The sequence below is a fragment of the Aulonocara sp. 'chitande type north' Nkhata Bay genome, linkage group LG23 (genome assembly GCF_057382095.1).
Source record: "Aulonocara sp. 'chitande type north' Nkhata Bay isolate Kocher_YH1m ecotype deep benthic linkage group LG23, A_spYH_male_GT1.1, whole genome shotgun sequence".
In the NCBI taxonomy this organism is placed as follows: Eukaryota; Metazoa; Chordata; class Actinopteri; order Cichliformes; family Cichlidae; genus Aulonocara; species Aulonocara sp. 'chitande type north' Nkhata Bay.
Genome location: NC_141365.1, coordinates 13328886 through 13430614, shown reverse-complemented (window position 1 = coordinate 13430614; position 101729 = coordinate 13328886). Strand labels below are relative to the sequence as shown.

The 101729-nt window shown below is 41.8% G+C and overlaps 5 protein-coding genes across 8 annotated transcripts; 3 read left to right on the top strand and 2 right to left on the bottom strand.

The window, feature by feature from the left end:
• Positions 1-889: 889 nt before the first annotated feature.
• On the top strand, positions 890-20478 carry onecut3a (one cut homeobox 3a). Its single transcript, XM_086283423.1, has 2 exons — positions 890-2196; positions 15532-20478. Exons 1-2 carry the CDS (start codon positions 1158-1160, stop codon positions 15822-15824), a joined length of 1332 nt encoding a protein of 443 aa, XP_086139549.1. The 5' UTR covers positions 890-1157; the 3' UTR covers positions 15825-20478.
• A 2128-nt stretch (positions 20479-22606) lies between these two features.
• Positions 22607-42415, bottom strand: atp8b3 (ATPase phospholipid transporting 8B3). Of its 4 annotated transcripts, none has more exons than XM_086282396.1 (31): positions 42155-42415; positions 41993-42021; positions 41660-41759; positions 39582-39681; positions 38976-39043; positions 38517-38608; positions 38277-38390; positions 37821-37919; positions 37191-37252; positions 36580-36652; positions 36265-36335; positions 35740-35831; positions 35489-35647; positions 34571-34659; positions 34292-34485; positions 33973-34181; positions 32886-32917; positions 32607-32763; positions 32197-32385; positions 31939-32051; positions 31386-31553; positions 30022-30133; positions 29818-29893; positions 29600-29723; positions 28333-28519; positions 27996-28219; positions 27822-27905; positions 27516-27740; positions 24453-24591; positions 24114-24244; positions 22607-23114 (listed from the first exon to the last, which is right to left on the bottom strand). In XM_086282396.1, exons 5-31 carry the CDS (start codon positions 38998-39000, stop codon positions 22974-22976), a joined length of 3381 nt encoding a protein of 1126 aa, XP_086138522.1. In that variant the 5' UTR covers positions 39001-39043; positions 39582-39681; positions 41660-41759; positions 41993-42021; positions 42155-42415; the 3' UTR covers positions 22607-22973. The 4 variants fall into 4 exon arrangements, with proteins under 4 accessions (XP_086138522.1, XP_086138523.1, XP_086138521.1 ...); XM_086282397.1 differs by having other exon boundaries at positions 41660-41746; XM_086282395.1 differs by lacking the exon at positions 42155-42415 and having other exon boundaries at positions 41993-42133.
• An 8914-nt stretch (positions 42416-51329) lies between these two features.
• On the top strand, positions 51330-53717 carry LOC147301370 (uncharacterized). The gene is made up of 3 exons (XM_086282907.1): positions 51330-51481; positions 51607-51670; positions 52164-53717. Exon 3 carries the CDS (start codon positions 52168-52170, stop codon positions 53251-53253), a length of 1086 nt encoding a protein of 361 aa, XP_086139033.1. The 5' UTR covers positions 51330-51481; positions 51607-51670; positions 52164-52167; the 3' UTR covers positions 53254-53717.
• Positions 53718-61510: 7793 nt separating this feature from the next.
• nfil3-4 (nuclear factor, interleukin 3 regulated, member 4) lies at positions 61511-62269 on the top strand. Its single transcript, XM_086283401.1, has one exon. The coding sequence runs from the start codon at positions 61511-61513 to the stop codon at positions 62267-62269; it is 759 nt and encodes a 252-aa protein (XP_086139527.1).
• A 3548-nt stretch (positions 62270-65817) lies between these two features.
• Positions 65818-101247, bottom strand: lingo3a (leucine rich repeat and Ig domain containing 3a). The gene is made up of 2 exons (XM_086283194.1): positions 100763-101247; positions 65818-74583 (listed from the first exon to the last, which is right to left on the bottom strand). Exon 2 carries the CDS (start codon positions 74520-74522, stop codon positions 72684-72686), a length of 1839 nt encoding a protein of 612 aa, XP_086139320.1. The 5' UTR covers positions 74523-74583; positions 100763-101247; the 3' UTR covers positions 65818-72683.
• Between the last annotated feature and the right edge of the window lie 482 nt (positions 101248-101729).

Here is a 101729-nt window from a genome sequence, read left to right as displayed (position 1 = left end):
ATCGATGGATCCCCTGATCCATACATACGCTGATATTGATAGATTGCTGAACTGGATTGACACCAGCGAGCACCAAGCAAGTTTTACGCAGAAGTTTTGAAGGGATATCATGTAGGAATTTGTGTGAGAGAGTTTGATTTTCGTGGCCTGAATTCGTGGAGCAAAGAAGCGAAAGGGGTCAAAGCCTGGAGGCAATGATGAAATAAAGCTCGACAAATTTATTCAGAAACATTTGCTAGAGGAAAAAACCCCCCAAAACTTTTCTTTAAAAAAGTTATAAGTATAAGCAAAAATTTCAGATGTGTGCTTTAGGAAAGTGGCTGTAAAGTAAGTGTCAAAGGTCAGACACGGGTCTTAAGGCTGTAATTCACACGTTTTATTGCACTGTTAAATATTTTATTGTCTATATAAACACAATCCTTTGAATATGTAGCACTAAATAGCGCATGCTTAATTTACAGTTGGAAAAACCAAGACTGTTAGGCATGACTTGCACTTCCAGATGTGCTTTTTTTACCTGCCCTCGTGATCTGTTGTGACATGTTTAACCTCCAACACAGCTATCACATGTGCTGCTGGCGCCTGTGAAACACTTTTATCAGACAAAACAAGGAGCGGGTCCTTCTTATCCATCTGAGTGTAAATGTTGCGCATTCAGTCTTTTATCTAACGCGTCTAACGCAATCTTTTCGAGGATTTGAGGGTCCACGCTTTACAACGCGAGCGAGCCCTGACACGGGGGCCAGTGACGTCAGATTGGCCCCAGACAGGGTTCGCGAGTGCGAGGATAGGCCACGGGGGCGCGCACTTGCGCACAGGCTCAGGCTCGGTCTCATTTTAACAGGAGCGCGGGCACGTCAATATACACACAGCGAGCCGAGCAGCGCTTTGGGTATAGTAGAAGGTGCTCAGCGGAGAGAAACCAGGCAGGCGCAGACACCTTCACGCACCGAGCAGCGGTTTGTTTGGCGGCCGGGACCCGATCCTTTAAAACCATGCTGGATTGACTGCGGAGAGGCAACTCCAATCAATGGCTTGGCTTTGAAATCGTTTCAAATTTATTGGAAAGGAGCGCGAGATAGAGCGACAGAGGGAGTGGGAGAGAGAGGGAGAGCGAGAGAGTGGCGCGAGGGGTGGAAATAAAGATCTTTTCAACGATGGAGCTGACAATGGAAAACATCGGAAATCTGCACGGTGTATCTCACTCCCATCAAACCAGCGACTTAATGAACTCCCCGCACGCGCGCCAGTCGTCGGCGTCGCATCGGAACTTGGTGTCGCACGGGCGGTCAGCCATGGTGTCCAGCATGGCCTCGATACTGGAGGGAGCGGGGGACTATCGCCCAGACCACGCTTTGTCTGGCCCCCTGCATCCGGCTATGACCATGTCGTGCGACTCCGGGATGAGCCTGAGCAGCACCTACACAACGCTGACGCCGCTACAGCACCTGCCCCCCATATCCACGGTCTCGGAGAAATTTCACCATCCACACCCGCATGCTCACCACCATCCAGCACACCAGAGACTTGCAGCTGGGAATGTCAGCGGCAGCTTCACCCTGATGAGAGACGACCGAAGCCTCGCCTCTATGAGTAACCTCTATGGCCACTACCCCAAAGATATGTCCGGGATGGGGCAGCCCTTGTCACCCCTGTCCAACGGGCTCGGGTCTTTGCACAGCTCCCAGCAGACTCTCAGCGCCTACGGTCCCGGAGCTCACCTCTCCAACGACAAGATGCTCTCCTCGGGGGGGTTCGAGTCTCACGCAGCCATGCTGTCCAGGGGTGAAGAGCACTTGGCCCGCGGTCTCGGGGGTCACGGGGGCGGGCTAATGACATCCTTGAACGGTATACACCATCACAGCCATCCGCACTCTCAGGCAAACGGATCCATGCTCTCAGACCGAGACAGGCAGACGGTGGTGGGAGGCGGGCAAGGTGCTGGGTCAGGGCAGGTGGAAGAGATAAACACCAAGGAGGTGGCACAGCGAATAACAGCAGAGCTCAAGCGCTACAGCATCCCCCAGGCCATCTTTGCTCAGAGGATCTTGTGTCGGTCCCAGGGAACTCTGTCTGACCTGCTGCGGAATCCTAAACCTTGGAGTAAACTCAAGTCGGGCCGAGAGACGTTCAGGAGGATGTGGAAGTGGCTCCAGGAGCCCGAGTTCCAGCGGATGTCAGCGCTGAGGCTTGCAGGTGAGTGAGGAGACAGCCTGAGTGATGTGGAGGGATCAATTAGAAGTCAATGTGGCGAGACTGTCAATAGCAGCTCAAATAGACATTAGTAGAAGTTATTAGTCGATTGTATCGAGTAAAAGTTCATCATGACAGTTGAGGTGTTAAATGTTTAGAGAGATCTATATTTTGATTGATGCTACAATGCACAGTAATATAAACATACATTGTGTGATAAACAAAAGAGAAGCGCTGTCTGTCATAAACAGACAGACTCCAAACCAAACCGAGTCTGCTCAGACACTTTTGGCTTTACGCACGTTTACGCACGAGTACAGTATGCATGCGTGCATCCATCTTCCTCTGTCTCACTCTCCCCCCCCCCCCCCCCTCTCTCTCTCTCTCTCACACACACACACACACACACACACACACACACACACACACACACACACACACACACATGCACGCAGAAAGAGGCGAAACAAAGGAACTCAGAGCGAGAAGTGAAATTGATTAAATCTTACTTGAAAGGTAAACGCTATACTTTGATATCATTGTGCCCCGAACACCCAGTTTTATTTATTTAACAAACCTCATCTAATTCTTTGGCTCTCTCCTTGTCAAATATGCGCGTGGTCACAAACAAGGATCGTCTGAGGCCTGGCCAAAGAGCCTGGGGAGCATGACCTCCTATGGATCAATATTCCAGGTCCAGGCGTCCCCTTTCAGAGTAGCGCAGTGATAAATGATCGATCTGGATCTGTAAGACACAAACAGATGCGTCTTTCTCTGGTCTGTGTTGTCCCCTCTTCTCTCTGGGATCTCTGTCTACTAATTTGATTTAAGGCCTATTTAGTCATTGTGCTGAGAAATTGTTTATTGCTGTTTGTGAAGTTATATGAGATCTCAGCTTAACAGGACAAATACTAAATGTGGCACAAACCCTCTCTGCCTCAGCATTTCGGTTTTCTGAATGGTTCGCCACTTTGATCCATCGTTTCGATTTTTATCGCGCAAAGATTGTCACATTAAAGGCTGTGATTTGAACCCAAATCTCTGCCTACTTTAAAGTCTTTAACACTTGCAACCTGATTAATAGGATATAAATGAAAACAAGCTCTACGGTGGAGTTAATACAAAGATGTGAGTGAAAGGTCCCCCATCATTGATGTTTCTGTAAAGGCCTTGTTTAGACGCGCTGCTCTTCCAAACGTCAATCAGCGCTTCTGCGTCGTATTTCAGTGAACAGTTCAATTAAGCAGATATAGTGGCATATTTTAGTTCCAGTCAATGCCCTATTGAAAAGCACTTAATGGCATGTAAATTGTTCCTTTGCGTATTTAGTGGGGTTCTGGTAAATAAAGATTTAAACACTCCACAATTGTCTCTTTAAGTGCCACTGCTGTTAAAGCTAATTGGGCAGTGGGGTTTTATATCTTCCACACCCGGCACCAGGATAAAACCCTCAATTCAACTAGCGTGCTGGAGTGGCACAGTCCTGTGCAGCACACGGCTGCCGCATATTTGAATGTGCTCAGGTCCAGGACAGACTAGAGGTGCTCAGTGGTGAACGAAAATAAGAGCTGCACTGTTTTACCACATTTTAGTTTACCAGAAAGTGCAAATGTTATCAACATTAAATGAATAAATGAAGTTTATTCGAAATTCCCACCACACAATTAATAAATACTTCTTTTTGGAAAAAGCTGATTCTTAAGCCTTCACTGTGCATCAACCTGCTGCCACAGCAGAAGCAAGGACACTCTAGGTGGGTTAAAATGACAAATGACTCGTATGTAAATGCAGGGAGCAACATTTTACTCATTGCATTTAAAATCACAATTATCCTCGGCTTTCATGTGGGTTGGGAGTGGGAGTTGGGGGAGGCGGGTGGGGGTTTGGATGCTGAAAGTGAGGCTGGGCCATACTCGCTCGGCCACATCAATCAATAAATTCAAATTACTATTCCAAATTCATCACAGTCACACGAATCAATGCAGCTGCCCTGCTTAGCTAATGCGAAAATACCAGTGTCCGCGCGCACACACATGACAATTCACTGCCGACAGGAAAAGCAGAGCAAAGGTGGGCACGTTTGGAGGGGGGATGTGTGTCCTTCACGCTTAACATCTCCTAATGCTTTCTCCACTTACCGTGTTCTTCATATGCAGACCTGTAACACACTGGCCACGTAAACAAAAGGCATTTCCACACTCTGAACATATATTATGCAGACGGCTGTTGTGTAAGCGGGCAGCTTTAAGAGAGACGCGGGCAGAGTGAGGTTTGGGGGGCATTTAAAGATCGCATTAACGATGAAAACAATTCGTCTTTGCATCTGTGTTGAATTCCACACTCCATCTCAATGTATTTGGTCGAGTCAATACAGCCCTGATCGATAAGGATAGCCAGTGCATCTATCAATTATCCCGCCTCAGCACTCTCTCCCATTGGTTTCTCCCCTGGAGCAGAAGGGAGGGGGGGAAGGCGGGAGCCGGAAAAGGTTGGGAAAGGGGACAGCTGGTTTAAAAAAACGCCCCTGCACATATTTTTCTTTCCTGTTATCATGTTCTGTTTGTTTATGCGGTGTATAATCCCTTGTTTGTTCTTTGGGGGTTCGTGCACCCGGGTAATGTTCACGTTTTTCCAACAGATGTTGGACAACACGGAAAATATCATCAGAAAAAATACATTCCTACCTTCCAGGAATACCCGCTTCGTTTCCTTCCATTTACCAGTGATAATGTGCCATGGCATGCCAGGGTCCCCCCTTTCTCTCTCTCCCTCTCTGTCAAAAAGAAGCGGTTCATTTCCATCTAAATGGCCGGAGCACGTGCCAGGGTGTGGAGGTCAAGACCCACAGGACACAGAGGAAAAACATTGTCGAGAATGACGGTGGGAGGCCTCTATTCATGTTTCAATGGACTACATGCAGTTTACACAGGCCTAATCCTGGAGCTATACTCCAGCTCATCCACCACCATCCCCCCCATCAGCGTCACTCTGCGCCCTTTCCTCTCTGCACTAATCCATTCATTTTCCTGGGTAAATATATGTATTTATTAAGATCCCCAGCCCATTTCCATTCCTTACAACGCACGGTCTTAATTTTGGTTAGGGGTTCATCATTTTGAGATAAACTCGGGCTTTTATATCAAACTGATGAATTCTGGGTGTTTTGTATATTTTAATTAAATTGTTGCTTTTCTTTAAATTAAATCGATGTGTGTTGGTTTGTGTGTGGCACACAGAAGGTGGTTAAAGCTTTGTGTTTATGTCCACAAAGCGTTTTCCTGCTGGTCAGTTTCTGGCGCTGTCCAGAGTGCTGAAATATCCACCGCAGGTTTGAGGACAGTCGAAGGTGGTGATCTGGAGTTTTCCAAATACATACTTGATACCGTTCTTGTGGCCTCTAAACACCATTATTTCATCCAACAGCTTCCACCCAACGATCAATATTACAATCCACAATCGCGTCAATCACACCACCACGCATCCTACTTTCCAGTCCAGCACGGAGCCCATCGGGGTTTCCATTTAAATCACATCTCCAGCTTCTTTTAGCAGCTGCAGATACAAAGTGGAGGTCATCTTTATTTTGGGATTTTCACGGAAATATCCTGACGTAATAAAAATGCCTAAAAGGTGTGATGTTTTTTTTTTTTAAATCTAGTATAACGGGTTTCACTGGTAGAAACATTAAGAAGTGATTGATGAGGGATAATCTCAAACAGCATTTTTTTTACATGAAAAGATGGCTTGATGCTGGCCTGCGAAATAATCGATTGGTACGTTAATAATTGATGTATGAGGGGAAGATAGGGGAGTAAACAGTGCAGCTGTGGTTTCAGAGCTTCGTTGTTCGTTAAGCACAGCATCATGTGCTGTAAGTACTGAGACACGCGTGTACAAGCATCGCCTTTTCAATCCCCTGGTGGGAGGGCAACAGTCATTTTCTTGAGGTTATACCTCGAGGCTATTTTGTTTAAATCCCGAGTTCAGTGAAGCTCACTCCAAATGAAATGACATTATCTGTAGCCTCGTGTGGAGAGGCTGGCTGGACTCCTAAACAAACACATTTAGAGGAATCCTGATGTTCGAGTGTGAAATGAGGACTCATAATAATGCACTGCTGGAGTCATGCTGGAACTGCAAAACAGCACAAAGCAAAACCATATACGTTAATTCCCACAGGATAGTGTTTTACCACCAGCACCTCGCAATTGTCGCCTCCTCCATTTCTTCTCTCCAGTATGTGTGTGATCGGGATGCAGAGTGCGTCTGCGCCAATTGTTAAGGCCGATCTGGTGAGCCCTGAATCTGTATCGATTTCCATTCCCCGGCATCTCCTTCCCATCTCTGGAGCTGCGCCATGCGGCCATGCAACCCCCTCCATCTCCGCCATGCAACACCCTCCCTCCCATTAACAGCTCACCTTTCATAACACATAACAGGACGAATCTTACGGAGCTGTCAAGTGAAAGTCTGAGAGTTTGGCTTCCCTTTAAGGCTGTGCTATAGTGGGATTAGCAGCGAGAGACGACTCACAGTTCACAGTCGTTTAACCTCTTTTTGCTCATCACACATCCCACCCACACTGGCCGTCCCGCATAGCCGGCTCTGACCACGTCGACCTTATTATTCAAAATAATGTCATTTTAATAGAAATCAGATTAGCCTGACTGAAGCCGGAGCCCGCGTCGTCTCTCCCACGTCTTCACCCGTTCCTCTCACAGCGCGCGCACGTTCCAATTCACACGGGGTGCGTGGTTAGCAATTATAAATGCAGCAGCGCTCCGTACAGTCTCCAATACCGTCTCTTCTATTTTAGATGATCAATTCCTACGCTGCTCAGTCGCCCCCTCTCCAAACCGGATCGATAGGAGAGAATGACCTTTAAATCAAATTGCTGGCAGAGTCAACGGCATGCACGCGGCTCGCATCAGAGGGTTAATGGCACCGCGCGCGTCCCCTACTTCCAAGTAAAAACACAAAAGGTCCAAAGCAAAGACAATCCTAATTTAATCTCGCTGTTCGTGCACGCGCTTTGGAGTTCAATAGGTGCACAAAAGGATTTTAAATGTGAAATGAGCTAATTGTCAGTGGAGCTGAGGCATGATAACGGACAATATCGCCGTTATAATGTCGTTATAACAGGTGTTATTATAACAACACCTTTTATAATGACACCGCGGGCCTTTGTCTGCAGGCTGTGGTGGTTTGCATAAGAGCATCAGTAAGTGAGGACTCCAAAGAGCAGCTGGTGAGCAATTAAAATGTTGACCGGAGTTATGTAACGCCGGGGTGCCCCCGAAAAAAAACCACATGCTCTGCTAGCTCCTGTGCTCGTGCACAGTGCCGACATTTCTGCCAGGCGTCTTTTCACTCGCTCCAAATTGTTAATTTTATCGTGATCTGTTCAAGTTCGTCATCAGCCCTGATTTATTCCAGACAGTGATTCGCTGTGCTATTTTCCAAATGTCTCTGATACTTCAGGAAATAAGTAACAGATTACTTTTTTAGGGGTGATTGGGGATTTGAGTAACCAAAACCACCGCTAGTTATAAATCAGTGTCCAGCGGCGTCGAAGCAGCAGCGATTCCGCACACTCCCCTCTTATCTGGCGCTCTGACAGGCCATCGGTTATTAAAGGCCCGATAATGGCTCGTTTAATGCGCAGGATAAGAACAGAAGGCAAGGACACTGTCCGAGCAATTAAAGACGAAAAGGGCGGATATCCATTTGATCATTGTAAGACTTTAAATAATAATAATAATAATAAAATAAAAAGTAATATAGCATCGCATTAAAGGAGATCCATAAGGTAGAAAGACAGATTATGAATTTGAGTGAAAAACTCAAATAAGAAATAATCGCAAAAATCCATCTTTTGTAAATTTGTTTCTCTCGCCAAAGGGGAAAATATTTGACAGACACAAAAGAAGATTAAATGATTTAACTGACATTTAGCTCACACTGTAAAACAGTTTGTAAACAATGTTTTGGATGTAAAAATAAAAATAAAATAAAATAAAAAATAGGTAAAAATCATATCTGGGAAGAAAGAAAGAAGCCTGCAGATGGTTCGTATGTACGGAGCCTTAAGTCTTCCTAGGGTCGATCACAACCAAACCGCAACACACACACACACACACACACACACACACACACACACACACACACACACACACACACACACACACACACACACACACACACACACCGCTTATCGTACCCACAGATGCAACCCGAAACTCCGGTTGGGCAACCCCACACAGATCAACAAAGGAACAAAACGACTGTGAAATCAATTGATGAATGAATCGATGTCAGCCTTTGCAGCCTTTGTGTTACATGTTATTAAATATAACGAACTGTCTTCGGGTTTAAGCTAAAATTAATAATTTGGTTAATTTGTTGCTTTGGTGAGGGACGTGAATGCGCTGACGCTGCATTTCCGTTTTTCAGGATTTCTGACTTTGAGGCGTGTGTGAGAGATTATTATAGAATATCCTTGTGTATCAAAACAAAATTATTATTATCATCATTATTATTTTTTTATTAATATTATTACTATAAATTTTATTACTGCTACTGGTATTATTATTGAACTACCGTTCAATAATAATCGCTGCTGTTTGCTGATCAAAAACTTTGCACACAAAAATAGAAAACCAGTTAAATAAAATATATTTTATATCTTACTGTACAAAAATAAAAACCTAAACATAATTGACACACTTTTTAAAGTAAAACTCAAGCGATACATCAGTGTTAAAAGGACTACATAATATAAAATTAAACATTACATTCAAAATGTGCATTTTGTAACAGATAAAGACACATCGCCTTATTTTATTATATAATATATTTTCTCCATTTTAATATCCTTTGTCTTGCATTGGAGAGAATAAATCAGATAAATGCAATTACATGGGTGCAATAACGGGCTGGGAAATAAGGGCTGGAAATATTTGTGTTGACTCTCTCTTCGCATGATTGAGTGAGGACGGTATTGAACTGAATCTGGAAAATCCTGCATATTGAAAACCTGTCTGCGTCCCCGTGGAGAGTAAACAGTATCATCCGACTGCAGATCAGTGTGATGATTCTCCTGCGACAAATAAAAAATTAGCAGAGAAGTGACAGCTCGGCGGCCAGCTGACATTTGAAGATATTTTGTTTCTGAGAAATCAAGTATATGAAACCCTCAAATGGCGCACAAATGTGCACACATCCACTCAGGAGTGCAAATATAAAAATAAGGTAATTAAAGTCCGCAGATCCTGCCAGTCCCGCGAGATTTAAAAGTTGAAAACAATGGTGTGGGATTCGAACAGAAAACAAAGTCGGTAAATATTCTTTTATAATTTTCACCCCACATCTGATTTACAGTAAATGATCGTGATGGTTCAATATTAAACTACATGGTTATTTAATTAATTAAATGCTGATTCGTTTTATGAGAATAATTTGCTGCTGGGGTGAAATTATATAAAAAAAATTAAAGAAATTAAATAGTTTATCATTTCGACTACTTAACAAGATTTAACATAAATATGAAAGTTAATTTAACAGAATTCAGTAAAAGCAAAATTTAACCAAAAAACCTCCAAAAATATTATTTTTTTTAAAGAAAAAAAATAAACTCCCACCTGTTGTTTGTGGGAAAGCATCCCTATGGCCACCTGTCTGTACATTCACAGTAATAATAAAAAAAGAATCATGATTACAGCTATCACACATAACTCAAGCAATTATCACTGAAATCGATGATAATCACAGATAAGATTATCACTCTAACAATGGACCCACTCATAACAATAAATGGCGCGTGCAGAACAGGGCTGCTATTAAACAAAAAAAAAGTAATGCGGGGTAAATTTAAGCTCCGTGCTCTCGGTCCAGCGCTTAAATGGCTGAGTGCTTTTAATTATCCAAAACCTCATAAGAAGCGTGATGATCACAGTCATCAGCCTCGGCTCATTATTGAATGTTCTTAGCGCTGCGCAGTTTCTTGGGTTCACTAATAGCGAGCTGGGATGAAAACAGCACCGAAAGAGCTTTTCGAGCATCTCAGGCTGACACGGATCTTTAAAAAATGTATTTTTTAAAAATCCTCTAATTAACACGAAAATCCAAATTCCAGTGCATGCATGAGAGTGTTGTGAGAGCTAATACAGCAAATCTAAAGGTAAAGGCTAGCTTCAAACGTTTCAGGCAGCAGAGAGTCTCGCGGACTTGAAGGTGGAATGTGGGCGAAGGTGTAACTGAGTTCAGGTTGAGTGTTATTGAAGGGCTAGAACAGAAATGCCTCGCAGCTGAGTCGCAGGAGAAGGCAAACAAACAAATTGTGCCGCTTTATCAGTATATTAACACCAATTCTCACTCATTACATTAAGGAGTATTGAGCAGGAAGTGTTTTGGCCTGGCGAGAGAGAAAGAGAGAGAGAGAGAGAGTGAGAGCTTGGCACTTCCCTGCAACCGAATGCCACAGTCTGCAGAGAGGGCCGTGTGGATATATATGCACACTGCTATCAATCTTTAGAGCAATAGCCCATGCAAAGCAGCAGAGACGTCACTTAATAAACAGGCCGAAGCTTTAACGCCAAACTGCCCAATCACGCATGCTCCATGTGAAGAAGAGTACAGCTACAAGCAGCCTGCATAGATTATTAGTGAGGACAGCACTGCATTCCAACAATAAAGGGGAGGCACTGTATGTGTGTGTGTGTGTGTGTGTGTGTGTGTGTGTGTGTGTGTGTGTGTGTGTGTGTGTGTGTGTGTGTGCATACATATAAAGGCACCCAACCGTAACCCGTAAACATGTTTATTGGTAAATTAATTAAATCAGCATACGCTGTTGACCTCGTCTCCTTTCCAGGGATCACAAACAGGGCCAACCAGAGAAGTTTAGAAAACAAGCAGGGCTGTTTCTTTATGCAGATGTGTAATCGTGGTTTCATACAGGCACAATATTAGGCGGTTTGACTTTCTCATTATGAGCAGGAAGGGCAGCGATGATCGATAAATGATTAATGCTCCAGATGAGCTCACATCTGCAGGGATCGAGGAGGCCTTGTGAAGACAGCTGTGAGTATTCAGCCGGGCGCAGAAATCACAGCTGAAGCGGGTGATGATAATTTACTCCTTTTCCTGCTCGGGTTTCAGCAGCACAGAAAGCTGGATCATCACTCCGCTTCCTGCCCGGTGCGCTCTCACGTCTCCAGCCCCTTTCATGAATCTCCTCTCCAGGCCCACTCCCCCCTCCGAGGCATAATTAATTGGACGAAGTGAATTTCACACACGAATTATTCACGAATCTATCGATCGATATTGGACACCCAGGGCCTTTCTCTTAACCTCGCTTGGTTTGTCGTGAAGCAAAGAATATTAATGTCATCAGTGGAAAAGAAACGAGTCTAACTTATACCGTTTTCATCCGCGCATAAAGGCATTATTAAAGAATTCCATATGTCTGGAGGCACGGGTCAGTCTGCGGGGACATTCGCTGACATTCATGAGGATTAACTGGACTTCCACTGCGTGCGCATATTCATGGTCAATGATATTACACCTGTGTAGCCTGTATATGATGTACTTGCGTAAAATAGCGGCACGCGGGACAAACGTGGCTGTGAGAATCAATCTTTCTATGTTAGCGAGGAGCTCGAGGGATTCTTCCAAAGTAGGTCAGCTCCTGCTCTCAGCTCCAAAGCGAGAAATAGAAATCTCATTTCTCTTTTTATCAGCATCACGCGCACCTCGGAAAACACCCAGCGCCAAATCAGGATTTCTGCTCCTGTCCGGCTGCTCTTTGTGCATGAGTTTATGTCCGTCTCTCTGCTCGGTGCCTACTGTAGCTCTAAAAGCTGCAATGATCGATTTTTTTCTTTTCTACGCCGAGCTTGGTTCAGTAATCAGGGCCCCCTTCCTCACCGATCGATCGATATCGATTACTAAATCCAGCGCCTGTAGCAAAGGCAGCGCGCTATGGCGCCCCGTGCAGCCGGGCCACGACGAGAGCGACACCTACCGACAGAAACGGAACAAAGCAAGCGGTCGATGAGGTGGCAGAACGTGACTATCCGGTGGAGAAGATGTGGAGAGAGTCCGGGACTGTGTCAGCTTGCTGTGGAGGCACATTAAGAGAGAAACACTCGTCCTGCTGACTCTGCATCTTCCCCACGCACAGGTGCACTCACGGCGAAAACGTTTGGATGTGTGTTTCTTACCTTTTAGGCATTGGAGAGAACATTTAACCATTAGGAACTCTTTGAGATATGATGCGGTTTGATAAATCGTAATACAAATAAATGAGAAAACATTTTTGAAAGCGTTTAAAACATTAAAGCTGTTGTATTTGGCTGGATGGGATTTTTACAGGGGTCCTATTTTTGGTGTGAGGTTGTGTGTGTGTGTCTGGACAAACCACACAGGAAGAAAAAAGTTAGACAGGAGGAAGTAAAGCTGCTCATACCAGCTGGAAGCTGCATAAGATGAATGGAGAACTGAGTGTTGTAATATATATTAAATATCATCATCATTATTATTATTATTATTAACCTAAAGACAGTAATCAGTCTATATTGATAAAAATGGAAGAAGCTGTACCAAAATCAGCAAAACCCATAACAAAAATACTCTTGTATGAGATGCAGTCCATGCTCATGTGTAACGAGGAGCTACATTAATAAACACAGGTATCTTGGGAAGCGTATTTAAAAATCCAGCTTGAAAAAACTATTTTAAATGAAGCTGAATGTTATTTAGTATTTTTTAGCTTTTATAAGAAAAAATGATTAACTCAGCACTCTTCACGACCATTCCAGAGGTTCTGTGTTTCGAATAGGAGCAGACATGTCACACATGTCAGCACTGCTCTGCTGCTCCTCCTCGGACTTCAAAAAAGCCCGGTGGAGCTTAGATACATGTTAGGCTCATTGTCCTGCTGGGAAACGAATCCTCTTGCACACACGTTTAATCCATACTGTCTGGCATGTCTCTGATGGGCTGTACGCTTCTCCCCGATGGCCGTGATGATCCAGTACAAGTTGTCGAGTATAGAATAAATAGAGATTTCATCACACCTGGAAATGTTTGAGCACTTAAGCTTTATCACTGGAACCTTGATGTTCAAACTCTGACGTGACTGAAAGAGTAATTCTCAGCAGAGTTTCTTTATAAAGGAAGACACAAATGATGAACTGTTCATATACATTAGAATGAAGTAAGCAGCTCCATTTATTGGGAAAAAGAAAACATCTTAAATATGAACTTTTATCGGTTTAGGAGACAAAGAAATCCGGGATATAAGCTAGCCTGTCAATATTTATCCCTGGAACTACCAGGTGGGATTTACTTTGGCATTTTTAGAGTATCTTCAAGAAAGAGAAATACAATAAATACATGATGATGTAGTAAGAATATGCTTTCTCGTTGTAGTCTTTCTGATTCTTTAGTGTCCTACTTTTTTCTTATTGTGAATCATTTCAGACACTAAAGAAATGGCATCCTCCTCCTCCCTTTTCTCACCATCATTACTACTCTTAAACCTTTAATAAATCAAAGTATTATACATGATGATACGCTCGCTGTTCGTACAAGCATGGACAAATTTGTATGTGGCATATTAGCATGTTTGCCTGATATATATAGCAGCAGTGTTGATGTGAAATATGAATATGATGGATGCGCAAGTGTGCAGGTTAGACATCTGTAGTAAACAGATTGGACTGCAATGGCTGATCAATGGGCTCTGCTCCACTGTAATTAGACACACAGCGCCACTGCTTGGCTCCAGCCACTTCAGCATAATCACAGCCTCCTCACACACACACACACACACACACACACACACACACACACACACACACACACACACACACACAAGGAGAATATAAAAAAAGAAATCTGTCCTTAAATGCATCAAGACACACACACACACACACACAGCGTGAGAGTGAGACATTACTGAAGGCGAGTATGAAAGTATCAGACAATACCAGCAGCAGCAGGTGGAGACCCCATAGGGATGGCATCTTTCCCGCTCGCTTTCTCTCTCCAATTTGCTCCCGTTTTATTGAGACAGTAGGGAAGCTGAGAGGGACACACAGTGCGTTCTGGCAGGATTCGATCCTCAGTCAGCAGGGGAACATGTGGCTGCAGAGGTGGTGCCTTAACCTCACACACACATACACACACTCCTCCTACACCATCTCTGGGCGCCATTTCTCCCTTTTACCTTCCACCTGTCTGCTGCTTTCCACCCGTGTCCTACAAATACTTACAACACACTTACCTACATCCCATTAACTATTAATTTCTGCGTTTGCAGCACGCAACCCCATCACCCCCTCGGACACCCTCCCAAACGTAGAAGAGTACACTCAGCGTGTTTTCTTTTGAAAATTGCTCTGTGTATGGGAAGGGGCTCATAGCAGCCAGTGCAAGCACCTCTCCAGTGTTTGTGTTTGGGAGGGGTGGGGGTGTGCGGGGGGGGGGGGGGGGGGGGGGGGGGGTTATAAATACCCTCTCAGAGCTCAATAGAGTGGGCTCCAGTGGGCTCTGTTTGAAGTAGCAGACTGTAGACCTGCTGGGGGGGGGGATTCTGACCTCAGTCCCTACAGAGAACCCCCCAATTCCTACAGCAAAGTCGGTCAATATCTCGCTTTCTCCTTCACTCGCAACCCCTCCCTCTTCATCTCAGCTACTCTCTTTAGTTCTTGCACCCACTCGCGCATGCACGCACACACACACACACACACAAACACATACACACACACACACACGCTTTGTCTTACTCCTGCTTCTTTTCTGTTTTTCTCTCTCCAACCTATTCTTTCCCTGCATTTGCCCCTCCTTTATCTTTCATTTCCACACACGCACACTCAAACACAAAATGCTTACTTTTGTGCAACAGTCACTCAGTCCCCCATTGCGACTCAAACTACATTAATATTGAATCAAACAGCAGTGTCTCCAGCTAGCAGGCAACAGCCAGTGCGCCCCCCACCCCCCCAATCTCTCTCTCTCTCACCGCAGGCTGGGTCCCTGTCTGCACTCTGCAGGATGGAAGGAATAGTCCCACTGGGCAGGAGGCATGGATTAGCTTTAAATCAACTTTAATATGGCAATAGAGATGGAGCCATAGCATCTCCACTGGTGTATGAACCAGTTTTATGTGTTTAAGTACAGGGTAATTATAGTTTACGCACTTTACTTCCCTCCACCTCCAGCTCTCACTTCATGAAAATGATCACTTTTGTATATTTACCTTGCGTTGTGTTTTCTTTCTCCTCTTTGCCTCCCACTCTCATTCCCATCCCTCCCACCTGTACAATCCACACCAAGCCTGCAAGCGCAAAGAACAGGAGCAACACAAGGACCGCAACACGGCGCCCAAGAAACAGCGTCTAGTCTTCACTGACCTGCAGCGCCGCACACTCATCGCCATCTTCAAGGAGAACAAGCGTCCATCCAAGGAAATGCAGATCACCATCTCCCAGCAGCTCGGCTTGGAGCTCAGCACCGTCAGCAACTTCTTCATGAATGCTCGCCGCCGCTGTGTGGACCGCTGGCACGATGACCACGGTACCAGCCCCGGGCAGCCAGGCACCTCTGCCACCACCTTCTCCAAGGCCTGAGAGAAGCAGGAGAGGGCCTTCGGCGGGCCGAGGGACCAGGCCGGAACAACAGGCGACGCTGGAAATTCCCTGCGAAGCCTGTCTGTAACAGCCCTGCCAGGCCCGGAGCGCCTGAAGGTGTCCTCTACACGATATAAAAATCCTTTGTGCCATGCAATCATCTTTTACATCAGTTAAAATTTCAAGCTCTCACCTGAAACAAGCATAATCTAAAAAGGTGAAGTGTGAAGTCAGGTCCACTCTGCATTTCTCACACACAAGGACAATCATTGATTTTGTCTTTTTTTTCCCTTTTTTTTTGAGAGAAAATAATTTTTATGGCATCTGACAAAGCAAAGCGACACCAAAGATTTGACGTTTCTGTTGGGCGGTATCTACATGATGCAGGCCTCCTCCTTCACCACCCAAGTAGCCACTGATTCTGCTTTTTCCTCTCAACTCACCTCCTTTGTGTCTGCCTCCTCGCTGTCCCCCCCCCCCCACACACACACACTCACACACACACACACACACAGCGGCACACGGAAGCAACAAGGGCAAAAGAACGGCAATAAATCTGAAAACAGAACAGCACATAGCCTTATTATCAGAGCCCCATCCTGCACACACACAAGGCCGTCATGAAGAAAACAACGCAGCCCATGAAAAAAACAACAAGGCTTTCCAGTTCTCTGCCTCTACCTCCCCCCTCCTCCTCCTCCTCCCGCAGTCTCCTTCATTCCTCAGCCAAAGGTATTCCCTGATGGCCAGCCATTTCAGAGAGCAGCTCGGCCTGATCATACGGCAAACTAATGAATTGAAAAATGAATCGATGCAGACAGAGAGGGAGCGAGGCCTTGACCCCCTCATGAAGGTGAAACTCAAGACACTCGCCAGTAGATACTCAGGTCTTCCAGGCCCAGGTCTCGTATATTTTTTGCACAGATGTTGGGAGGCCTGCAGGGAGACGTGTCGTTGTTACTCTTAGCCTGAGCCCAGAGTCTGCGTTTCTCTGACCAACAGGAGAGGCGGGTGAGATGTCTGGACATGCTCTTTGTTCTGCTGGGAGCTTTTCCTCTAATCAATAACTGAGAACCGAACGATGACAACAACACGCTCGGGCATCCAGCCAACTACATTACAGCTGCATAGGAAAAGCAGAATGTAAGAGGAGCACATGAGACCCAGTGGAAATGGGGACACAAAGGCCTCACTACAGCAGCAGCAGCAGCAGCATTAGCAGCATCAGCAGCAAGCACACCTCGTCAGCCTTGCCTGCGCTGGCAGAGCAACAGTGCCCCCTGCTGTTGAAAGCAGAGACCGGCATCCAGCAGAGCAAGGGGGGTTCAGAGTGGAGAAGAGGGAGGGAAGAGCCACTAGATGCTGAGGAGAAGTCATGGCACAACACATTCAGGCCTCGCAGCTCTTTGAAGGCAGATCAATAGCTAACCATTATCCTATTGTTGTTCCTCATCCAACCAGCACTGGTGAAGCCGGAGGAGGGGGATGGTTAGCCTGAATGCTGAAAATGCAGGGATTTTGCAAAGGCAGGGATTTATTTGGGCAATCCAAACGGAATACAAGAAAATTACACAAAGAGAGGAAGGGGAAAGTACAACAGAGTAAAATGTAACAGAAAGGCATCCTAAGTAAGACACATCAGTGGTGCAGTGGAGGTTTCATTTAGATTAGTTTTCAGAGGTTTTATGAAATCATTGATTTTCCATTCATTCATTTCATCTGCTTGCAGAAAAAAAAAATTCAACAGATGTGATTTCTGTCAAACCTGGTTATTCCCACACAAGGGTTATCAGTAGCTAGCCCAAAGCTAAACACCACACTCAGCTGTTAAAATGCTACAACAATTAGTGCCAATGCTTACTGCCTTAATGCGAGTCAGAGAAAACGGTGCGATGGTTAACACACGGTTACAGTGCGCCCTGCAGATGATGGGCGGTGTGTGCCATAGTGCCCAACAATCAGCTTTTAACTGAATGAAATTATACTTTTTTAGTAAAAGAAAAGAAAAAAACAAGAATCTGATTTTAAAGGCAAACAATAACCAAACCTCAAATGAGAAAGACACCAAACATACAGTGCAACACAAAATGTTTCCAACGCATAACTGGACACATTTTGAAGCAGAAGAAAATCTCTCATTCTATCTTTGGTTCTCTACCTCCTCTGTCCCTCTAACCCCATTTCCCCCTCCAACCCCTCGCCCCCTTCCTCTCTATATTGATGCGGGTATTTAATTAGTACCATAGACACAAAGTTTCTATTTCTTGTTACTATTGTGCTCTGTTGTGCATAAGTATGGCACCTTGTTGATAAATCAGAAACAAAAAAAGGAAGGACTTTTTAAAAGGGAAAAAAGAAGGATGCAAGGACTGAGGCCAACGAAGGACGTGGTTTTGTTTCTTTTTCTTTTTTGCATTCTGTGTGAATATAGACCTGCAGGACATTTACCACAAGAAAGAGAAAAGACAAGAGAAACAGGGAGCTGCTGAAGAGAAGAATAAATGACAGACACTTTCTCTCCTTTGGCATTTCGTGTCGGAACTGTGGTACTCTCAGCCCCCCCGCCCCTTTAAAGCTGAGCCCTGAGGATGGGGTAAAATTAAGAGGGACAAAACATGACCTCCAAATGTCCTGGCTGACTCGCTATGTTTTATTGGAGGGTGGGGTGGTGGTGGCGCGGGGCGTTTACGCTTGGGACTCCGTAGTTATCTGTGTGGTCTTAAGATGCAACTGTAGCATTTCCAACAATGTAGTCAGATTAGCAGTGCAGATTAGATAAGAGGTGGTCATTGTAGAGGAGCTGATCAGGAGGTACTGACTAACTTCACGTTGCTGTAAGCAGTGAGTTAACGTCGCCAAAGGATGATGAGCTTAAATTGACTTGTGGTATACAGTTCAGTGAGCATAGATAAATAGCTAGATTCAGCTTTAGGAATGACACTGACAAAATGACGTTTGTAGTAGTGAGAACCAATGTGGCTACCTCACTAAGCTGAGTGGTTTGTGAAACCGCCACTAATACCAAAGATACTGCAGCCTACCAGTCACAAACTGCCTAGGGGGACACAAACCAAAAAAACGAGAGCCCCCCCTCTTTGCCCCAAACTGTTACAAACACACTTATGATATTATGCACACACGCACACACACACACACATGTTCCTACTAACAGCGCAGTCAGACTGCATTGTGCCACATAGGAGGAGGTGGCTGCCTTGCAGACAGAGTTGAGTGCCTTTTCCCTTCAACCACGGGTGGGACTGCACTGGACACACACCCACACACCAACACACACACACAGATGCATGCATATAGCGGCATACCCACTTACAAGCGTGTGCTCACACAGACAATGCACCCATAATTGGATGGACAGAAAGGGGGGCCAAAGAGAGGGACACAGAGTGGGGGCTGTGTCAGCATTTTCTCCCATATTGACTTTCCATCTTGATACACTAGAATACAAGCACTTTATCATGTAGAAAGTCTATAAAACATTTTCTATACGCTATTTATTTGAAACAAAATTATATGTTACTCCTTAATCTGTCGGAGTCTTCGTTGCCGTATCGTCGATCTTCTGCTAGCTCTCAGCCTTCGTGTTTCTCTTTTGCTTTCCGCCCGGCCTGCTTACGCTCTCGGCCGCTTTACCTTCCTCACATCAGAGATATTTTTGTGTAACAGAGAAAGAGAAGGGTAAAGAGGCGGCGGCTGTAAGCACCCAGAGGGCTGTTGTTATAAAATCTTAAATGCCAAATGGCTTTCTTTCTCCCCACTGCGTGCAAGCACAGAGGCTGCACTGGAAAAGTGTGGAAGACTCGCTGACAGTTTATAGACACACACTCTCTCCTCCCTCCCTCCACCTTGTCTGTCCAGTCAACTTTCCCCCTGGCTAGTGCTAGGACTTGGTAGGCGTGTGTTGACAATTAATTCTGAAATACCTCAAAAACCTTTCATGTAAACTTTATGTAATTTAAACTGAAAATAATACTGCTAATGATAACAATGATTATGAAAGTATGATACTATGATAGTTAGTTTTGGAACTTGTGACTTGAAGCTTTATACTGTTAAATTCCTTTTATTCGTTTGCTTATTTTTCTCGTACGTTCTCTCGTTTGTTTTTTGCTACGGCATGTACTTACTGTTTTCATAAAGGAAAAGACATTGTGAATGTTTCTGTGGAGGGTCACGCGAGAAAAAGAAGAGACAGAAGAGAAGGCGAGAATAGAGGGAGACGAGCGAGAGCTGCTCGCTTCAGATGTTTAGTTCAAAGCTCTCTCACAGACGCCTACATTCAAAGAAACAACAAAAAAAAAGAAAGAAAGAAAGAGAGAAAGAAATGACAAAAATGTGATTTGGGTTGAATTATAAACCAAAAATTTGATGTTAAACCAAAGGAGGAATAACCTTATATCCATTGTTAGCTTTCTTCTGCCTTTCAGTTGTCTTTTCTCTGAAAAAACAAAAAGAAAAAAAAACAGTTTCACAGTTACTTCTGAAGGTTCCTGGGTGTGTTCAAGTGCTCCTGATGTTCTTAGAATATTAAAGACCAGCACCTCCTGTTGAAAAGAAGGTGCACTTTTTTTTCTTTTGTGCATGGATATTGTATAACTGTATAGAAACCAACAGGAATGACCTGTGATTTTGTGGGGAGAGGAGGAGGATGGAAAGACTTGGGTGTGGGGGGAGAAGGGTGGGGGTAATAGTTTGGTTATCAAAAATAAACAAAACAGGGTGGGAGGATTTGGGTTTTAGGCGTTGGAGGGGTCTTTGTTTTAGAATTTCTGTCACTGTTGGATTCACTGGTTGTGTGCATGTGTTGTTGCAACCCTTCCCCTTTCCCCAATGTTTCTTTGATGTATATAAATCCAAACAGTAGGGGGCAGTGTGTGCTGGGGGAGGTCAAACTCCTCTCCTCCCAATCAATCGCATTCAATCTTCATTCCTCAGCTTGCGGTCCTCACTCGGGTCCTGAAACGTGTGTCTTGCTTTTCCAAAGACAGGCTGTTTACTTGGAGTTAATCACAGGGACACACTCAGACCTGAGCGGCCTTCCGATACCTGTACGTCTGTCTACATGCTTTCCTTCGGTCTGTGTACAATGTATATGTGTTCATTTCTACCTATGTGGAAGACTATTTCTATTTTCTGTTCCTTTGCTATGGGTTGCAATATTTGTCATGCAAAAATCTGAAACCATTTCTTACTGACCGACCAACCGCAGTACCATGTGGCAACCGATCATCCCGCCTGAAGTGTCGTCCGCATCTACTGTCAAACAGCATATTCGTGTCATTTCTCTGTGGGATTGAATAGGTTGCCGGTGGGACTGATGTAGACACCCCCAGTCACACTGTGCTCTCCCTCTTCTGTTACCTGTTAATCAATCAGAACCAAGTGTCTTTGTGATGGTAGAAGACAATCAGTTTCAAAACAAGAAAAAAGGTAGAGAGAGGGCAGGCCAGAGGAAGGGAAGGACGGAAGAACAAAATCACGCGGAAAAGAGGCTCTCTGAATCGTGACATGCTGTAGTGCCCGACTGCCAAACGACTGCCCCACTCACTCGTTCATCCTTCGTCCCATCTCGACCAGATCTCACAGCTCAAACCCCTCGAACCGACGATCGCATGACCAGTTCCCCGCCACCATTGTAGTCCGACGCAGCAGTGCAAAAAAGAGCTGTGGTGCAAAGACCATGTTTCCCATCACCCACCACAATGTCCTGCTAATGTAATGACGATGTAACCAGCCGCGAGGAATTAAAAAATGGCTCCGGTTGGTGGCTTTTGCACAGAGAACTATGCAAACACCTGACCCCCCCAATCCTAATTGTTGCTGCTGGGTCAGAGTGTAACCCTCAACCCCCTCTCCCTTCCATCTGCGACATTTAAACGCTCCCACTCATTTCGACCTTCACAGCCATTTACTCGGCCAATTAACCAATCCCATGAGCCCAGTGTGGGCGGAGTAACCCCAGTCACTCAGGTTATGGTGAGAGTGGCTGGGGACACAAGAGCACTACAGCATCCCATGTTTCACCACACTGAGATCACTTAACTTTACACGAACGCCCCAAACTGCCACTGACATCAAAATGGAGTCCATGCTGATGTTTGCAAGCCGATCCACCACACTCATGGCTCCATCGTTCTACAATGTTCGACTGTCTTTGTCCCCAGCGCCAAGGAAGGGCCACAATCAATGCAAAGACACTTTCATTGTACCTACTTAAGTTTACAAAGTCGTCTGGAGATGGTGGCTTATATTGCACTCGGACAGACAGACAGACACACAAACAGACACAGGCACATGCTGGAGAGGGTGAGTCTGCCTTTTGAGAGTGTTTGCTGAAACCAAAGATGAAATCAGAGGTATGACAATCTGGCTGCCAAACCTAGAAGACAATTTTCAGCTCTACGGGTCCTGTGATTTCCCGGCCGTGTGGACATTCCACTTATTGCACTTAAACACACACACGAACACACGTGTACATGCACATACCCCAGCGTAAACCCGTCACACATCTCCGCACCCACATAAACGAGGGAAAAACCCACTCGCGTCTATTCAGAAAGCCTTTTTTCCCCTCCTCCCACTGCAGAAGCCGGAGAGCCTGTGGAGGACTTTTAGTTTCATTCTAGTTGAGACTTTTGAGAAGGAGAATAATCTGAGTAATAACTGTTACAGAAAAATAAAAACTTAAAAGGATAATATGGGTAAATTGCGTGTTTTGAAATAAATTAACAAATAAAACAATTGTAAAACAAGGCTATGCTGTCAGTTTATTGTGTTTGGTTCGATCCTCAAAGGAAATCCGCTGTAACCTCAGCAGATGGAGATTTGATTTTTACCTCTGTTTGAACAGATCCAAAGTGCCAATGCGAAGATAATAAACAAGATTTATGATGCATAATATATTTTGTACATTATATCATTAACTTTATTTCGAAATAGCATCTGTACAATAGTGTAACAGAACTGCCCACAGAACCATACGCAAAACACTGAAAGACACAGAAAAGTTTGCTGCAGGAGCAGACGATAGATGTTATCTGTTACAAAAACTTTTAATGCAGCTCTCCATTACGTATGTTTCACACAGGCAGTCGCTTTTCGCCTTTGAGACAGCGCAGTTATGACTTGCAGTCACTTTCTCATGTGTGTCGCTGAGGTGATGTGGCGTCCGGACCCAGCTCCCTGAGAGACAGCATAAGAGGAACGGCGGAGAGGCGTCCCCCTTCTGAAACGAGACCTCAGTTCCACTGACTGATGGGATACACTGTGGACCTGGGTCACAGAAGGGGAGAAACATATCAGCGACTGTTTACTTTATATAAGGTTTTTGGGGGTGTTTTTTGTTTCTTTTAACCCAAGAGTAACAAGAAACTCAGTAAACTGAACCGGAGATGATGGCTGGGCATGTCAGCAGCAGCTACAACTGCAAGCATGATCTCCTTTCTGTCTCCAGTGTCTTCTTATTAAAGCTCCTTTTCTCTGGTCCTCTTTTCCCTCCTCTGTCTCTCACGCTCTCTCACCTCTGCTTTGGACTTGGGCACCAGCACAGCACCTGTAGGTAAGGTGTATCTGTGTCTCTGTGTTGTCCGGTTCCTGTCTTTTTCCTCAGGCGGCACACCTTGGGTGCATCGGCTAATCAGCATGCTGTGCTCACAACCCCTTTGCCAACCCACTTCTCAACAGACTCTCTGTCAACCTCTGTGGTCTGAGGATCCCCTCGTGCTCCATGCAGCCTTTGTTGAATCCCGTCTCTGATGATTTTCTGATCATCGCTGCAACTGCTGCATTATTCAGTAATTCTTTGAACTTCGCTCTCTGGTCTAGTGTACTGCATCTGAGTCTGCCGGTTCTTTGAAAATAAGCTCACAATAAACTGCAGCACATGACTAGAAAACGATCAGATAATAACAGAGAAAGAATAACTTGAGATTGGCAGAGTTTTTACGAGCTGCTGCAGGTTGTTTGGCGTGGTATGCGCTGTGATTGTTGACTGTGAGGACAAAGTTTCTGTGTGTTTCCTGTCAAGAGCTGCAGTTTATGAGTCTACAGTTTTTCTCAGTTTTTATGGCCCTTTTTACACCTTCTCTCTTTTGACAGAGAGATGGCATAAACTGAGCAAACTGTGAGATATGGAGCATGACATTCAGTGACTCGAAACCTAAATGGACATACAATTTACATTTTTAGCTTTTCCTTTTGAGAAGTATTCCTTTTCAAAAAGATACACAAGTAGATCCTCCGTTCATACTCTCCCATGCACAAAAAGATCACCTTGTGTTTGTCGTGGGCGTTGAGGATGACACTGAGGGCGTGAGCAGTCACTGAGGGCAAAACAGCTGTCCAGGCAACAAGCAGAGCTGTGAGCCACACAACTGGATCAGTGAAGGCGTAATCAGACGCACCTGATAAAAGGACAAAGATAGAGCAACTATATCTTTAGACAGAAATGGATAGAGAGCCACAATTTTCTAAAGACAAATTGAAATCAGCTCCTTGTTATTGCATGTTTTCTTTTTTGATTTTTAGTCCAACAATGGGATGTTATGTGACATCTTAAAGCAAAATCTCACAAGAGTGACAAACAAATAATAATAGGCCTGTGCTGAATACCAAGAAATATATATTCCTTGGGTGATTGCTCAAAAAGGAAGCGGTTGTGGGTGATCCTGGTACAGATGAAGAACAGCCCCACGGAGACAATTACAGCTGCTATGTTGAACTTGGTCCAGTATCTGGTCAGCAGAATAATCTGAGACGTGGAAACACATTAAAGGATAAAAGTCCAACTGGATATGCAGTACAGTGTTCATGTCAGAAAGGAGACCGAATAGTAAACATTTATATAATCATATAGTAAGTCTATACGAAATAACAGACCAGCAGATAGTTCAATTACTGTAAATAAAAATTAAATTATATAATTACGTTTTCTAAGGTCAGATCATTCCTATTTAGATCAGTGTTAGAAAAAAAGAAGAAAAAAATAATTACATTCAGATCACCAGTGTTGGGCAAGTTACTTTGAAAAAGTAATTAATTATAGTTACTAGTTAATTCTTCAAAAAAGTAACCGAGTTAGTAACTGATTTACAAGATTCTAAAAGTTATTAATTACTTGAAAAGTAACTATTGCATTACTTTAAATAAAGGTTTCACTCTCTGGGGTCCAGGGTATAATTGGCCATTTTAAACACTTTTGATTTTCCCTCTACATTTCACCTTTAGAAACTATTTACTTTCCCTTGTTTGGTATCATCCTTTTCAGCACAACCTCACGTGTCTGAATTTACAGTCATGTTTTCATTTTGACATACTGTATTAACACAATTGATCTAAAATCAGAGAAAAAAAAAACATAAAATCCTAGTAGAAAATGTTACATATGTTACTGTGATAACCACAAACATGTTTATTGAATCATATTTTATAACTTTAAATGCAAATATAAATTGTAAATTTTTTAATTAGATGCACAAGTTTTGCGAACAACAAAGTTATTTGCAGCCATTTTCCTTTTACCCTTTTTTTCAAACCATTTCAAACTATTTACAGAACAATCAGCTGTTCTGGATTCAATAAAATGCCGCACAAATTATTTGTGCCGCTCCAAAAAAATAATTTCTGTCCACTATAAAGGAGAACATCTCAGCCTGATACCTGCAGGTCTGACAGCAGGTGTATCACTCCTCCTGTTTTCTACCTGGAGACGGCAGTCGCCTCATTGTTCTGACACTCAACACAAAACTATTCACAACACTACACACTAACTACACAACACAACGTCTTGATGCATGCTCAATCATCCAGGTAAGTAATAGGGGTGCAACGATACACAAAATTCACAGTTCGGTTTGGTTAGATACTTTGGTGTCACGGTTTGATATTTTTTCAATACAAAAAAATGTTCATGCCTTTTTAATTTGTCATTTATTAAAATTATAAATATATATTTTTACTCAAAAGTACAGTTTTTAAATTTAATCTTGCTGAAACAACAAAATAATAATAAAAATAAATCTATCTGATCGAGAAATCACTCATATTTGGAAAAGAGAGTTTATTACAGAGAAATGGCTCTTTCCAAAATAAAAGCTATGCTTCTTCTGGGCTATATTCTCAGCAGCATATTAAACATATCAGGTCCCCATAAGGAGAATCATGTGCTAACGCTGTCTAAATGACTCGGGTAAAGTTTGTAGCATGCGTGCTTGTTGTTTTTGTCTGCTTCCACTTGTCTTTGCACTAGGATGATGTCGGTGTAAATGTGCAGTCATATTCGTTGTGTTCCCACTAGTGCTGTCAGTGTTAATCTCATTAAAGTGACATTAACGCCATAACGCGGCAAATCTCCGTTAACGAGCTACCGCGGCACTCGACAGTGCAGCCTAGGCGGAGTAGTTGAGCGCAGATCCACTAAGCGCTCAACACAGATAGCATCTTCAGAAGAAAAGTTGATAAATTCGTATTGTTCGATACATATGCGTACCAAACCGAAAGCACTGTATCAAACGGTTCAATATCAATACGAGTACTGTTGCACCCCTAGTAAGTAAATCTCCAAAAGTTGATTCTGTTCATCTGAACGTAGCGTTTTCAGTGGGAGAAACGTTTTGTCACTCATCCAAGTGACTTCTTCAGTCTCAGCTGACTGCAGGTTTCCCCAATCTTATAAACAGTACATTTGCATAATTACTGAAACCAGCCCACTGAAGGAACAATGGGCTGGGAGGTCAGTCCCTTCATCATAATTATGCAATGCTCATGAGAATTTGCAGAATTCAGAATAAGAAGCCTGCAGTCAGCTGAGAGTGACGAAACGTTTCTTCCACTGAAAATGCTACGTCCAGATGAACAGAATCAACTTTTGGAGATACACAAGACAACACATTAACTACACACTCCAAACACGCTAAACGTCACAAATCTCTCACATTTTAAAACTCGCGCTCTCTCTCTCTCTTTCCCCCTCTTCCTAAACAACCAAATGTCATGGTGCCATATCATTTTTTGATTGGTCGACATGGTGCATTTTTCCACCAACACAAACGGGCTGTTTTTTGTTTTGTTTTTTAATTTTTTGGTCATAAGCAGAGAGTGCTTTCTAACGCTCTCCTTAGACAGTAAACGTGGCGAAACTATATATGTGTGTATATATGTCTGTGTATATATTGTTTATTATGACTCTGGTTTTACGTGGTATATATCACCTTGTTGCTTTGTCATCTTAAAGTGGTCGTGTGATTGTCTTACCACGACTATTTTATTCTGCCTCAACCAAACAGCAGCATTAATGTGATTGTTTTGCCCCCTTATCTCCAGGTGTTGTGCCAAAAAGTGATCGTCTGCCAGAAAGTGATTGCCTTCAGCGGGAAGGCCTTCACTTTTAATGATCGCTTTCAAATGATTAAATATGTATTCCAACAGTGGCTATAGATGAATAGGTAATTAATTATAAAACATTTTGTAAACATTATGAAGTTTTCATAACATAACATTCACAAAAAACTTAATTAACTATCTACAAAACATTTAACCGTGGTTATTATAAATATAAATCAGTTAAAAATGTTACACTTTCTGTTTCACTGTGACAACTGCATCTATGAAAAAAAGAATAGAATAGCCCTTTATTGGCATTGCCCATGTACACACAAAACCATAAGACATCCTGACCTCAATCATGGCAGTGAACGTAACTGCCATGGAAACCGTGATCGCCATCGTCTGGTAGTCAAAGACCGTGTTGTCGAAAACGCAGAGCGGGATGAAGGCGAAAACGAGCGATGCATACACAGCATGCAGGAGTGACAAGGACAACTTGAGAGGGCTCACGAGCTCATGTCTCTGTCCACACTTGTACAACTCGGGAAAATTTAAGCTTTTTTCTGCGCTGACATCCTAAAAAAGAAAGAGGCGATTTTTATTGTTTAGACATTCACACTTATCTTCTTTTAGTTTAAAATAAACTCTCCAGCTCACCTGTTCAAAAAAGGCCAGGCAAAGAATTGGGTATGCACTGTAGAAAATCGTGTATAAAGCGATGAACCATGATTCATACAGAGACTGTGAGAGAAACGTAATTTTTTGAACCTCACTTCATGCCGTGACTATAAGGCTTTAACTGGCATAATTTAATATCTGTTTTTGTCTAACCTGAGCACTGAAGCCATTGAAGAAACCAAACCATAGATGCACAAGGGCAAAACTGCAGGTCTTAAACAGGAAATAGCGCAAGAAGAGGGAAATGCGCCAGTAGGACCAGCGGCCATGGACGAGAAGCAGCCGTTGCAGAAACCTGAACTGGGCCAATGCAAAGTCTGCATTCTGCACCGCCTGACCTCCCTCCACTCCTGCCAGACCCACACCAACATGAGCCGCTGGTGTTGAGGAAAGAGGAAGGAGGCAAATGTTAAAACATGAACACAAATGATCAGAGCACACTGATTTATTTTTACTTTTTTATATTGTAGAACTACAAATAAACCCTTACTCTTGATCATATTGACATCATTGGCACCATCACCAATGCTCATGGTCACTGAGCTGGTATGTTTTCTCACCAACGTGACGATTTCGGCCTTCTGTGCAGGTGTTACGCGGCAGCACAGCACAGACTGACAATGTTCTGCCAGGCTCATGAATGTGGCCCCCCATTCTGGCCTCTGGTCAAACTCTGTCTGGGGAAAACAACACAAATGCGTAGATGCAAGGGAGACTTAAATAACAAAGTCATTTATTATGGCTGATGCAAAGTCCAAGATACAAAATCCAAAAGGCAATAGACTCAAAGAGGACGTTAACAGATGCTCAGACAAAGAGTGAGGGGAAGGACTGGACTATTTATACACAAGAGGGTAATCAAGGAAGCAGGAACAGGAGGGTAATGAGACAAAACTGAGCTTAATTTAGACAGAGACAGAGGGGGGAGTAAAACTAAAGGTATGAAACAGGAGAGAAGTCAAAAGTAAAGCAAAACATGATTAAAAACAAGGAAACACAGAAATTTGAACTTTACAGAGGAGATAATGCAGGAAGAAAACAGAGGAACTAAGAAACTCTTTAAATACAAGCAGTAACTAATGCAAACTGAAGGCACAAGTACTAGTGAATAAATGAAGATCAACGCTAAATGATCAACAAAACTAAGAACCGAGAAACTATGAAGGAACCAATCAGAATTCTCAAAAACAACAAATCCAGGCTTAATAATAAACAAGAACTGAAATAAAGAAATAAAGGCCTGATAGTAACAAACAGAAGACTTTCTAGAGTTTAAAAAATTACTTTAACCACCTCACTGTACATAACCCTACAACAAAACCCTCGAAGGGGACTGGCGGCAGCTCCCGGGCCTTGCAGATCCTCATGTACTAAATAGAAGTGAATGAGTTAAAGAATTGAAAAGTTGAGAGAGGGTGAGGCACGAAAACGAGAACGAACAGTTTGTAGAAGTGGGGGAACAAACATAGATGAGAACTGGAAGCAGCATGTTTGGAGTTGTGGTCCCGCTCCTGAAATTCAGATAATTTATCTCCAATTAATGTAAAACTAATGATTTCTTGTTTGATCATTCCACTGGGCGCAAGAAATTAGTCCTAAAAGAAGAAGAAACAGAAGAATCTACTGCTCAACACCTTTTAATATCGCCTCTCCATGTCTCTGCAGAATACAACTTCTCATGAAACCAAATCGTCCGCAAATCATAAGATTTACAAAACTTTACATTGTCTATGTATAGCACAGGTTGGTGTGTTTACCAGCTCAGGTCCGGTGAGGACCACGGAAGTCTTTGCTACAGCCATCTCCTTGTCTACAGCCCACAGCTCTGTCTGTCTGGGCTTAAAGAAACTGACCTGTGGATCTGGGGACTGGAGTATCTGTCTGCAGGGGCAAACAAACAAAGATCAATGGGATGGTGTGAGCGTGTGTATGTGCATGTGGTTGGATGTGTCTGTGTATTTCTAACACTGCTAACCTCAGCTCGTCCCATTCTACTATTCTGCTATTAGGATCCAGTAGTTTGCAAGAATATCCAATATTCACTGCAGTCTCTACAAACACAAGGAAAGAAGTCACAGATGGAATCAGAATAACACAGAAACCACTGTGAAACGTTATTTTTATGACACGTTCAGAATTTATGCCATGCTCCTTGTTGTGTCACAGCTTATCATAATACCTTTTTTGTCTCCAGTCAGTACCCATACTTTAATCCCGGCCTCTTGAAGTAGAGCAATGGTTTCAGGCACTCCATCCTGAAGTCGGTCCTCAATTGCCGTCACCCCCAGCAGCTAAAGCAAGACTTAATTTCAGCATCCATACAGCATATTCACATTTTTAAATATTACATACATATTTCATACCACAAAGTTCTATGACTATGCCCATAAAAATATGAAATCAGCCCTTTAAATTAGACTAAAGACTTCTTCCGGGGAAGAGTGCCTACCTGTGCATTTGTGCGTGCCCTAAAACTCCTGCAATGTGTTGGAACAGACATCTTTCAAATTGATTATCATTTTAGAGAAGCAACCAAAGTCACAGTGAGAAAGACTGTATTGCTGCAGGCAATAATGTTATCAATGTGTTGTGTGCTTGTTGCATGCACTGCAGTTCATGCAGTTTCCACAAAATAGTGATGCAGCAGAGAGCAGACTGAGAATAAACGACGCCATCACAAACTACCAGACTTTCAAACATCCCCAGTGTTTGTTATCTTAATTAACTGTCTACAAATATCTCTCAAAGGTATGTTTAAAAATGCAGTTTATTGAACAGTTTCTGATGCATAAAGTGCAAGAACACTGCAGTGTTTTGCCTCAAATCCTCATGCAGTTAACCTCTCAGCTATAGGGGAAAATACACAAAAAGCTTACGGGTCTGACCTGCGACTTTTGCCCCCTTTACTGATGCAGGCAAATTTTCTGTTTTTAGCTTGTGGTGATAATGCTGAGTGGACTGTGGTCAATCAACAGTTTCTTGCAAACCCAGTGCAGTTTGGTTAGATGTTTAATCACTTACAAACATGCTTCAAATCAGTAATCTATTTGCTGTTACTAAACCAAACAATGGGCAATAAAAATAATAAACAAATATAGATAAAAAGAAACACATTTGCATTTTAATATAGAATATTTTAAATATTATGAAACGTAAAAAGTAAATTAAAATTTTGGACGTCACAGTGGAACTCTGTTTTGATGTGCCGAGCGTGGTAGGACAACTCATGACTGACCTCAAGCTTTGCATGAGATTCATTCACTGAAAATGGTGTATGGTGAAACCAGATCTTTGTGATTGTAGTCTAAAGTTGTATGACTGCATCAGAGTCAAAAATAATGTGAGAAACTTGGTCAAGTTTAACCTTATAAAACAGGTTTTAACGAAGAAAATTTTTTTTTAAATCAGTCTGCGCTCAGCTCCACAAATGCGAAAATAAATTTTGGGGAAAATAAAGGGCTGAAATCTTTAAGCATTAACATTATTAGAACCCTTTAAATGAAGAACTGACAATATATAAAACCACACTGAGCACGAGCCCACCTGCAGGTCCATTTCCATCTCGTCATATAATTTTTCCAGCAGCGCGTCACGGTCGCAGGTGACCATGGTGGCAGACTGAGCCAGAGTTTTGTTCCACTGCTCCCATGATGCTTCAGGAACAGATCGAACCGCAACGCACAGTGTCCGCAGACAGGCCTCGGCAAACAGCTGACAGAAGATAAGTTAGATTGGTTTTTGATAGGCTGACGTTATTTACTGAGTAATCCTTCAGGCAGAACTGGAAGAAAAAAAACAAGCGATAATCAGGGATGCCTCAGCTATCTCATTAGCTAGTAACGACTGGTTGGATCCGTTCTTGAAAACCTACTAATCATTGATTAAGAGCCTTCAGTATAGTGTGTAGATGGTTTGATGATGTGACAAATGATAACTGTAGTGGAAGATAATGTAGTTTTAGTCTGTGTAGACTTGCACACATCGCAGTCACAGAAATTTGAGAGCAAATGCAGAGTACGTGATAACTGTTAACAGGACGGAAAAAACATTACGTTAATTTAGCTTAGCATAGTGATTCAAAACAGGAATGGTTTACCTCTAGAGCTCTTTCAGTCCTTTCCTGATGTGGAGAGTCCTTCTGCAGTCTCTCCAGGATCACTATATCTGCCCCTTTACAGTACAACTTTATTCCACCTTCTGGCTCCCGCACTAAAGGCAAAAACCCCCTCTTAGTATGGACTAAACAAAAGGATGTCTAAGAAATAACAAAAGGCTGTTTGACTTAGAATCAAACCTGTGTGAGCCAAATGAAAAAAGCTATTATATGCGTGTGTTTAACAAGAGCTGCTCTCACCCAATACAGACATGCGTCGCCTCTGACTGGTGAAGTCCAGCAGTGCAAGGAGCTGATACCTGCGAGTGACGCCCAGCTCTGAGACAACAATAAAATCTCTCGCCCTAGAAAGAAAGACCCAGCCCAGCTCTCTGGCAGCACCAACAAGTGCTTCCTCATCTGGGGACGCAGCCTGGTAAACTGGAGTCTCTGTGGGAACGCGGTTAGTGCACAAAGGAGGAAAACATGTTGTCTTCCAGAAAAGGACCACAGTTATTCTGCCATGCACATTCAGATTAGTGATTTACAGGTTTTCTTAGATAATAGCAGAGAAAAAAAACCTTTAATCTTTATTTAACTTTAGTTAAGTTGACAAAATTCACAACTTAGGTAAAAAACATTACGGACTCACGACATGTGCAAAGCCTTACGTTTCTTCCACTCTGTCATGACAGTATGGCATAAAGCCAGCGCTGTAAGGAACTGTCTGCTGAACGGACACTGGTTCCCTCTAAGTCTGTCCACGAGGGCTGGGGCTGACATAAACAGGCCACCACAGGAGAAAGGATTCCAGCTTAAATCCATGGGCTGCCCAAAGGCGGGGAAAGAGGTAGAATATAAGATGATATCATTTCAAACATATACTGAAGGATCTTTAGGGAATACCTTAGAATAAGGTTAAGTACATATAAAAAAGTGTAATTGTTTACCTCTACATCCTCTGCCCCGACTGAGGCATCACCTGTAAATGTATAAAATAAGACATTTATTTATTAATATATATGTTTTAAAGAAAGAAAAAAGAAAGTGTCATCTGTGGTGAAGGTTGGTATTAATATTCTCCTGTGGTGGTGAATGTTGGGGTTACTGTTGCACTGAGCATGTTAGGAGTCTCCGCTGGCCTTTCTCGAGGGATGAGGTTTATGATGTAAGCATCTTTCTCCAGAGTCGTCTTTGTTCAACTGTAAATCTTTGCTGTCTAATTTGAACTTACCTTTACCTTGTACGAGTTTTTAATGAAGGAAATTGCTGCAAATAATAACTCAGCATGTAACCTCACACATTACTGGGCACAGGCTGTACTGTTGGACCATTAGTTGCTAACAAAGTATTCTTAGGGGAACAAACTGGGTCATTGCTGCTAAAGTTGTGTCACGCTGATGAGAAAAACTGATTTAAAGCTTTCGTGTGTGACTTTGTATCAGCGGCTGAGCAACAAAGACACGCAGTTCTTTCTGTGCTACTTCTGTGCTACTTTAAGCTGACTCCAAAAGTGAGTCGATCCCATGTTTAAATGCCAATTTTATTAATATAGCACATTTCACTACACCTAAACTCATTGTGCTTAACACAGAAGATAACAACATAAAAACCTTTGTGGGTTTACAAAGCCTTGAGGAAGTGCAAACAGCAAAAATAAAATAACAATTGCCACACTTTATGACATTAACCAAAATTGCTAATCTTAACTGACAACTTCTATCTCTCAACCAATCCAGACATGGTGGCTTCATCCAAATAAAAACTGCATAACTGGGCACTTTGCAATTACATTTTAAAACACAGATTCTAAACATCTGTGCAAAATCATCTGATGTATTCTCTGTTAATGAGTTTTGCTTTTGTAAAGCAGAGTATTTGGCTTGTCCAAACATCCACCTGCCCATGTGGCATGACCAGAACATGGTCTGGCCTGCTTTAAGCTGAAAAATTAAAATATCACATTAAATATAGTGTTTTGTTTAGTCACGACACACTTTCAGGTCAGTAATCTGTAAAAGAAGGAGCTCTTGTTACCATAGATTTCCCCAGCTATGCAGCATTGTCTGACGAGCAGGCGATTCTGGGTTAGTGTTCCAGTTTTGTCACTCAGCAGGTATCCCACTTGGCCGAGCTCCTCGTTCAGTGAGGTATTCCTAGCCTGAGCCGGTTTGTCTGCCTGCTGCCAATACATCTCCAAATCCCAGCCAATAAACAGGCTGTGGACCGTGTGGACCAGCTCAAACCTGCAGGCACACACACATGCATGCATAATAACCCAACACACGCACGCAGATGTGCATACCCACTTTTCTCCCCACCCACAAATGATTGCAGTATTGTAGATGGAACTAACGAGATGTAGAGGGCTATAGGCATGGCTGGGCTGAGAAGGATTATGTAGCTCCAGTAGATGAGGAATCCGGTGTAGACAGCATTGCTGTTAAACACCAGAGCAGACAGAACGCTATTCTGTCTCATGAGCTGAGCAGAAAACACGCCACTGCCAATGGCAAGGAACAGAGCTGCCAGCAGCACACACAGGACTATCTAGACAGAGCACAGACACACAGGGTATATAAAAACTGCAGAAAATGTCTCGTGGTTGTTATTCTCATGCCCTCCATGCACTCACCCCCATCACCACTTTGTTAAAAACTTTTTCCATCTGAGTCCTCTTCAGTTTCACTTTCCCGCTGTTCCTCAGGATCTTCGTGTCTGCGCCTGCCATTAAAAACACCACTATTAGATGCTATTGCTGACCGGGCTGATTGAGTAGACGGTCAAGCAGCCAGAGGGTGAGAGTTCAAGCCCGCATGTCAACAAGCTTCTGCTGATGTGCCCTTGAGCGAGACGCTGAATTCCTAGCAGATCTGGGGGTTTCTGACCCCGGTGCAGGGAGGTCAGGGGAAGAGAGGGTTTTTCTTTGCAGGGATCAATAAAGTATCACATTATGTTTTCCGACGATGCTGTCTCAATCTCGCAGACTGTGGAAAGTCGCTGAACTTTGTGTGCAGAAATGACAAAACCATTCTAGGGCAGAAAACTGATTTGAACTCAGCCCTACAACAGCAACAACATGCAAGCTTTGATGGAAGCAGGTTATGTCGAGTGCGAGTTTGCTTAGAGTTATTGTCAGGCTTAACTGGGGTTACACCAGTGGGCAGCTTCAGATTAATAGTATGAAACTCATCTCTGGATAAATTTGATGTACTGATCTGCTTAACCAGAACGGGAAGGGTCAAAGCTATGGAATCCGTGACACTTCTGCCTCGTCCAATAATGTCAAATCAATGATGACTCAAAAGACAGGAAGAGCCTATAATCTGCCAGACGCCCACAGCTATAAGAGTGAGGTAATCAGGACCATTATTAGCAGCAGATTGTATTCCTCATAATAACATTTGTCATTGAAGTGAGTGGAGGCAAGAGTGCAAGGTGAACATAGCAGATCTGGGAACATTGTGTAAAAGTGATATCGCTGTGCACTAAAGTAACAGTTTTCTGAACACAGATGACATAGTTCCACTCCTCTTTCCCATCTAAAGAGTACCGGTGTAGATAGCCAAGCCGTACGCAAAGGTTGTGTTGCGTAGGACTGTTCCCCTCAGCAGGATGTGCTCGCTGTCCAACAGGAGACCCTCTCCCCGCCACTGCAGCTGACCTCTGAAGGTGTACAAGCGGTTGTTGGGTTCCTCACAGCGTACAACACCTGGGGGAAAAAAAATCACATTAGATCTCACTCTTACTATTTGGTTTTTATAAATGCACATCTGTATTTTTAATAAAAATAGGTTTATTCACCATCAAAGGAACTGAGGGCCTCCTCTGAGGGATTAGAGGTCAGATCTTCGTGTGTAGCGCTGAGCGCCTGTCGGTACTTGAGGTTGGTTTCTCTAAATGAAGAAAAAAACGGAAGTGTTCATTACAAAGTCAAACAAAAGAGCATCAATACACTGAAAATACTGAAAACACAAATTAATGTTTTGGTTATATGGATGAGGGCAGTCGTACGGTCTTAATTCTGTAGTTTATGAGTTCAATAAAAGACGATTTGTATGCACTGACACATACAGTCACACCTCTGCCTCCTCTATTAATAAAGATGTTACATTTATGTCATGTTTTCAAATTTTCTCCTTCACAAACATTTTTTGACGCCCATATTTGAAGCATTTTTATTGTCCTGTTCAAAGACTTAGAAAATGTATCATTACTGTTACTGTCTACTTTAAGCATCATAAACGTTTCTGCATTTACATCAGTGTGTGCGGTGCCAATACATTTTAAGAGAATTATTCAGGGACCGGACTGATTGTGTCTCTTTACCCATCTATATCAGCCGTCTCCACGTAACACAGACTGTGAGGCTCTGAGCTACATAAAAGAAGAAGATCGGCCTGGGTGGGAAAACAGAAAACGTTAAAACAAAGCAGAGAGGGTGATGAGGGCGAAGGTGTGGAAACACAAACTGACACAAAGCACGCACTAAATCCAGTTGGATCCAGCTATCCTAAGAATATACTGGGTTTTTTTTTTACCGTGTACTGTATTTTCTAACAATATTATTGTTATTATATTCTCGAAACAAGGACAAATAAAAATTGCTGCACATTTCTACGTTTTATGAATCAAGAAGCTCACTGGGAAGACTTGGTCTTTGTGGATCCGCAGCACATCCCCCACACACACGTCTTTCCACTTCTTCATTTGAAAACTGAGACAGAGAACAGACGAGAACTGAACGATTGAGAAGAAAAAACCCTTTTGAATGGTTTTCTAGACAAACTCAAGCAAAATGTTTTAAAAAGCAACACATAAAAACATAATTAGTAACCAACATTCAAATTAAAGTTTTGTTCAGGGCAGGAATTTACAGATTCATACTGTTTAATTACAAAAACAATGAATCATCTTTACACTGGTTGTGTTTTTTTGTGCATTTAGTTTGTTAGTTCTTTGCAGGACAGCGATGATTACATGAAATAGTACAATTCTTCTGTAATATGTGTAATATTTGCAACATAATATTCTCAGAAACAGTAGAAGTTAAAAAACGTGTCATTAAGAGGCTGGTCATAGTTCTTATCTTTCAATAAGTGGGGAAACTGCTCAGTGCATTTGCCCTGCTCTAATGCGAAAACGGGACTATCCAGGGATTCACTCATTCACACTTCATTAGAGGTTCATTAGAGGTCTGTTTCAAAGTGGAGATGTGTTGGCTCCTGAGAGAATAACCCCGCCTTTGTCCTCACCTTTGGGAAATGAGAATGTCACAGGGTCTGGAGTTAATCTCAGAGTCACTGCGTCTTCTTGCCTGTATCGGATGTAGGGAGAGAAGGACGGAGACAGATGGAAGGAGAGTAAAAGAGAATGAGCAATTGCTGGGAAGCATGACAAGGGTGGAGGGTAAGAGTGATGGACAAGGAGCAAGCGAGAGGGAGTGAGGGTGGCCATGAAAGGTTGAGAAGAAAAGAGGAGAAAGGAGAAATGCCATTACGGGGCTCTACAGTGACACCAGCTGGGAGATTTACACCCTCCACTAAATGATTAGTCAATAGAGAGGGGTCAAGCAAGCATTTCACCCAGAGCTGTTAACGACCGTAACTCAGCGATGCACTTAACCAGGGAATTCTCCATGCAAAACATCACACCTGCATTTAAAAGGAAAGGCTTTAATGATGGGAGAGATAAATTAATGCTACTGGGATGACTGGTTCCGTCAATGAGGAGAGGACAAGGAGTCAATGAGGACAGTGAAGGAGAGAAACAAGTAAGTGGCATGGGCATAAAAGCATGCGTGAGCCCGGTCACATACTTATATTCAAACTCCTTTATCTGTGTGAGCGGAAACATGCAGCTCAGAGAGGGACGGGAAGCCTCACCATGTCGTTGCTGAGGTCTTTCAGCCCTCTCAGTGAGAGAATGGAGATCAGCGGGATGATGGTGATGTACCATGGTACTGATGAGATGGCAGGGACACACTTGAAACCACATGCAAACACAAGCACGCGTCAGCCACATCATCCAGATAAAGTTCCTCCACCATTAATATAAACTATGCAAAATGCTTGCAAATGTCTGCTGAGTTAAGTTCATTTTGACAAGCTACATTAACCAAATACGAGCTGGTTTGTGATCACGCTCACTAGTAAAAAAAAAAGAAAAAGTGAAATATAGAAAATTAGCAGCATGCTATATCAGGTGTAAAATGTAAAAATGTCAGCATATTAAATTATGCATTTGTTAAAGCTGAGCTGACAGAAGCACACAAAGCAGGATTTTTGGATTCATAGCATGTAAAAACAAAGCGACACGCCACAGCAGAGCCTTCATCTGACCTGCAACACCAAGATGAGGAGATAATAGACATTGGCTGCTCGCTGGAACTGTTCAAATAGCGTCAGGGGCAGGAACGTCAAGGGGGTGTACTTGTAGCTGCGCACCACATTGTCCTGGCAACCGATGCGGAGAGCCATGGAGAGGGGCAGGTAGAAGACACACATGCAAACATCAGCGCATCAGCCTGACTCTGAATGTATCAGCAGGTGTAAGGTTTTCGTGTGGGATGGCTGACTCACAGCGGATCTCCCCCAACGGAAGCACAGAAAGGATTTCTTCTGTTTTGGTTTGTGGTAGTGGCGGCTGTTTGCTCTCACCTCCCATGTGAAGCCTGTCAGAAAAACTCTGTGATCTTAGACAACATTTACATAAAGTGATTTTTATGAGTCATTTTTAACAGTGATTACAGATGCAAAGAATTTCCTGCACTGTGCGTTTTCATGCAGGTGGATGCTGTATAGTACCTCTGTCAGTCCTCTCCTCATATCCCCCACTTAGAGTCTTAAGAAAGTTAAAAAAAATACTCAAACAACATCTGCTAAAGAAACTTTATCTACTATAAGAAAAAAAAATCAGCGTGGATGTGAAGGTTGCAAATCAAAACTGACATCCAACTGCATTTCTTTCTGGACGGATCTTATGAACACAGATATGAATACGGTGTCTGAAATAAAGTACAAAGATCAAAAGAGACGTACCAGATTCAGCACTTTCATTGACCATGATGTTGATGAAGACTTGGACGCTTGCAGACTCCTGTTTGCTGCTACACAAAGTAGAAATATGTTTTATCAGCAGACATGCAAACTCATCGCAGTTCAGTGACCACACAGGCAGCAATTTGATCTGAATAGGGCTGAGCTCATCAAAATAACCTATTGGAAAAGTAGATTTCACCTTCTTTCACCTTCTTTCACCATGTTTTAGTGGAAAAAACACAAAAACAGAAACATATTTACACTTGAAAAAACACCCAGTTAGAGAGGAGATGATAAATGGTACGGAATGGCCACAGCAGGAATTATGATTTATTTCATTTAATCATTTGAATATTATTGCGTATCCAATGGATACGGGAGATGTGCTGTGGAACATTCAATCCCTTCGGTAGTACATTCTTGGTTTATCAGTCGTGTACTTACACTTTGTTACTGCTGATGTGCTGATTTAAAAAGACTACCCAGTTCTCTGTAAAGCGTACTCATACTTGATTAACTACACCGTGGCATAAACAACAGGTTACTAAGGCAACCTGAGGGCAACAGCAGGCTGACACATGTATGATAAAATACTGAGACGAGTACCTGATCTTCCTGCTGAATCTGGAAGCTAACGAGCAGTCCTGGTGAAAGAGGCGCGAGGATGTTCGGATCCAACCAGCTGCATTAAATCTGCAAAGTTTTACTAAAACAAAGAAAAAACAGACTCATCAACAGAAGATTTGTATGCTAAATTTTACCTGTTTCTAAGTAACAACCATCTGGGCCATTTAAAAAATTGGAAAGCCATAAAGTTTAACTCGTTTAACTGCTCCTCACTCACAGAGTTACAGGTAACATGTCTACAAATTAAGGAGTACTTTACTGTACGTTCCATTTAGAGTATTGCTCTAATATCTTTCACAGTACTTCTACTGTAATCTCATTTATAGTATTTTTACTCTGTTTTTACTGCACTTTTATTGTATTTTCCACTGACACTGATTATAGTATTTTAACTGTGAACTCATCTATAGCATTATTACTGCAGTTTATTTTATGGTACTTTTTTCTGTATTTGTGCTAAAAAACGCTTGTGTTGTGTGTTCATTTACAGTACTATATTTTCATTTACATCATTGTTGATTATTGTGAAATATTCTAAAACTCTCATTTTTAACCTGTAAAAAACATTTGAATTGCAGTCCAGCGCTTTAAACTCAAAATTGAACCCTAAAAGTGAGGTTCTCATATAGATTTGGACGTAAAATATGCTTTTAATTGTAAAATATCACTTTGAAATTATGAACAGTACTTGCTTATTTAAAAGGAACACCGACTATTTCCACTTGTGGGCCTCAGTAGTGTCTCATATTAAAGCATATCATTAAAAATCTATTAAAGCACTTTTATTGCTTATAAAAAATACTCAATTTAATAAACAGGAACCCTTTTTCAATAAACACTGTTATGCAGGGGGGAAAAAAACACATAACAAAAAACATTAATAACTAAATTTAGTAGAATTTGCCATCTCATGACCATGATTCTTTAGCAATATTGACTTAATTTGGAGAAGATAAGAAACAACTTGTCTTTTTCATCTTTTGTGAACTCTGAAATCCTGGAAACAAACTATGAGCAGATAATTTTGTCTTTTTTTTGGACATTTGGTGGCCGCTAACCAGCTCATGTGTTCCTTACCAGCTTGCTAGGTCGTTTATGTAGCAAGATTCAGCCATCACCTGTTATTCAGGTGTTTGCGTCTCTCATCCTGCTAGAAGACAGACTCATCTTGGGCTGGATTTCATGATTATAATCTTTGTTATTCTCTGGAGGGTCACTCTAACAGAACTAACAGCAGGAACTGGTTCATTTGCCACTATCTCAGGCCGGAAAGCACAACAAGAGCAACCAATAACAGTTGGAGTTCATCCACAGGACGGAAGACTCACTGGAAATGTTATTTGTCACAACACTGCCAATCCCACAAATAGAATCGAAATCTGTGAGAAAAAAGCATAATATATGCACAACACCTGACACCATTCCACTACACTGTGTGAAAACATGTTTAATGAACCACCTTGTTACAAAACAGATGATAAACATTGTGGGATGTCTCAAGAAAAATAAGGCAAATTTTAACTCTACACCTCAGTTTTTAAGAGTAAGTCTACCTGCCCTTATTACACATAAATGACATGTTATAGAACCCAGTGAATCTCCTAAGGCAAAACATTCACACTGAGTATTTTACCACATTATTCAAGCAACTTGTCAAGATCTATGAATACTTCAGCCTTTGCTTACTTTTCCATTCTTGCGCAATGGTGCTGGAATGGCCACAGTAGGAATAGCGGTTTATTTTATGTAAAATCATTTGAATTATTAATTAAATCTCTGCAATTTCTACTGTTTACAAAGATACCAATGGGCTGGATTGGATATGGGAGATGTGCTGGACGTTCACACCCTTCGGTAGTACGTTCTTGGTTTATCAGTTGTGTACTTACACTGTGTTATGTTACTTATAAATCCCTGCTGCTGATTTAAAAAGACAGTTCTCTGTAAAATGTACTCATACTTGATTAACTACCCTCTGACATAAGCAAAACGTTACTGAGGCAACCTGAGGGCAACAGCAGGCTGACACATGTATGATAAAATACTGAGACGAGTACCTGATCTTCCTGCTGAATCTGGAAGCTAACGAGCAGTCCTGGTGAAAGAGGCGCGAGGATGTTCGGATCCAACCAGCTGCATTAAATCTGCAAAGTTTTACTAAAACAAAGAAAAAACAGACTCATCAACAGAAGATTTGTATGCTAAATTTTACCTGTTGCTAAGAAACAACCGTCTGAGCCTTTTAAAAAATAAGAATAACAGAAAGCCTGGGAGAATATTAAACTCTTTTCACTAATCATTAATCCTGTTTGTACTGCTGTGAACAGTAACTCTGTCATTCTTAAGTAATAACATATAAACATACAGTTTTCTTTAAGTCACAAATTTACCTCCATTGTCTGCTGCACAGTCCACGAGCCTGTGTAAAAAACATTACAAACATCTGTTTAGCTTAGTCATTAATACTGACTCCACAGACCACAACCAGACATTAACACGAGTGTTTTCACAACCATTCTTCAGCTGCTTTACATAGCTCAAATCTGCGCTACCTGTCTCCCTCCTTTATCCCTGTGCAACATGACTCCACCTTTCTCGTTCTCCCATGTGAAGACTCCAGTAACAGACTGTACTCCCCGAGCACTGTACCTGAGGAAAAAGAAGGTAACGTAGGAGGGGCATCAAACCCTCACATGCATAACAGATCACTGTTTAAATCTCAAATGTGAATAAAGCACAATTAGTGATTTTAAAAGAATCTAAGCCAAATAACTTGAATGAGCCAGAACGTCCTCATGAGGATATGACAGCACGGCCATTGTGTCAGCAGTGGGAGTATCAGTTTACAGGAATGTGAACGCTGTGAAACTTTCAGATAAGGCAGGCACAGCCGACACACAGTCTTTCTTTCTATCTGCAAAATACTTTTAAATGTGCACACAAATTAAACAGGTGTCAGTCTCCGAGTGCTGAGTTTAAACAGCGGCTGAATTAACGATTTTTTGGTGAATCCTGGCCTTGAGTATTTGCTCAATGCTCTATAAGCAGATTTTCTTTTTCTTTTTTTTTTAAAGCTTTATTGCCTTTGCTGATATTTGCATATGTATGTATTTGGATCTTAAGCAATCCAGCTCAAGTATGAGCTCATCCATTTTTCTTTGATAGTTTAGAAAACCTAATGTATGTAAGTAAAGGAACGTTTTAAATTATTTGATATACACCAGTCTTCTCCTGTCTCCTCCTCTTATTTAGGGGCTTTCTAACAAGTGTTTTGAACTTCCTCATGAATCTAATGCCACCTGGTGGAGGTGAGCACCCACTGCAGATCAAGCATCAATTGAAGGTCAAAAAGGGTGAATTTATAAACAGTGGCAACCCCGAACAAAAGTCAGTTTGCTGAATTGATGCTCACTCAATGTCAGTTAAATGCACTTTTTGTGGTTTCATATCTCTTTGTCTCCATTGCTCTTTCCTAAGTGAGGTCCCCCCCACAAACGCCACACATCTACACCTGAAGGTGTGTGTGTATCTTATTTCTTATATGTGTCTCTATGTGAGTGCGTGTGCATATCTAGGGCAATCTTTCCTATCTATTTTTACAGCTGGGCTGCAACGCAGAGTGGTTAAGGTGATGTGCCAGTGGTGTGGAATGGGTGCTTCAAGGCCTCCACAAACAAATGACAATCGATAGGCCAGACTGTTCCCACCAACAGTTTAACCGTTGGCCAACACGGCTGCAAACCTCAGAGCCATTAACGAAAAGTGGATTTGTCTCTTCGAGCCTGCGGGTTTGGTCAAGGTTCAAGGCAATATGTCAAAATACGCAAATATTAGAAATTACAGCGTTTCAAAGTCATGCAACACAAAAGCTTATGTTACAAAAATCATCAAAGTAAATAATGAAACGTGGACATTTTAAGCAGAAACGTGCTCTCCTAAACTTCACATTGGTAAAAACACTGCCAGTTACGCAAAGATGAGGCCTTGATACCAGACTGGAGGTCACTTAGTGGTCACTGATAGAGCTGGACTGCTAAAAATAAAAAATAAACAAAAAGCACATTATGGGGTATTGCTCATGTATGTATGCATGCTAGCTGCCAACAAGAACCAGCCTCTGTAAACATTAGTGATCCCTTTATTTGTTTTAACACCTTTTAAATACCCAGAAGTGACCAATAGATAAAGACATCACTTAATATTAAAAAAAAAAACCCTATTTAGATTGCATCTTGTTAGATTCACAGTCTTACTGCGGTAGTTAGTGAGAAAAACAGATGACAAGTTTAACTTCCTCATATCTTGCTCAATACAAAATGGAAACATGCAAACTGCTAAACCCGAAGGGGGCTAAACACTGCAATAACGACCGCAGCAATCAACACACAACTCGTTTCAGGAGATTATAATGGTTGATGTGCTGAGCTCTAAAAATGGCAGATTATGACTGAAATACTTTTAAATAAGTTAGTTACTTTGCTGCTACTTGACAAAGCAAGGGTGCAAAGTGATAGGTTGTTTTAGGCTGACTTTTATTTTAAACACATCACAGTTACAACTTTATACAAATCTTACACTGACAGTTAAAACCACAGGTGGCAAAACAGACACATTCATTATCACTGCGCTATTTATCAAATAGTCGGGGGGGGGGGGGGGGGAACGCCCAGAGCTTTTATTACATGCCTAATGAGCTTATGTGTGTTCTCATCTTCTACTGTATCTCACAGGATCTCAGCAGTGCATGATCCTCAGGCCACTCATGTATCAACAGCACAGTAAGTGTGAGAAAGCCCCATGTTGTGGGAAGCTACACAATGCCCTTATTTCTCAGGGGCCTACATTACTACTGTAAAGTTGTCATGTGACGCTGTACAAAAGTCACACTGCAGTCGAGTATGAGGAGGCGATATCCTCTTCATACTCGCTGAGGCTCAACTTCCTGTAAAAAGTGGTTAACAGCTGAGCTGTGAATTAAGGAGTAGGAATCAGGCCAGCAAACATCAACCTCAACAATCACACAAATTACCTCCTTGGAGGGGTTTGCAGAAGACATGGGGTCTGATATGACATACAAACTCACCTTAAATAGGTCAGGTTAGAACCAGAGCAAAGCAAAGGGGACAGGAGCTTGTTAAAAGCAAAACATCTGTGTGTGTCTGCGTGTGTGTGAGTGTGTGAGGGGAATGGGGGTGTGCGGGGAGTAGGGCTGACATAACAACAACAACAACATCAAAGTTTACAGGAACAAACTGATTAAACTAACCGCCCCAGTGATGACTCACCTGGTGGTATCACAGTGAAGTGAACTGTGTGGGTGCACTGAAACACGTTAGTAATGGTAAAACTGTGGTTTGGAGGGTGCTGCTTAAAGTAGGGGTACCTGGGCGAGAGCTGATTTGAAAAACAACCAAATAATATAACAAGTTTGTACTGTGACTCCCTCAAAGTAAAAACACTGTAAAAAAAATCTTTCCATTCTCTCTCGCAGTACTTTTGAGACAACGGCCCACGTGTCCAACGATTTACTCAATTCATCATTATGACAAAGTTATTACAGTAGTATTGTCTAAACGAATCAGTAGTGGTAAACAGTTCCACTAGCCATATGTTTTTTCTACATCTTATCTATCTGGGCACTAGCTCTGAGTGACGTTTGAGTGACTTTGATGATAAAGATGACCATTTATTGAAATTTCCACCATTTATGCTCATTTCCACACATCATCGCTTGTGTGCCCTGGAATCCTCGAGTGTTTCAGCATTAATCACAAGTCACCCTCGATTAGCTTAGCCCCTGCCATGGAATAACAGATACAACTCGTTTTTTCTTAGGACTGCACATAAAGGGATCTCCTTGACCTCTGCATTGGCTAAAGTCTGCTGCCTGCATATTCAGACAGCCGTCCTGACAGACACTAACGAAGGAATATGAGTTGTGCCTGAGTTAAAGTGGAATTATTATACTCATATCAATCTCCATATTATTATTCCTGTACAATAATAACAACAACAACAACAACAACAACAAGAGAAAAACCCCACTTAGCTTACTTTAACCTAGCTGATAAACACCCTCACAAGCAGATGAAAAAACCCAGCATTACATCACAGGTCACTTTCCTTTTTTCTAGCTTCTGCCTGTCTATTGCAAACCACCAATAAACACATCGATATATAAGCGAGACCATTTATGCTCATTTCCAACACCAAATTTTACTCGCTGGCCACACAAAACTAGCCTTCCACGAGTTACAGTTAAAAACACTCCTCATGTCATCCTGGACACATGTATTTGATATCTTATCACACGTTATCACACGCATATCACACATGTCCAAAAGCACCCGAGAGACTCAGAGTGGTGATCTGAAAAGTAATGATGTCAGTTTCACTGGAAGACGCTTTGAGGTCAAACTAAGAGACACAATGCTGAAACAATACTTTTAAACAAGCGTGACTTCAATAGATATTTATTTATATACACTGTACAAATTTCTATAATTAATTCAATATCAGAAGCAGTATGCTTTAAGTAATTACAAATATTAAAAATAGCTTGACTAAATTCTCCTTATCTTTCATGCTAATTTACCCATGAGGTAACTGAGCTCCTAATATTAATGCACAAAAAACACACACACACATACACACTGGTGAAGACTACAGTCTACAACAAACTTGCAGTTCTGGTAAAGTTTTCTTTTCAACACAGGAAGGATGGCCACTCCGTCTCTGATTCCTCACCTCCTACAGGTATCGCTTGAATAATGCTTAAAAATATTAACTAAACTCAATCGCAAACAATAAATGTGTAGATTTTTCTTTAGCTTATGCTATGAATCGTATTGGGAACGGACTGATTTCTACAACCCTCACGCACCCGGTCACCTCCATCCACACAAGAACCTTTTCCGATCTTTAAGTGTTTCTTTGTAACATGGGGCTCTTGCCCAACCCAGCCAACCTTTTGATTAGTGGTTGACCTGCTCTACTCCTGAGCCACTGCATTTATATAGATATAGGAGTAGGGTAATGGAACCCCTAACCTCCATTATAGAAAACAATACAGAAGTGCTTTAAACTGGCATTCTTTCTAGCCGGTAAACTGTGTAAGTCTACAGAAAAACAGCGCCAGACTCAGTAAATCTTTTTCCTGATGGGTTAATGACCTCAGTGAACCAGCTTACAGATTTGGTAACTACAGCACAATGTTCATTTCTGTAAATAGTGTAAAAAACAAAGGACAATGAGGCAGAGTATGCTTTCAGATGAGGCAACGCTGTGATTAAGGAGCTGGTTCTGTAGGAGTGAGGATTTTGACGCAAGTTTAAAGTGCCCTGAGTGCTTAGGTCAAGTAGAAAAGTGCTATATAAGAGTCAGTTCATTTACCATGAAGATGAAAACACAACTCAAGCTCTCCCAACAAAACTAATGTCTATGTACAACTGTCTGAGGCATTTAGAAAGGTCATGGTAACACTTAAAGTGGGTATGAGGAAGAAAGAATATATACATATATACACTTTTAATGCACAAGGTAAAGACAAAGACAAAAACAAGCAGAATAACTTTCTCTTTGTGGCGTAATGTGCCAAAAACAACAAAAGAGACATCAGTTATCACACTTCCTTTTTTGCTGTGCGCATGGCCAGTGTAGTAAAGCTCAAATTCACTGATTCTTTTATTTAGACAGTAGGTCACTTGTCTTTGTGTTTTTCACAACCTCATTTAGACATATGACGAGGAGAGTGATGGGGAGGCACGTATGTGCAAAACACTTGTTGCACTTGTGGAAAGATGCATTTGGCACCTGGTGAACACTAGCAAAGTGTAAACACACTTTTAGAACATTTACTTCTCTTTCTTTCTTAGTCACTAAGATCATAATCTCTATCTGTCCACAGTGCATTTGTGATTTACAGGGCTTTGTAGTGAGTGGTACCCCAAAATTCTAATCTACAAGGCATTAAAAACAGATTTGGTAAGACTGGAATTCTCTAGTGAGCTGAACAACTCACAAAGTTGAACGCAGACTGGGCTGTCATATTCTTGTGCATGCATATTAACATTAGCGCATGTGTTCAGATTTGTGCCATGATGAAAACGAAACATATGCGTGCAGATAGCACTTTGAGGAGCTGATAGATGGAGAACATGAGAAAGTAGGATGGATGAATAGAGGACAGTTAGTGAATCAAGAAGTGCAGAGGATTAGTAGTGAGGAAGTGAGGACAGCTATGAGGAGATGGAAGAGTGGAAAGGCAGTTGGTGCAGATGACATACCTCTGCAGGTATGGAGGTGTTTTGGAGAGAGGGCAGTGGACATTTTAACCAGACTGCTTAACACAATCTTAGAGAGTGAGCACAGATTTTCGAGAACAAAGGTGATGTGCAGAGCTGGACAGATGGATAAAGCTGATGCGTCACACCATGTTATAGGAAAGAAGGAGCCCTACAGATTCTTGTTTTGGGAATGTTGGCGGAGGTCAACCATCCAAAGCAACAGAGAGAGTATGAGAGAGATCAAGAAAGGAGTGCCGGCAGGGTTGAATAGGAAAGGGAAGGTTTAGGAGATAGTAGTGAGACCTGCAGTGATGTATGGTTTGGAGATGGTGACGGTGACACAAAGACAGGAGGCTGAGCTGGAGGTGGCAGAGCTGAAGATTTTTGTTGGAAGCGATCAGGAGAGATAGCTCAGGCTGAGCAGTTTGGAGACAAAATAAGAAAAGCTGAGCAAGGCTGAGATGTTTTGTACATGTGCAGAAGAGGGAGAGTGGATATATTGGACAAAGGATGATAAAGATTGAGCTGCCACGCAGGAGGAAAAAAGAAAGACCTCAGAGAAGATTCATGGATGTAGTAAAGGAGGACGTGCAGAGGGTGGGTGTGATTGAGGAGGATGCTGGGACAGGAGGAAATGGAGGCAGATGATCTGCTTTGGTAAACCCTAAAGCGAGCAGCTGAAAGAAGAAGAATAAGGAATAGAGGTCAACTGGTGTTCTTTGTCACAATCATCGGATGTGATCAACATCTGTTTGAGAATCCTTCTTTCTTAGCCTGCAGCCAGCTGTCTAAACAATTCATGAATCCTTTACGAAATTAATTAGAAATCCTGTCTGTGAGGATAAATGTACTAGTGGTGCACAGGCTGGGTAATTAAAACCTGGAAATGACTAAATCATTAGCTTTTTCAAAAGATTTATTGGTAAAAGGAATACAGCCTTTAACAAATGTTTGAAGGCCCTCTGCATCCATATTTTCGATAAAAATCAAAGCTGCCGGCAGCATGATGTCAGTCGAGCAATCACTGGTACGAAAGAAATACAGATAATGGTCAAACGTTCAGAAGTGTTCTCTCAATTAGACACTGAAGCATTATAAAGCCAACAGGACTTATACTGCTGGCGCTGAGTAATCCACATAAAAGAATCATCTGCAACATGCAGTCAGGATGTGGGTGTTGCCACACACAAACGTGGGAGTGCACCAAATTATGCAGGCCCTTCATATCACAATGTTTTCTAAGCATGCATTTTTTTTTTAACAGTGATAATAAACTATCCTCGAAAAGGTCCAGATTCACACAGTGCTGAGAGACACAGTCGAGTAAATTGGATCGCTGTCTGTCTAAAAAGAAATCAGCCCTGTATTTATTAATAATTTGGATGCTATCATATTTATAACACCTGCTTCCTGTTACTGCTACAAGTTGAGGCTACACTGTAGTCTTCACCTGCATATATGTATATGTGTGTGCGCATGTTTGTTTCTGTGTTTTCTGTGCATGATAGTTTGTCTCTTTTCAAAGCCATCAAACTAATATCCGGGAACCAATACAACCTGACAGGTACTATGTCTTTAAAAATCTGGAGACAACGTTCTTACTAAAAGAAGACTGTTGGAACATGAGCGACTGTGGCTGATGCGGTTATGATGAGTCAGACAGAAAACTCTACTGGAGTTTTTAACAAACACACATCTGATAGGACACCCCCTGTGATATGGACAGCCCCCTCACTCTGCACGCTACAAAGAAGTCTTCAGCACCAACTGCAGAAGAGTGATGTTGTACAGTGTGGTTTTCCATTCTGGTTGCTGTTCGGCTTCTGTGTCTTCTCGCGAGAAGCTGCTCTTTTGCAGCCTTTCAAAAGAATACCCAGACTACAATTAGAATGTGAACAGAAAAGGAGAGGTGGATCATTAGGTTTCACCTGTGCTTCTCAAACTTGTTAATGCTTAGGCAGCTGCCAGGCTGGAGATTTCAGTGCTCTCCGCAGACAACCTAATGTACCCTGGTGCACTTTGCCCCTGTCCCCTGCAGACAGTGATTCATCTCTGGCAGCTCGGGTGAGGCAGGATTCAAACAACAGCCTTCTTGGTTGTGTTATGAAACATTTTGTTTTTTTCACCAATAGACGGACAGGTGGATTTGCCACTTGACCAAGATCCTCTGGACCAAGAGTGGTTTGTACTCTCCCTCCTCAATTGTGAACCTTAACACACTCTTAAATGGAAAAATACAACACAAACGAACAACTGGAGAAGAATGAGAGATGTGGGGAATCACGTCTGTCTGCACCAGTGAAGATTAGTGACATTGAAAAAGCTAGAATAAAAATCAGGCGCATAACTAAATGGAATTCCACACCATGTGACTAAATTAAATATGGATAGATGAATACTGGGGAGAGACTCACCAAAGGCACAAAAAAGGGTTTAACGAATCACATTTATTAAAGTAGATTTGTATGTGTAAAATACTCACTGTACAGCTACCTATTTTTGTAGACACGTGTGGAAGTGAACAAGAGTTGTGTGTGTATTGTGGTCATGTTAACATGACCACAACGTCCTGACATTTTAGAATAAAACATTAACACTGCAAGGCACAGATGGTGCTTACAGATTCTAAAGTCCTGCTTTATCAGATGGCTGGAATGAGCAAATCCAGCAATGGGAAAAGAAATTCCCACAATCTGAAGCATTCAGCAGGAATTGCCTCTTGAAATTTTCCTTTTAATATAGCAAAAAGGAATTTAAACTGACCGGCAATTTATCCTTCAATGTGATTTGTCTAATTAAAAAAAAATAAAAAATACAGGGAACGCTAAATTACAAATCTGGACTTTAGTGATTCCCTGCATCCTTCCTGAGGCTGGACTAGTGGATGACTGGACCCATTCAAAGTCCGTCCTGAAATTTAACTGTGAGCACGTGATTAGCAGTTATGTGCGCCATAACCTTCATTTAAGGAGGAGTTACAGGTGCAAAATCCATGAGAAGTTAAAGCTTTTGTTACAGTTCCCGCAGTCTCCATTTGAGAAGATGCGCCACATGCTGAGCAACACCGTGATGCGGAGCGAACTTTTTAATGAAAAAAAAAAAGAAGAAGAAGAAAAAAAGAAAAAAAATCTCTAAATCTCTCTAAATATAGCTCGTGCTTTCTGGGATTTGTTTCAGTGTTTTATTTCATTTCATCACGTCATTCAAAACAAATAGATAAATACATGTCAAACAAATCTCAAAGTCAAACATAATCATGTCGTAAACCAAACCATGTTTTCTACTAATGAGTAAAGCTTACTGAACAGTGGTGTCACAGTGCGACTGTTCTAGACACGTCGACCGATGTGCTGTAATTTTACAAAAGTAATAAGTAGGACGGTTGATCCAAATCGACTCATTTCAGTAACACCTGTTGGTTAGATCGTGGCCACACACAGCTCTCTTGGACTTCCGCACTCCAAGTTAAAGTTGCCAGATCGGTTTCCACAGAATGAAACAGACAGCACAGTGTGATTGGCTATCCGTGTGGCCTATATGTGCGCACCGCCCAGCAGCTCTGCTCTCCACATCACCGCTGATTGTGAGTGAATGGTAAGTTCAGCCCTTTCTCTGTTTCACCCCATGTAACACCCACAAACTTAAAAAAGATTAAGTCACTTTTCCAAGTGCTGCGCGTAAAACTGTATGTCGCTCTTCTTGTGTGTGTGTGTTTGCAGAGCTGCAAGAGACGCTCAAAGTCCCGGCTTCTAACAGTCCCACAGGTGTCATCCTTCCAATCAGGTCAGTGTCAGTTCAACTTTACGACGCTGTCTAATTCTAAGGCTTTAAAACGTGAACGCTCACATTCAGTATGCTCGCGTAAAGTTCCCTCGAGGCTAACTTTTAATGTATCTGTCTTAATCTTAAGAAGGTTAGAAACTGTTTTAAATGAAAAGGCACCGACACTGTCGTATGTGCCGACATCATTTAACGTTGTGGTGGAGTAAGGCTGTTTAGATTAATGCACATTGAATTTACAGATTATTAACTCGCCTTTCAACGTCAGTAAACTACGCGTTTCGTCAAATGTCTGAAGTACATTCAACTCAAAAATGCTCAAAATAAACGTAAACGAGTTTCATTCACGCAGATTTTTCTCAGCATTAGTTATGAATCGAAACTTATGCAGCAATCATTGCTTTAGGTGATTCAGGTGCAGCTAACGGGGTCAGATTTATGCTTGATGCATGGATGTATGCATGCTGCTTGACTGACACTTGTTTCCCTCCACTAGTGTCATGAGCTCCCCGAAAAGCCCTGACGGTGCCGGGACAGATGCTCCTTGCCAGCCTTCCTCCTCAGTTGAGAGCAGTGGGTACACGGACACGGAGCCTCGGCTCCTGGCTGGGACTCGGTCCTCCCTCCTGGCTCGACGTCTCATGCGCTTACAGGCCTACAGTAGCCACTTCACCCCCGTTACGCGCCGGAAGAGGGAGATGATCCCAGACGATAAGAAAGATGCCAGCTACTGGGACAAGCGACGCAAGAACAACGAGGCGGCCAAGCGGTCCAGGGAGAAGAGGAGGCTGAATGACCTGATGATAGAGGGCCAGCTACTGGCTCTGAGCGAGGAGAACGCCCAGCTGCGGGCTCAAGTCCTTAACCTGCAGTACATCAGTACCCTGAGCATAGAAAAAACCAAAGCACCCTCTCCCTCTGCGACATCAACTGCGCCTGTCCTAGCGCCCACTCTGCCCTTGTCGCCCATACCTCCCCACACCCCTTCTCTCTTCCAGGCAGGGATCAGGGCTGTGCGACAACAGGAAACTGCACTGAACCAGTATGAGTCCAAGCTCCCTTGTTTTGGCTCAACTAGAGGTCTTTTTAATCCACTAAGCCATCGCAATTGTGGGACACAGCCAGGCATCCTTCCTCTCACCGGCTCCGGTGTCCTTTCGCTCCGAGATAGTTTAGGGAGCGGAAGGTCAGGGGAGGTAGGAGTGGATGCCCAGCGCCAGGTCTCCTCCGTCGATGTAATCCCCATCTCTCCCAGTGTATCTTCCCCACCCGTCTCTTCCTTCTCAGCAATCATGTCCTCTCCTGACACTCTCCACCATGCCTCTGCGCTCTCGTACCCACCCCAAAACTGGCTGGTGCCCCAGCTGAACCACTCGGCTGTGTGTAATAATCTTCTTCTGCCCTGGAGGTCCTCCTACCTGGCTCCGTCGGCCGTCTACTCCGGCCTGCCTCTCCACTTACAAGAAAGGCAAAGCCAGGGTGTCGGTGTGGAGGCGCACATTCAGAGGGGGCTGAAGAGTCGGTTCAGCAGTGCAACGCCTGGTTTGTCTCAGCTCGGGATGCATCTCAGTTCTGGGGGACGCTGACTGGACAGTTTAACTGTTAAGGTGTAACTTACAAGAAGTTTTTAAAAAATCCCCAAACTTAACGTGATTCCATATGCGTCCAAAGGAGATGTGAGGTGAAGGCTTTTTCAGCTGTTTTTTTTTTTTGTTTGCCAGTAAATATGCAGTCCAAAAAGAATGAAACGTGTGCAGTGGGTCATAATGAAAATACGAACAATTAAAAAACGAAATAAACAGCCTTCACGTGGCCTATGTTCCCCGAAAGATCAGCCATGAACAATGTATTTTACCACGAGCTACACGGCACGATTTTCTGTGGTTTTATTCTGTTTGAATGAAGCTTTTGCGCTCCCGCTCTTTGTCTGAATTTGTTTCATACAATGAAATATTAATGTATAATGTAATAAACACACAAGCTGTTTTTTCGTTTTTGTTTTTTAATGTTATTCCGGACTTTTCTTTTTCATTCAGATTATTTAATTTCATTGCAGTACAGGTATTTCTTGTACATTTTTACCCTTTGCCAGTGATGAAAAACAAACAAACAAAAAAACACAGCGACTGCACCAGTGAAACTGTGCGTGCTGACTCGGTATTCCCCTTTATCCCCACTGCGTGATTTCCCAGCACAATTCGACTCGATGGAAAACTGAACGTTGAACCGTTTATTTGTGGGTCAGCAGCTCAGTGAGACACAATCCACCACATTTCAGTGAGACACCACATCTGGGTAATGTTTAAATCTTTAAATGCTATGCTTTTGTTAGAATAGGGTCTTTAATATATGAATGTATATCCATGCATTCGAATAGTCCTATTAGTCATTTTACAATCAAGTATAAAAGTAATGCTTTAAGTCGAAAAGTAAGTATAAAACTCTAAGAATATACTTAGAATATACTCTAAGTATAAAAAGTATTACTTTTATACTTGTCTAAGTATAAAGTACAAAATATACTTAGTGTATATATATATATATATATATATATATATATATATATATATATATATATATATATATATATATATATATATATATATTCTTATTTTTTAATCCCTTTTTATGCCCTTCTTGATGTAATCCCCCCCACCCACCAAAAAAAAAAAGAAAGATCCGGGTATCCTCTCGCAACAGGATCTTTCACTTGTTAGGCGAATGGAGCATCATGTCATCTCTGACCTGCTACGCAGTGCCATCGCAATCGGCTCTTAAATACCCATGCACGATCCCGAAGCCTCCAGCAGAGGGCGCTACAACACAAACGGTGTGGCAGATGGATTTCGTTTTGTGGAATAATTTCTGCCTCTCCAGTAGTATGTATGCATTTTTCACACATACACCGGTTTTAGAGTAAATAACTAAATAAAGTAAACGTAAACTAATATTAATGCTACCAATATATTCACATCGCATATTTTTATTCAGACTTCAAAGAAAGAATATTATTTTAAATTAAGGAGACCGGATGTTCTATTTTACGTGAGCTTATGTGACATTTGTATGCCTTCTCCTGAAACTCAACACACTCAGACACTGTTCCACATTTTGAGTGGTTTTAGTTTACAAAAGTCAGTACACATAAGTCTTTGAAGAAACTTGTGGTTAAAAAAGAGACGTGCCGATGCAACCCTATTAAAACCAAAAGATTAGTATCAGGCACAGCAGCAGCTGAAATAGCAATAAGGTTTTTTATTGTTAGTCACATCTAAAAAAAATGTAAGAAGACAAGCTCATCATTAAAACAAACTTTTAACCTTCCTGTGACCAGTGCCCAAACTGTGACCTGTATAGTTTGTGCGTTTGTGTGTCATGGGTTAAATTCTTTTCATGGGATATGTCATAAATGACAAACTGGTGACATGACCTATATTGTCAGACAAAATCATATCCTTTGACCCAGATTTAATTTGTTTGGATCTGGTCAACCCAATTCAATCATGGATTTGAACTTTACTCTCCTCTGAATAAATGCTTGACCTCCTTTCTTGAAAAAGGACGGCCTAAATTAAGGCATCCCAGGTGTTAAAGTTAAAAACAGAAAAAAAACGATGACTGAATGTCCTGTTTAACGTACTGGAACTCGTCCGTCATGGCTCGTGATGTCAAATTCATGTCTTTGTGTAAGACACGTTCCAGCTTTGACAAACTGAGTGCGTCCCAGTGTTCGTCCATCCGACACAGAGAGATGGACTGAAAATAAGTTTACGTGTGAGTTTAGAAAATAACATTTTAGCATAAAAGGAACTCTCTTTCAGCCCTTTGAAAAAGAAAGCATTTTTGCCTCCACGTGGACCTCTCGTGCTTATTTTTCTAACATTAAGGACTTACACGCATCACAACAGGAAGCCAAAAATCTGTCTACATGTGACACTGGCTATACATAGAAATGGGCGTTGAAGTAAAATTTCCAGTCACGACAAAAGCATGCATTTTAATTCCTGTGTCAAAGTCATTTTGACACAGGAATTATTATATTATAACAAAAGATTCTAAATTTGGACAAGAAGAAGATTAACTGAGCAGAGGCTTGAAATACACTCTCATAAGTCACAAACACTTCTGCATTTTCTGCGAATCTGAGGTGCCAAAGATTTATTTAAAAGTCACACATAAAGTTTTAGTCACGTCTCCTCACACTTATGCTTTACGCTAAATATCTGAACAACACAGAACTGATGGTCATATCATTACCTGGCTGTTGTGGCTTTTATCTCTAAAACGTCTCATATTACTAAGACTGCCGCAACTACTGCTGCGCCCAAGCTTTTCTGGAACGAGACATCAGGTATGTGACTGAATTTTAACATGTGGTTAAAACATTTCACTGAGCAAAGTATCATAGTACAGCTGCAGTACGAACAAAATGCTGTAAAGACGCTAACAATGCATTTACTCTAGAGATTTAAAAAAAAAATCATATAGCTTTACTAAACTCTAGGGCATTAGATGCATGTTTTCATTTAGTTTTGGCATGCTATCGACCAAATATGCCTAAAATTGAAAGCAGCATCATACAGGGGAGACCCCTGTGTGGGCAAGCCACTACCACCACAATATGATCGACATCAAGGAAAGCAGTCAGACACTTTTCATGCGACAACAGAGGTGGACAGCCAGAGTTAAAGACAGGAAAACAGCGCGTTAAAAAAGGCTGAGAGCAAAGCAAAAAAGAGAGAGGTGAGTGGGTAGGACTGAAAGCAACAAAGTATTATGATCCCCACTCGACTCATATGTGCATTAATTGCTTGACAGTGTCTAACAGAAGAGTTCGGCACTCTAAGTTGTACATTAGGGCAAGAGCGAGACCTCTCTGAAACAGTTCACTGGCAGCTCGACGGCAGCAGATCTTGTGGATACGCTTGCAGAAGGTAAGGCCTGAAGCACATTTTCTCACATATACTGGCACTGACCATGTATGTTAAAAGTAAAAAGACCGAATGAAGGAAATGGTTGAGGTGTTAGTGACTAAGGGACGGACATTTATCAACGCGTGCACAACTGGTCTTGCTGTGATCACAGCAAAACATAACTGTGTATTCTGTGAAATTGTCAGCTCAGCAAACCTTTGAATCGTTTCACTTCACTCGCGACCAAAAGCAGAATTAAGCAGCCAGACTTGTAAAGTGTCATTTTCTTAATTCAAAATGAAATCAGGTATTTATTCTATATTCTATTATCTGGTGACAGTTGTTTGAGGAAGAGGAAGTGTTTGCACTGTGTAACTATGCGCAAGAGGAGCACAGTTGTGTACATGGAGCTTCTCTACAGCAAACGACGTATTTCTGTTAGCTGTATTTTTTTAAATAATCTACCAAGGTTAGGAATAAAAAATACTTTTTGATGTTCTGCAATGACCTCACAGTTATATCAGAATACGAACGCTCTGGAGGTTATTTAGCTATCTCAGAAAAAACGAACGTTTGTTTCATGAAAGGTGAAAAGATATACAAAGTTAGAATAGAGCACAGAACAACAGTAAGATATGATGTTGGATGATCTATAGCTCATGTGAATTGTTGTATGTCATCCCTGCAGTTGTGTTTACGTGAGTCATTCAGTTTGTATCTGTATGTTTCTCTATTTGCTAGTGGAATTATTCAAAAAGTCCGGGATGGATTTGCATGAAAATGACCAAACGTGGGGCTCGGCCCAACTCAGAGATCGTTGACTTTTGAAGCCGAGCTAGCCCCGCATGCAGATCCCCATTTTTGGAGGGATTCTTTACCATTGCGAGGGAAGGCGAAACTGGATACTTCGTGCAATTTTAGCAAATCCGTATCAAACTGAAGTCTTAAAAAATGGGACAACTAATCGGGATGTTCTCAAAAACAATGTCACGAATGAATCGCTTCTGATCCAATCAATTCGACCATGATGTGGAGGAAAATGTCTTGGCCCGCTCTTAGATGCTGCGCTGTGCTGTAGATATGAGAAAGTGGGAGTTTTTAAACATTTATTAATTCATAAGTTACCAATCCATCATCGTGCATACTTCTCAGACTAAGAAGTGGTCTCACCCAAAGCTGAACATTTTTAATAAAATTCTACTTACTGCAATGACGATACCCGCGTCTTGGTCACTTAGTAATATTTTACACGTGATATAGTTGGGACATTTTGCCCGTATGAAGCCTGAGTTTGATCGGAGCTGCAAACATCACAAGTTTGCAGAAAGTGAAAGTGTGTTTTATGAAAGCATAAAATGATTTTACTTGTAAGTGAAGGTTCACTGTCCACTCAGAAGTAAATAAAGGTCAAGCACTTTGGTAGCAGCGGTTGCTAGTAACGCTCGCTATGAGCGACCGGAAGACTTCAAGTATAAATCCAAAAGGTTTCAAAAAGTAGTGCGATCACAAGTCTAGCACATTTATGCAAATGTTATAGCCAGTCATGAAGCTAAATGTTTATTTTGTGATACGAATCATAATTTGTGACACTTGAATAATAAAATGTTTATGTCGGTATGGCTGACTAAACAATGAGGAAAAAATATTTTTCACGTAAAGTCAGGAAAATTACAAAAAAGGCAGAACGCCTGATGTTTCGGAACATATTTACTGCATGCAAAGCATTGTGAGGATGGTAGTTTGTATTTTATCTGCTCATCAAGAAATGCATTGCATTACAAGACGGTTAAAAGCAAGAACGGAGGCGAGTTCTTTATCCACCCAACAGGGAATTCTCTCATACTAATGGCAGTTTCAAGGTGATGTGAATAGAGTACATTGAGGTGGAAAGCCACAGAATATGGACTGACCAACTTTTCCTATGAGCACTTATTTTAACAAAGCTTGGCAGGGTACAGAGCAACACAACAACAGATGTTAGAGTGTGAGAAAACGGATAGACACCAAAAGAAGAAGTCTGAGAGTTCCTTACTAAAAAGCAGGCGGGCTATAATTAGTTGATAAGAAACAGGTGCAAATGTGCAGCAGAGTAGAGAGCGGGGTTGGCCTCAAGAGAGATTTCACTCAGGAACCCTCTCTTTTTTTATTTTCTCTTTGTCTGTGTCTTCCTTTGTGATTATTGTTTTCGCTCTTCCTGCTGTTGCTTTTCTTTTTTTTTTTAATGTACAACAAGTAGTTTTTGTGTCAGACACCAGTTTGCAGGTGTGCACGTTCTCACACAGAAACACACGGGGTTTCTCTGGGCAAAGGTTTGAATATTTTTAACCAATGTGTACTCTCACCACTACACACACGGTACATGGCCTCTTTGAAACTACAGTTTTGTTGCCTCTGGCAAAGTCTGACTGTACGGTCACTCGACATGCTAAGAAAGTACTTTCATTTTGTACAACTGAAATTAAAAAAAGGCCATTCTACAGCCTTGCAGGGCATTGCACGGTAAGTAATAAGCTGTGAAGTTATTGTTTGCATTTAAGAGCATGCTATATGTGTGACATCCTGAGTGACAGCTTTTTTTGCAGCTCTTCTATGAGGTGTCACAATTGACTACTATCATAAAGTACTGTGCAGTGTATGATTTAAAAAAAAACACTTATCAGGTATTATATTGTGAGCAAGAATAAGGTGTGAATGAAACATCAATGAGTTAAAAGAGATAAGTGTAAGCCTAGCCTGTATGAGTCTATGTGTGTTTCTGATTGCACGTACAGGAGGCTGGCTGTGGTTTTTAACACATTGTTCACCCATCTTGCACAGCTTCCCATAAAAACCACCCACAAACCCACGTGAATAAAAGATAATTCATTAGCAGCAGTCAGTATTCCTCCTATTCTATTCATTTAAAGAAGGATTCGAGGTAGATGTACAGCAAAATGGACAAACTCTTACTGGCTGCACGTTTGTTCACGCAACAAAGTGACGCACAAAGATGAAAGTGCTGGAGAGGGGAAGCAGTGACTAGAAGGACAAGGCGATCAAAGAGGAAGATGAGGGGGAGACAATGTGAGAAACATGAAGCATTGTTTGACTTCACGTTAACTAAAGATACCTATGCGTAATTTGCATACGCCGAGCTTAGGTCACCTCAGCTGAACTAAAAGCCGCTTGGTGCGACAGCATCTTCTCGGTCGCGTAAAACCTCGCGTGAAAAGTTTCCGTTAAGAAGCGTTTTATTTGGTTTCACAGATATAAAAGTAAAAAGAGAAAGGCTCGACGAGTATTTTTATTTGGTTTTGACAACACAGATCTGTAAAATCACAAATGCAAACTCCTCTAATTTGGCTCCTCATCAGCCATGATGCAGACAAAGCACACTGATGACTCAGTATGGAATATGGAGCTAACACACAAAGCCACAATCTTGCCATTCTATGTATTGTTTCCAGCCTTATTATTTTCATACGTTTCATATTGAGACAGGTAGGTGGTGAGGCTAGTTCAGGAAAGGGGGTTGTGGGTCTCGAGGTGCTAGACAGAGTGTAATAAAGTACTGAACTGTAATAGCCTCTAAATATTTTTGGAGAGGAAAAAAAACATAATGGTATGAAAATGGTCATAGATGGACAGCCTCTACAGGCACGTGCAGCATTTTATACATTATATCTGATTTTTTAAAAAGCCCTTTATATCTGAACATTAGCCATTTATATGCTTAAAGCGAGACAAACAAACACAAAGTTGCAAATACACAAAGTATATGTGCCTCTATTACTCAACACATTATAAGATTAGGGACTAGCACTGCAACAGCATGCCGTTGTCATCAGCGGCTAATCTGTTTTCTCAGTGGTGCGATTAAACAGCTTGCCCTAACAATGTGACAAAAATATGGAGAAGTGTCTGCTGTTTTCTTTAACCAGACCCTGAAACTGCATCCGTAAGTGTAAGAATCCAAATGTAAGACATATTCAGATTATAAATGTGTTTAATGACAAGAATCACTCAGAGCGTTCAAACCTTCACCGAGGCAGCTCGCTCTGTGCGCGCGACTTCCTTTTAAGGGACTAGGATTGCATTTGGTGTATGTTCACCTTGTTTTCCTCGTTCCTTTAAAGTGCATTTAAAATATGTAATGGATAACGGGTACTGATTTGTAAATAACTAACTATATTCTGCAGCATATCTCTGATTAGCTCATTCTCTCTCTTGACGATACTTTCTTTAAATATTTAACATATTTGAGGATCATCTTGAAAGAAAGGCAGATATGAAATTAAAAGTGAGATCAGAGGTCAAATGTGACGTGATATTTGACCTTGAAGAAGAGGTCAGAAGTCCAAAGTAATATTTTGAATCCCCCTATATCATTTCTCATATTCCCTTATGCTGTCAATATAAACAACGGTAATTAGAAACAGTTTTAAACAGCTCTACGCAGCATTATTATCACGTCGACTTATCTATTGACCTTGAAGGAGAGGTCAGAGGTCAAATGTGACATATTTTAAATCTTCACACGGTACTTTCTATATGTTGACAGCGCACAGTACAGCTGTAAGGATACAGGAAATCGTCATGTTATTTGAAAAGAACCTCAAAGCATAAATATTTTGTGGTTCCTGTTTGTTTAATGTAAAGCTATATCTATAATTACCTCCACCAAGGACGTTTTTGGTAGCGTTTGCACGTGCGTCATTCTGTAAACGTGATATTTCAAAACGTCTTTATTGAATTCTGACCAACCTTTGCAGGAGTGTAGAGCGGTGTCACATTGACAGTTTGTTAAAATTTGTCTCATTATTCATTAAAAAACTGCAGAGTAGTTTCCTGATAAAGAACTCATTGCTTACTCAGCTGCTCGCTTCAGCTCCACTAACTGCTCTCCTCTATTCGATTTCAGGTCTCTGTTGTGACTCGCTCTTCATTTAGCATGGAGTCCCTACCGCTAGCTTTTCACGGGGGCCAAGAAAACCATGTTTTACACATGGAAAACGATCTGGTACGTAAAGGACCCCGTCGCAAGAGGGAGTTCATACCTGAAGAAAAGAAGGATGAGCTCTACTGGGAGAAACGTCGCAAGAACAACGAAGCTGCCAAGCGGTCACGGGAGAAGAGAAGGATGAATGACTATGTGCTGGAGACTCATCTCATGGCTCTGAAAGAAGAAAACGCCAGGCTCAGTGCTGAGTTAATGGCCATCAAGCTTCACTTTGGCTTGGTTCACCCTGCAGCGTACACAGGCCAACAAAGTAATCCACTGCAATGCCATTTCAACAGCAGCAGCCAGCCTGTAAGCACCACCAGCACCCACCAACAATCCCTGCAGAGAAACTACTACTGGGGTGGTAGAGACTCTTCTGTCCTGCCCAGTCACCAGCCTTCTAACTCCTTTCTGATCCCTGCATACGCCCTTCATACGATGAGAGGCTATTCGTATTTCAACAGACCAGCTACTAGCGGCTCTGGCATCCTCAAGCCCCTTGTGCTTCCTCGAAATCTCCTGCCAACCCATTCCCCTCATCCCATAGGTCCTCTACTGAAGCCCATGGCAACAAGAACCCCCTCAGATGAAGAGGAGGAGCAGCAGGTTCCAGGGCTGCTGTCCATGTCTTGCCCACCTCCGCCTCATAAAATCATCGCCAGAGCAGGCAGAGTCCATTCTCCACAAAGACAATACATGTCTGACTGACTGTGAAACACAGAAGGACGAATCTAGCGTACAGCTTCATCGACCAAGAAACAAATGTGTTATTTCTTTTTCAGTACTGTCATACATGCCTGCTGACGATGTAACGTTATTGCTGGGAACTAACGGCTCAAGGTGCGCAGCCCTTTCAAAATGAGAACTTTTCAAGTGTGTGCAGCATGCAAACCTCCCCCCCTCTCCACTTTTTGTTCCTACAGAATCAGCTGTCAGCTCTAAGTTGCTGACCATTCCCATTGCAGCCACATAAAGAACATTCTAAAGTAGGAGTACAATTTTTTCCATACAGTCCATTCATGCTGTTTAACTTCACAGAACACGATGCTGTGGTGTTTGTGCAGTTCGCTGTTTGGTACTTTCCTGAGAAAGTATACAAAGAATAAAACGCACACATGTGGGTCAGTGACGATAACAACACACGCTCACCTTTGCCCACCACTCTCAGTTCAGAAATCTGTTAATGTTATGCAAAACTGTGACTGAGCTACAGATGTGTGTCCGGTGTCTCGATGTTTCACTGGTGTTAATGCAGAATTTACAATTAAACTTCTCTGTCATCATATCACACACTGCCTTTACAAACTGTAGGCCACAGTCTGCCTCCAAACGGAAAGAGTGAAGTATAAGATGATCTGTTTTGCCGTGTGAGCAGATGTAGTCATGTTCTTCCATACTGTGCCCACAATTTTTTTTATTGTTCCATTAACCTTCAGAACCCTGACATTGTTTTTAATATTTTTACACGTAAAATTGATTAAAACAGATGAATAACAGCATTTTGAACAAAGTCTTTGCTTTATTCTTTGACACAGTGCTCACAAAGATAAAAAACACTTCTCTGACTTGAACCATGAAGATTGCCCACCCCTGGGCCTCTGTGTCCATGCTTAAGGTTTTTTGGGGCTTTGCTAATAAAGTGTGACAGTCTAACCTCATAGAGATAAAAACAGAACTATTGCATAGGATTTACAAAAACAGTAGCTGTGACCCCTTTCTTGGATTTGGCTTGTGTTTCAGTGTGTTTTTGAGTCAGCAGCCAGCCACCCCGGCTGTAGCAGGTTGCTGGCTCATTGCCTGACAGTGCTGCTGGCCAGGCAGGCAGCCAGTCCCAGTGGCTCAAAGACAAACTCAAAGAAACATTCAGTGTCAACAGAGAGACAGCAGCTGACTGCAGATGAACTCTTTTTATAATATCACACTACTTTAAAATAACTTAACCAGCTATTTAACATCAATTACGAAGCAACATCAGATAAGCAAAAGTAAATTGGAACTTGGACTATGTTCGGAAACAATTTGCATTCAATAAAGAGTGAGCAATAGAAATCCCACCTGTTTGCTTGCTTCTTATTTGTCATAATTGTCTCTCACGGGTAACGCCTAACTTTGTTATCAGCAGACATCCAACTGAAATAACAGGCAGCTGTTATTCCCCTTAAGCTATTAGCTGGGTTATATTTCTCATCAAGAGTACAGCCAACAGGAGTCTGACGGACAGCTAGCAAGCTATAAGCTATTTTTTTTAGCCTTTTTCAAATAGGAACAGTGGACAGAAAGAGGGGGGAGGCATGCCGCAAATTATTTTTACGCGCCCTCAGCCATACGGCATTGTGGTCGCCGACTCATCCCAGTGAGCTTAAGCAGCGCAGGAAGCTACTGATCTGGTGGCTAAACAAAACTTCCATGTAGTTAAAACAGAGAAAATGTGGTAATTTCAGAGTGAGATGCACTTACAGGTTTTTAAAGCTGCCGAAGTACTCGTGGTGCTCTTTAAGCATTTGTGGACATTAGATTAAACAAATAAAATAAAAAAATAAAGCACCGGAGGGATTTTTTTCCTAAATAACTTTGTTTTACCTCTGGGCTACACACAGCCAGGGTTATGTTTTAGCTGATCACCAGTGGTTCTGATCTATGAGATCTGTTATTAAGACTAGTTTATGATATATTGTTTTCTTTTTTGTAGTGGTGAAATTGAAGTGATCAGAAAAAACACTAAATAAAACTTGGCTTTCTAAAAATAGTTTTGTATGAACACAAAACTATTACAGCAAAGCTGCACTGCTATAGTGGTCAAGGGACCAGAACAGCAAGTTCAATTTCAAGGGCTGGAGGGAGGTGGGGGTGGCCTAAGTTTATATTTGGTGAAACCCTGATTGAGATATACTGGTGACTTCAGTTACATCAAATGAAAGCAAGCAAGTTACAGTAAAGCAACATATAGCATCATACGTGTCACCACAACTGCAGACAAAGTCCGAGCTGTGACCTCAATCACAGCCTCGCTGGGTCAGCCCAGCCAGAGCAAGTGCTCTAAACAAAGATCTGGTTGCTGTATGACAGTTTGATCTTTTGAAAAGAATAATGAGCAATGAATGAATCATGATTATTTCTCCTCTCTGTACTGGTTACATATCAATATAGTAATCAGTATATTATCACTAGACTGGGCCAACGCAATAACTCAAAGGCCCAGAATTTTCCATTTGCACACTGTCATCACAGTCAGGCATACTGAAATACTACTACATATAAAAACAGTGCAGAATTATATCTGGGTTATATTGTTTGTTTGTTTTTATTCAGTGGCAGACAGGCTCCCGTGAGACTTCATGCCTCTCAAACATAAAGAGCAGACACTGTTTATTTTCTATTTAGTAACTTCTATAATTATCATGTACAGAACCACTGCATATAAAATTAGCAGAGACATACTGAAATGCTGTAGGCTATATTTTATAAGCATATTTGCTGCCTATTAGTTTCCATTTGTCTGTAGATTTTTCTCACATCGAGTTTTAGTTTATGCTCTTTGGTTTAGCTTCTGTTTGACATTTTGTGTCTTGTTTAGTATTTTCGTTGGACTGGAGTTTTATTACTGTTCGACTCCTTGCGTTTAGTACCCTCTTGTATGTTATGTGATTCCCCTTTTAGTGACTTCCTGTTTTCTTCTGTTAGTTATTAGCCTCTTGTGCCTCACCGTTGGTTTTGTCTTTCCTTGTTATTGTCTTAATTTGTTTCAGCTGTGCGTTGTTACCCTGCTGCTTGTACTCTTTTGGTCTTCTTTTGGTCTTCATATTTGTGCATGTTACATTTTTATTATTTTTTAAAGGTAACATATTAGACTGTAGCCTAAAAGTAAAACAGTGCTGGATGAGCAACCATCATTTCAACTTCATATCTAACTAAAAATAGAAAACTAAGTGAAGAGAAAACTGGGTGAGCATTTTGCAGCTATTTAGTTTAAGTGGCAGCAGGTCAACAACATGATTGGGTATAAAGATCGGCAAAAGTTTAGCAATCTGGAAAAAACACAGAACTATTTTAGAGGGATGTTTCTCTATGTACAAATTCAAAATTTACAGCTAAAATAATGAAAATCTGATTATCTATAGTACATAACATCTTCAAACGATTCTGAGAGAAATCTCTGTGCAGGAGGCACACGGCTGAAAGTCTGCACTGGATCACTGTCATATTTGGGTCCTCGTGCAGCACTACATAAAAACAAGGATGATTCTGTCATTCTGAATGAGTGCACGGGCTCGTGAACACTTCCAGAAACGCTGCTGTCTCCTCTGGACCAGAACTAAGGCTGGGCTTCAGTGGAAAGCTGTTCTGTGGTCAGATGATTGACGTTCCCGAGCCCGTGTGGTACAGAATCAATTAGCCGTGTCATGTTATACACACGTATCTTTTCCTTTATTGGTTTTTGACCTTGTCTATTGTGTTCAGAAGTTTTTCTAGAATCTTTGAGTCGTTTAAGCATCACAAATGATAAATTCACCAATTTTATGTTGACAAGGCCTTGTCATACATTGCTGAACTCATGCCCACACAGTGTTTTTGCAGCACGGGGAAATCCTTTTAGTTCTCAGAAACTCCATCCCTCTGACACTGACAGTTAACTTCAGTTAGTAGTGAGATATTCCAGAGGATGTTTTTTGAAGTATTACACAACTTTCCCTCCCTTTTGGCGTCACAGTTCTAAATTTCTGGAAATGAACACATATTTTTCAAAACACATTGGAAATGTTTCAGCTGTGTTGTTTTTGTAGTATGACTACAATATGAATGATATGCATCTAAGTGTGTTCTTTTATTTGCATCTCAGTGTGTATTTTTCCACGTTGCCTTTATTGATTTATTTCTGTATTATTCATATTAGAACCACAGTTTTTGACATGCAGCCATCGGTGGTTGCTGGTAATTCTTTGTGCGACCTGCTGGCGTGAAAGAGCGTGCTAATCTACAACTACTTTAACCACTTTATGTTGTGATATAACTGAAAACAATTTGAACTGTTTGAACTTGATCGTAGACTTTTTATTCCAGTCACAGTAGCAAACTAAATCATCATAACACTGACAAACACAGGTATCAATAAATGTCATCTCACTACTAGTTAAGAATCTAAACCAGTACAAAAATGACAATTCCCAAGACAAATCACCACTCTGAGATGACACATTGCAAACACTAACTAGTACTGATTTGCACACTTTTCTCGTTCAACTCTCAGTCATATGCTAGCTCAGTAATCAACAGTAATCTATTAAACTTTTGAGAAACTCTTTATCAGAACATGTGTGAAGGTTTGGGGATTTTGAAGCAAGAAACTAGGCTCAGTTTAGCTGCCCTGCATTTGTTCTCTACTTAAACTAGAACCTGCGCTTGCAAATTGTTACTTTCCTCTTTTTCACCCTCACCCTCACCAACGAGCAGCTGTGGCAGGAGACACTGTACATCGGCAGTCTTTGTTCAAACTAATGATTCAGATGTAAGATCTTGCCTTAAACTTGTGTGAAATGCAACCTTTGAAACTTTTTGTGGGGCACAGGATTTGGATAATGAATGCAAATACATATTTATTACGCACAAATTGACAGGTGCATAGTGCAGGTGTGCTTTTTGAAAAGCTTATCAGAAGCGCTGCAAGCAAATGAAAAGCGGCGCACATGTCGCAGCAGGTGAATTGTTTTTTTTAACAACTGCTAACCACTGCATTCCCATTTAGACCACCACACCTCAACAACATGGTAGCAAAAAAACGTGTGATTACGAACCCCCCCCCCCCACACACACACACATGCACACACCCACTGTGTTACATCATTTCAGCCACTTTATGCTTGTTCCCATGGTACGGATGGAAATAACCTTGCTGAAGCAGAAGCTGGGTATCTCTGTGTTAAAGTGCATTCTGACATCATTTCCTCTGGCAACCAAATGAAGAAGGTAGTTCAGGGCAGGGTTTTAACACGCTCTGTATTTTGCCACTTTTGTCTACTCCAAATAAATTAATAAATGGTATAAATGCAAGGCAGACCCAACTGAGTAATGATGTCATTTCACACTAATTCTGGCATCTAAAGCAGGTGATGACACATCTGACATGTTCATTATGTCTCTTCAGAGACCGCCGAAATCTGCATAGGTAGCCACAGTCAGTGCTCAGCAAAGGCGGAAGGAGTTTCAGGTATATTACTTTGAAGTTACAAATGAAAAAAAACTGTCATAATAATTTGTTTTCAAAGAAAATGTAAAAATTTAAAATTCAATTTCAACAAGGTTTTGTTAAAATCCTATCTTGACTGTAAATAGCAGAATAATATTTAACACGGAAGCCTGTTTTTATCTATTCGCATAAACGCTATTGATTCGATTGCAGCAGGTGTCTTAAAAAGCTAATTATCAATAAGTCCTTTCTCTTTTACATACAGTACCTACATAATCAGCTACTCGATATCTAAAAAAAGAAAAACAAATGTTATTAAATACCAAAATTCTTGTTCATGGTCACTTTTTTCAGATATCTTCCCCTGCGTCAGGCTAAGAGGTGTATATAGGTGAGACATCACTAGAAAGACCTGAGAGAAAGAGGGGACAGTCATAACAAATGCACAGGCTTCCACACGTGTGACACAGATGAGCGGTAAAGGTATTCTCATTCCTAGTATAAAAACGGATGAGATGTGATGATCAAAATTTAACAAGAACGTAACGATCAGAGGTGACTCATTGTAGAGTCATTGTAGGTGCAAAAACCATTCACTTTCACATGTGCCTTCAGAGGTATGAAAAAAAAACCTTATAAGGCGAGATGAGTCACTCTAGTCTGTATTCTTGATAAGTAGCCAAGTGTTAGACTGGTAAACACAGAAAAATTCTTAAAGTGTGAATGACACCCCCTCCCCCCCTCCAGGGGATGGATATGTCTGATATACATTGGGGGTAAATTGCTTATACGTCTAGTTCTGAGGAACGCTTCTCTTCTCTGCACGTTTTCAAACATTTTGTGGTGGTTTGAGTGGTTTCAACAGTTGGGGGCACAAACATGGTGCGATTATGATAAATACCTGTGGGTGATTTTGGACTCACGTTTATGGGAAAAGCTTTTGAAAGATAATGCTCACCTTGATGTCATCTGGGCTAAGGGGCAGTAAACGTGTGGCGTGTTTTTGTCAACACATTTGCAAATGTGGGATCTTATGACCTGTTTGCTCACCTTTATACAAAATAAAATCTACAGTTTTGTTGTTGTTGTTGTTTTGCAGATGAACTCCAGATATATTTTGAGACCCTATTTTTTTTAAAAAGGAGGAAAATTTGATAGAAAATAATACAGGCCTATGAGTAAAAGCAAAATGCGTCTTACATCACTGAAAGTTTCAGTATATGTGTACTGCAGGCTTCAGCTTTCCACGTGACATCAGTGTAATTTAAATACTGAAACCCTCATGGCTTCCAGACTAGCAATGATACCACAGATCTTGAACATAAACGTGTTAAAATCAAATTTATAAATATACTTGTTGTTCCTACAGTATTTAAAAGTAGAACGGGAGGCAGAGCCTTCAGTTTTCAGGCCCCTCTTCTGTGGAACCAGCTTCCAGTATGGATTCAGGAGACAGACACTATCTCTACTTTCAAGATTAGGCTTAAAATTTTCCTTTTGCTAAAGCATATAGTTAGGGCTGGATCAGGTGACCCTTAGTTATGCTGCAGTAGGTCTAAGTTGCCGGGGAATTCCCATGATGCACTGAGTGTTTCTTTTTCACTCACCATGTGTTTATACACCTCTCTGCATTTATTCTTTATTTAATATTAATCTCTGGCTCCCCTATCTTCCTCCCTTCCCTCCCAACTGGTCTCAGCAGATGGCCTCCCCTCCCTGAGCCTGGTTATGCCCAGAGTTTTTTCCTGTTAAAAAGTGCTTCTATATATAGGGGTTTGTCTTTTTGTTGGGGCTTTCTCTGTCTTACTGTAGGGTCTTCGCCTTACAATATAAAGCAACTTGAGACAGCTGTTCTTCTGATTTGGTACTATAGAAATAAATAAAGTAACATTGAAATTTAATGTTAAAATATTCCTGGATGAGGAAGCAATTTAACTAAATAACTCAAACAAACTTTTAATGCACGGGGATTTTAATGGGGCAGTGGTTCACACTGTTGCCTCACACGGTCCTGTGTGGAGTTTCAGTGTTCTCACCCGTGCCTACGTGGGTACTCTCCAAACATTGCGGCTTCCTCCCACAGTCCAAAAACATGCACAGGCTAGGCTAACCTGCGATTCTAAATTGGCTGCAGATGTGAATATGAGACTGTCTCTTTCTCAACCCTCCAACAGATTAGCTTTCTATTCAGGGTGTACCATGCCTCTCAGCCCCTGATCCCTCCACTCCATGACCCTGAACTGGATAAGGAGAAGAAAATGGATGGGACTCTTAATGAGTATGAAGCTGTATACTGAGTGTTAAAATGCTGAGAACTTTAAGTGTCATTTATATGACCAGTTATCAGTCAGATAACTGGTCATATCAGTACAAAATTAATTCATTTACCCAGTGAACACTAACAGGGCTTGATTTTGTTTTATATTAAACTCACTGCCATGGATTAAGTCATCATACCCACACGATTAAGGAGTAACAATCTTGAAAGCCCACAACAGACACATCTGAAAGTGTGAATGCAGAGTTGACTTTATCTGCTCACAAAAATGAATTTATTTTTTGTAACTTTTGACGAATGCATAGAAAATGAACAGTAATAACCCTCCCCAGACACTATATCATGCTTACTCATTCATCAAGTCCGGACAAGGATGCTTTCTGCTGAGCTCTATATCTTTACTTGTGGTGCTGATAGCACATCAATCCTTCTGATGCAACTTTCTTTTGAAATTAAAATATGAGCACTTCCTGGGGAAAGAGGAGCAAATAAAAGCACAAAATCTTCTAAACAAAATTTCCATGGGGGTTTGGGGGGGTGGGTCACAGGTCTATCGATACACTCCTGAGACCACCACCATACAGACTGATTCGCTGGCCAGCTGCTATTAAAATGGAACAGGGGACAAGACATGATTGTAGCAGATAATATCACATGCTTTATAAACAGTGGACTTCATTATTTATAAAACAGTAAAGTACAAAACAGTATAGCACAATTTCCATACACAATGGTTTCCATATTTACAGGAGGGATCGGGGGGAGGAAAAGAAAATTACAACTGAAACCAAAGTGTTTACATATTGAAAAATACAAACAGGAAGGCTAACTGATTTGAGATCGGTCCACGGATGTATTCAAAGTTCAGTATTAATAACTTTGTTTGTAAAATTAGTTGTGCGGTGTCTATGTTGTTGAAACACGGGACTCAGTTTTGTGTGTTTGAAGAGGCAGGGTATACTGTTGAGCAACAATAAATTCATTTTTAATTCCAGCGCTGATTTAGGTCGACCATTGCTGAATTCCACATTTGCCTTTTGAGAAATTGAAAAAAATTACTTAATATTAAGTAAAACCCTGCTTGCACTATAGAAATATCGAATTTCCCAGAGGAACCCACCCGAGGGATTAATAAAGTTCTATCTAATCTAATAGTGAAAAGTACAATACTCGTCTTAGTCAACAGAGGGCAGCAGAACAACACTGTTAGAAATCAGCAGTCAAAGCCAAACAGAAATAAATGGTTTGTGATAATGACATTGGGTCCCAGCCCTAAACCCACAGATCATGAGATAGAGCTTGAGGGCAGAACGGCATGCGGGTGACCTCTGTTATCAGCATCTAGGCATCAATGTTAGTCACAGTTATCATGCAGCTTTTTGTTGTTGATTGTATCATTAAGCTTTCCTCAAATGACTTTGGCTGGTGTCATTTAGAGTTTTGCAAAGATTTTTTTAAAAACATTCACACTGAATGCCTCAAACGCAATTAGAGTTTCTTCAGCCACAGGTCAGACAAGCCTTCGTGTTATTTGTACAGCTACAAATAGGTAAACGAAGTGAAACTTGATGCAAATGCCCTTCATGATTTGCTGAGTGAGTGAGCTCAGGGAGTGGGTTGTGTTTCAGTCGAAACGAAATAAAAATAAAAACGCTTCTAACTGAACTGTTATGAGTCATTCCAAATAGGACTTTAACACTTTAATAACAGCATAACATTAAAACCTTATTAATCACTCAACAGTACTATAAACGACCACAAGAACTTCAAGGTCAGTAATTACAAAATATATAATACATCTTATGCACCCCTATGAGTGTTTCCTTTACAAATAATACAAGTTATTCAAAGTAAGAAGCCAACTCTGTACATGCATTTCATTTTATACACATGTTTGCAGATTAGGAGGAAGCTGTAGTTCTTTACTGAACAACAATGGGAAATCTGACTAGCAAACGTGTATTGGCATGTGCTGATTTGTCACCACATTACTGTGCACCAGGTCCCACTGTAGCTAAAAATCTGTAGAATGTTATTTTAAACAACTTCCAGCCGTAACTATTGATGTGAAACTTCTTTTTGCCGTCCCTTTGGACTGACAGTGATATTACTTGGTGCTTTCCGGTCGAATTGGCAGTGTTGCAGAGTGTATTCTAAGTGTAATATATTCTGTACGAACCCACCATCAGCAAAATGTCTTCAAGCAGAGCGAATATATTGTTGCGCTCAACTTATGACTGTGAATAAGTCTAAATATGCAGTATATAGCTGGAACTACTAAAATACATATTGGCATGTCCTTGGCATTTATTGAGCACCACCCTAATATTATGTATTCACCGGTTTGTAGACAGAGCAGACGGAGGAGAAGGGTGTATTCTTTTTGAGATAAACGGGGGAGAATTCCTCGAACTGAGCTGGTCGGAGCATGAAGATAGTGTAGATGGGACTTTGCCGATTGGTCTTTTAACAGTCTGTTCAAGAGTTTAAAACATATTCGATGATAATATAGCTTTTCTCTGCACAATAATGTGAATACACAAGAAAGAGCTATAGAAATATATCAAGGTCTCGCAAAGATTTGACGTTGATGCTCTTCAAGCACAGCAGTCCACTTTGATGTGTGCTTATAATCAGCACTGAGGAGAGAACACTAAAACATATCAAATCATTTTCATGTTGAACTTCCGTGCTCCACCTTGTCCTCCACTGGCTGCAGGCCCGTCCACTTTTCTAAAAGAATATTCTACAGAGAAGTTGTTTTTGTGCTGCCCTCGCCCTCGACTCCACACAAACAGCAGAATGAAACAGAAAAGGACTACCCCCAGAAACATGATACAGCCCATGGCTGTAGAGATGAGGATCGTCTTGAGGTCCAGAGTAAACTTCAAGAAGACTCTGGTATCATTCAGATTTGTGTCATTAAGATCCCCAGCATAGTAGGTGCGGTTGGCCATGAGGGCTGCATCCAGCGGCAGCCCACTCACTGTAAGTGTGGCAAAATATGTGTCATTTCCACCGGCATTGCTGGCTATGCAAATGTACGTCCCACTATCTGTGACCTGGGCATAGCGGATTTCTAGCGTGCCTTCTGGTAACACGGTAAGGCGGCCGCTGCTCTTTGTGGTGATGCGGCGGCGCTGAGGAGAAATCCAGAATATCACCGGTGTGGGTTCACCTTCTGCTCTGCAAATAAATGACACTACCTGTCCCTCGCGGGCAGATATCTGCTGCAGTTTCCGGTTGCGGATTTTGGGCTTTTGACAAGTAAAGTGGTCAAAGAGAGCTGAATCAGAGAAAGCATTGAGAGCACGTCCTTGCACTTCAACAGGTGTCATACACACCGGGGAGGCACCATCAAAGTTCAGGGTCTTCCTGCGCTGAAGGATCCAAAGCAAGCGGCAGTCGCAGGCCAGAGGGTTTCCATCCAAACGCAGCGTCTCCAGAGTGTTGACAGACTGAAAGGCTCCCTCCTCCAGGGTCACCAGGCTGTTAGAGGAAAGGTTAAGAAGGCGGATTTGCCTTAGACCACCGAGCGCATAGGGCTGCACTACTGCCAGGTTGGTTTTGACTAGATGCAGCTCCTTCAGCCTTACGAGATCCCGCAATGCCCAGGACTCCAACACAGTGATGGGGTTGTAAGATAGGTTGAGGCTGGTGAGGTGAGCCAAACTACGCAGGGCAGAGGTGGGCACAGAGGTGATGTTGGTGTGTGTGATAGACAGCCAGGACAAGTTGAGACCCTGCAGGCTGTGAGGAGAGATGTACTCCAAAAAGGGCCAGTGATCGATCTCCAGGCCCCTCAGGTTTCCCAGCTTCCGGAAGTTTTGGTCCTCTAAGGCAGAGATACTGAGGTAGCGGAGCCGCAGAGTCACCAAGTTATGCAGGTAAGACAAAGACTGACTGGACACCGAAGTCAGGTTACACCTCTCAATTGTCAGCTCCTTCAGTCCCACCAAACCCAGAAAGGCCTTGTTAGAGATATAAACTAAATCATTGTCGCCGACCTCCAAGTTCTTTAAACTTCTCAAGTCTTGGAAAGTGAAGTCCAAAAGAATTACAATCTTATTCCCACTAAGGTCCAATGAAGTTAGGTTGGAGAGACGTGAGAAAGCTCCCATAGGGACCAGCTTCAGTTGGTTACCTCTCAGTGAAAGCGACTTAAGGTTCTGAAGGCTAGAAAAAGCATTTGGTTCCAGGACACTGATCATGTTCTCACTCAGGTCTAGCTTTTCGAGACGTGAATATGGAAGCAGGTCTCCGTGTTCTACCCAACGCAGTTTATTCCCACTCAAGTCCAGGATCTTGGTGTCCAGTGGGATTCCATCGGGCAGTGCAGACAAGCGTTTACCATAACAAGACACAGTCTTGAGCTTAGCAATGCACTCACAGCGCTGGGGACATCCTTGGCTTTGGGCAGGTGACACTGTGATCATTAGTAACAAGAAAAGGAAAGGCACCAGCCAGCCTACATCCTGACCCAGGCTCGCCCTCGTGGCCATCCTTTCTTCCTCTTCCTTTTCCTTTGTTTCCTGTCTGGGGTCGAATCACTGGGCCAGACACCTGCAAAACGAGAAGAAGGGATAGAAAGAGTTAGACAGAAAAAAAACCAGTAAGGCAAGAACAGAAAGAGAGGGGAGACAAAAAGACAGATAGTGAGAGAAATTCATTAGCGTCAGCTCTCTTTAAACAGCAGCAATCAAACACTCTAAATGAGCGGAATTACAATTACAAACTCTAATTGACCCGACACAGCAGTGAAATTAAAGCCAGGGCGCCAAGATAATCCTCAAAGGACTGATTCGGCATTGAGTTGAAACAGTTTGACTTACAATGGCCGACTGTGCATTGTAAGCTTACTGGTTTTATAATCACTTGCCGTGGCACAAAACCTCTAATAGCCATGACTCAATTTGATATATGATGGTTAGGGTATATTGCTCCCCAGCCTGTCTGTATGAAACTCATGCATTGTAAATGAAAACGGGGAAATGGAGAACCTATTGTATTAAAAGCACCCCATGTGAGAAATCTTAAAATGCATGAAAAGCTAAAGTGATTGTGGGCTCTCAAAAGTCTTTAACAGCAAATACCTGAAATGGTGCACATAAAGCGTATGTTGTGAAACAGAACACTAACAGCTATACTTAACACTTTGTAGAAGAAAACACAAGCAAGTGAACAGAGTGACTAAAACATCAAAGCGACACTGAATAATCAATAGACATAAAGCACAGTACATCCACCCCAGAGTCTTTGAGTACAAGCCCGACACTGTCTCGCACTGCAGAAGGAGGCCACGACTGGGTGCTTCAGTATAACTCCCATCACATCATCTGCACGAGTCTCTGAGGCATGAGGCTTATCATGAGAGGAGCTTGTCTAGGCTGATCTGCTAGTGTTTTCATATGACACACACACATGCACGTGCACAATCCCTCTCTCCCACCTAACGTCTTTATCTGCTGATGCTTTGACAGCAGATTGGCAATCCTTTTTAAACCCATTGTGAAAGACTAACAAGTAGGATGGAAAGTAACTCCATATTTCACCTTGTTTTAGTACCTGATTATGACGCTAACTGTGTGTTAAGAGACGATCAAAAGCCACCGTTAGTTTGCCACGCTATCAATTGCATATTTAAACAATACCTATTATTTATACCTATTTCCTCTTGGAAAATTTACAATGCGTCTTAGCTGACAGATGATTATTCCCAATACCCCACCTGCCACTAAATACAGTTACACACCTGAAAATGTGTATAGAAAGCTCTAATAAGAGACAGGGCTAAATGAGCACATTGTTTTTAAAATTGACTTAATGACACTGATTTTTCGAGAGCCACCATCAAAGACGCTGTGACAGAAAGCGATATACCAAACATCCCACACACTCTCACCCACACGCAACAGCCTGACACATAGCCTTTTGCAGTCGACCCAGAAATTTTGTGTTATTCACTGCGATCTAACAAGGCTCAGTAGACACTGGAGCAAGAACTCGCGCTGCACCCATGGGTAGTGTTTAGATTGTGGCTCAGACTTTGTGCATGGAAAACAAATCGCAGCAGATGGTTTGGTAGCAAGAAAATGGCAAAGAATTAAGAGATTTAATCGCCTGGCAAAGCAGATGTTCCCAAGGCACAGACATAAACAATGCCGTTTTAAAATAGAGCACCGCTAACGTAATGCAAATCATCTTACTTCATTTGATGGTCCAACATTCGACTCTGATCTTTACAAAACTTAAGAGAATATGAGGTTTTAAGTTGGAAAACACTCACTGAAGGATGCTTCTATTTTCTATTTCATTCTTTCCATTGCTGATGAGAAGGGGACTGGTTTTTTGGGGAAAAAATATACATCATATAGACCTCTAAATTGAATTGCTGAACTTGTCTGCATGATTTCAAGGACTTTATGTCATGCCAAGCATGTCTTTAGTTGGTCTGACATGTTTTGACTGTGTGACCCAGGGTCATGCTGGTAAAATAGTAAAAACTCACCTCGTCTGCACAAGTAAAAATATTTCTTTCAGTATTCACCACCAGAGTATTAGCCACAAACTTCCTCCCTAGAGTCCTACTGTCCTCAGTCCTCTGCTTTTAAAATGTCTCCAGTTTCTCTGTCAGTCACATAGCCATGCTTTACGAACCCATATCTGGTAGCAGACATTCACTAATAAGCCCAGAGGCCCCTGGCCAGAGAATGCACCATAAGTCAACAGCAGGTGGATAGAGAAGTGTGCACTCTACTGTGTGTGTGTGTGTGTGTGTGTATGTATGTATATATATATATGTGTGTATGTATATATATATGTGTGTGTATGTATGTATATATATATGTGTGTGTATGTATATATATGTATATATATATATATATACATATACATATACATATACATATATATATATATAAAGTAAAAAAGTATCGGTATTGATATTTGCAATAATGGCTCTGTATTTACTTTCAATATCAAAATTTGCAGTATTGCACAGCACTAGTACCCAGACCTATAGGAGTGCCAGTCAGACCAGCTAGCTTAGGGGCAGAGAGCATGGCCTTTACACTGTGGCTGTATTAGCATGGTTTTCTGCTGGGTGATAATATATGCCTGTCAGCTGCTAAGGAGCTCTGCTTTCTATTTTTAAAAACCTTCCGTATAATGAGGATGGTGCAATGGTTAGCTTTGTGGCTAAAGTGAAATTTTGTCATGGTTGTTCAGTGGTGGAGATCATTATTAACCAATGAGGTAAAGCTACTACACTCACATGTAAATGAACAGCAGGAAACACACAAGTGTTTGCTTTTATTAACACAAACTTACTCTCACAGGCTATTTTTTTCTATAGGTAATATTATAATTTAAAATATTCTATTTTAATAGCAGTAATTGTGTAATGCCACGAGTTTTAAATATAAAGTCACCGAGCACAGTCAGTGTCACATCTCTCTGATTATGCACTATTATGTTTGCCGCTGACCTTCGGCTATTTCAATGAGCTACAGTGAAGCTGCTGCTCAGGCTAAAGAGTGGCTTCTCTTGACAAAGCTGTGACTGACAGCAACTCTTCCTCGTTACTCATAACTCACTTCACCCTGAATTTTTAAAAAGAGTAACATTTTGTGGTTTCTCACCAGCCAAGTTGTAAAACTGATCACTATTGTACTGGCGTGAGTCATTAATAGCGACACTAGTGAAACAGAAACTTTAAAGAGGACGGAGGACTTCCAAAAGCGGACGCCAAAGGAAGAGAAAAAAAAAACTTGTGAACAGCGGTGCTAACGTGATCGTGTCCCAGTTTTAACTATTTTAGAGTCAGTAAAGTAACTGAAGGGTTTAAAATACCCGGTCCATGGGATACAGGGGCTGTCAGTGAGCTGCTCAGTAAAGTTCAGTTATGTAAACACTCATCTGTGAAGTCAGAGGATGTTCAACAAGCTGAGATACATCAGCTACGCCTCGCAGACAGAATCAATATGCAGCTCTGATATGAACCGCAAAGCTTCCAAAGGACAATACTGTAGGTGTTTAATGTTGCCATGGCAACGGCTGCACCATCTCCCCCCACCCATCCTTGAAACGCTGTCCTTCCCAGTCTCCTGTTTTTCATATCAAGCTCAAATGCACCTGTCCACCAGATAGCTTCAGTAAGTTTCCCGCCCCTAGCGGCTGTTCCTGTTTACAGAGACACTGCTCATTAGCTCTTTGATAAATGTTGCTAATTATTAACAAGTATTTTAAGCTCAATTATACTGTGCTGTTGCTGATGTGTAGGACATCCTTTCTGCTTCATACCTGTAGAATTTTCTGCCCCCCCCTCCCTTTCCTGCTTGGTGTAGGTGCATTTAGGTCCCATTTCCTGTTACTTACCACCATCACAGCTGCCTGTCATTTCACACATTGCTTGTGTAATATGTGCACACATTCATAGCACTGACAAGTGGTCAGTTGTCTTTTGTTTTACTATTTTTGTTGCCAGGCAACATTTAGCACATGCTGTTAGAAAAAAAGCTTCACTGCCTGAAGTCATTTTCTACTCCAGAGTTGACTCAGTGTTTAAATGCATGGGGGATGGACTCATTTTATTTTATTTTTTTCCTGAGAACGCTGCACTGTTAGCTGCAGCAGCTTTATATTTCTGGACATCTAAGCTTACAAAAGTGTGCAATTTGTATTAGAATTTGCACATGATGGCTAAATCTTTTGTATTCATGCATGTCTTTTCTACTGTGATACGTCAAACTATGGATAATTCAAGAGGCAAACACAGAGTGTTCCTCGACCTGGATCTGAATTTAACTAATACTTGAATATTTTTAAAGGAATGTGGGAAACTGTAGGAATGATCTGTTAATTGTGACTAAAAATTACCTGAAAAATACCAGCAGTTTGCTTATGCAAGATCAACACACGTGTCAGTGTCCCTGTGGAGATGAAAAGCATGAGTACACAGTCAAACTGCTGCCATGAAAGCGGAATATACACAAGGCAAGCAAAAATCAGACGATGGCTTAATCCTGTGCTGCTCTGCACTGTGTTGTTCAACTTAATTTAGCCCGTACTATCGAAATAACGAGGGGCTCCAAGCTCTGAATAAAAAATAGTTCTAGAAACTAGCTATAATTTCTGATGTTTAAGAGCACCAAAGGTACATGTAATATTAAACTTTCTGGGGGAACTCAGGGCACCCTAATGCACACATGAATTAACCACAGCCTCGTAAGAGCAACGTTACAATATTCAGGACATGTCTGTCTAATGGGATGGAATCAGCTTTAAGCAGACTTTAGTCAGGAGCTGACAAAAATGAATGTGGTGTTATTAAAATTTCATTTCTACCTTCCTAAGACCCCTAAGTTCTCAGGGTGAATCATTCCCACACTTAATTAATTTTTATACTGAACTCAAATTTAATTAGTATTAAACTAATTAAACGTTTCAAATTTGACTGTGCGGTATCCAGCTGTCTGACATCTTGATGGTGTATGTCATCTTTTCGGGTGCATGTTTTACAACATTTTGAACAAATATTAATGATTTAAAACTTATTAACACATCACCACAGGATGGAGTTTAAGAACTTTTTGATTTTGATCCAGATATGTGGATCACAGGATGTGACCCTCAGCAGGCTCACTTCTAGTATGTGTTTAGTGCAAATTACCAAATATCAGGATGATAATAAGCGTGTTGTTTGCACTGAAAACACTGTTTTAGTCCATGTCCAGGAATCCATTAGCTCTTATTAATCATGCCTGTTTTGCTTTTGTTGATAGATTTTGTTGTTTTCTTCTAGTACGCGTAGCTGTGGTAAATAACCCCTGAGCTCTGAGTCTCTAAAGTGCAGATGACGGAGCAGGTGACCTGGAATTCATGTGCTCTTTGACTCCGGCCCAGTTACCATCTGAGACATCGCACATACCCAGAGAGCGGGGGTGTAGCAGGAGATGTGTGGCTTTTAGCTCGAAAAAAACCAAATGCAGGTTAGCTAGCAACAGCGCCATAATTAGACACTAGAGTGGGCAGAGGCCACAGCAGCGGGGAGGCTCGCTGAGATGTTCTGCCACTTCTCAACCCCACCACCACCTCTTCTTGCAGAAACCACTACATGATTTATTTCACTTACTATCTTTACTGCCAACTCATCTCCTCCCTGGTCTCTCTTTACACAAAAGCAATCAGAGCTTGAAAACTAGCAACTTAAGCTGATTGGCATTATGTAAACACTGTCCTTCTTGCTGCAGCAGAAGAAGAGTCTGTGTGTGTTTGTGTTGCCTACAGCAAGGCCCTGAATCAGAACCAGCTGAAGCAGAGCAGAGGATGAGACTGGCAGACTTATCTGCAGGTGTAGGACACAGCTGACAAATGAGCAGGAAGCGTGTTGGAGTGTGTAGGTGTAAGCAGGCACCCTCCAGAAAGACACACAGGCCGAGGCATAACATCCACAAAAGCTCCTCAAATGGCTGCGCTCGCTGATTTTCACCGTGCCCACTCATTACGGTTTATATAAGCGGATCTCTCTCTCTCTCTCTCTCTCTCTCTCTGTGTGTGGTATGTGCTGAAAGTGTCCTCCAGAGAAAACACATTAGTCATTTACACTGAGGGAAGCCTTCGTCAGTGTCCATCAGTCTGTGCAGGGAAACCCTGAAGACCATGGCAGTGCAAGTTCCAAGGAACACACAAATAAACACACACTAGTAAGCAAGAACAAGCTCAGGGATAAATGTGACTGACTTGTTTGTTCCCTCTAATGTTCCTGTAACTTCCACCTTGCAGTACAGTGATGGATCATTGTTACCGGGAGGGTCGCGCTACCCGACACAGCCAAGGACGAAGAAGAAAAGCTGGAGTGGAGAATTTGTGGCATTCATATAAAAGCAGTTCCAAATTTAGGAAGAAGAATTGCTGTTTATTTACGCAAGTAAACGCCTCTTCGTGTTCGAGCACACGGCCTTTCTGTGGACACTGAGGCTAAAAGAGGAATGGATGAGAGAAATGGTACACAAACAGCTATTTAAAGCGATTTCATCCCCGGGCACTGCATTACAAACTGATCGGTTATGTCGAATATTTCCATTGCACCTCAGCATCTGATGCAGATTGATATGAAACGCTTGTCTAAAGATGCCAAATAAGACTCTCATTATTATAATGGGTTCCAGGGAGATTCTTAAATTTCATTTCTGTTCGATGCAAAGCATGAACGTTGAAACCGAAGGACACAGAGGGGTGATTAAGAATGTGTGCCATGAATCTTTAATAAGAGAGACCTGTTTCAGGGCTTATGGACGTAAAGGCTTCTACAACCAGGAGCTAAATAATTGATGACGTTATGCTGCGTGGTCATGACCCACTGACATGGAAATTTTGACCTTACCTGGAGCTAAAATAGCTACATAACCAAAGACATAGAGAAACAAAAATATTATTATTGGTCAGTTACTGGTTTTATACTTCAGCTGATATAAAAATAGTTAAACTTTAATGATACATCTTAGCTTCAAAGAAATACCTTATAGCAACCTGCCTCTCGGTCCATATTTCCTTTGTCTACTGACGCATAATAATAAAGTTTTGGTCGTTTATTTACATAACAAAGGACAAAGTATAGCATAGAACAAAATGGACTTGCATCTTTTTCTAATTTTATTATACCTCAAACTGCACTGAAGGAGATTTCATTCTGTGATGTTTTTCAGTTTAGATGAGAGAACAGGTGGGGGCCACGATGCCTTACAAACACACTATCGTGACAGGCTCTGACCCGGTTTTCTATCTTATCAGTTTGTACTGAGGCATGTTCACAGCTGAAGGTTAAAACAAATATTGGGGTCCCTACACAAACACTCCCACACAATCTGAGCCCTCCGAGCGCAGTCACTTTGATTTAACACAAAGGGATCTGTGGCTCCAAAGAACATTAAATTCGATGCCAAGCTCAGAGAGGCCACAGGCCATCACTGTAATGCAGAGGGACATGCTTTGCTACGGTCAAATACACACACTGTATGAAGCTGGCTGAGGTTTATTGAACAATCAACATTGTTATAGCAACAAAACACTGAATACCTTCAAAAAGTGTACAATTACTCAATTACTGTACAAATTCTGAAAAATGTGCTCCTCATTATTAATAAAAACTAAAACTAATACTGAAAAATGGAAACAAAAATAATAATCATTTGAAATATAAATAAAACTCTGCTTAGTAACTCAAATTTACTTAAATTCAGGCTTAGCTTAACTTGAGACATGATATCAGTCTACTTAAAAATCTACAAATGAACCTCCCATTGTCTGAATCTTCTTCTAACCGTGATTGTGTTATTAATCAACAAAGGTGATTATGAACACAACTGAAAAAAATGATGGAGACATCTGGAACCCCTCTGGCTCTGCTGTTCTCCAGCAACAGACATGGGTTTCACAGTGGAGCGACACTAGTCGGTCACCCGTCTGTCTTTTCGGCCCGCTTTCCGCATAGGCAGGCTGCCACTGGCAGCTAGCCTATTAAATGGCCAACCTCTCTTTAAGCCCTCGTGATCAGACTGTGTCAGTCAACCAGCAGTACCCCTCCTGGAGCAGCCTCTCGGGCTAGTTACACGACTTCAGCAGGGATGAGAAGTGACAGACCACCAGGAAAGAGAAGACATAATTGGGAGGACTAACAGTTTGTGCTCAGCGAGGAGAACAAAAACGTTAATTTGTCCTTGTCCAGATCTTTCACGACTGTTTTTACATTTTAAAAAAATGCATGAGTAGAATTTGGTCAGCACCCTGATTGTGTCTGGCAATTTCTAGTAAGTTGATACAATAAGACGTCACGGGCCATTTAACTATGAGATTCATGTCCTTGAAAGCACCCTGATCAAATGCTAAACGTAATGACTTGGAAACATCCACTGTCTCTCTGTAGCTTCAGAGTAAATAGCTGGTTGTCATTTGCTCCAGTTTGACTGTTTAGTATGCATGACACATGCAACCCATTACTGTATAGCGCTCTCTTGTTTCCATTATGCTGTGAAATAGAGAACCTGGGCCAATATAACGCCGAGCATTACTGCTGGGGTTTTTTCCCCTCTTTACCAATTAAATCACATAAAGCAGATTCCGCCTGTAAACTTGTACAAACAGTGACAATTCATCACTTGGTCTCCATTCTCACAGCGAAATAAACAAATCCTGGGTAATTTCAGGACCGTCATCCCATAAATAAAAGTAAGTAAGCAGTAATAAATCATGATGCAGACTCCAGTCCCTCAGGAAAGAGGTTTTTTTTTCCTTCTGTGCATGAATAAAACTTGAGGTCAAAGGTTAATAAGAGTAATATTCACAAGCTCAAATTATTACTAGCTACTCTGTTGGCAGCAGACTTTAACTGTGACCCTTAATTTGAGGTCATTTCTCCCATAAATGCAAAACTAAAGCTGTATAATCTATATTGCCTGTTTTTGGGTTTGTTGTTTTTTTACAGAGGACAAAGAGACAAGAGCCAGAAGTTCTTAGAAGGTGGAGGTGAGTGTGATCTGTGTCTCTGTTGGCATCCATTTTCTGACTGGCTGGCCTGTCTGCAGTGTCACCAGCCATCACTTCAATCCAGGCTCTTTCCATGCCAGTTGGCTCGGCTCTCGGTCGCTCTCACACTGCCTGCCACATTCAGAGACGAGAGGCAACGATGGGGCATTTTAGGCTGGCATCACACATCACACGCTTGCAGTTCTTTGCACTTCGCATACACACACGCAGAGATTTGCGTGTTCCAATTTACGCACGAAAATGGTCGAATGCACAGAGATACGAAAACAGACATGCATGCATATTCACTCACGCTCCCACTGTCCTCGATCTGCAGGGGAGTGTGTGTGAGTTGTATCTTAAAAGGCTAGTGTGTAAGGGATGCTGACCTTTATAACAACCCTGTTTACAACATAAACGCTGAATAGAAAGCAGCTAAAAATCAAGTTGTGGCAAACGTGGGGTGTCTATAAAAGATGTAAATCGTACATACTTCAACGCTTTTCTTTTTCCCCTTTGGTTTGAGAGACTCATGGAAGCATCATAAGGGAAAAAATTGCTGGCGCCTGCTTTAATCCTTCTTGAAGCCTGCAGGCTCTCCATGTCCTTCTCATTGGATTCATTAAAAGGATTCCTGTCCTCTCAACTTCCCTTTCACTGCCTGCCGCCTGCTCATCAAGTGGGCCAATTACAAGCACGATCAGGAGTCAAGAACTATCTGAAAGGGGTCACATACGCACTGCAGCTCCCTCTTACTTCCAGACGGAAAGGCTGAAATGATGTCGTGTAAGCAGTGATGCCACTTGTGTAGAAAATAAGGAGCATATTGTGTAACTATATCCAGCATACACAGAACACGTGCACGGCTAGTCGCTAACTGTCTAAACAGTAATGTCCTTTGTTGGCAGCCTAATGTTCATATTTTATAAATGTAGATGCTAAGCAGACAGCTGCTACTAGCCCGGGCTGCAGGACTGGTGAAGAGAGTCTGAGTTAGGAAATGAAAAATCTGTGAACTGTGTCAGTTGAAACTGGCTTGTAACGACGTGCCTGGAGCAAGATATTAACTGCTGAGTAGCACACCTGGACTATGAGAAGCATCAAGTGCCGCACACTTAGACACAGATCAATGTTGTGTTTTCTTACTTTTCACCCACTAGTGAATTAGTTTCATCTGTAATGGAGATTAATTTCTTAAAGTTTTTATGTGATTGGGTTAGAGTTTCAGATGGCCATCTAATACTCTGGAGGTCCCTTGAAAACGAAGTCTGACTACCAGTGCGAGGCGGCGAGGGGGGCGGTGTGCAAATTGAAAGTAATCCTCAGACCTGGGCAGCAGTGCAGCTGGATTCACGTCTATTCATAATTCATCACTCAACAGCAGTGGGGTGAAGATTGTTCTATATGTGTAATAAAGCAAGAAGAGACGTCTCTGAAAGGCACTGACAGAATCACATAGATCAGCCATTGTGTTGCTGAACGTCCCAGGTGAGGGACGCGCTTGTTATAAGCAGAGAGGCAGACGGAGACGATAGCTGCAAGTCACACCGCGTTAGCTCCTACAGCCATCCATCCGCAACTTTCAAAAGGAGAGCAGCTGACTGAGCCTCTGCCAGTCTAATATGAACTGTCAAAAGCCTAATTAGACAGCACCCAAGCATCACTCACAAAAGGCACCAGTTTCCCTCCAGTTGGAGCGTTCAAGTTTTTCCTGACCAGAAAGGAGTCAAACTGCTACACTAAACCCCGAGGGCGAGAGAAAGGAATAATTGGTAGCACATTTTCAGAACAAGCTTAAACATTTTAAGCAGACACTTGTGGTTGGTAAGTTCAATATTCACTTTTCTCTGACTCTTTAAGTTTCCTCCAACATTCATGAAAATATCTAAAAACCTTTGCTGTAAAATCATTTAGATAAATAATGTTTAATCACAAGTTTTTCCCGGGTTCCAGGTTTAATGCAGTCATCCAAAACATACGATGAGGATACTTCGGACTCAGAGGAACTGCCAAATCACACTGTAATTCTCTGCGGGTTTGTCTTTTCTGATAAAAAAAAAGAAAAAGATGATTTAATCCCTTGTTATTGTAAAAACATAAGTCACAGCTGCTTCATCACTTTTATCCTTGTAAACTCAGCAGGGTAAAATGAGTTTATTTCAATGATATAAAAAAGTCACTTTTCCCTGGGCTGTTTCTGTGATAAACTCTTTGAAATAAATTGAATCATTCATCACTTTTCAAATTAGGTATCTAACGCATGAGCATAACTGCAGCTGAGGATTTAATTCACTCGTGGGACAGATGCATAAATCCTTATAGCAGCTTGATGCTGACATTTTTTGGAGGACAGCAACAGCAAGTCAGCATGATTGATGATGATGACAGACATATGACAGACACTCAGACAGCTTGTGGACCCTAGACACTCAGCACTGCTTTACCTAAAAGAGATTAGGAAAAGTTGAAACAAATTCACATGCCGAAACCCTGAAAACAGCTACACTCAGAGGGTGTTGAGGCTTCACCTTGAATACAGAAGTTCAGTGACATGTCCTCATCTTCAAAGATGCGCAGTTTGCATAGTGACAACACTGAGCCTACTGCACACTGTGGAGGTGACTTTGGCTGTCAGAGATGTTGGCTGCCCCCCTAAAGTTCTGACATCACACGGTCCTGATGCTGAGGACACGGTGGAAGTGAGAAAAAGAAGGAAGGACTTTTAAAAGATGCGATGTGGTGAACTACTAGATGGCATATAGTGCCTGTGTCGTGATAATACTCTCATAAAGTTTTGTGTGCTAAAAAAGTGTTGTATTGGAATGTTATTGTGCTTAGGTTCCATAGTGCACGCAACAGCAAAACAAGCCTGGACATGTCTGAGAGCGAGAGCAGTGTCAGCATCCCAGGACTATTTCAACAACCTCTAATCAATAAAGTACAATGCAAAATATGTTTTAAAAAAGTATACAAACAAAAAGTATGTTTGTAGAGGTGCAAACAACAAAAACACACTGTGGAGTACAACAAGGCCACGAAGGGAGGCCAGCTGGTGATGTGCAACCCAAAACTAAACTAATGACTCAGTCAAGAACTGCTTGAGCGCTCAATGGTTGCACTCCATATGACAGGAAGAGCAAACGGTAGATGCAAATTACAGATGCAGTAACATGGTAGTAAAAGTAAATGTTAAGACAGTAATGTGCAGGCCCCAAAGAGTAACAAGGTGGTTAATTTAGTTATTGCTACAGTAAAAATGTAAGCACCAAGGATACTTTTACATTTGACTTATGTTGTAATAATAATAATAGTAGTAATGTATACCATGGGAAAATTACTCTGCATTTAACCCATTCACTCAGTGAAGCAGTGGGCAGCCACCAATCCCGCGACCGGGGAGCAGTGTTCAGGGGTACCTCAGGGTAGCCATTCAGTGGATTCAAACCTCCGACCTTCCGATCATGGGGGCAACCACTCTACTCCACTCTCTACTGAGCTGGCACCAAATTCACACTTCAAATTAGGTAGTGTGTCATCAGTGACAATAACATCTTAAGTGTCACGATTGCAAATTTTCTATAAAATGTAAATATATTTAAATAAATATAAATAATAATGATAAATAATTTTATGGCTATATGGTTTCTCATGTTTGTGCTGAGTCAGGCTAACAGACTGCTGCCATTACTGTTTTATTTAGCATATAGACATGAGAGTGGCATTGAGCTTGCTTCCTATGATGTTATTTTATTATATATTTACATTTTATTTGGGACTACCGAAGCAGGAGTGGAACAAGATGTTGGAAAACGCAAAAACAGACCCAGAGTAAATCTAACTTAAAGATGTGATATATTAGGTTACCTCCAGAGTAAAGCTCACTACACCATGTGCTTTGTCAGCTCTTTGTAGATATCCTAATTGCATTTTTACAGATTAGTCATAAGGCTGACGTGGCTTATGTGAAATACGGCATTAAAACCATAGGTGAACAATAATTTGCAACCAGGAGGTTTTTTCTATGTGTCTGGCATTCCTGACCTCCCTGTTTCTAAACTGCACCGGCTCATCGTTGTCACTGATATTTTGTAAGATGTTGCTGTTCCATGTAACGAGTCTCATTAGGCTGCTGCTCCAGCAGGGTAGGTCATAAAAGGTCATCAGCATCCAAATCAACAGCTCATAACTAACATCTGCTTCAAATTAAGGATCCACAATCTCAGTTCCTGTTTCTGTCAATTTGGATATTTTCAGTGTTGCTATCGTTTCACACTACATTGAGGAAGATCATCTTAATATGCCTATTTGAATACAAAAATACAGCTGAATATCTTTCTCGTCTCGCTCCTTGAATGTGAGAGATTATCCGAAGTAACCACGAGTTCACTCATCTATATTAAAATCGTTTTCTGTAAAGAATTTCTACGCAGCTCACTCCACAGCAGTGAGCAGACCCAGCTCTCACTCTCGTCTTACGTTCAGTAATGAATACAACACAAACCAGTGCTGCAGAAACAGAGCGTTGACAGCTAGCCTTGTTTTAAAAAAGAAAAATACACCAAGACCGGTGACATCTCCACAGCTGTTATCCGTCAGTGCTTTGTTCCCTTAAATGCAAACAAACGCTAGAATTGATCACTTCTCTTTCAGATATTTGACACGAGCAAAGCGATTTTGCTCCAGAACGCATTTCCTGATAAAATAGGGCACCTCTGACATCAGTGTGAGTCTACATTAAGGTGAAAATTACACAGAAATATCCACAAGTGTTCCTGACCAGTAATTATCCCTGTCTGACACACATGCAGCAGGAATAGCCGCTGGCCTGAACGGGATTACAGCGTAATGACATGCTGATGAAATGTACTGGGCCATCCAGCTCTGTCTATGTTATGGCCTGTTGTCCATATTTCGGCTGAGCCTGTTTGTATGGCCTACTTCGCAGTCCCACCCTCTAATCCCGTGCCGATGGGAACTGCCACGCCGCCTGGTCCCCTTCCCATCTCTCCTCCACTCAGCTTTAATCTCACTTCGGCTAAGACGGTGATGGTGAGCGCCAAAGTGGGGATGGCTGACAGTCAAAAGCAGCCTCGGCTAAAGTGTGTTTTTGATTCTGATAAACAAAAAATACTTTAACTAAATCTCGTTATTTTGCCCACAATTTACAGTCTTCGCATGAATGAAAACAGCAGCAAATAAAACGACTGTGTGCCGTTTGGAGCTGTGAGCGAGTGGCATGTCTTCCTTCCTGTTGCACCGGGTCTAATAATTTGAGAATAGCGTGGTCTGGGATTTTGGTGTAATTATCCGAGAGCGCTAATTGCAGTAAGAATTCGGAAGCAATTATGAGGATCTTGAGCATCGACGCTGGCACTGAATCTGCATGGCGCAGAGTCTCACAGCAGCTGTTGATTAATCTTCAAGCTTCACTAACACACAAATCCCTGCACAAAACTTGTGGCGATAATCATTCATAAGTTAAATCCCAAATTTATTCGCTCATCCCTTTATTTGATTTGTGCGCACTAGGAGGGGATGTTTAGTCTGGAAAGAAACTCTTGTTTATAGCTTTGAGCTGAAGCAGAAGAAGCAGAATGTTCAGTATCTGTGCCACGTCTTCTGAGAGATTAACTAATGTGGCAGCAAGCTGCCTGATAAAAGGACTCAAGAAGTCAAGTGGCAGGAAAGAGAAGAAGGCGCTGACCAATGAGGGAAACGAAACAAAGCAGTCAAGAAAACGAGGAGAAACGAGAGGAAAGAAAAGCAGTTATTGAGCACAGGAAAGCAGAGGAGTGCGCAAGAAGAAATTATAAATAGAAATAAAAGAGCTTCTTCTTTTAAGTTTTCTTTTTTTTTTTTTTTTTACAGGGTGACAGATAAAAACAGAAAGCAGAGATGTGAAATGGTTTAGGGAAGGTGATGAGGGATTATACATCCTGACAGAGCCACAGAAGAAAGAGAGCCTTAGAAATGGATTTGTCAAAAGTGAGGCACTTCAGAGGAACGTGGACTGCAACCGTGTGTGTGTGTGTGTGTGTGTGTGTGTGTGTGTGTGTGTGTGTGTGTGTGTGTGTGTGGTTGACAGCCACACTCTCTTATCGCTCTGTTGTAAATCTGAACTCAAAAGAGAATCTGTCACTGACTGTGCTGCTGCTGCCGTTGTCCATAGAACCGCTCTGAGCACCCAATTGAACACTTACATACTGACAATGAAATTGTAAGGTACACATAAGTTCTGCAAAAAAAAAAAAAACATGTACAGGCTCTCAGATGAGGCTTTCTATGGCGTCAACAATGACACAGGTTGTCAGCACCTGTGATGAAGGCTTAGTGGGAGAAAAGGCTGGGAGCTGGGGGGGATTTACCCCCAAAACAAACAAACAACTGTTCACGGTACAAGCGCGAAGGATGAGCAATGAGTGTCCTTAAAGAAGGTCACCATGCCTCGCCATCTCACCAAGTCCAAGGCAGATTACGGCATCGTGGCCTTTTATCTGCCATGCAAAGGGACCTCTTTAAAGTCTCTAGGCATAGCTTTGGGCACCCAGTAATTGGGTCCTGCCTGCACATTAAACATAAATCTGTTCTGCATCACGCAGGAACTCAGCATCGGATGTACCGGGATGAAACAGCATGCTGGATGGAGTAAGAGGCACACACTGTGCCACACCAAAAAAAGAAGGAGAAGAAGAAAAAAAAAAGCTAAAAACCTCACCCGTGCAAACAGACTGAACCACAGCTACAGTCAGACATACAAATTATTCACAGGCTCTTTTGAAACTGTTTACTCTGGGATGCAGATGCTGCCTTCCTCACACTGAGACAGTCGAGAGATAAACTGAAAGTGGTTCTGATGAGGGATTGGTTGTGAAGGATTTGATTGTGGGACAAAAGTGAGATGCAGAGGAGTTCTTTGAAGGAAAGCGACAGTATGCATGCATACAATAGGCTGACAGAGGCAAAAGGAAGCAGGCAGGGCTGCCTTTGAAATAGGTGAAAGAGGCTGTGACAGTGTGTTGTCAGGCAGGCGAGCTGATCCCTGATTCTGTGATCAATGTTTTCCAAGAAAGAAAAAAAAAGATGAATAATTCAAAACAGACGAGCGACAGGCTCGTGAAGACGGGTAAAGCAACAGTAGTCGTCTGGCTCGCATAATAAATTCATAACATTCCCCTGATGTCCAGAACCGGCTTGTCCTTTTCGCCCGAAAGTGTGGCAAACAGCACACATCAGAGAGTACACCTGTCAGAGCTCGAAAATGTGACAGAGCATGAGCAACGATGCACTTGTGTACATAGGCAGCAGCACAGTCGCATGGACGGATATTTATAGCTACGCAGATCTACAGATTGTGATCTATACCGACAAACATAACCCCATAATTCTAAGAAGCAACATGAAATCCACCTCCACATATAAAATGTACCCACCATGTTCCAGCTATTCTGTGAGTAGAGTATAGCCTCCATAAGGTATTGACCTAAACAACAGAAAAGAAACTTGCCACAGCTGTGATTTAGTTCAAAGCAAAGAATCTCAGCAGACTACTTCTGATCAAACACGTCTGACAGGCAAACCGAATCTGTACACTCCCACAAAGGGGGGGAAGATGAGAGGAACCACAGTCTGTTAAGCCCAATCTCATCACACCCATCTGTCACGGTTACACACGGACATTTACAGCTGCACATTTATTAGTTCAAATCAGGCAGGAAGAAAACAGGGAGAGATTTTCTTCCTTTCAGATGACAGCCTGGAAAAAAGCTTCCCCCTATAAATATACTGTCCCTCTCTCCACCACTGCATGAAAATAACACACTTGCTTCTCAGTGCACGGCAAGTAGGGTCATCTTTTATGGACTCTGCTATAGCTGCTGTTTTAAGTGGACTAATATTAACAAGGCATGTGTAAATAAAAATCAATTAACCTTTAATTCTCAGCATTATAAAAAGCTTCAGCATTTTCATAAAGTGGAGGTATTTCTATATTTTGTTAAACTATTTGAAAAAGGAAACCAGCTCAAACTAACATCTCCATAATTATGTATTACACTGGCACACGGCCGTAACACCTTCGAGCTACAAGCTCAAACGCTCTAATGAACACAGTAACGTCTGATATGTCTTACTTGACTTCAGTGTCACCTCCTTTGATTTATTAAAGAGGAATAATTTTCTTTTACCTCTGGTGATCAAAATCTGAAAAATGAGGAGTCTCTTGAATATATTTAGGGAGCAGAAGTTAGCCAGTAGTTAAAGCTGTATCCACGAATCCATTCCTTTATTTGACACTTCCTAATTATGATCCAAATTTCAATTTTAAAAAATGCTTGAAAGCTTCTTTTAGGTTCTTTTGAGAATTATATTTAATTTTGTTTGAGCTGGAGGCAGCATCAGGTTACATTAACTGAAAACAGGGGGAGGCCGCTAGCTTTGCTGTGTCCAATTTGCTGTCACAAAACCTGCAAACTGCTGGAGACTCATTGTTCCCAGACCAGAAGTAATCAAGTAAAAAGAAAGCACATCCTCTCTCAGTTCTAAGGTTTTACGTATAAAGCCATAATAGAAAAACATATGTGGTCCTCGGCAGGTGTTGAAAAATACAACCTGAAATGAAACATTACACATATTTCCGAGTCACTATTTAAGCGAAAACTGGACAATAAAATGTTTCCACATTGGAAGGAAGGATTCATCGGCTCGGGAAATGGGATCATCCAATGAGCACATGAATGAACAGTTATTCAATTCTGAAAGTGAAGTTCACTGATTTGAAATCATGCATAAACAAGGTTTAAATTACAGTTCGAATGCTCCCATTTCTTGTTTCTATAGGGAGCAACTAAAGTGCACGCAAGCTAGCAAAAATATACTACAAAAGACGCAACACATAAGGCAAGTGAAGCGAGGATAAAAGGAAGGAGCAGCCTGACTGCGCAGTTCAATCTCATCTCCCTGTTCCACTGATCTCCACTTCAGGAAAATGATTTGATCAACTGATTATCTGATTTATGTTCAACAGCTGAAAAGGAGATAAAAGTCAGCTTTAGTTCTGTCAGCGTGATCCGCGGAGCAGACAGAGAGGGGAGTTGGAGGTCGTGGAGTGAGCTGAAGATGCAAAGAGGCGTGAGTGTTTAGTCTTCATTTATACAGACGGTTCAGTCAGATATTTAAAATAGCTTTAGTAGGTTCAAAGAACAATTATTTAATGAGGATGAGTAAGAGAAACAGACAATACCTAAAAAAGCTCCACGGATGAAAGTAGACATGGAAGCGATGCGCCGGAGTATTCATATTCTGCTCGACTGATCTTGATATAAATGCAAAATTAGCTGATCCGGGCCAAGATGTTGAAGTAGCAGAGAGAAAGCCATCTATTGCAGTGATGCAATCACTTAGACATAATAACAGATTCATAGCTCCTGTGAAAAACACAAGATGTCAACTGAATCCAGTTCAGCTTGGCAAACTTTATACACATCTGGAACAATTTTACGCTACGACATGCACTATGGGCTCACCAGCTGGAAACAACAACGTCGGACCCCATCAAAATCTGCAAAAAGGCTCGTTACATAAGAATGAGCATCATCATTTTACAATTTCAACAAAATATAATACATTAAACTGGGAAAACACTGCCAAACGTGCAGATATCCAAGTGTTTGAGCAAAATTAAACACATCTACTAAGTATTTAAGCAGGTGGCTGTGGCTCGGGAGAGGCGGTAGTGCAGGTCATCTACTAATTAGGAGGTTGGTGGTTCGATCCCTGGACGCTCCAGTCTGCATGCCAAAGTATCCTTGGGGAACATGCTGAACCCAGAGTTGCTTATCGGAGTGTGACTGTTAGACAGAAATCACTTGGACGTAGAAAGAAAGTGCTCCTGTGAATGAGCCGTGTTGTATAAAGAGCTTTGAGTGCTCGAGAAGAAAAGAACCATTTATCATTTTCTACAGAGAATTGTAAATACTGCTTACAGAAAGTACACTCTGTCTTGAAATACTATCCAAAAGCCAACATCCGTGTGACTCGATGATAATTTGTCTTTGCTTTAGTAATTGTGCTTATGTCCTTCTTTCAATGTATTGTTAACTGTCGTATGGTTATGCCACAGTTTTACCATTCCTGATCATCTCAGCTTTTGTATCTTATTTGTTTTTATATTTCTCGATTTAGCTCTTTGCTACTTTCTTCATAGCTCCCTCACTGCCGGCTGGGATATATTAATATATCCAATTTAGCAGCCCTGAATTGAATAAACATGTATGAACGTTATGCGACAGACTCGCGACCTGTACAGGTGTTCCCCGCCTCTCGCCCTATGACAGCTGGGATAGGCTCCAGTGCCCCCCACGACCCTGGGAAGGATAAGCGGAAGCGAATGGATGGATGGATGGATGGATGAACGTTATTATTAACATTAACATTATTATTGCTGGGTCTTTACCTTACAATATAAAGCGCCTCGAGATGACTGTTGTTGTGATTTGGTGCTATATAGATGCAACTGAACTGAATACAGATGCATGGATGTTTATGTGCCATGTGACTGTAGATGAAAATAAGCATTTCTGGCCAAATCTTTCATGATGTACCAAAGCACTCGTGTTAATTAATGTGCATTGCCACTATTTAAATATATAAAGATAAGCATCACCGCACAAACACTTAACTGAGTGTTTTCAGAGATCAGCTGGATTGAACACACTCTTAACTATTGTGAACATCAGGACCTATTTGAAGACTGATTAATTAATCCCTTCCTTGATACTCTACTCTGACCACTACACATGAAGGTCTCAATAAGCCAAAGTCATCAACCGTATCTGGACTGAGGGAACACTATAAAGGGGGGAAAAAAGGTACATTTGATTAAGCATTTAAATATTAATTAGTGGATGATGTTGACTGGATGAGGGTGTGCAGGTGTGCTTGAAGATAAAGCTGCGGAAGTTTAATTAGGTATTGCAGTTTAATCGTGATGTGTTTTAATGCATGTGAGGGCAAGAAAAATGAGAAAACGTCGCGACTGCAAACACTCATGCGTTAATCTAATCGTGCTCGTAGTTACATAATTTAAGAGAGCTGATTATGAAGCGATCTCATGTGCGGGGTCTGTGGTATGAAAGATATGTGTAACTTGAGTCAGCCCATAGGACACAGCTGGCTTGACGCAGTGGTCCCAGATACAGTAAGCCGCGACCGCCTGGCTCAGCTGCTGCAAATGCAGTTTAATGACAGAGCTGGAAAGACTGATGCCCCTCGAAGCGTGAAGTAATAATATTTCTGGAATCTATCAGTCGCTTTATACAAAGTAGAAAAGGTAAATTTACATTTTTATCTGCAAGTTATTTTCCATTGATGTGTTTAGAAAAACACTCTGAAATCCTTTTGAAAACATGAACTCTACTTTGGGCTAAATGTGAATTTATGATGTGAGAGTTACGGGTAAAATAGATAAAAGGCAGCTTTTAAAACAAGCTGTATTCAGAGAGTTAACATCTCTTACAGTCTGGGTACTTTTTCATTTGAAGAATCAAAACGTTTCTCAACACGTCCTGAACAAAGGAGACAAATAATGCTTTAGGATTCTGCAGTGAGATGAAAACAACCGGGTGCCCTTCAGAGATGAGTGTTTCCATGCTACTGAATTAAGGTGCTGCAAAAAGTGTTTGCCCCCTTCTTGATTTCTTACTTTTTTGCCTACTTGTCACACTGGCATTCTTCAGGTTATCATCAAATTTTAATATTACATAACGATAACACAGGTAAATAAATAATGAAAATTCAAAAAGATGTATTTATTATGGAATAATCTATCCAAGCCTACCGTTGCACTGTGTACAAAGTAATTACCCCCTGAACCTGATAACTGGCTATTCCACCCTTAGCGGCAAGAACAGCAATGTTTGTGATACCTTCAGACACATTGGAGGGTTTTCCAACATGAACGTCTTTAAGGTCACGCAGAAGCAGCACAGTCTGATTTAAGTCCAGACTTTGACTTGGATTCTCCAAAACATTCATTTGTTGTTTGAGCCATTCAGAGGTGGACTTGTCACTGTTGAGTGCCCTTGAGCTTCAGGACATGAAGTAATGAGCGGAAATCCTCCTTCAGGGTTTTCTGGTATGGAGCAGAATTCATGGTTCCCTCAGTTACAGCGAGTCGTCCTGAAGAAACCGAGCAGCCCAGACCATCACACTATCACTACCACCGACTGCTGCTGGGATGTTCTCTTTATGAAACGCTGTTAGTCTGATGCAGATGTAACGGGACTCAAACCTTCCAGAAAGTTCAGCTTCTGTCTCATCAGTCAGAAGATTTTCCCAGGAGTCTCTGAGGTCATCCAGATGTTTGTTGGCAGATGTGGTGTTCTCCTTGCATGCCATTTTTGCCAAGTCTCTTTTTTATGGTTGAGTCATGACATCTGACCTTAACAGAGCCAGACAATGCCTGCAGGTCTTTAGATGTTGTTCTGGTTCTTCTGTGACCTCCTGAGAGAATTTTGGTAGGCTGATCACTCCTGTGACTTTATTCTCAGTGCTATGACTGAGAATAAAGTGTTATGGTGGTGGTTGAGCAGTTAGAAAGGACAGGTAACCAATATTACAGTATACATTTACATTTACTCTGGTTAGTTGTTTCCTTTTGCAAGCATTTCATCTGATAACTTATAACAAGTGATGTCAAATGCAGAATCTATATCTCAGATGTAAAAGGACAGTTTTCATACCAGACTGCCCAAAGATGGCACAACAGTGAGCCCATGTTTTACGTTTTTAATAGCAGAACGAAGTTGGCATACAATTTAAAACCTAATTTAAAACTTGAATAAACAGTTATCTGTGTCACTTATTACTTTATTCAAGACTGCTAATGCTATGCTAATGATATATCATGTATTATTTTTGACTGGACAGATGGATTATTCTTGATTTAAGGACATTCTTTTTGAGGAACTGCCATATGCAGTCCTCAGAGTCCTGTTTAAATAATTTCTTACGCTATTAAGGATAACATCTCTGATGAGACACCGAGCAGGAGCCCTGAACTCCATTTTCTCCAGCAATCTCAGCCATGATTGTCGATCCATATTGAGAAATTTTGTTTTATAGCCGTCCGGTCGCACCACTTTAAGCTGCCAGCAGCAGCAGAAATACATAAAATGAAATGAGGCGGAGAGTCTGACAAGTATATAAGCTCCCCAGAAACCCTCCTCTTCAAGCCCTAGCACAGCTCAGTGATGGAGACTCTTTGCTCTCTGACACACACGTTCAGTATCAGCTCAGACACATTAGAGGTTTAAATAGTTGATCTCTCTGTTCTGTGTTGTTTTATAGATGATTTCATTTTTAGATCCAGCTGGCCTGGTGTCAAGCATTCATCGCCACAAACGTTCTCATCCTAAGGAGCGCTGGGCAAACAAACTGACTTCATGCAAGAAGCATGAGACAAAGTGTGATCTCTGAACTCCTCTTAACTGTGTAAAATCAGACACTCGTGAGACTCATTTGATTCCTCTTATTATTTACGTAACTACTAAGACCGTCTCATCACACATTCTTTCATCCAGAGGCCGCGGAAAACATAAAATATGCAGCATCCAGAGTGCAAAAACCACTTCTCTCCTGCCATCGCTTCCTCTCTGGATCTCGCCTGTGTCCTCCAAAGTCACTCTAGAAAAATCATCATCAGCTTAAACGAGCAAAATTTCAAAAGTACACAGATGATACAAGAAGTTGAGGTATTATAAATAGGCTGTGCAATAAAAAGAAAATACATTAGCTAATGTAGTTTTAAACTGAAGGTAGATATATTTTCTGAGTGGGCCGTGACAGAAATTGCATCTGTATTGTTCTGGGTTGATTTATTTCTTTGGCTTTGATTCTATGGCTTTTAAAAAAATCTAACGAAAGCCTCTGTAGTTACTAGCGGCTCCATTAGAGTCACATAAATAAGCAGCCCTGCAATGACAAACTGCAGCGTGTGGCACTTCATGACTGCACTGCCGTACTAATTCGTCTAAAGCTTCAGCCTATTTTCCGCAGGTCAGGGAGCATAATTTTGAATAAAAACGCTCACATTTGGCCTTGATTAAGCCCTGGAAAAAGGTACACACACACACACTCACACACAGGCAAGAGTCTAATTTCACTAAATTATTCTAGATGCCATTTGAAGATCAGTTCACATTCATAAGGTGATATATTGAGATCAGTAATTGCCATCCAGGGGACACAGGTGTTTCTGCAGCAACCACGGTTACGTAAAGACTGTCAAGCTGCTCGAGCAATCTTAAAATAGTTAGTTGAATGTAATATATAAACAGTGAAATAGTATAATGCATAGCTCCAGGAGCTCCAGTTTCCCCCAGCATCAAAAAAACATACAGGACTTTTTCTCCTGTCATGTGCTCTCGAACAAGGCACGGTGGCTGGCAACTACTACTAATATAAGGATGGGTTACAAGAGGAGAACTAGCTTCCCTACAGGGATGAATAAAGGAAATCTTACCCTCTATAAGTAATGAATAAATGATTAATCCAGAACGTCACTGATGTAGTAGCTCGTCCGACTCATTATCATCACAATTCACAGGTCATTATAATGTGTGAGGTACAGAAAGAAAGTAATAGGCTTCGCAGTCATTGGTTGGAGGTATTTTATAAACTAATGAAAATTTAAATCTATTAAAAAGTCAAGGAGGATTGCAAACAGTCACACACAGGAAACTACAAGCTGAGCATTACTCTAAGAGGAGTGTTTTTTGTGACAAGCAGAATGACCTTGACCTTGATCATTGCGTGTAAGTTTCATTAAATTCTAGCCAGTACTCTGTGAGCACTAGCAGGTCTAATCTCCGAGCTACATCATTAGATCCCTACTATAAATATTATTTAAAATAGCTAAAAGTGGCGATAGGCAGCTGGAATATTTGGTTTAACATGTTAAATAAAGGATTAGCCATCTGACAGAGTACAGAATTAGCTAATAGTAACAGATAAATTGATAAAATTCCCTTCAACTAGAAGGTGAATAAAATCCATCTTTTTGGTCAGATTTTATCCCAACTGCACTCAGTTCGAGGATGCGATTGGACTGATCTGACAGGGCTGTTGTGGTCCATCTGGCAAAATAGGACTACTGCTCTAAGGTAACGAGGTCAACCAGGCACTAATGTCACAACAAATGCGAAATGAAGAAATCTCATTTTTAAAAAAGACTTGTAACGCCCACGTGCTCTCTAAGCTCTGCATTAAGGTTACAGCCCCGTCTGAATGTCTGTAATGGCATTACAGTAGTCTGTGGGAGGCCGATCATTCCAGCTGGACATCTTAACGCAGACAGATGACACGCCAGCCTGCCTGCAGGTATCGGACAGCCACTCGCAGGAGCACTCTCTCCTTTCAGTCCCGCATCGCATGCCTCCTCCTCCCTTTTCCTCCCTCTGCACTCTCCTCCCTGTAAGAGCAGCGATGCCCTCATCTTGCTGACAGTGGATGCATCTCTGTTTTATTGCCCTCATAAATACTGTGGAGTTGAAAACAATGAGGCACTGTTAAGCTGAGCCAATGTGACTGTTGAGCTTGGATGACAGCTTTATGTGCAACAGAAAGGTTCAAAATGAGAAGGTAAGTGTAGGCGTAGTAAAGGACAAGGCTAACAGGCCTGTTTTAATAACGCACTCTGAGGAACTTTGCAGACATTTCATTACTGACACATAAATCTGTCAAATAAGGAGGCTAAGTGGCACCTCGGGTACCATTAAGAGCTGTTTCATAATTGCCTTCACTTTAGTTGCTGTTTTTTCTTGATTTTGTTTTTTTAAAGTAACTGCTCTCAGCAGAGATCTATAAGATGATACATGGTGGCACGAAATGCACAGCATAAATCCAGTAATAATCCTGGGATTAATAAGAATGTAAGATGTTAAAGGAACTGCACCTACAGTACCTTAAGCAGATTAAGCATTTGCAATGTGACCCTTACTGTATGAACCCAGTGACGAACATGAACCCAGTGTCCAAGGACACTTCAACAGGTCGAAAGCAGCCAGTGACTGAACAAAAGCTAAGGCACCCCACTGCAGGACACCAAACATAATTCTTCAGTCACAGCGCATGAAAAGAGGGAACATGGTGTTTTAAATGATTTTCATTTGAATGTTGGTGAAATTACCGACTCTGCGGCTCTCTACCCGCCTCTTATTGGTTTAACGGTGACCGATTAACTGGGGCAAGCATGCAGTGACACTACAGTTAAAAATCATTGAAAGGGCCAGTCTCAGACTGACTGAATCAATGTAGAGATGTGAATGTCACGGTATAAAAACAGGGTAGTCCGAAAGGCTTGGACTCGAGTACTTTCAGGGACCTTTGTTGCATCTCATTATCCTCCTCTGTCAACAAGTCACCCCCAAAATACTCAGATGATCAAACTCACAGGAATTACAATTCCCTCCTGTACTATCTTAAAAACAGAAACACATCAAATGTGCAATTTCAGCAACAAAGCAGTCAGTTACAGTATGTATGCAAGCACTGCTGGACCAGAGGAGGAAAGAGATTAAAGCAAAACTATATTCAGAATTTTCCTAAAATAATCATCCGTCTTCCAGAGACTGCACTAAGAACAGAGCAGAGGTGCAGTAAAAACAGAGCTGGGAGAGGGCTGAGCAAACACCGACAGAGGGTTTAAGACATGCCAGGCGGAGGACAGGCACCGAGCTTCTCACACCGAGACAACTGCAGGGATCGATCAAAGGCTGCCTCCCCCCTTCCTTCGTTTAGATCATCAAAACCTAATTGACAAATGGTAACCAATGACACACACACAGTGGCTCTGCTTGCATGGTTGCACTAGCACACCATCCCGAGGTTGACAATAGAAAAGCACGAGATAATGAGACCTGATGTCCAACTGAGTTAGAGAGCAAATCAATCAGCCGGGAATGCACCATAACAGAGTGAGAAGTGTCTGAGGGGATGGAATGTGTGGATGATTACAGGTGCAGCCTTGGGCTCATCAAGTTGTCTGTTAAGGTGTGAGTTGAATATAGCAAAGTGGAAGAACGAGTGAAAGACACATGCAGAAAAGAAGAGGGACACAAATGATAAACGCCATGTGCACGGTCTCGTTTCGTGGCACATTAATGGATCACAGAGGAGTGTGGAAAAGTGTTTGTTTGATTGCAAGAAAAGATGGCACTTGACTCACCCAGGAGTACAAGTTGACCGGCTCTCCCTCCACATCTGAGCCTGGAGGTACCCTGGTCTCCGCTGGCCGTCTCCTCCGAGTCTGTGCAGGATGATGTTACAGTGCTGGTCCTCCAGCTTCTCCAGATGCTGGGCTTCTTCTTCCTCCTCCTCTTCCCGCAGCAGCAGCAGCAGCTGGACCGAAGTGCATTCACTCACCTTCCCTCACCGTTCTCTGCTCCTCCCAGCAATGTCGCGGAATTAGCTCTTGCCTCCCAAATTGAGTCCCCGGATTCCCCTTCACCTCTGCTTTGTGCTACAGAGCCAGCAGGAGCTCCTGCCACAGCTCTGCGTGTCGGCGAAGGCAGCCACTAGCGAGCGGGTTGGACTGATGGAGCTGTGGTTACTGGATCGCGTTTGTGTGAGTGTGCTGGCATTTGTGTGTGAGGGATGTAGAGCGAAGTGTGTGTATGAGTGTGTGTGTTTGAAAGAAGACCCGGCTTCTGATCATTGGGGCTCATCTGCTCTCTCTTTCGCTCTCGTACTCGGGCAGTTTTGCGCTGCATTCACGTTCCGTGTATAAAAACGGAAAAGAGTCACCTGCTTAGAAATTCAGCCCACCTCAGCTGAATTGAAATGTATGAATGATGAAATACATTTCAGCACATTTCAAAATTATTCGTTTCTACTACAATATTTTACTCTTTGATTTATTCAGTTTGTGTTTGGTTAAGATTTTTATTTATTTATTTAATTTTCATGTATTTAAACTATAGTCTCGCTTTCCTCGGCAATACCCTAAACTTCTTATGATGTAGTAAACAACATCCAATTTAAGGTAGGCTATTTCCGCCCAGCTAATAGAAATATCTATAAAAATTCTACCTTTAGCTCCGTTTTTGTCCTCCACCAGCTCGCCAGGGGTCTCTCATTAAACAGTAAGCAGGTGTTCTGCAGTGGATTTACCAAAGCCTACTTGTAAACAGTTG

Bases quoted from the DNA above. Each gene is read 5' to 3' on its own strand.
- onecut3a (XM_086283423.1), top strand. From the start codon at position 1,158: ATGGAGCTGACAATGGAAAACATCGGAAATCTGCACGGTGTATCTCAC. The intron at 2,197-15,531 runs GTGAGTGAGGAG...ATCCACACCAAG, and splicing joins GTCAGCGCTGAGGCTTGCAG to CCTGCAAGCGCAAAGAACAG.
- atp8b3 (XM_086282396.1), bottom strand. From the start codon at position 39,000: ATGGTCAATGAAAGTGCTGAATCTG. The intron at 36,336-36,579 runs GTGAGCTTCTTG...TTTCCCACCCAG, and splicing joins ACAAAGACCAAGTCTTCCCA to GCCGATCTTCTTCTTTTATG. The intron at 34,660-35,488 runs GTACTCTTTAGA...TTTTAATGGCAG, and splicing joins CGGCTTGGCTATCTACACCG to GCGCAGACACGAAGATCCTG.
- LOC147301370 (XM_086282907.1), top strand. From the start codon at position 52,168: ATGAGCTCCCCGAAAAGCCCTGACGGTGCCGGGACAGATGCTCCTTGC.
- nfil3-4 (XM_086283401.1), top strand. From the start codon at position 61,511: ATGGAGTCCCTACCGCTAGCTTTTCACGGGGGCCAAGAAAACCATGTT.
- lingo3a (XM_086283194.1), bottom strand. From the start codon at position 74,522: ATGGCCACGAGGGCGAGCCTGGGTCAGGATGTAGGCTGGCTGGTGCCT.